We start from the raw sequence: 144,179 nt of genomic DNA, 5'->3' as shown, positions 1-144,179 counted from the left end.
ATTAATAAGCACTTCTGGTGCCCCAGAGGTAAATGAGTGACATACAGCCAGCCATCAGTTGCACATAAATGTTAACTATGATTATTTATTTAGAATGCTGTTGTTGTCTTACATTGTCTCTTACTCATGATTTTGTTTATAAATGAATGCCCTTCAATACTATATACACCAAATTATAAATCTTACACAAAAATCACCATGATGGCAATCTTGTTGAGGTGTGTATTATCATTAGCACATAGATTTTTTTTTTTTTTTTTTTTTTTTTTTTTTTTTTTTTTTTATACTTTGTCGCTGTCTCCCGCGTTTGCGAGGTAGCGCAAGGAAACAGACGAAAGAAATGGCCCAACCCCCCCCCCCCCCATACACATGCACATACACACATCCAGACACGCAAATATACATACCTACACAGCTTTCCATGGTTTACCCCAGACGCTTCACATGCCTTGATTCAATCCACTGACAGCACGTCAACCCCTGTATACCACATGACTCCAATTCACTCTATTTCTTGCCCTCCTTTCACCCTCCTGCATGTTCAGGCCCCGATCACACAAAATCTTTTTCACTCCATCTTTCCACCTCCAATTTGGTCTCCCTCTTCTCCTCGTTCCCTCCACCTCCGACACATATATCCTCTTGGTCAATCTCTCCTCACTCATTCTCTCCATGTGCCCAAACCATTTCAAAACACCCTCTTCTGCTCTCTCGACCACGCTCTTTTTATTTCCACACATCTCTCTTACCCTTACGTTACTTACTCGATCAAACCACCTCACACCACACATTGTCCTCAAACATCTCATTTCCAGCACATCCATCCTCCTGCGCACATCTCTATCCATAGCCCACGCCTCGCAACCATACAGCATTGTTGGAACCACTATTCCCTCAAACATACCCATTTTTGCTTTCCGAGATAATGTTCTCGACTTCCACACATTTTTCAAGGCTCCCAAAATTTTCGCCCCCTCCCCCACCCTATGATCCACTTCCGCTTCCATGGTTCCATCCGCTGACAGATCCACTCCCAGATATCTAAAACACTTCACTTCCTCCAGTTTTTCTCCATTCAAACTCACCTCCCAATTGACTTGACCCTCACCCCTACTGTACCTAATAACCTTGCTCTTATTCACATTTACTCTCAACTTTCTTCTTCCACACACTTTACCAAACTCAGTCACCAGCTTCTGCAGTTTCTCACATGAATCAGCCACCAGCGCTGTATCATCAGCGAACAACAATTGACTCACTTCCCAAGCTCTCTCATCCCCAACAGACTTCATACTTGCCCCTCTTTCCAGGACTCTTGCATTTACCTCCTTTACAACCCCATCCATAAACAAATTAAACAACCATGGAGACATCACACACCCCTGCCGCAAACCTACATTCACTGAGAACCAATCACTTTCCTCTCTTCCTACACGTACACATGCCTTACATCCTCGATAAAAACTTTTCACTGCTTCTAACAACTTGCCTCCCACACCATATATTCTTAATACCTTCCACAGAGCATCTCTATCAACTCTATCATATGCCTTCTCCAGATCCATAAATGCTACATACAAATCCATTTGCTTTTCTAAGTATTTCTCACATACATTCTTCAAAGCAAACACCTGATCCACACATCCTCTACCACTTCTGAAACCGCACTGCTCTTCCCCAATCTGATGCTCTGTACATGCCTTCACCCTCTCAATCAATACCCTCCCATATAATTTACCATAATTTACAAATAATTATAAATTTGTGATGTGGATTTTGGTCTTACATTTTTCTTTTATAGATACACTTGTTCATAAATGATTGCCCTATATGATTATATGTACCAACCAGTAAAGATTATAGGAACATCACCATTAAAGCAAATGAGTTGGGTTGCTCACTACCTCTATCACATAAGTTCTTACGATGATTATTAATTATCAAGCATATTCTTCTTTTAGCCTTATGTAGGATGTGAATAGCTTGGTAAATATTTTTTCATCTTTACAAAATTTGAGAGCTATTCTGATTTTTACCAGCAAACAGTTTGTCTCCTTATTTCTCCAAATATGGAATTCTTGCAACAGGCTAGGGACAATGTCTACTCACAGATTTTTCTGTCTTTCTCATGCTCAGAATCCTAATACTTATTTCCTGATAGGCAATAATCTTTTTTTTTCATTTCATCATTAATTTACATTTGCTCAGGTTGAATTTCATCAACCACATTTTAGACCAACTTTGGAGTCATTTTAGGTCCCCTTGTAAGCTGATGCAGTCCTCCTCATATTCACCTCCCTCATGACCTTTGCTTCATCTGCAAACCTATTCAGGTACGATTCCATGCTTTCAAGCAAGTCTTTAAATCAAGAAGAGTAATGGTTCTAGAACCGAACTCCATGGCACTCTGCAGGTCACCTCAACCCATTTGTTTATAAGTGCACAGATGTTTATGTTAATTATCTATTTGTGATGCTGTTTTTAGTCTGACATTTTTCACTACATATACTTGTTCATGAATTAGTGCTCACCGATAATATATACACCAAGTAGTAAATCAAAATGAGTTTGTTCAGGTGCTTGCTGCTGTTTTTGGTCCCTAATAAAATTTTTTATATGCATTTGTTCATAAAGGATTGCTCTGTGATATTATTACACCAAATAGTAAATCCTATACCAGGATTACCATTATGCAGCAAATCTGTCGAAATTCATGCTACCACTAGTGCACTAACTTTTATAAGAATTATCAAATTTTTATGCTGTTTTTGGTCTTACATTGTTCTCTTTTACGTGAATTTGTTAATAAATGCCTGCTTTATAAGATTATAAACAGCAGATATAGAATCTCCTGCCAACATTATCATTAAGAAGAGAGTATGTTGGTTTCCATGATAGATATTTATAACTGGTGTGAAATGCAAGGACGGAATGGACTGAGAAAGGAATTGGCCCACTGAACTAAAGACACAGGATATGACCAGATAATGCATGGAAAAGGTCTGTACATACTTAAAACAAAAACATGTACCTATAAATCCAAAAATTAATAGTTTAAACCCAGCAAATGGAATTCTAGTGATTTTTTTTTTACATTTTTGGATGCATATTGTATCCAGTATATGTCATCATAAGTATCCAGGAGGACACACAATTAGATATCTTTGCATGAGGGCATTAAGCATTACTACAGTTGGATTAAAAACAGGGTATATAGTTGCTGATTTAGTAGTATAGCACTTGTAAAGAACTTGAGTTTAGAGATCAAATTAGAGAAACCAAACTGAATATTGCAATCATAGAAGATACTAAGATTACTTATGAGATAAAATTTACCCAAATTTCTCCAGAAGGATACATACTGCAAGAAGGGAGAGGGAAGACAAAGGAGGAAGGGAATTAACCATATCAGTATGTGACAATGTAATACTTCAAGAAATACTGACAGATTGTCCATTTGAATGATGTATTTAGGGAAAGAGAACTATATAGAAACCTTACATCTTAGATTTGATGATTTACAATCATCCAAAGAATTCCAATGAATCAGAATAGTCGTTAGACATAAATATTGAAGATTCAATCAAGATGATTCAAGAAGCAGATACACACTTTTCAGAGATGGTGCAACTGTATTCTGATAATCAGTAATTTTAACGACAAAAAATTCTATTCTATTCGATTATACTTAGTCACTGTCTCCTGCATTAGTGAGGTAGTGCAAGGAAACAGATGAAAGAATGGCCCAACCCACCCACATACACATGCATATACATAAACACCCACACAAGCACATATATATACCTATACATTTCAACGTATACATACCCAGACATATACATATATACACATGAACATATTCATACTTGCTGCCTTCATCCATTCCCGTCACCACCCCGCCACACATGAAATGGCACCACCCTCCCCCCCGCGTGCGCACAAGGTAGCACTAGGAAAAGACAACAGAGGCCACATTTGTTCACACTCAGTCTCTAGCTGTCATGTGTAATGCACTGAAACCACAGCTCCCTTTCCACATCCAGGCCCCACAAAACTTTCCATGGTTTACATAAAAATATTACCACAGTGATGAAGTCATAGAGACACAAATTCTAAAATGTGTTTGGGAAAATTTTTCTTATCAGAAATCAGTGGGCATACTAGGGTCAGAGGGGCTGAAACACCATCAAACTAGACCTTATATATACAAATAGTAGCATGGAAATTGAAAAGAGCAATAATGATGTACTACTTGGAAAAAATTATCATGTAATGTATATATTTCACTATGTGGTTGGTGAAGACATAAAAAGATCAAAAAAGAAACCATAGCCAAGAAGGAGATACAATTTCTATGGCCATGAATGGGAAATGGACTTCCATCGTCAAAATAAAAAATATTGCTGTGAACAGTTGTGAAATCTGTAATGAAGGATTTAGAACTTGAGTTCCTCTTGTAGTAAATGGAGTTGAGAAAGAGATAGAGATGGATTGAAAAACACCTAAGTGTTTCTGAGCTCTGCCCACGAGATGCAAACTGTATCACTAGGAGTACAATCTCATCAAAAAACTTCTCACTCCAAAGGAGTCTTCATTTTCCCGCTATCAGAATTAGTGCACTTGTGGGCTGCATGAGCCTTAAGAATGAGGCCCTGAGTAACGCCAGGACTCTTTTATAGGAATTGGTCCTGGATTAATCATAATAAAGAATGAATAAAACTAATAATTACATTCTACCTCAGGAGTCCCTTCTATCCTCATGAGGCTCCAACAACACGAAACCAGCCATGTCCACTGGTCTTGACAATAGGTCATACATTCTTGTAATGTCGTGTGCGCATCTATGCACTGAGAGTGTAAGACAGTTAAATGTTAAGTGCACTGTCTCTATATTGTAGTAACTACATTGTAGGCATGAAGGTTCTGGGAATATGCTAAAACAGTATTTGTAGTATTGTAGGGAGTAACTCCAGGGTAGGAGACAAAGAATTTACTTTTCTATTCCCTGTTTATCATAGAAGGAAACTATGAGCAACAGAAATTGGGGATTGGAAAAAGATCCCCCTCCCCTTCTTTTACTTCAATTCCTAAAAATGGATCAGAAGAAGGAGTCAAGCATGGAGTGCTCATCTTCCTCAATGGCTCAGGCTGGGGTGTCTGAATGTGTGTGGTTGTAACCAAGATGGGAAGGGAGAGATTGGTAGCATGTTTAAGGAAAAGAACCTGGATGTTCTGCCTCTGAGTGAAACAAAGTTCAAGAGTAAATGGGATGAATGGTTTTGGAATGTTTTAAGGATAAAGTCAGGTTGTTTTGAGGGCAAAAATTAAGCAAAGAGAAGCATTATTGTTGAAGCAGGAGTTGTGGGAATGTGTGAAAGAGTGTAAGGAAATGAACTTCAGACTGATTTAGGTAAAAATAAAAGTGGATTGCAAGAGATGGGTGATTATTATTGCTTATGTACCTGACCATGAGATGGAAGATGATGATGGGCAAATGATTTGGGAGCAACTGAGTGTGTCAGCAGTTTTGATGCAAGAGATTGGGTATTGTTGATGGGTGTTTTAATGCAAAAGTGAATAATATGGTAGTTAAGGGTAGAACTGGGGGATATGGGGTATTCATTGAGATAAAGAAGAATTGTGAACAGCGTTTGGAGTAGTATGCTGAAAAAGAACTGATGATTGGGAATACCTGGTTTAAGAAGAGGGAAAAACATAAGTATACATGGATGAGTAGGAAAGATATTGAGAGAGCATTATTCGAGAAAGAATTCTACCTCTGTATTTCCTGTCATAGGGGGCAACTAAAGTGGGTGGGAATAGGGAGCCCATTTTGTACTTCAATTTCTAAAAGATGGAACAAAAGTAGAAGCCAAGTGGGGATTGTTCATCCTCCTCAAAGGCTCAGTCTGGGGTGTTTAAATGTGTGTGGATGTAACCAAGATGAGAAGAAAAGACAAAGGTAGTAAGTTTGAGGATAGAAACCTAGATGTTCTGGCTCTGAGTGAAACAGAGCTCAAGGGTAAAGGGGAAGCATGGTTTAGAAGTGTTTTTGGACTAAAGTCAGGGTCTGGTGAAGTACAAAAGCTAAGGTAGGGGTACCACTACTGCTGAAGCCATATTTGTGGAAGTGTGAAAAAGAGTGTAAGGAAGTGAGCTCTAGACTGATGTGGATGAAAATTAAAGTGGACTGTGATATATGGGTAATTATTAGTGCTTATGCATCTGGCTTTGAGAGGAAAGACTATAAGCGGCAGGTGTTTTGGGAGCAGGTTAAAAAGTATATCAGCAGTTTTGAAACAAGAGGCTGGGTATTAGTGATGGATGATTCATATGTGAAAGTGTGTAATGTGGCAGTTGAGGGTACCACTGGGGGAAATGTGGTATTCAGTTAAGTGAATGGAAATGGTGAACAGCTTGTGGAGTTGTATGCTGATATAGAACTACTGATTGGGAATATTCAGTTTTAAAAAGAGGGACACAAATGAGTCAGAAAGATGGTCACCGGGCACCATTGGATTACATGCTAATTGATGAGCATGCAAAAGAGACTTTTGGATATGAATATGCTGAGTGGACGATAGGATGAAAATTCATAAAGGTTTTTGGAAAAAAGGAAACATTATTGGTGAGAAAAGAATGGTGAGAGCAAGTGAACTTGGAAAAGAAACTTGTTTTAAGAAATATCAGTAGACAGAGACATAGTTGAGGGGTTGAAAAAGAGGGCAAATGAGAGAGGGGGTGAGTGAGTGTCGGTAAACTATAGGGAGAAAAAAGAAATATTTTAGAAGGACATTAATAGTGTACAAAAAACAAGAAAATGAATGGGAACATTGGTGAAGGGGTCAAATGAGGAAGTGGTAACAGGTAGTGATGGAGTGAGGAGGAAATTGAGTGAGTATTTTGAGGAACCGTTGAATGTGTTTGATGATAGGGTAGCAGATGTAGGGTGTTTGGGTTGGGCTGGTATGTGAAATGAATGAGTATTGGAGAGTGGTTTGGTGAAGAGAGAATAGGTGGTGATAGGCTTGCATAAGATGAAATGTGGCAAGGTGGCTAGAGTTATGGTACTGCAGTTCAATTTCTTAAAAAAGAGAGGGGGTGACTGTTGTTGATAGGTTAGTTAGGAGTCTCACTTTATGTATGGGTCATGGTGAGGTGCCTGTGGATTGGTAAAATGCATGAATAGTGACATTATATAACGGCAAGGGGGATAGAGATGAGTGATCAATCTACAGAAATATAAGTTTGTTGAGTGTACCTGGTAAGTTGTATGGGAAATTGATGACTGAGAGCATCAGACTGGGAAGTAACAGTGTGGTTTTAGAAGTGTTAGAGGATGTGCAGATCAGATGTTTACTTTTAAGAACATGAATGAGAAATACTTAGAGGAACAGAAAGATTTATATGTGGCATTAATGACTCTGGATAAACCATAAGATAGGGTTGCAGAAGATCATTAGAATATATGATTTGGGAAGAAAGCTGCTTGAAGCAAAGAAAACTTTTTATCAAGGGTATAAGACATGTATGTGAGTAGGAAGAAGAGAAAGTGAGTGGTTCCATGTTAAGGTTGGTTTGTGGGAGGGGTATGTGATGTCATCAAGGCTGCTTAATTGGTTTATGGATAGGGTGATGAGAAAGGTAAATGCAAGAGTCTTGGAGAGAAGAGCAAGTATGCAGGCTAGGGAATAAGGGGGCCTGGGAAGTGAGTCAGTTGTTTGCTGATGACACAACTGTAGTGGCATATTTAAGTGAGATATTGCAGAAGTTGGTGACTATGTTTGGAAGAGTGTGCAAAAGGAAGATGAGAGTAAATGAAATAAAGGCAAGAGTAATAGGTTTAGCAAGATAGAGGGACAGGTTAGTTGGGGTGTGAGTTTGAATAAAGAAAAATTGCAGGAAATTAAGTGTTTTAGATACTTGGGAATGGACATGGCAGCAGATGAAACCATGGAAGCAGAAGTGAGTCATAGGTTGGGTGAGGTGACAAAGGTTCTGGGAACATTGAGTAGTGTGTGGAAAGAGAGATCATCATCTAACAGGACAAAAATGAGTACGTTTGAAGGTATATTTGTTCCAATGATATGGGTGCAAGGCAAGGCCTATAGATGAGGATGTGCAGAGTGGGGTGCTGGAAATTAGATGTTTGAGACAATATTTGGTGTGAGGTGATTTGATCAAGTAAGTCTTGAAAAGGCTAGAGATAGGTGTGGTAATAAAAAGAATGTGGTTGAGAGAGCTGAGGAGGGTGTGCTGAATTGGTTTGGATACATGAAGAGAATGAGTGGGAAGTTGACAGAGAGAATATATGTGTCAGAGGTGGAGAGAACAAGAAAAAGACCAAATAGGCATTAGAAGGATGGAGTGAAACAATTTTGAGTAATCAAGCCCTAAACGTACAAAAGGGTGGAAGGCATGCACGGGATAAAGGGAAATGGAATGATGTGGTATACAGAGATCAACAAGTCATCATTGGACTGAACCAGGGTATGTGAAGCATCCTGGGTAAACCACGGAAAGACCTGTGATACCTGGTTGTAGATAGGAAGCTGTGATTTTGAATCATTACATATGATAAGTAGAGAATGGATGTAAGCAAATGCAGCCATTGTTCGTCTGTTCTTGGTCTACTTTACTGACACGGGAAATGGCGATCATGTTTGAAAAAATACTAAGTTAGAACTGGGAGTCTAGTTTAAATGTTGAAATTTCTCTTCTGAACATTTTCTTCTTTTATATAAAGGATTGATCCACCTTTGTATGGAGTACTGTTCTCACATCTGGGTTGCTCTAGCTCTGCATCATTACCTGACAGAGTTGAGTCGAAAGCAGTCCAACTTAACACCTCTCTTAGGCTAACCTCAAAATGTGTGCAATTGCCCTATGCTGCAATGTTTGTTCACGTTACCCTTCTGTAAGCATTACTAGGGTTTTTACTCCTGAGAACTGGCTGCTTGTGTTCCCCCACCATCAGCTAGACCATGAAATGCTCAGCAGGCTGTTACATCACATGATTATTGTGTAGCCATTGGCAACCCAAGGATGGGCTGTTTTGATAAGTGTTTCCTTCTCCACATCACGAAGCTTCAAAACTTTCTAGTGACTCATGCCTTTCCCCATAACTATGACTTGGCACTTTGTAAAAGAGTGGCACTTTGTAAAAGAGTTTTTTCACTGTCTCCAGAATTCATAAATACCCCTGCTTGTCCCTTTTTTTTTCCTCTTTTATTATTAACCTCTATATTTCAATTAAGGCATGGCCATGATGAGGACTAATGTCCATGAATGAAGCCTCCAATGGATGTGAAAGTTCTGAGAGGGGCAGCTGGGAGGATGTCTGATCCTTATCTGGTGGAGGCAAGGGTGAAGATTTGTAGAGGTTTTTGCAAAAGAGGAAATGATATGAGTGAGAAGAGAGTTGTGAAAATAAGTGAGCTTACAAAAGAGACATGTGCAAATAATACCAGGAGAGACTGGGTGTAGAGTGACAAAAGATGAAAGGAAATAAGGCAAAGAGAGTTGGTGAGGAATGGGGGATATTTATGGAAGTAGTGCTGGCTTGCAAAAGAGAAGTGTGTGGCATGTGGAAGGTGGGAGGTCGAAAGGTGAGAAAGGGTATTGAGAGATGGGATGATAATGTAACATTGTTAGTGAAAGATAAGATAGGATATGGGTTGTACTTCCAGGAAAGGAGTGGAAATGATTGGGAAATGTGCAGGAGAAAGTAGCAGGAGGTTAAGAGAAAGGTGGAGGGGTTGAAAAAGAAGGCAGATGAGAGTTAGGGTGAGTGAGTATCAGTAAACTATAGGCAGAATAGAATGTTTTGGAAGGAGGTTAATAGTATGAGAAAAACAAGTGAACAAATGGGAACATTGATAAAGGGGCTAAGTGGGGAAGTGGTAACAAGGAGCGATGAGGCGAGGAGATGGAGTGCATATTTTGAAGGACTGTTGAATGTGTTTGATGATGACAGATGTAGGGTGTTTGGGCCAAGGAGATATGAGAAGTGAGAGTCATGGAAAGTGGTTTGGTGAAAAGTGGTAAAAGCTTTGCATAAGATGAATTGTGGCAAGGTGGCTGGAGTGGATGTATTGCAGGTGAATTTCTTAAAAAAGGGGGTAACTGTTTTGTTTATTGGTTAGTTAGGATTTTCCATATGTGTATGAATTATGGTACAGTAGTATGGTGTGTGTCTGTCTCTTGGTACAGTAGTATGGTGTGCGTCTTGGTACAGTGGTATGGTATGTGTCTCAGTACAGTAGTATGGTGCGTCTCGGGTACAGTAGTATGGTGTGTGTCTCGTTACAGGAGTATGGTGTGTGTTTCGGTACCGTAGTATGGTGTGTGTCTCGGTACGGTAGTATGTTGTGTGTCTGTCTCTTGGTACAGTAGTATGTTGTGTGTCTGTCTCTCAGTACAGTAGTATGTTGTGTGTCTGTCTCTCGGTACAGTAGTATGTTGTGTGTCTGTCTCTCGGTACAGTAGTATAGTGTGTGTCTCGGTACAGTAGTATGGTGTGTGTCTGTCTCTTGGTACAGTGGTATGGTATCTCTCGGTACAGTAGTTTGGTGTGTCTCGGTACAGTAGTACCTGTCTATCGGTACAGTAGTATGTTGTGTGTCTGTCTCTCGGTACAGTAGTATGGTGTGTGTCTCGGTACAATTGTATGGTGTGTGTCTCGGTACAGTAGTATGTTGTGTGTCTGTCTCTCGGTACAGTAGTATGTTGTGTGTCTGTTCCTCTCGGTACAGAAGTATGTTGTGTGTCTCTCTCGGTACAGTAGTATGTTGTGTGTGTCTCTCGGTACAGTAGTATGGTGTGTGTCTCGGTACAGTAGTATGGTGTGTGACTCGGTACAGCAGTATGTTGTGTGTCTGTCTCTTGGTATAGTAGTTGGCAGTATCAATTTAGTTTCCACATTGAGTATATTGTCACGTGTATGTAATATGTCAACATTCACGACATAATTACAGACTGACTTTCTCAAGAATAAGGGAGGCCAGAGTGATGGCAGGCAGTATGGCATATTACCATAATTATAGTTAACAATTGAAGTTGATATATATCTAAAGAAAGTGAGTTAATAATGTTGCATACACGTTAAAGTAGCAGTAGTGTATTAAGGCGGCACGAGATAAGTTAGAGACGATGGTGGCAGTGTGGGGCCTGGCAGTGTGCCAGCTCCGTGCTGGGGACTCCAACACTATATTAGGAACATTAATCATTTCTATTTGTGGTACGAGTCTGTCTTGTTCCTCAGGTTAGGAGGATACACTTTACAAGTAAACATAAAGTATATATGTTGTATTATATTACTCCTCTTGCCTCTGACACATTTGCACACAAACAAATAGATTAACATACGACAGCAACTACGACACCAACTAAGCTTTCACTTGCACCTAACCTACCAACCACAGGCAGTCATAGTGCAGATGTTGTTGTTGCTGTTCCTAGGGGTGAGGATTGTTTCTGTGTTGTTATTGTTGTTGGTGGTGGTGTTGGTGATCCTGGTGCTAGTGGTGGGGGTTGTGTCTGTAATGTAGCTGTTGTTGTTGTTGGTGGTGGTGTTGGTGATCCTGGTGCTAGTGGTGGGGGTTGTGTCTGTAATGTAGCTGTTGTTGTTGTTGTTGTTGGTGGTGGTGGTGTTGGTGATCCTGGTGCTAGTGGTGGGGGTCGTGTCTGTCGTGCAACCAGGCGGGGGTGAAGCAGGCAGGCCAGCTAGGGGTGAGGTAGGTTGGCCAGCTGGGGGTGAGGCAGGTACACCAGCCGGGGGTGAGGCAGGTAGGCAGGCCAGCCGGGGGTAAGGCAGGTAGGCAGGCCAGTCGGGGGTGAGGCAGGCAGGCAGACCAGTCGGGGGTGAGGCAGGCAAGCAGGCCAGCCGGGGGTGAGGCAGGGAGGCCAGCCTGGAGTGAGGTTTACAGGCCACCTTGGGGTGAGATAGGCAGGCCAACCGTGGGTGAGGCCGGCAGGCCAGCCGGGGGTGAAGCAGGCTGGCCAGCCTGCGGTGAGGCCGGGAGGCCAGCCGGGGGGTGAGGCAGGCAGGCCAGCCGGGGTGAGGCAGGCAAGCCTGGCGGGGGTGAAGAAGGAAGGCCAGCCCGGGTGAGGTAGGCAAGCCAGCCTGGGGTGAGGTAGGCAGGTCAGCCTGGGGTGCGGCAGGCAGGCCAGCCTGGAGTGAGGTAGGCAGGCCAGCCTGGAGTGAGGTAGGCAGGCCAGCCTGGAGTGAGGTAGGCAGGCCAACCTGGAGTGAGGTAGGCAGGCCAGCCTGGGGTGAGGTAGGCAGGCCAACCTGGAGTGAGGTAGGCAGGCCAGCCTGGGGTGAGGTAGGCAGGCCAGCCTGGAGTGAGGTAGGCAGGCCAGCCTGGGGTGGGGTAGGCAGGCCAACCGGGGGTGAGGTAGGCAGGCCAGCCTTGAGTGAGGTAGGCAGGCCAGCCTGGGGTGAGGCAGACAGGCCAGCCTGGAGTGAGGTAGGCAGGCCAGCCTGGAGTGAGGTAGGCAGGCCAGCCTGGGGTGGGGTAGGCAGGCCAACCGGGGGTGAGGTAGGCAGGCCAACCTGGGGTGAGGTAGGCAGGCCAGCCTGGAGTGAGGTAGGCAGGCCAGCCTGGGGTGGGGTAGGCAGGCCAGCCTGGGGTGGGGTAGGCAGGCCAACCTAGAGTGAGGTAGGCAGGCCAGCCTGGGGTGGGGTAGGCAGGCCAACCGGGGATGAGGCAGGCAGGCCAGCCTGGAGTGAGGTAGGCAGGCCAGCCTGGGGTGAGGCAGACAGGCCAGCCTGGAGTGAGGTAGGCAGGCCAGCCTGGAGTGAGGTAGGCAGGCCAGCCTGGAGTGAGGTAGGCAGGCCAACCTGGAGTGAGGTAGGCAGGCCAGCCTGGAGTGAGGTAGGCAGGCCAGCCTGGGGTGGGGTAGGCAGGCCAGCCTGGGGTGAGGTAGGCAAGCCAGCCTGGACTGAGGTAGGCAGGCCAGCCTGGAGTGAGGTAGGCAGGCCAGCCTGGAGTGAGGTAGGCAGGCCAGCCTGGAGTGAGGTAGGCAGGCCAGCCTGGGGTGGGGTAGGCAGGCCAACCGGGGGTGAGGTAGGCAAGCCAGCCTGAGGTGAGACAGGGAGGCCAACCTGGAGTGAGGCAGGCAGGCCAGCCTGGAGTGAGGTAGGCAGGCCAGCCTGGAGTGAGGTAGGCAGGCCAGCCTGGGGTGGGGTAGGCAGGCCAGCCTGGGGTGAGGTAGGCAAGCCAGCCTGGGGTGAGACAGGCAGGCCAGCCTGGAGTGAGGCTGGCAGGCCAGCCTGGAGTGAGGTAGGCAGGCCAGCCTGGGGTGGGGTAGGCAGGCCAACCTGGGGTGAGGTAGGCAGGCCAGCCTGGGGTGGGGTAGGCAGGCCAACCGGGGGTGAGGTAGGCAAGCCAGCCTGGGATGAGACAGGCAGGCCAGCCTGGAGTGAGGCAGACAGGCCAGCCTGGGGTGAGGTAGGCAGGCCAGCCTGGAGTGAGGTAGGCAGGCCAGCCTGGGGTGGGGTAGGTAGGCCAGCCTGGGGTGAGGTAGGCAAGCCAGCCTGGGGTGAGACAGGCAGGCCAGCATGGAGTGAGGCTGGCAGGCCAGCCTGGGGTGGGGTAGGCAGGCCAAACGGGGGTGAGGTAGGCAGGCCAGCCTGGGGTGAGGTAGGCAGGCCAGCCTGGAGTGAGGAAGGCGGCCAGCCTGGGGTGGGGTAGGCAGGCCAGCCTGGGGTGAGGTAGGCAGGCCAGCCTGGGGTGAGGTAGGCAGGCCAGCCTGGGGTGGGGTAGGTAGGCCAGCCTGGGGTGAGGTAGGCAGGCCAGCCTGGAGTGAGGTAGGCAGGCCAGCCTGGGGTGGGGTAGGTAGGCCAATCGGGGGTGAGGTAGGCAGGCCAGCCCGGGGTGGGGCAGGCAGGCCAGCCTTGAGTGAGGTAGGCAGGCCAGCTCGGGGTGAGGCAGACAGGCCAGCCTGGAGTGAGGTAGGCGGCCAGCCTGGGGTGGGGTAGGCAGGCCAGCCTGGGGTGAGGTAGGCAGGCCAGCCTGGGGTGAGGTAGGCAGGCCAGCCTAGGGTGAGGTAGGCAGGCCAGCCTGGAGTGAGGTAGGCGGCCAGCCTGGGGTGGGGTAGGCAGGCCAGCCTGGGGTGAGGTAGGCAGGCCAGCCTGGGGTGAGGTAGGCAGGCCAGCCTGGGGTGGGGTAGGCAGGCCAGCCTGGGGTGAGGTAGGCAGGCCAGCCTGGGGTGAGACAGGGAGGCATGTAGAGGTGAGGCAGGGAGGCAGGCCAGCCGGGGGTGAGGTAGGCACGCCAGCCGGGGGTGAGGCAGGTAGGCAGGCTAGCCGGGGGTGAGGCAGGTAAGCAGACCAGGTAGGAGTGAGGCAGGCAGGCAGGCCAGCCGGGGGTGATATAGGGAAGCCAGGTAGGGGTGAAGCAGGGAGGCTGGCCAGCCGGGGGTGAGATAAACAGGCCAGGTAGGGGTGAGGCAGGGAGGCAGGCCAGCCGGGGGTGAGGTAGGGAAGGCAGGGAGTCCAGCCGGGGGTGAGGTAGACAGGCCAGGTAGGGGTGAGGTAGGGAAGCCAGGAAGGGGTGAGGCAGGGAGGTAGGGAAGCCAGGAAGGGGTGAGGCAGGGAGGTAGGGAAGCCAGGAAGGGGTGAGGCAGGGAGTCCAGCCGGGGGTGAGGCAGGCAGTCTGGGCGGCGGTGAGTCACATGGCAGCTGACCCTCATATATACACCGTACAAGGCTAGTTGACCCAGAGGCCCCGCTCCCAGCACCAGCACCATCCCTGAATCCCATCCCAACATAAGCACCGGCCTCAGCCCCGACCCTGGGTCCTGGCCTCATCATCAGCCCCGACCCTGGGTCCTGGCCTCATCATCAGCCCCGACCCTGGGTCCTGGCCTCATCATCAGCCCCGACTCTGGGTCCTGGCCTCATCGTCAGCCCCGACCCTGGGTCCTGGCCTCATCATCAGCCCCGACCCTGGGTCCTGGCCTCATCATCAGCCCCGACCCTGGGTCCTGGCCTCATCATCAGCCCCGACCCTGGGTCCTGGCCTCATCATCAGCCTCGACCCTGGGTCCTGGCCTCATCATCAGCCCCGACCCTGGGTCCTGGCCTCATCATCAGCCTCGACCCTGGGTCCTGGCCTCATCATCAGCCCCGACCCTGGGTCCTGGCCTCATCGTCAGCCCCGACCCTGGGTCCTGGCCTCATCATCAGCCCCGACCCAGGGTCCTGGCCTCATCATCAGCCCCGACCCTGGGTCCTGGCCTCATCATCAGCCCCGACCCTGGGTCCTGGCCTCATCATCAGCCCCGACCCTGGGTCCTGGCCTCAACATCAGCCCCGACCCAGGGTCCTGGCCTCATCATCAGCCCCGACCCTGGGTCCTGGCCTCATCATCAGCCCCGACCCTGGGTCCTGCCTCATCATCAGCCCCGACCCTGGGTCCTGGCCTCATCATCAGCCCCGACCCTGGGTCCTGGCCTCATCATCAGCCTCGACCCTGGGTCCTGGCCTCATCATCAGCCCCGACCCTGGGTCCTGGCCTCATCATCAGCCCCGACCCTGGGTCCTGGCCTCATCATCAGCCTCGACCCTGGGTCCTGGCCTCATCATCAGCCCCGACCCTGGGTCCTGGCCTCATCATCAGCCCCGACCCAGGGTCCTGGCCTCATCATCAGCCCCGACCCTGGGTCCTGGCCTCATCATCAGCCCCGACCCTGGGTCCTGGCCTCATCATCAGCCCCGACCCTGGGTCCTGGCCTCATCATCAGCCCCGACCCTGGGTCCTGGCCTCATCATCAGCCCCGACCCTGGGTCCTGGCCTCATCATCAGCCCCGACCCTGGGTCCTGGCCTCATCATCAGCACCGACCCTGGGTCCTGGCCTCATCATCAGCCCCGACCCTGGGTCCTGGCCTCAGCATCAGCCCCGACCCTGGGTCCTGGGCTCAGCATCAGCATGGTTTTGTGTCTGAGGGTCTGTGTTGTGGCTGAGAACCTAGTGTTGTCTAGGGGCAATGTGTTGTGACTGTGGGTCTGGTGTTGTGTCTGAGGGTCTCGTGTTTTGGTGAAGAGTCTGGTGCTATGTCTGGGGGCATGGTGTTGTGGTTGAGGGCCCATCGTTGTGACTGGGGGTGAGGGCCTAGTGTTGGGTGTGTGGGTCTAGTGTTGTGCCGGAGGTTCTGGTGTTGTGGCTGAGGGTCTAGTGTTGTGTGTGAGGGTCTGGTGTGTTTGAGGGCCTGGTGTTGTGGCTGAGGGTCTGGTGAGGTGTTTGAGGGCCTGGTGTTGTGGCTGAGGGTTTGGTGTTGTGTCTGAGGATCTGGTGTTGTGTCTGAGGGCCTGGTGTTGTGTCTAAGGGTCTGGTGTTGTGTCTAAGGGTCTGGTGTTGTCTGAGGGTCTGGCATTGTGTCTGAGGGTCTGATGTTGTGACTGAGGGCCTGGTGTTGTGTTTGAGGGCCTGGTGTTGTGGCTGAGGGCCTGGTGTTGTGTTTGAGGGCCTGGTGTTGTGTTTGAGGGCCTGGTGTTGTGTCTGAGGGCCTGGTGTTGTGTCTAAGGGCCTGATGTTGTGTCTGAGGGTCTGGTGTTTTGTCTGAGGGTCTGGTGTTGTGTTTGAGGGTCTGGCGTTGTGTCTGAGGTTCTGGTGTAGTGGCTGAGGGCCTGGTGTTGTGTCTGAGGGTCTGGTGTTTTGTCTGAGGGTCTGGCGTTGTGTTTAAGGGTCTGGCGTTGTGTCTGAGGTTCTGGTGTTGTGGCTGAGGGCCTGGTATTGTGTTTGAGGGTCTGGTGTTGTGTCTGAGGGTCTGGCGTTGTGTCTGAGGTTCTGGTGTTGTGGCTGAGGGTCTGGTGTTTTGTCTGAGGGTCTGGCGTTGTGTTTGAGGGTCTGGCGTTGTGTCTGAGGTTCTGGTGTTGTGGCTGAGGGCCTGGTATTGTGTTTGAGGGTCTGGTGTTGTGTCTGAGGGTCTGGTGTTGTGTCTAAGGGTCTGGTGTTAAGTCTAAGAGTCTGGTGTTGTGTCTGAGGGTCTGGTGTTGTGTCTGAGGGTCTGGTGTTGTGTCTGAGGGTCTGGTGTTGTGTCTGAGGGTCTGGTGTTGTGTCTCAGAGTCTGGTGTTGTTTCTGAGGGTCTGGTGTTGTGGCAGATGATCTGGTGTTGTGTCTGAGTGCCCAGTGTTGTGGTTGAGGGCCTGGTGTTGTGGGTGAGAGCCTAGTGTTGTGGCGGAGGGCTTGATGTTTTGGTGGAGGGTCTGGTGTTGTGGCGGAGGGTCGAGTGTTGTTGGCGGAGGGCCTAGTGTTGTGGCCGAGGGCCCTTATGTCGTCAAGCCGAAGCCCTTGGCCACAATACTAGGCCCTCACCCCACATCACCAAAATCTCGACCGCCTAGTTGTGGTTCAATGGGGTCGTTACCAGTAACGGGGACTTTCCGTAAACATTTCATTTCCAACACATCCTCATTCATAGGCCATGCCTTGTATTCATCCATACACCATCGTTGGTACTACTATACCTTCAAGCATACCCCTCCCAGATAATACCTTCTTTTTCCATACTTTCATCATCGCTCCCAGAACCCTCGCCCCTCACCCACCCTGTGACACCTACGCTTCTATGGTTTAATACGGTGGCATGTCCACTCCTAAAACACCATTTCCTCCAGCTCTCCTCCAATCAGACTCGTATCCTGTAACTAACCTGTCCCTATGCACTGTTAAGCCTAATAATTTTGCTCCTATTCATATTAACTTTCAATTTTCTCATTTCACACCTAAATTCAATTACCAACTTATACAATATCTCACTCGAATCTGCCACCAGCGTATTGTCATCAGCAAACAACAAATTACTCACTTCCCAGGTCCCCCCACCTTTACAGACTGAATACCCCCCCCTCACCACCACCCTACCCATATACATATTATTCAATCATGGGGACATCACACACCCCTGCTGCAGACCAACCTTTTCCTGGAACCACTCACCTTCCGCTCTAACTACAGGTAAAGTCGCTTTATACTCTTGATGAAGACTTCTCTGCTTCTAGCAGCTTACCTCCCACACCATATACTCTTAAGACCTTCCACAAAGCATCTCTATCAACTCTATCATATGCCTTTTCCAGGTCCATAAATGCTACATACAAATCCATCTGTTTTTCAATTATTTCTCACATACATTCTTCACAGCAAACACATGATCCACACATCCTCTACCACTTCTGAAACCACACTGTTCTTCCCCAATCTGATGCTCTGTACATGCCTTTACCCTTTCAACTAGTATCCTCCTATACAACTTACCACGTATACTCGACAAACTTATGCCTTTTTAGTTTGAACACTCAACTTTGTTTCCCTTGCCTTATGCAGTGGCACTATGCATACATTCCGCCAATCTTCAGGTATTTCACCATGATCCATACATACATTAAATATCCTTACCAACCAATCAACAACACAGTCACTTCTTTTCTTAAAATCAACTTGCAGTGCCATCCACTCCATCCGTCTACCCTAAGATCAATTTTTCGGAAATAGTCTTGGTTTTACTGGACCTCCCTAAAGGCTCTTGCACCCAAGACTGCACTACATCCATCCACTGCCACTGAAATGTACACAACTTTGCAGCTGAAACTTCTTTGGTGATACTTTACTAACAGTAAGCAATACAACCTCACCACAGTGACTTTTCATTTGCGGTGTAACCTCGATCAGGCGGGATCCTGTAACACACACACACACACACACACACACACACACACACATATATATATATATATATATATATATATATATATATATATATATATATATATATTTTTTTTTTTTTTTTTTTTTATGTCGCTGTCTCCCGCGTTTGCGAGGTAGCGCAAGGAAACAGACGAAAGAAATGGCCCAACCCACCCCCATACACATGTATATACATACGTCCACACACGCAAATATACATACCTACACAGCTTTCCATGGTTTACCCCAGACGCTTCACATGCCTTGATTCAAATCACTGCCAGCACGTCAACCCCGGTATACCACATCGCTCCAAATCACTCTATTCCTTGCCCTCCTTTCACCCTCCTGCATGTTCAGGCCCCGATCACACAAAATCTTTTTCACTCCATCTTTCCACCTCCAATTTGGTCTCCCTCTTCTCCTCGTTCCCTCCACCTCCGACACATATATTCTCTTCGTCAATCTTTCCTCACTCATTCTCTCCATGTGCCCGAACCATTTCAAAACACCCTCTTCTGCTCTCTCAACCACGCTCTTTTTATTTCCACACATCTCGCTTACCCTTACGTTACTTACTCGATCAAACCACCTCACACCACATATTGTCCTCAAACATCTCATTTCCAGCACATCCATCCTCCTGCGCACAACTCTATCCATAGCCCACTCCTCGCAACTATACAACATTGTTGGAACCACTATTCCTTCAAACATACCCATTTTTGCTTTCCGAGATAATGTTCTCGACTTCCACACATTCTTCAAGGCTCCGAGAATTTTCGCCCCCTCCCCCACCCTATGATCCACTTCCGCTTCCATGGTTCCATCCGCTGCCAGATCCACTTCCAGATATCTAAAACACTTCGCTTCCTCCAGTTTTTCTCCATTCAAACTCACCTCCCAATTGACTTGACCCTCAACCCTACTGTACCTAATAACCTTGCTCTTATTCACATTTACTCTTAACTTTCTTCTTTCACACACTTTACCAAACTCAGTCACCAGCTTCTGCAGTTTCTCACATGAATCAGCCACCAGCGCTGTATCATCAGCGAACAACAACTGACTCACTTCCCAAGCTCTCTCATCCCCAACAGACTTCATACTTGCCCCTCTTTCCAAAACTCTTGCATTCACCTCCCTAACAACCCCATCCATAAACAAATTAAACAACCATGGAGACATCACACACCCCTGCCGCAAACCTACTTTCACTGAGAACCAATCACTTTCCTCTCTTCCTACACGTACACATGCCTTACATCCTCGATAAAAACTTTTCACTGCTTCTAACAACTTTCCTCCCACACCATATATTCTTAATACCTTCCGCAGAGCATCTCTATCAACTCTATCATATGCCTTCTCCAGATCCATAAATGCTACATACAAATCCATTTGCTTTTCTAAGTATTTCTCACATACATTCTTCAAAGCAAACACCTGATCCACACATCCTCTACCACTTCTGAAACCACACTGCTCTTCCCCAATCTGACGCTCTGTACATGCCTTCACCCTCTCAATCAATATCCTCCCATATAATTTACCAGGAATACTCAACAGACTTATACCTCTGTAATTTGAGCACTCACTCTTATCCCCTTTGCCTTTGTACAATGGCACTATGCACGCATTCCGCCAATCCTCAGGCACCTCACCATGAGTCATACATACATTAAATAACCTTACCAACCAGTCAACAATACAGTCACCCCCTTTTTTAATAAATTCCACTGCAATACCATCCAAACCTGCTGCCTTGCCGGCTTTCATCTTCCGCAAAGCTTTAACTACCTCTTCTCTGTTTACCAAATCATTTTCCCTAACCCTCTCACTTTGCACACCACCTCGACCAAAACACCCTATATCTGCCACTCTATCATCAAACACATTCAACAAACCTTCAAAATACTCACTCCATCTCCTTCTCACATCACCACTACTTGTTATCACCTCCCCATTTGCGCCCTTCACTGAAGTTCCCATTTGCTCCCTTGTCTTACGCACTTTATTTACCTCCTTCCAGAACATCTTTTTATTCTCCCTAAAATTTAATGATACTCTCTCACCCCAACTCTCATTTGCCCTTTTTTTCACCTCTTGCACCTTTCTCTTGACCTCCTGTCTCTTTCTTCTATACATCTCCCACTCAATTTCATTTTTTCCCTGCAAAAATCGTCCAAATGCCTCTCTCTTCTCTTTCACTAATACTCTTACTTCTTCATCCCACCACTCACTACCCTTTCTAATCAACCCACCTCCCACTCTTCTCATGCCACAAGCATCTTTTGCACAATCCATCACTGATTCCCTAAATACATCCCATTTATTTTGCTTTGTCGCTGTCTCCCGCATTTGCGAGGTAGCGCAAGGAAACAGAAGAAAGAAATGGCCCAACCCACCCCCATACACATGTATATACACACACGTCCACACACGCAAATATACATACCTATACATCTCCATGTACACATATATATACACACACAGACCTATGCACACACATACCCATGCACACAATTCACACTGTCTGCCTTTATTCATTCCCATCGCCACCTCGCCACACATGGAATAACATCCCCCTCCCCCCTCATGTGTGCGAGGTAGCGCTAGGAAAAGATAACAAAGGCCCCATTCGTTCACACTCAGTCTCCATCTGTCATGCAATAATGCCCGAAACCATAGCTCCCTTTCCACATCCAGGCCCCACACAACTTTCCATGGTTTACCCCCAGACGCTTCACATGCCCTGATTCAATCCACTGAGAGCACGTCAACCCCGGTATACCACTTCGATCCAATTCACTCTATTCCTTGCCAGGTTTTCACCCTCCTGCATGTTCAGGCCCCGATCACTCAAAATCTTTTTCACTCCATCTTTCCCCCTCCAATTTGTTCTCCCACTTCCCCTCGTTCCCTCCACCTCCGACACATATATCCTCTCGGTCAATCTTTCCTCACTCATTCTCTCCATGTGCCCAAACCATTTCAAAACACCCTCTTCTGCTCTCTCAACCACGCTCTTTTTATTTCCACACATCTCTCTTACCCTTACATTACTTACTCGATCAAACCACCTCACACCACACATTGTCCTCAAACATCTCATTTCCAACACATCCACCCTCCTGCGCACAACTCTATCCATAGCCCACGCCTCGCAACCATACAACATTGTTGGAACCACTATTCCTTCAAACATACCCATTTTTGCTTTCCGAGATAATGTTCTCGACTTCCACACATTCTTCAATACTCCCAGGATTTTCGCCCCCTCCCCCACCCTATGATTCACTTCCGCTTCCATTGTTCCATCCGCTGCCAGATCCACACCCAGATATCTAAAACACTTTACTTCCTCCAGTTTTTCTCCATTCAAACTTACCTCCCAATTGACTTGACCCTCAACCCTACTGTACCTAATAACCTTGCTCTTATTCTCATTTACTCTCTTTACCAAACTCAGTCACCAGCTTCTGCAGTTTCTCACATGAATCAGCCACCAGCGCTGTATCATCAGCGAACAACAACTGACTCACTTCCCAAGCTCTCTCATCCACAACAGACTTCATACTTGCCCCTCTTTCCAAAACTCTTGCATTCACCTCCCTAACAACCCCATCCATAAACAAATTAAACAACCATGGAGACATCACACACCCCTGCCGCAAGCCTACATTCACTAAGAACCAATCACTTTCCTCTCTTCCTACACGTACACATGCCTTACATCCTCGATAAAAACTTTTCACTGCTTCTAACAACTTGCCTCCCACACCATATATTCTTAATACCTTCCACAGAGCATCTCTATCAACTCTATCATATGCCTTCTCCAGATCCATAAATGCTACATACAAATCCATTTGCTTTTCTAAGTATTTCTCACATACATTCTTCAAAGCAAACACCTGATCCACACATCCTCTACCACTTCTGAAACCACACTGCTCTTCCCCAATCTGATGCTCTGTACATGCCTTCACCCTCTCAATCAATACCCTCCCATATAATTTCCCAGGAATGCTCAACAAACTTATACCTCTGTAATTTGAGCACTCACTCTTATCCCCTTTGCCTTTGTACAATGCACTATGCACGCATTCCGCCAATCCTCAGGCACCTCACCATGAGTCATACATACATTAAATAACCTTACCAACCAGTCAACAATACAGTCACCCTCTTTTTTAATAAATTCCACTGCAATACCATCCAAACCTGCTGCCTTGCCGGCTTTCATCTTCCGCAAAGCTTTTACTACCTCTTCTCTGTTTACCACATCATTTTCCCTAACCCTCTCACTTTGCACACCACCTCGACCAAGACATCCTATATCTGCCACTCTGTCATCAAACACATTCAACAAACCTTCAAAATACTCACTCCATCTCCTTCTCACATCACCACTACTTGTTATCACCTCCCCATTTGCGCCCTTCACTGAAGTTCCCATTTGCTCCCTTGTCTTACGCACTTTATTTACCTCCTTCCAGAACATCTTTTTATTCTCCCTAAAATTTAATGATACTCTCTCACCCCAACTCTCATTTGCCCTTTTTTTCACCTCTTGCACCTTTCTCTTGACCTCCTGTCTCTTTCTTCTATACATCTCCCACTCAATTTCATTTTTTCCCTGCAAAAATCGTCCAAATGCCTCTCTCTTCTCTTTCACTAATACTCTTACTTCTTCATCCCACCACTCACTACCCTTTCTAATCAACCCACCTCCCACTCTTCTCATGCCACAAGCATCTTTTGCACAATCCATCACTGATTCCCTAAATACATCCCATTTATTTTGCTTTGTCGCTGTCTCCCGCATTTGCGAGGTAGCGCAAGGAAACAGAAGAAAGAAATGGCCCAACCCACCCCCATACACATGTATATACACACACGTCCACACACGCAAATATACATACCTATACATCTCCATGTACACATATATATACACACACAGACCTATGCACACACATACCCATGCACACAATTCACACTGTCTGCCTTTATTCATTCCCATCGCCACCTCGCCACACATGGAATAACATCCCCCTCCCCCCTCATGTGTGCGAGGTAGCGCTAGGAAAAGATAACAAAGGCCCCATTCGTTCACACTCAGTCTCCATCTGTCATGCAATAATGCCCGAAACCATAGCTCCCTTTCCACATCCAGGCCCCACACAACTTTCCATGGTTTACCCCCAGACGCTTCACATGCCCTGATTCAATCCACTGAGAGCACGTCAACCCCGGTATACCACTTCGATCCAATTCACTCTATTCCTTGCCAGGTTTTCACCCTCCTGCATGTTCAGGCCCCGATCACTCAAAATCTTTTTCACTCCATCTTTCCACCTCCAATTTGTTCTCCCACTTCCCCTCGTTCCCTCCACCTCCGACACATATATCCTCTTGGTCAATCTTTCCTCACTCATTCTCTCCATGTGCCCAAACCATTTCAAAACACCCTCTTCTGCTCTCTCAACCACGCTCTTTTTATTTCCACACATCTCTCTTACCCTTACATTACTTACTCGATCAAACCACCTCACACCACACATTGTCCTCAAACATCTCATTTCCAACACATCCACCCTCCTGCGCACAACTCTATCCATAGCCCACGCCTCGCAACCATACAACATTGTTGGAACCACTATTCCTTCAAACATACCCATTTTTGCTTTCCGAGATAATGTTCTCGACTTCCACACATTCTTCAATACTCCCAGGATTTTCGCCCCCTCCCCCACCCTATGATTCACTTCCGCTTCCATTGTTCCATCCGCTGCCAGATCCACACCCAGATATCTAAAACACTTTACTTCCTCCAGTTTTTCTCCATTCAAACTTACCTCCCAATTGACTTGACCCTCAACCCTACTGTACCTAATAACCTTGCTCTTATTCTCATTTACTCTCTTTACCAAACTCAGTCACCAGCTTCTGCAGTTTCTCACATGAATCAGCCACCAGCGCTGTATCATCAGCGAACAACAACTGACTCACTTCCCAAGCTCTCTCATCCACAACAGACTTCATACTTGCCCCTCTTTCCAAAACTCTTGCATTCACCTCCCTAACAACCCCATCCATAAACAAATTAAACAACCATGGAGACATCACACACCCCTGCCGCAAGCCTACATTCACTAAGAACCAATCACTTTCCTCTCTTCCTACACGTACACATGCCTTACATCCTCGATAAAAACTTTTCACTGCTTCTAACAACTTGCCTCCCACACCATATATTCTTAATACCTTCCACAGAGCATCTCTATCAACTCTATCATATGCCTTCTCCAGATCCATAAATGCTACATACAAATCCATTTGCTTTTCTAAGTATTTCTCACATTCTTCAAAGCAAACACCTGATCCACACATCCTCTACCACTTCTGAAACCACACTGCTCTTCCCCAATCTGATGCTCTGTACATGCCTTCACCCTCTCAATCAATACCCTCCCATATAATTTCCCAGGAATGCTCAACAAACTTATACCTCTGTAATTTGAGCACTCACTCTTATCCCCTTTGCCTTTGTACAATGCACTATGCACGCATTCCGCCAATCCTCAGGCACCTCACCATGAGTCATACATACATTAAATAACCTTACCAACCAGTCAACAATACAGTCACCCTCTTTTTTAATAAATTCCACTGCAATACCATCCAAACCTGCTGCCTTGCCGGCTTTCATCTTCCGCAAAGCTTTTACTACCTCTTCTCTGTTTACCACATCATTTTCCCTAACCCTCTCACTTTGCACACCACCTCGACCAAGACATCCTATATCTGCCACTCTGTCATCAAACACATTCAACAAACCTTCAAAATACTCACTCCATCTCCTTCTCACATCACCACTACTTGTTATCAGTTCCCCATTAGCGCCCTTCTCTGAAGTTCCCATTTGCTCCCTTGTCTTACGCACTTTATTTACCTCCTTCCAGAACATCTTTTTATTCTCCCTAAAATTTAATGATACTCTCTCACCCCAACTTTCATTTGCCCTCTTTTTCACCTCTTGCACCTTTCTCTTGACTTCCTGTCTCTTTCTTTTATACATCTCCCACTCAATTGCATTTTTTCCCTGCAGAAATCGTCCAAATGCCTCTCTCTTCTCTTTCACTAATAATCTTACTTCTTCATCCCACCACTCACTACCATTTCTATATATATATATATATATATATATATATATATATATATATATATATATATATATATCCCTGGGGATAGGGGATTAAGAATACTTCCCACGTATTCCCTGCGTGTCGTAGAAGGCGACTAAAAGGGGAGGGAGCGGGGGGCTGGAAATCCTCCCCTCTTGTTTTTTTTTTAATTTTCCAAAAGAAGGAACAGAGGGGGCCAGGTGAGGATATTCCAAAAAAGGCCCAGTCCTCTGTTCTTAACGCTACCTCGCTAACGCGGGAAATGGCAAATAGTTTAAAAAAAAAAAAAAAAAAAAAAAAAAATATATATATATATATATATATATATATATATATATATATATATATATATATATATATATATATATATATATATGGATTTGTATGTAGCATTTATGGATCTGGAGAAGGCATATGATAGAGTTGATAGAGATGCTCTGCGGAAGGTATTAAGAATATATGGTGTGGGAGGAAAGTTGTTAGAAGCAGTGAAAAGTTTTTATCGAGGATGTAAGGCATGTGTACGTGTAGGAAGAGAGGAAAGTGATTGGTTCTCAGTGAATGTAGGTTTGCGGCAGGGGTGTGTGATGTCTCCATGGTTGTTTAATTTGTTTATGGATGGGGTTGTTAGGGAGGTAAATGCAAGAGTTTTGGAAAGAGGGGCAAGTATGAAGTCTATTGGGGATGAGAGAGCTTGGGAAGTGAGTCAGTTGTTGTTCGCTGATGATACAGCGCTGGTGGCTGATTCATGTGAGAAACTGCAGAAGCTGGTGACTGAGTTTGGTAAAGTGTGTGGAAGAAGAAAGTTAAGAGTAAATGTGAATAAGAGCAAGGTTATTAGGTACAGTAGGGTTGAGGGTCAAGTCAACTGGGAGGTGAGTTTGAATGGAGAAAAACTGGAGGAAGTGAAGTGTTTTAGATATCTGGGTGTGGATCTGGCAGCGGATGGAACCATGGAAGCGGAAGTGGATCATAGGGTGGGGGAGGGGGCGAAAATTCTGGGGGCCTTGAAGAATGTGTGGAAGTCGAGAACATTATCTCGGAAAGCAAAAATGGGTATGTTTGAAGGAATAGTGGTTCCAACAATGTTGTATGGTTGCGAGGCGTGGGCTATGGATAGAGTTGTGCGCAGGAGGATGGATGTGCTGGAAATGAGATGTTTGAGGACAATGTGTGGTGTGAGGTGGTTTGATCGAGTGAGTAACGTAAGGGTAAGAGAGATGTGTGGAAATAAAAAGAGCGTGGTTGAGAGAGCAGAAGAGGGTGTTTTGAAGTGGTTTGGGCACATGGAGAGAATGAGTGAGGAAAGATTGACCAAGAGGATATATGTGTCGGAGGTGGAGGGAACGAGGAGAAGAGGGAGACCAAATTGGAGGTGGAAAGATGGAGTGAAAAAGATTTTGTGTGATCGGGGCCTGAACATGCAGGAGGGTGAAAGGAGGGCAAGGAATAGAGTGAATTGGAGCGATGTGGTATACCGGGGTTGACGTGCTGTCAGTGGATTGAATCAAGGCATGTGAAGCGTCTGGGGTAAACCATGGAAAGCTGTGTAGGTATGTATATTTGCGTGTGTGGACGTATGTATATACATGTGTATGGGGGGGGTTGGGCCATTTCTTTCGTCTGTTTCCTTGCGCTACCTCGCAAACGCGGGAGACAGCGACAAAGTATAAAAATATATATATATATATATATATATATATATATATATACACATCATCTATTTCGAAAATAGTAGCCTGTAACTAAATTTCACCTGCATCTTGAGCATTAACTGTACTTAAAATATCAAATTTGCTATTAAACATTCAGTTGTATCTGCATTATCTTACCTGTAGTTATATATGAAGCCAATGCCTAAAATATCTCGCATTAAAATCATATTGTAACAACAGTAACTCACCTATATCGAAAATCTCACCTGCTTCACAAATATCTCACCTGTACCTGAAATATGCCACCAATATACAAAATATTTCTCTATTTATTAACATCTTACATGTATCTTAAATATCTCACCTGTATCTAAAGCATCTTACTCGTATTTAGAATATTTCTTCTGTAACTAAAATTATCTTTTAACATTTGCCATGTAACTAACATGTATGTAAATGTTCTCACCAAAGATATGTCGTAACTGAACCTGCATTTAAATACATCTCTACAGCTAAAATAGCTAACCTGTATTTAGGATATTTATCTTGTAACTCGCTTATATCTAATATATTTATCTTGTATATCGCTTATATCTGATATATTTTTCTTGTAACTCGCTTATATCTGATATATCTATCTTGTAACTTGCTTATATCTGATATATCTATCTTGTATCTCGCTTATATCTGATATATCTATCTTGTAACTCGCTTATATCTGATATATTTATCTTGTAACTCGCTCATATATTTATCTTGTAACTCGCTCATATATTTATCTTGTAACTCGCTTATATGATATATCTATCTTGTAACTCGCTTATATCTGATATATTCATCTTGTAACTCGCTTACACCTGATATATTTATCTTTTAACTCGCTTATATCTGATATATTTATCTTTTAACTCGCTTATATGATATATTTATCTTTTAACTCGCTTATATCTGATATATTTATCTTGTAACTCGCTTATATCCGATATATCTACCTTATAACTCGCTTATTTCTGATATATCTATCTTGTAACTCGCTTATATGTTTATCGTGCAAGTCGCTTATATCTGATATATTTATCTTCTAACTCGCTTATATCTGATGTATTTATCTTGTAATTCGCTTATATCTATATTTATATTGTAACTCATTTATATCTATATTTATCTTGTGACTCGCTCACATATTCATCTTGTAACTCGCTAATATCTGATATAGCTATCTTGTAACTCGCTTATGTCTGATATATTTATCTTGTAACTCGCTTATATCTGACGTATTTATCTTGTAACTCGCTTATATCCGATATATCGATATTGTAACTCGCTTATATCTGATAAATTTATCTTGTAACTCACTTATATGATATATTTACCTTTAACTCGCTTATATCCGACATATTTATCTTGTAACTCGCTTATATCCGATATATTTATCTTGTAACTTGCTTATATCTGATATATTTATCTTGTAACTCGCTTGATATATTTATCCTGTAACTCGCTTGATATATTTATCCTGTAACTCGCTTATATCTGATAGTTTTATCTAACTCGCTTATATCTGCTATATTCATCTTGTAACTCGCTTACATGATATTTTTATCTTGTAATTCGCTTATATCTGATACATTTAACTTGTAAGTCGCTTATGATATTCATCTTGTAACTCGCTTATCTGATATATTTCTCTTGTAACTCGCTTATGATATATTTATCAGTTAACTCGCTTGATATATTTATCTTGTAATTCGCTTATATGATATATTTATCTTGTAACTCGCTTCTATCTGATATATTTATCTTGTAACTCGCTTATATCCGATATATTTATCTTGTAACTCGCTTATATCTGGTATATTTCCAATGACTGATGTAGCTTAGCTGGGATAATTAGGTTGCATTTGTTTCCTAACTTAACCTAGAAACACTGGGGACCATCATGTGATCCTCACCTGTCAAAAATTCTAATTGACATTTTATGTATCCAAAATCTTACCTTTAACCAAGATAACTCACCTGTTATTCCTTAAACGTCTTTTGTAATTATGGTATCTATTACCATAATATTCATATCTGAATTTTACCTTTAAGAGAACAGACATATCTGAGGAAGTAGTAGTCTCTTTATAAAGAACTACTGATTTTGTAATTCCAAATTTCATTTATGGAAGAAATGTCTGTATGAAGGCCGACTGCAAACCTTGCTTGAGTAGAAATATTAAGAACATATCACGTCTTAGGACACACACGCAGGAGGAAACCTCTTTAAACAGGCACACATAAGCTGCTAGATTTCCCGCCGCTCACTCATGGGTCTTAGTGGATATGTCTGTTCTCTCTCTCTTGATTAAGACAGTCTTGAATGATACAAAACTAAGAGATCCTTACACAAATATAAACTGTCCATATATTATGTATCTGTGGAGATTTAAACTACTGTCTCCCTCCGCTGCACTCCACCTCTGCTACGTTTATCCTATGAGTCATGCAGAAATTTTTAACTCTTCCGGGTTTACATATGATCTATTGTTAAATTCTCTAATCACACGCTTCATTACTTACAACATATTGAACAAAATGGGACTGTGTACCTAAGGATTCCCAAACCAGGAAAATACAAATCAAACCAGCTGGCAACGAGTGTTCAATGGTGGTGCCATATAAGGCTGGGCTTGGGTGGACCCTCTTCCACGGGTGCTCAATGCTAAGTACAGAAACCCACGTCGCAAAGGATGACCCTATTACATTTTAGATAAATAGCATATACATGTTACCTGCTCAGTCTGTATTATTCTTTAATGTCAATGAAACTCGTTGTGGCATCATCATAGATTACCTGTCAATAATTTTTGTCGAGTCCATCAGCCTACACCTGGCACAGGAATCATGATTGCTGTATTACATGCAAAGTGGAACCTCGGCCTTGTTCTTAATTTTGACGTAGGACTAAATCAGTTCTTAACTACGTGCAAGAATAAAGAAAATCCTTAAAGCATATCTGCACTTTTGTGACAATTTACATTTGTTTACCCTAGCATTCTTTCCTCAAGATCATGGGTCAGAAATGACATAACTGCGGTCATTGGGATCAAAATCTAAGGTTTTACTATAGGAACGAGTTTTTGGATGGTTTCAACACCATATTCTGTGAAGCTTAAGATACCCTACTTTCAATATATATATATATATATATATATATATATATATATATATATATATATATATATATATATATATATATATGTATGTATATATATTACTACGTTGTATATATTACCATTACTGACATCTTAAACACGGTTTGGATATGTAAATGCACAAATACAAAATAGATACTTTATTCAACTTACACCGGCAAATGATATAAGTGATTCTTTGGTGTCATAAATAATTTTATATACAAAATAACAGGTTCTCGACCCATTCAGTCCCTATGATTATTTACATATGTAAAAAAAAATTATAAAGTATGAATGGTTGATGATATATGAAGATTTGCAAAGTAAACAGTACACTTCCAGAAATATTCACTCTTGGTACAAGAGCTAGTAACAAAGCCATACGTAGTGAAGCACAAAATAGAATGCTTACATCTATAATATATACAATGTTTAACAATAATTCCCCATGGAGAATATCCGAGTGGGTTTCGCCCGCATACACTCGTTATATTACTTCGAGAGGCTGCTCACTCCTGGAGATGACGTCACGGCCCAGGTATCACAGCTAGCCAGCCTACACCCACTCCACGTTTCACCACAACACATCAGTCACTACACACGTCTTCCACTTTATAAACAAAAGACGAAAACTTTACTAAAGACTATTTGACATTATATATATATATATATATATATATATATATATATATATATATATATATATATATATATTATATATATATATATAGATAGATAGATAGATAGATAAAATGTGATCTGGGCTAAACCTCTAAGAAAGCAAGTTTACACTAACAATTCATCGTCAGACACGATTCATATTAAAGGATTATCAGTTAATCAGCGAATGATGAATGCTGTTGCTTCCACATTACCTTACTGATATTCTTAAGTGGAATCACAACATACGGTGTTCATATACAGTCAACAATGGCTATAACTTACAAAGGGAGGACTTCCGACAGAATCTCCTTAGCACTGTCAGTTAGAGAGGTGGGAAAATGGATGTCGAAGTGAACAATGATGTCTCCTTTCCTGGTAGGGTCTTTTGGGTATGGTAGGCCATAACCTTGCAGGCGTTTAGTAGTTTGGGGTCTCACCACCATGTTGACGAAGTCTAATGTAACCCTATCACCGTCGAGGGTAGGCACATCTACCCGTGCTCCACACAGAGCATCGCGAAGGGCTATTTTAGCAGTATACACAAGGTTGGCACCGTCGCGCTTGAAGTGTGAGTGTGGCTTATCTCTGATAACAAAGACGATATCTGCTGGGATCTTGCCTGGTGATTGGTCACCTTCGCGTTCGAAAGTGATCTTGGTGCCTTCTTTCCATCCTGGTTTTACCTCAATGGTCAGAATCTTTTCTTCTCGACGAGTTGTTCGGCCGTCGGCAGCTAAAACTGAGCGCGTTATTTTCATTTTCTTGGTAACTCCTTTTGCAACTTCTTCTAATGTGACGTACAGGTCCCTGGTAACAGCTGGGTCCTGGTTACGATTTTTGCCTCCCTGTGGCCTCGACGCATCATGTGGATTAAAGCTGAAGGCGCGTCGTGTCCCACCACCCATACGGGGACCACCAACACCACCACCCATCATAGTAATGAATGGGTCATCCTCAACATCCATATCTTCAAACACACCATGTGGGCCGTGTCCATCTACACCCATATTAAAGAAATGGGCGAATGGGTCACTGGTGCCGAAAAATTGTTGAAAAGTTGCTCGAGGGTCACCTGAGAACGTGTAGGTGAAATGAGTGCCATCACCTCCACCAGCACCAGGTACACCCCCCTTCAGGCCTTCCTCACCGTATTGATCGTAAATGTCCCGTTTCTTCTTATCACTTAGCACTTCATAAGCCTCAGCTACGGCTTTGAACTTTTCTTCTGCATCGGCTGACTTGTTTTTGTCTGGATGATATTTCAGCGCCATCTTCCTGTATGCCTTTTTGATGTCTTCCTCAGAGGCACCCTTATTCAGCCCGAGGATCTTGTAATAATCCTTACCCATTTTCTTCTGTTCAAATTAATAGACAGGTGGCTGTTGTAGGGAATCACGGGTGGGGTACGAATAACTCGCAACTTCGTTGTATGAGTCTTCTCAATGTCTAGGTGTATACTGAGGATGACAACAGAGGTTCTGGCAACTTATACCACCACTGTGAGGAGTCTGAGCGAACTGGAGTTCCTCGAATGTTTGAGAATGTTCGCTCACATTCCAACAATAAAAATAGTTTCATCATTATCCACACAAATTGGTTGTAAACTTTCTTCGGTTGAGAAAAGAAATTTTTATAGCTTTATATATATATGTGTGTACATATGATGATATAGATAATTAGTGTGATTTATATAGAGATCTTGCGAAGCCACCAGAAATACTTTTAAAATATCTAAGTTTATCAGTAATATTTTAAGAATGTTTGTCTATGATATGGGCGGAGCTTAAAGAACATCATCAGTTGGAAAGTTTGTGATTGGTAACAGAAATGGCGGACTTTTTGAATTTGAAAGTGTTGAATTAGATTTTAAGTAACTAACTGTCGAAAGAAAAAAATTATATTGCAGCGATAGCCACATTCTTCCTAAATCAAATTATCATTGAATATTAGTACGGTTAAAGGCAAAGATATATACCCATGGGTAAAGCAAAACTATTTATCACATTTAATGATCAATAAAGCTGGAAAAGGTGCCGGATATGTGGAGGTATGAGATTACATGCTCCAGAATGATGTCATATTCATGAAGATAAAAGCAGAGCCTTTATTAATGTTGGAAATGGATTATATGACAACAAATGTATATACAGAGTACATATATAGATATTTGACAGTATAGCTCATAAAGCATATAAACATTTTTTCCAGTGTTCCTCATAATATATTCAGTATCAATGTTGGAACAAAGTGAAGGGTAAACAGTTAGCGAGTACAAAAATACAATTGAATGAAATACAAAATTTAATTATTTCATAATGACCGAAGACATTTACAAAAAAAAAAGTTATAGCGGCTACGTCAATGCAGAATTTAGAATTTAGTGTTTCTATTTGGAGAAGATTGATACAAAAATTCTCATTATATATATATATATATATATATATATATATATATATATATATATATATATATATATATATATATATATATATATATATCCCTGAACTAACTTCTATGAAAGGCTCTTGATGTTATCCAGGGCCTTTCTAATGGTTCTTGTGGTTAAGGCTACGCTACCTCCAGTAGTAGGAAAATGTAGGCTTCTTTTGAGTGAGAAATTTGTTAGGATGAATGTATTCCCCGTGATACATTCTTACTAAAGGTGACTTATTAATTGATGTGTAATTCCGTGAAGGCAGAGTCCGGTAACTTACATACACACACACACACACACACACACACACACACACACACACACACACATATATATATATATATATATATATATATATATATATATATATATATATATATATATATAGGTGAGGATATTCCCTCTAAGGCCTAGTCCTCTGTTCTTAACGCTACCTCGCTGACGCGGGAAATGGCGAATAGTATGAAAAAAAAAAATATATATATATATATATATATATAATGAGATATATATGTATATAATAATATATATATGTATATATATATATATATATATATATATATATATATATATATATATATATATATATAACTATATATGTATATATATATATATATATATATATATATATATATATATATATATATATATATATATATATATATACACGCGTTAATCTTAATATTCTAATGTACTGCGAAATAGATAAGTAATCCAATTCGCCACAAAAGGAGACAGCTAATTGCTGTCACCATAATTAAGGTAAACACTAATATTGTTTGGATGATATTAGCTTAGTATGTTAGATAATTGTGTCAACCATATTTAGATGAAAATATGAATGTTTCTTATATTGGGATGATAATCTGAGGGTCAGCCATCCTCATTACAATATTTATGAACAGTACTGGACTTTGTCCTTGGCCTTTTTTTTCTGTTTCCCGTTTTGCTTTCATTTTCTGACCTTGAATGATTATATGTGGGCACATTTATATATTCATACGTAGAATTTTTTTCTGTGTTATTGATCCTGATACATATGACAATGAAATATGTATCAACTGAATTCTTATTATGTCAACTGCGCAACAGTGTAGTCAATGACCGATCAAGCGCCTGGTTCATCATCTGCCTGCGCCATCATGTAAAATTCACTGGTAAAGAAAATTTAGGAGACTTACAATGTGTTTTCAAATAATTGTTGAAGAGCAAGATTATATTCTTTGGAAATGTAAATCTAATTTGGTACTAATCATATATTTTATTATTATGGGGGAAGGGTATAGGCAATGTAAATCTGTTAAAAGACTTTATTGTGCGGCTGAGACGTGGCAACGGTGCCATAGTTAGTAAACATGTCGACACAGACACAATGGCACTGGAACCTACTGCCTAGTGTAATTTTGATCGAAATTCTGTCTTACCTTCCACTGTCTGACAGAATAAGCGCATGTTCAACCTGTAAAGCATGGCGATCTGCCCTATTTCACCCAACTTTTTGGAGGAAAATAGAGCTGGTGTTTAAATCATGCGATTGGAGCGGGCTAGAGCGATCCCGCTTTGTGGCCTCTTGGGGCGTAAGGAAACTACGGTCTTGTATCCTCCATCTGGAAACTGTAAACACAAATTGCCTAGTTGAAGCAGACCATGTTCTTCTTAAGCTAACTAGAAACCCCCAGGTGAGTGTTGCGATAATTAGGATGCCAAATCAGTTGTTTAAGCATATATGATTGGTAGTATTTCAGTACATTGCAATTCACTTGATAGATTGTAGTGTAATAATGAACGTTAACTAATGTATCACTGTAGTTACCCCCCCCCCCCCAGAAAAAATGTATAGTTGATGGTAAATATGTAGTTGAAAGCCAATACAGAAGTAACTTATGAAAGTGATATAGAAGTGGGATGATTAAGAACAGAACAGTTTACCTAGGACGACCGAGTTTGGTAAAAGTCTAATTTAGCTCCGCACTTTAAGTAGCTATGGATATTGATTGAGTTTGTGTAATTTTTTGAAATGCAATAACAGTTTTGGAGCATGAATTTGAACATTTTTATAGAACTGTCATTCAGGTAGTTTGGTTTGTTTAAATAGGGAAACACCATTTGTAAGGAGGCACTGGGTATCTTTATGTCTTGTATTATGATAATTGTTATAATTATTAGTAGTAGTAGTAGTACTAGTATAGGTATTACTAAATGTCCCTTAAGAAATTAAGTTCTTGTTTATGGGATTCATTAAAGATATCAAATTGTACATTTTTAGGTTTAACGTAATCAGTTCATGTGAAGCAAGAAAAACCCCCAGATTAGCATGGTAGGAGTCAGAAGACGTATAGTTAATTCAAAGAGAATAAATGGCAAATTGTCAGTTTGTCTATAGAGGCACAAATAATGAAAATCTTGCACTTGAAGCAAAATATTTATCAAGTTTAATCTTAAATGTGTCTGTAGTATTGCTCTCAACCACTCTGCTTGGCAGATCTTTCTATATGTTAACAGTCCTGTTGAAGAAAAATACTCTGCCTCATTTGAGGTAAATTGTTTGCCGACAAATTTGTACCCATTGCTATGAGTAGAATTGGATGAATTATGTATTGATTGATCAGTATTATGAAAGCCATTGATTAATTTGAATGCTTATATTAGATCACCTCTTAATCATCTCTTTTTTAAGTTAGATAAATTCAAGTCGTATAATCTCATTTCATAGTTGTGTCTCAGACTTGGAATCATCTTGGTTGCTCAGTGCTGTACTCTCCATTCTGTCTATGTCTTTTTTGTAACTTATGAATGTCAACATATACAGGGATTCAGGATCACAGAACAGACAGAATGCTCTTGATAAGGGGCTTGCTGAGTGAGTCATATGAAGTATTTGCAGCCTTCATTGAAGCACACACCAAAAGCTACAAGAATAGGAAGGTTCGAGTTCCAAACTACAACCTTTACAGATGTAGCAAGACTATATCATGTGGAGAGGTTGGACTATGTATGTGCATTCAAAGCATGAACACAAAATGAGTCAAAGAGGTTAAGAATCCAGGTTGTGGAAATGAGCTATTTGTTAAGAGCATTTCATATGATTAGATGGAATGAAGAAAAAATGGGAGGTTTATGAGATCTGGTATGGCAAGGAATGAATTGTAGAATGGTAGAGAGGGTGAAGTATAATACTTTGAGGTGTTTGGGGCATCTGGAAAGAATGTAATATTGGAAGTTTCCAAGTAGAGTATGATTTTATGATTAAAGGGGTGGTGTGTGAAGAAGACCACATTTGACATGGGGAATTAGAGTAGAAGCTTACTGGAGGAAAAGGAAATGTTGGAAAAATGCATGAGATGTTGTATTCAAAGGAGGCATGTAAAGACGGGATTAGTGGAGACTCTTTTGCTGTGGCCATTCCGTGATTGGAGTCTATGTAGGGAACAGGCATTAGATATTTAGATAGATAGATTACAACTGTGCTCCTGAACTCCTCAAATGATTTAGTAGAAGCACTTGTTGTCAAGGTTAAAAACCCAACATGGTTATTGCATTAATCGATAGTCCCCCAGATGCAAAGCCACAAGAGTTTATGGAACAAATAAGAGACATTGAATCATGTCTTTACCTCCTTAGAAACCAAGCCCAAAGTATGCTTATTGTAGGGGACTTCAGTCTTTCACTGACAGTGAAGGTAGGCTGGAAACAACATTATAGCTGAAATGACAGACACTGGAGGCAGCTTTGAACAACTGCAAAAAAAGGCTGTTTGATGGCCTTCTGTGATTAGGTAGAAGTGGTTTGTAGGAACATTAGGTAGGAGCTTCTAAAAACACTATGCTTGTGATGCCCTCTCTCAGTGGCTTGTTATGGGTGAAGCACAGAAGGCCAAGAAGTGGCACTGGATTTCAACAGTTATAAAGACCCTTTTGCCTTGACCATCCCCTTGAGGGAGTTTCTGAAGGCAGTGGGTGGCAGAGATATAGATAGATGGATAGACAGTGAACAAATAATAGATCTAGCTGAAAGAATGACGGTCTGGACTTGGTCTTTATAGATGCTGTTAACCTAATATTTGACTTCATCTCAACACCTTGTACTATAATTGCAACCAAATTGAAGTAATAAAAGGATGCTAAACTTCTGGGTCAAAACACTTACAATCATATTTGTATTTAAGAGTTTGACTTTTGATAGTGAGGTGTAATCAGTAAGAATTGTGGAACCTCAAAAAGAGCTGTAATTCACACAGCAAAGGAAAGAAAACTAATCAGATTATCTGACATCATAGACTGTACATATGTTGTCACACAAAACTTAGGAAAAGGAAGAAGAGTAAAGGCCCTGAATGCTTTTACTCATATGCAAAATTTAACTAGATGACCACATACTCCATTAGCCCCCTAAAATTGTAAGAAGGTACCTTTATGATTCCTTACCAGGTGATGAGTGAGATTCTGAAATTGTGATAGTAAATGGTACTCATTGAACCAAAAACCACTTTATATGTGAGTGATTCACTAGGCTTCTCTTCATAAATACTAATTCTGGTATGTTACACAGAAAATTTCACCATTTCATCACAGGATTTTAAGAGGTCCAATGATAGCATGCCCTTGTATTCTGCCCCAGGACTGGATCGTGGAACTCAGTCTTGATAAAGAAATACAAAACACCTCTTTCATTAGCATTGAATATCCTCAGGAGAAAAAGTCTAGATTCTGGCATCATCCTTAATATTTGATGGTAATCCATATCGCCCCACACCACAAAGGTGAAGGCACAGCAATCCCCAAAAACTCTCAGCTAATAGCACTGACATCACACAGTATTAAAATCTTTGAGAGAGCCCTAAGAAGGAAACTGACTGAATTATGAAATTGAATATTACATAACTCAGGACAAAAAGGTTTCATAGTAGGGAGGTCTTGCATCTCTCACTTGTGTGACTGTTATGATAAGTTTGTTGCTGTCCTGAAAAACAAATGATATGCAGATGTGATTTACACAGACTTTACAAAAGCATTTGGTAAATGTGACTGCCATGTTTAGCATATAAAATGTGTAAGATGGGAATACAAAAGCATTTGGTAAATGTGACTGCCATGTTTAGCATATAAAATGTGTAAGATGGGAATACTGTAATAGGAAATATTGGGATATGGATATACTGAGAGGTCCAGACAGAATGACTTGGGTTCCCAGTATTCTGTCCTTATATCAATGTCATTGTTATTGTACGAGTAATAAAAGCCCATGTTATAAGGGTGGTTATGTTCCAGATAAAAAATTTCCCCAATCTAGTTCTCATGTATGGACTATATCCAAGACACCATAACTTACCATCAATATACTACACTCTATCATGCTGTAGATTAGTCTGTGATTTACCAAATGTTTCTGTTTCACTGGTAAATTGGATGACATTTAATGATATCTACAGAGAGGTCTTGTGATGAGGGATTGAGGTAGGTGATGGTGGAGTGGGATAGGGTTGAAGTGAATGGTGTGTCACGCCTTCCAGAGTAAGTTTAACCATTATGGTATGTATTTATTTTGTAGGTAGTAGTTGGTTGGCACACCAACCAGGGAGGTATATTAGTGGTATTACCCATCTGAGTATCAGGAGGATCAGTGATAACTGCATAGTGAGCCAGTGCTTCAGTGGTTGTCAAGTTGCACTCCCTTGACTCAGGTAGCTGTTTTTTCTTTCTGCCTCACCCACATGTGTATACTGCTGGAATACTGTCCATAAACATATTTTCCTTGTTGCACAGAACACTGAACTCACACAACTCATTCTTCCTAGCTCTAGATTTTTCTGTGGTGAGTGCTGTGCACTAGCCCTGCTTTTAGGCAAAATTTTTAGAAGCAGTGGATGGAAGTATTAGGTAGCAACATTGGACAGGAGCATTAGGTAGAATTATAGGGTAGGAACATTTGCTGGGAGCATTTGGTAGAAGGAGTAGGTTGGAACATTAAGTAGACACATTATGTAATAGTATTTGATGAGAACATCAGGTAAGAGCTTCTGAAAACACTTTGCTCGAGTTGCCCTCTGCCGTTGGCCTGCTAAGAGTGAGTTACTATAGGCTAAGAAGCAGCACTGGTGTTTACCAGGTATGGAGACTCTTTTGCCATGGCCACTCCCCTTTAGGGAGTTACTAAAGGGAACAGGCATCGAATATATTGATAGGTAGATAAGTATTTATTTTAATTGATGTTTATTTGCTTATTTTGCTTTGTCGCTGTCTTCCGCATTAGCGAAGTAGCGCAAGGAAATAGACGAAAGAATGGCCCAACCCACCCACATACACATGTATATACATACACGTCCACACACGCAAATATACATACCTATACATCTCAACGTATACATATATATACTCACACAGACATATACATATATACACATGTACATAATTCATACTGTCTGCCTTTATTCATTCCCATCGCTACCTCACCACACATGAAATAACAACCTCCTCCCCCTCATGTGTGCGAGGTAGCACTAGGAAAAGACAACAAAGGCCCCATTCGTTCACACTCAGTCTCTAGCTGTCATGTAATAATGCACTGAAACCACAGCTCTCTTTCCACATCCAGGCCCCACAGAACTTTCCATGGTTTACCCCAGACGCTTCACATGCCCTGGTTCAATCCATTGACAGCACGTCGACCCCGGTATACCACATCGTTCCAATTCACTCTATTCCTTGCACGTCTTTCACCCTCCTGCATGTTCAGGCCCCGATCACTCAAAATCTTTTTCACTCCATCTTTCCACCTCCAATTTGTTCTCCCACTTCTCCTCGTTCCCTCCACCTCTGACACATATATCCTCTTTGTCAATCTTTCCTCCCTCATTCTCTCCATGTGACCAAACCATTTCAAAAGACCCTCTTCTGCTCTCTCAGCCACGCTCTTTTTATTACCACACATCTCTCTTACCCTATTATTACTTACTCGATCAAACCACCTCACACCACATATTGTCCTCAAACATCTCATTTCCAGCACATCCACCCTCCTGCGCACAACTCTATCCATAGCCCACGCCTCGCAACCATACAACATTGTTGGAACCACAATTCCTTCAAACATACCCATTTTTGCTTTCCGAGATAATGTTCTCGACTTACACATTCTTCAATGCTCCCAGAATTTTCGCCCTTCCCCTACCCTATGATTCACTTCCGCTTCCATGGTTCCATCCGTTGCCAAATCCACTCCCAGCTATCTAAAACACTTCACTTCCTCCAGTTTTTCTCCATTCAAACTTACCTCCCAATTGACTTGACCCTCAACCCTACTGTACCTAATAACCTTGCTCTTATTCACATTTACTCGCAACTTTCTTCTTTCACACACTTTACCAAACTCAGTCACCAGCTTCTGCAGTTTCTCACATGAATCAGCCACCAGCGCTGTATCATCAGCGAACAACAACTGACTCACTTCCCAAGCTCTCTCATCCACAACAGACTGCCTACTTGCCCCTCTTTCCAAAACTCTTGCATTCACCTCCCTAACAACCCCATCCATAAACAAATTAAACAACCATGAAGACATCACACACCCCTGCCGCAAACCTACATTCACTGAGAACCAATCACTTTCCTCTCTTCCTACACGTACATATGCCTTACATCCTCGATAAAAACTTTTTACTGCTACTAACAACTTGCCTCTCACACCATATATTCTTAATACCTTCCACAGAGTATCTCTATCGACTCTATCATATGCCTTCTTCAGATCCATAAATGCTACATACAAATCCATTTGCTTTTCTAAGTATTTCTCTCATACATTCCTCAAAGCAAACACCTGATCCACACATCCTCTACCACTTCTGAAACCACACTGCTCTTCCCCAATCTGATGCTCTCTACATGCCTTCACCCTCTCAATCAATACCCTCCCATATAATTTCCCAGGAATACTCAACAAACTTATACCTCCATAATTTAAGCACTCACCTTTGTCCCCTTTGCCTTTGTACAATGGCACTATGCAAGCATTCCGCCAATCCTCAGGCACCTCACCATGAATCATACATACATTAAATAACCTTACCAACCAGTCAACAATACAGTCACCCCCTTTTTTAATAAATTCCACTGCAATACCATCCAAACCCGCTGCCTTGCTGGCCTTCATCTTCCGCAAAGCTTTTACTACCTCTTCTCTGTTTACCAAATCATTTTCCCTAACCCTCTCACGTAGCACACCACCTCGACCAAAACTCCGTATATCTTCCACTCTATCATCTAACACATTCAACAAACCTTCAAAATACTCACTCCACCTCCTTCTCACATCACCACTTCTTGTTATCACCTCCCCATTAGCCCCCTTCACTGAAGTTCCCATTTGTTCCCTTGTCTTATGCACTTTATTTACCTCCTTCCAAAACATCTTTTTATTCTCCCTAAAATTTAATGATACTCTCTCACCCTAACTCTCATTTGCCCTCTTTTTCACCTCTTGCACCTTTACCTTGACATCCTGCTTCTTTCTTTTATACATCTCCCAGTCATATGCATTATTTCCCTGCAAAAATCATCCAAATGCCTCTCTCTTCTCTTTCACTAATAATCTTACTTCTTCATCCCACCACTCACTACCCTTTCTAATCTGCCCACCTCCCACGCTTCTCATGCCACAAGCATCTTTTACGCAAGCCATCACTGCTTCCCTAAATGCATCCCATTCCTTCCCCCCTCTCCTTACCTCCTTTGTTCTCACCTTTTTCCATTCTGTACTCAGTCTCTCCTGGTACTTCCTCACACAAGTCTCCTTCCCAAGCTCACTTACACTCACCACTCTCTTCACCCCAACATTCTCTCTTCTTTTCTGAAAACCTCTACAAATCTTCACCTTCGCTTCTACAAGATAATGATCAGACATCCCTCCAGTTGCACCTCTCAGCACATTAACATCCAAAAGTCTCTCTTTCGCGCTCCTATCAATTAACACGTAATCCAATAATGCTCTCTGGCCATCTCCCCCTACTTACATATGTATACTTATGTATCTCTCTCTTTTTAAACCAGGTATTCCCAATCACCAGTCCTTTTTCAGCACATAAATCTACAAGCTCTTCACCATTTCCAGTTACAACACTGAACATCCCATGTATACCAATTATTCCCTCAACTGCCACATTACTCACCTTTGCATTCAAATCACCCATCACTATAACCCGGTCTCGTGCATCAAAACCACTAACACACTCATTCAACTGCTCCCAAAACACTTGCCTCTCATGATCTTTCTTCTCATGCCCAGGTGCATATGCACCAATAATCACCCATCTCTCTCCATCAACTTTCAGTTTTACCCATATCAATCTAGAGGTTACTTTCTTACACTCTATCGCATACTCTCACCACTCCTGTTTCATGACTAGTGCAACTCCTTCCCTTGCTCTTGTCTTCTCACTAACCCCTGACTTTACTCCCAAGACATTCCCAAACCACTCTTCCCCTTTACCCTTGAGCTTCGTTTCACTCAGAGCCAAAACATCCAGGTTCCTTTCCTCAAACATACTACCTATCTCTCCTTTTTTCTCATCGTGGTTACATCCACACACATTTAGACACCCCAATCTGAGCCTTCGAGGAGGATGAGCACTCCCCGCCTGACTCCTTCTTCTGTTTCCCCTTTTTAGAAAGTTGAAATACGAGGAGTGGAGGGTTTCTAGTCCCCCGCTCCCGTCCCCTTTAGTCGCCTTCTACAACACGTGAGGAATGCGTGGGAAGTATTCTTTCTCCCCTATCCCTTTATGTGGCCTTTATGTTACATATTGTAACGTTATCAAGGTAGGTAGATATCACTTTTATGTCCTTCGTAAGTTGACCATTAGTGGCTGGAATACGATAAGAATCTTATATTATAATGCTTTAAAATCATTATAGTAGGCATTATAACTGAAAAAATGTTCAGTATTTGTATTGTTAGGACTAAGTGTCATTTTACAAATTTGTACCTTAATTCTTGAATGTCACCTTGTAATTTGTACCTTAATTCTTGAATGTCACCTTGTAAAGCATCATTTTGTAGGAACCCACTGTATTTCATCTTGTGTCAGAAGTGACCAGTTCAATAATTGATAACATATATACACCCCAGGAACAGTGAATGAAAAGAAGTACCATGGTGTTACACTCCATCTACAGTGAATGGATTTATATTGTTCAGTAAGAGTATAATGTTCATATGTGCTCCTTAAGTGTCATTGTATCCCTTAAACATTACATGAGAAGTGCAGAACAAAATCATTTAGTGTATCCAAAGATAATAGTGATACAGAGTTGAAATAAACTTTTATCCTGTTTTAGCTGTTGCTACCCAATTTTTCCCAGTTCTGTGTTTGTGACAAAAGTTAGTAAAACTCTGTTTTTTAGCTCTGTATCAAAACTAACTGTGGAAAATGCTACTTATGTTTTAGGGGCTTGATATATTTTTGTTGTAATTTCAGTAATAACTGCAGAGGACTGATCTATCTTATCTCTTGTACTGAATTATATTGAACAAGATTTTGCTAGTAAATATGGGAAACTGTAGGATTAATTGATGTAAAAGTATGTTATTCTGTAAAAAAGAAATCATGAGAACATACAAAACCTCATATAACCTTGCAGTCAAGAAATATCTTTATGTCCAGTATTCTACTGAGTCTATATCAGTCATGATTTGTTATCCCTAAACACCAAAATATGACAAGAAAGCACTTAAATCAGAAGAGGAGTGCTGGAGGGTCAGCTAAATACATGTATGATACCATAGGAGACCAAGTTGACTAATGAAATTTATATTTCCATTAACACTTATTTTTTTTAAGTTGAAAGCTTCGTTCATGGACAAAAGTCCACATCAAGGCCGGGCCTTAATTGAAATATAGAGAGAAGTATGAAACAGAAAAAGAAAAGAAAAGGGAAAGTATTTACAAATTTTGAAGAAAGTGAAAAACCTGTCTTTTGAAATGTGCCAGGTCAGTTACTGGGAAATACATGAGAAGGTAGAGAGTTCCAAAGCTTCAATGTGAGGGTAAAGAAGCAGGTATCTAAGCGGCCCATAATTGAGTTGCTGATGGCCACACAATAATCATGTAACACAGCAGCTTGCCAAGTATTGCGTGGTCGAGCAAGTGGTTCAGGCACATAAGCAGCCAGCTTTGGGAGCAAAAACTTCTCTTTGTATTTTTTGTTTTGATTTACAGTGTCCATTTTGATGTGATGCTACCGTTTTTATTCTTTGAAGTCACCAGGGGTCACAACATTAAATCCAATACTATGCCTAATTAACACAATTCATTTTATAGTAGGCTTTGTATACCATACTGTTGCAGATGTATTTTCCCCAGTTTTTCTGTATTCTGTTTTTATTCTGCTAGTTTTTCAGAATTTAGATTCATGCATTTTAACTGATGGTACCAATAGATTTCTCACTCTTTAGATTTGATATGAATTGTTGATTTACCTGTATATCCTTCTCACTCAAGGTGAAGTCTCAGCACTATGGTCAGGTATTTGAATTGGTGGGATATTGTGGAGTAAAACCACTTTCTGCCAAGTGTTCACAGTGTGAGAAATCTGTGGAATACCCCTTTCATCAAAATCTAGCCACTAGAACTGGAAGGATGCCCACAGTGTCCTAAAGTACAGTAAAACTTTGCTTCTAATTTGAGAGCAAAAAGTTCAAACCAACATATATTTTTCAGTTTCAGTTGACAACACTGGAGTATCTGAAATTTTTAAGATTATAAAAGACGTGTAAAGATATTTCAAATCTTGCAAGCTCTGCACTGCAGCAGTTAGTGTACTCACCACCAGGTGTTTTGTGGTGCTGGTAATTTGTTTAATGTCTCCCATGTGCTTTCTTGTGCATTATTGTGTGCTGGTCTTGCACATTTGTATATTTTGTGCACCCTTGCTTACTGTTGTGGACAGTGGCCCCTTTCAGGCATCGTCAGCGATTGCTTGACAGCCCCTTGAAGCCATCTATCTTGCATGAGTGCGAGGGGAACGTTTTAAGCCTGAAAAAGAAGATGGAGTTGTGCATTAGACTAACTACTCTTGAGCCAAGGTGGCACTTGCAAAAGACTTCACTGTTGGCATAACGACTATTTATGACATCCCCAAGTTACAGAAGATGATTGCAGCATTTGGTAGTGCTTGTTTGTTTACATATAAAGGCATTTCCTTTATGTAATATATTTACTAAGGAAAAATATTTTAGAATATGTGAGAAATATTTAGAGAAACAGGTGGACTTGTATGTGGCATTGATGGTTCTGGAGAAGGCATATGATAGGGTTGATGAAAATGCCTTGTGGAAGGTCTCAAAGATATATGGTGTGAGAAGTAAGCTGCCTGAAGCAGTGTGAAGTTTTTGTAAAGGGTGTAAGGCTTGTGTACGAGTAGGAAGATATGAGAGAGAATGGTTCCAAGTGAAGGTTGGTTTGTGACAGAGGAGTATGATGTCACCATGGTTGTTAATTTGTTCATGGATGGGGTGTTGGAGGTAAATGTGAGAGTTTTGGAGAGAGTGGCAAGTATTAGTTCTGTAGGGGATGAGAGGGCCTGGGAAGTGAAGTCAGTTTTTTTTGTTAGTGATACAGGACTTGTGGCAGATTTGAGTGAGAAACTGGAGAAGTTGGTGACTAAGTTTGGAAGTGTGTGAAAGGAGAAAGTTGAAAATTAATGTGAATGAAAGCAAGGTTGTTAGGTTCAGCAGGGTTGCAGGGCAAGATTGTTGGGGTGTGAGTTTGAATGGAGAAAAATTGCAGGAAGTTAAATCTTTTTAATATCTGGGATGCAGGAAACAGCAATTATGTATGAGAAGTATAGATAAGATATATTTATTTATTTATTGTACTTGATCGCTGTCTCCCTAATCAATGAGGCAGCACCAGGAAACAGACAAAGAATGGCCCATCCACTCATATATACATAAGCTGTGGTTTCGGTGCATTATTACATGACAGCTAGAGACTGAGTGTGAACGAATGTGGCCTTTGTTGTCTTTTCCTAGCGCTACTCACGCACATGCAGGGGGGAGGTGGTTGTTTTTTCATGTGTGGTGGGGTGGCGATGGGAATGAATAAAGGCAGACAAAATGAATACATGTGTGTACATGTGTATATATGTATATGTCTGTGTGTGTATGTATATTTATACGTTGAGATGTATAGGTCTGTATATTTGCGTGTGTGGACGTGTGTGTATATACATGTGTATGTGGGTGGGTTGGGCCTTTCTTTCGTCTGTTTCCTTGCGCTACCTCACTAATGCGGGAGACAGCGACAAAGCAAAATGAATATATAGTAATGAAATATATACATAAGCGCCCATACACGCACATATACATGTATATACATATATACACATACATATTCATACTTGCTTGCCTTCATCCATTCCTGGCACTACCCCGCCCTACTGGAAACAGCATCGCTACCCCATGCTTCAGTGAGGTAGCACCAGGAATGATATGGTCTTGATTTGGGCCTCAGTTGTCCATGCCATCTCAGCTAACATAAAAAAAAAATTCCTAGGTCCTTGTGCTTTGTGCACATTTTCACAAAATATACCCCCCTAGGCTTTGTTCAGGTTATGTAGAGCTTATTTAGTATCTATTTAGCTTTATTTAAAGCCAGTGTCTCGCATCCATGTAATATTGTCGGAACTGCTATGCTTTCCTACCTATTTTTGCCCTTTCTGATGACAGTCACTCTTTCTACACATTCTTCAGTGCTCCTGAACCTCCACTCCCTCACCCAACCTATGACTTTCCACTTCCATGGTTTTGTTTGCTGCCATGTCCACTCCTAGGTATTTGTAACATTTCATTTCCTCCAGTTTTTCTTCATACAAACTCACATCCTCAGCAGTCTGTCTCAGCCTGTTAAACCTAATAACTTTGCTTGGTTCACATTTACTCTTGACTTCCTCCTTTAACACACTTTTCTAAACTCATACACCAACTTTTTTAGTTTTTCACTAGAATCTGCCACCAGTGTATCATCAGCAAACAACAGCTGACTCACTTCCTTGTTCCTCTCATTCTGTATGGGCCGCGTATGTGCCCCTCTTTCCATGACTCTCGAATTTACTTCCCTCGCCACCCCATCCATGACAAATTAAACAGCTATGGTGACATCACACACCCCTACTGCGCACCATCTTTTAGAACCACTCATTTTCCTTTTTTTTTTTCATACAGATTCCGTACACCCTAGATGAAAACATCTCTGCTTCTAGCAGCTTTTCTTCCATGCCATGTCTTAAGACCTTCCACAAGGCACTTCTATCAACCCTGTCATATGTTTTCTCCAGATCCATTAATTCAGCATGCAAATCTTTCTCTTTCTCTAAGTGTTTCTCGCACACATTCTTTTAAAACAAAACACCTGGGGCTGTATGCAGAAATATTCCTAGATTTCTGCTTATTTTTATGCTTTGCTGAGCAAGTGACTAAAGTGCCACACAGAAAAGGTCTAAGCATGATGCTTAGCAAAACTTAAGCATAAGATTTAAGAAGTATGAAATGTAGCTTGGGTCAAAATATTTGTTGTCTGTTAAGCAAATACTTAAGCGTAGGGCAGCTTTCAGAAACATGCTTAGCAAAATTCTTAAAGTTAAGTAAAATTCTTTGGGTTTAAGCATACTTAAGCATTCTAAGAAGTTTTCTGCATATGGCCCCTGATCCTCACATCCACTGCCACTTCTGAAATCACATTGTTCCTTCCCAGTCTGCTGCTTTGTACATGCCCTCACCCTCTCTGTCACTACTATCCCATACAGCTTACCTGGTACACTTAACAAACTTTTACCTCTATAATTTGAACATTCACCTATAACCCCCTTAACTTTATACAGTGGCACTGTACATGCATTCCATCAATCTCTTTTTTCTTTACTAGCAACTCTTTATCCTGCTTCTCACTACCATTTCTCACCTGTTCCCTTCTTTTGCATGCCACATGTTTCACTCACACATATGTGCAGTTCTTTGAATACCTTCCACTCCTCACTCACTCCCTATCTTCACTTACTCTCAATGTCTGCCCTTGCACTCTCAATCTCTCCTGGTATCTCTTTTCATAAACCTCTTATACAAGCTCATGCACTTTCATTTCCCTTTTCTCTTCCATATCATTTCCTCTCCTAAAAACTCCAAACTTTCACACTTGCCTACACCAGTAATGATCAGACATCTCATCAGCTGCCACTCTCAACACATTCATGTTCAAGAGTTTATCCTTTACCCTCTTATCAATTGGTACATAATCCCTACTTAACTCTGGTACCCCCAGTCACCAGTCGTGTTTCAGCACACAATTCCTTAAGCTGCTCACCATTTTTATTCACAACATCAGGTCCCCCTTGCCCCCAGTTATACCCTGAACTGCCACATTATCCACTTTTGCAGTCAATTCACCCTTCACAAATACTCAATTCCTTGTATCAAACTGCTATCACATTTACTCAGCTCCTCACCAAAAACTTACCTCTGTTCCTTATCCCTCTTGTTTCCAAGTGCATAAGCTCTTGTAATCACCCAACTCTTGCAGTCTGCTTTCATTTTTACACACATCAGTTTGGGGCTCACTTCCTTACACTCTTTCACACATTCCTACATATCCTCCTTCAGCTGCAGTGCTACCACATCTTTATTTCTGGTGAATACTTGTGTAACTTAAAGAGCTGGAACATCTAGGTTGCTCTCCTCATACTACCTGTCTTTCACTTCTTCCCATCTTGTTTACATCCATACACATCTAGACATCTCAGTCTGTTTGCATCCACAAATTTAGAAATCCTACCTTGTTTACATGCACCCACATTTAGACAGCCTAGCGAGGATGAGTATGCCTCACTTGGCCCCTTCTATTCCAACTTTTAGAAATTAGATTAAAAGGAGGAGGTTTCCAGCCATCAGGAAACTTTTTTTTGTGTGCATTTATCATGTATATTTTGATAATGTTATTGCTGAATATCTTTTGGTAAGTGATTTACCACCTGCCAAAATACATTAATTTGTGTTCCATATTAACCCACAATTGTATGCCCTTGACCCTCCCACAAGAGGTGCAGTCCAGTGTGCCCTTGTTCCCTACACAAGAAGTGCATGCCTATGTGCCTTTCATCCTCCCAGATGAGGTGTATGCTGGTGAACCCTTTGATCCCCTTAGAAGAGATGCATGCCTGTGTCTCTTGATTCATCTCGTGTAAATGGAACTAGTGTTAATGACATTGAATTGTAGATTTATTAGTTTGTTTCTTCAAGAATACTTTGTAATTTGAATATGTTTCTTGGAGAATTGTTGCAGTACCTTTTCAATTTTGTATAAATTAATTTTCAGGTGGAAGAGCTTATCCTACTGCCTAGCCATTGCCATACATTTATAAAGGGCCATGATCGGCCATACTACTTCCGTCACAACAATAACAACAACAACAAGAATAGCGCAACTCATCCCCGATGTCTGCCCTGTTCTAGATCATCTTATCAATTCATTGAGAGGTACTGTTTTATTTTATATATATATATATATATATATATACTCAACAAACTTATACCTCTGTAATTTGAGCACTCACTTTTATCCTCTTTGCCTTTGTACAGTGGCACTATGCAAGCATTCCGCCAATCCTCAGGCACTTCACCATGAGTCATACATACGTTAATAAATTCCACTGCAATACCATCCAAACCCACTGCCTTGCCGGCTTTCATCTTCCGCAAAGCTTTTACTACCTCTTCCCTTTTTACCAAATCATTCTCCCTAACCCTCTCACTTTGCACACCACCTCGAACAAAACACCCTATATCTGCCACTCTATCATCAAACACATTCAACAAATCTTCAAAATACTCACTTCATCTCCTTCTCACATCATCATTACTTGTTATCACCTCCCCATTTGCCCACTTCACTGATGTTCCCATTTGTTCCCTTGTCTTATGCACTTTACCTCCTTCCAAAATATCTTTTTATTCTCCCTAAAATTTAATGATACTCTCTCACCCCAACTCTCATTTGCCCTCTTTTTCACCTCTTGCACCGTCTCTTGACCTGCCTCTTTCTTTTATGCATCTCCCAATCATTTGCATTATTTCCCTGCAAAAATCATCTAAATGCCTCTCTCTTCTCTTTCACTAATAATCTTACTTCTTCATCCCACCACTTGCTACCCTTTCTAATCTGCCCACCTCCCATACTTCTCATGCCACAAGCATCTTTTACACAAGCCATCACTGCTTCCCTAAATACATTCCATTCCTCCCCCACTCCCCTTATGTCCTTTGTTCTCACCTTTTTCCATTCTGTACTCAGTCTCTTCTGGTACTTCAAAAAACAAGTCTCCTTCCCGAGCTCACTTACTCTCACCACTCTCTTCACCCCAACATTCTCTCTTCTTTTCTGAAAACCTCTACAAATATTCACTTTCACCTCCACAAGATGATGAGTAGACATCCCTCCAGTTGCACCTCTTAGCACATTAACATCCAAAAGTCTCTCTTTTGTGCGCCTATCAATTAACACGTAATCCAATAATGCTCTCTGGCCATCTCTCCTACTTACATACATATACTTATGGTTATCTCTCTTTTTAAACCAGGCATTCCCAATCACCAGTCCTTTTTCAGCACATAAATCAACAAGCTCTTCACCATTTCCATTTACAGCACTGAACATCCCATGTACACCAGTTATTCCCTCAACTGCCACATTACTCACCTTTGCATTCAAATCATCCATCACTATAACCCAGTCTCGTGCATCAAAACTACTAACACACTCACTCGTTCTGCTCCCAAAACACTTGCCTCTCATGATCTTTCTTCTCATGCCCAGGTGCATATACACTAATAATCACCCATCTCTCTCCATCCACTTCCAGTTTTACCCGTATCAATGTAAAGTTTACTTTCTTACATTCCATCATATACTCCCACCACTCCTGTTTCAGGAGTAGTGCTACTCCTTCCCTTGCTCTCATCCTCTCACCAACCCCTGACTTTACTCCCAAGACATTCCCAAACCACTCTTTCCGTTTACCCTTGAGCTTCATTTCACTCAGAGCCAAAACATTCAGGTTCCTTTCCTCAAACATACTACCTATCTCTCCTTTTTTTTCATCTTGGTTACATTCACATACATTTAGACACTCCAATCTGAGCCTTCGATGAGGATGAGCACTCCTCACATGACTCCTTCTTCTGTTTCCCCTTTTAGAAAGTTAAAATACAAGGAGGGGAGGGTTTCTAGCCCCCCTCTCCCATCCCCTTTAGTCACCTACGACACGTGAGAAATGCATGGGAAGTATTCTTTCTCCCCTATCCCCTATATATGTATTCATTGAAATGTATAGGTATGTATATATGCGTGTGTGGACGTGTATGTATATACATGTGTATATGGGTGGGTTGGGCCATTCTTTCGTCTGTTTCCTTGCGCTACCTTGCTGTTGCGGGAGAGAGCGACAAAGTATGATAAATAGATAAATATATGTATATATTTATTTTTATTTTACTTTTGTTGCTGTGTCCCGCGTTAGTGAGGTAGCACAAGGAAACAGATGAAAGAATGGCCCAACCCACCCACATACTCACGTATATACATACACGTCGACACACGCAAATGTACATACCTATACATCTCAACATATACATACTCACACAGATATATACATATATACACATGTACATAATTCATACTGTCTGCCTTTATTCATTCCCATCGCCACCCCGTCACACATGAAATACAACCCCCACCCCCCACATGTGCGCAAGGTAGCTCTAGGAAAAGACAACAAAGGCCACATTCGTTCACACTCAGTCTCTAGCTGTCTTGTATAATGCACCGAAACAACAGCTCCCTTTCCACATCCAGGCTCCACAGGACTTTCCATGGTTTACCCCAGACGCTTCACATGCCCTGGTTCAATCCATTGACAGCACATTGAGCCCGGTATACCACATCGTTCCAATTCACTCTATTCCTTGCACGCCTTTCACCTTCTGCATGTTCAGGCCCCGATCACTCAAAATCTTTTTCACTCCATCTTTCCACCTCCATATATATATATATATATATATATATATATATATATATATATATATATATATATATATATATATATATATATATATCATCAGCGAACAACAACTGACTCACTTCCCAAGCTCTCTCATCCCCAACAGACTTCATACTTGCCCCTCTTTCCAAGACTCTTGCATTTACCTCCCTAACAACCCCATCCATAAACAAATTAAACAACCATGGAGACATCACACACCCCTGCCGCAAACCAACATTCACTGAGAACCAATCACTTTCCTCTCTTCCTACACGTACACATGCCTTACATCCTCGATAAAAACTTTTCACTGCTTCTAACAACTTGCCTCCCACACCATATATTCTTAATACCTTCCACAGAGCATCTCTATCAACTCTATCATATGCCTTCTCCAGATCCATAAATGCTACATACAAATCCATTTGCTTTTCTAAGTATTTCTCACATACATTCTTCAAAGCAAACACCTGATCCACACATCCTCTACCACTTCTGAAACCACACTGCTCTTCCCCAATCTGATGCTCTGTACATGCCTTCACCCTCTCAATCAATACTCTCCCATATAATTTACCAGGAATACTCAACAAACTTATACCTCTGTAATTTGAGCACTCACTCTTATCCCCTTTGCCTTTGTACAATGGCACTATGCACGCATTCCGCCAATCCTCAGGCACCTCACCATGAGTCATACATACATTAAATAACCTTACCAACCAGTCAACAATACAGTCACCCCCTTTTTTAATAAATTCCACTGCAATACCATCCAAACCTGCTGCCTTGCCGGCTTTCATCTTCCGCAAAGCTTTTACTACCTCTTCTCTGTTTACCAAATCATTTTCCCTAACCCTCTCACTTTGCACACCACCTCGACCCAAACATCCTATATCTGCCACTCTGTCATCAGACACATTCAACAAACCTTCAAAATACTCACTCCATCTCCTTCTCACATCACCACTACTTGTTATCACCTCCCCATTTACGCCCTTCACTGAAGTTCCCATTTGCTCCCTTGTCTTACGCACCCTATTTACCTCCTTCCAGAACATCTTTTTATTCTCCCTAAAATTTACTGATAGTCTCTCACCCCAACTCTCATTTGCCCTTTTTTTCACCTCTTGCACCTTTCTCTTGACCTCCTGTCTCTTTCTTTTATACTTCTCCCACTCAATTGCATTTTTTCCCTGCAAAAATCGTCCAAATGCCTCTCTCTTCTCTTTCACTAATACTCTTACTTCTTCATCCCACCACTCACTACCCTTTCTAAACAGCCCACCTCCCACTCTTCTCATGCCACAAGCATCTTTTGCGCAATCCATCACTGATTCCCTAAATACATCCCATTCCTCCCCCACTCCCCTTACTTCCATTGTTCTCACCTTTTTCCATTCTGTACACAGTCTCTCCTGATACTTCTTCACACAGGTCTCCTTCCCAAGCTCACTTACTCTCACCACCTTCTTCACCCCAACATTCACTCTTCTTTTCTGAAAACCCATACTAATCTTCACCTTAGCCTCCACAAGATAATGATCAGACATCCCTCCAGTTGCACCTCTCAGTACATTGACATCCAAAAGTCTCTCTTTCGCACGCCTGTCAATTAACACGTAATCCAATAACGCTCTCTGGCCATCTCTCCTACTTACATAAGTATACTTATGTATATCTCGCTTTTTAAACCAGGTATTCCCAATCATCAGTCCTTTTTCAGCACATAAATCTACAAGCTCTTCACCATTTCCATTTACAACACTGAACACCCCATGCATACCAATTATTCCCTCAACTGCCACATTACTCACCTTTGCATTCAAATCACCCATCACTATAACCCGGTCTCGTGCATCAAAACCGCTAACACACTCATTTAGCTGCTCCCAAAACACTTGCCTCTCATGATCTTTCTTCTCATGCCCAGGTGCATATGCACCAATAATCACCCACCTCTCTCCATCAACTTTCAATTTTACCCATATTAATCGAGAATTTACTTTCTTACATTCTATCACATACTCCCACAACTCCTGTTTCAGGAGTATTGCTACTCCTTCCCTTGCTCTTGTCCTCTCACTAACCCCTGACTTCACGCAAATATACATACCTACACAGCTTTCCATGGTTTACCCCAGACGCTTCACATGCCTTGATTCAATCCACTGACAGCACGTCAACCCCAGTATACCACATCGCTCCAATTCACTCTATTCCTTGCCCTCCTTTCACCCTCCTGCATGTTCAGGCCCCGATCACACAAAATCTTTTTCACTCCATCTTTCCACCTCCAATTTGGTCTCCCTCTTCTCCTCGTTCCCTCCACCTCCGACACATATATCCTCTTGGTCAATCTTTCCTCACTCATTCTCTCCATGTGACCAAACCATTTCAAAACACCCTCTTCTGCTCTCTCAACCACGCTCTTTTTATTTCCACACATCTCTCTTACCCTTACGTTACTTACTCGATCAAACCACCTCACACCACACATTGTCCTCAAACATCTCATTTTCAGCACATCCATCCTCCTGAGCACAACTCTATCCATAGTCCATGCCTCGCAACCATACAACATTGTTGGAACTACTATTCCTTCAAACATACCCATTTTTGCTTTCCGAGATAATGTTCTCGACTTCCACACATTCTTCAAGGCTCCCAGAATTTTCGCCCCCTCCCCCACCCTATGATCCACTTCCGCTTCCATGGTTCCATCCGCTGCCAGATCCACTCCCAGATATCTAAAACACTTCACTTCCTCCAGTTTTTCTCCATTCAAACTCACCTCCCAGTTGACTGGACCCTACTGTACCTAATAACCTTGCTCTTATTCACATTTACTCCTAACTTTCTTCTTTCACACACTTTACCAAACTCAGTCACCAGCTTCTGCAGTTTCTCACATGAATCAGCCACCAGCGCTGTATCATCAGCAAACAACAACTGACTCACTTCCCAAGCTCTCTCATCCCCAACAGACTTCATCCTTGCCCCTCTTTCCAAAACTCTTGCATTCACCTCCCTAACAACCCCATCCATAAACAAATTAAACAACCATGGAGACATCACACACCCCTGCCGCAAACCTACATTCACTGAGAACCAATCACTTTCCTCTCTTCCTACACGTACACATGCCTTACATCCTCGATAAAAACTTTACACTGCTTCTAACAACTTGCCTCCCACACCATATATTCTTAATACCTTCCACAGAGCATCTCTATCAACTCTATCATATGCCTTCTCCAGATCCATAAATGCTACATACAAATCCATTTGCTTTTCTAAGTATTTCTCACATACATTCTTCAAAGCAAACACCTGATCCACACATCCTCTACCACTTCTGAAACCACACTGCTCTTCCCCAATCTGATGCTCTGTACATGCCTTCACCCTCTCAATCAATACCCTCCCATACAATTTGCCAGGAATACTCAACAAACTTATACCTCTGTAATTTGAGCACTCACTCTTATCCCCTTTGCCTTTGTACAATGGAACTATGCACGCATTCCGCCAATCCTCAGGCACCTCACCATGAGTCATACATACATTAAATAACCTTACCAACCAGTCAACAATACAGTCACCCCCTTTTTTAATTAATTCCACTGCAATACCATCCAAATATATATATATATATATATATATATATATATATATATATATATATATATATATATATATATATATATATATATATATATATATATATATATATATATTATTTTTTATTTATTATACTTTGTCGCTGTCTCCCGCGTTTGCGAGGTAGCGCAAGGGCAGATAGTATGAATTATGTACATGTATATATATTATTATTATTTTTTATTATACTTTGTCGCTGTCTCCCGCGTTTGCGAGGTAGCGCAAGGAAACAGACGAAAGAAATGGCCCCCCCCCCCATACACATGTATATACATACGTCCACACACGCAAATATACATACCTACACAGCTTTCCATGGTTTACCCCAGACGCTTCACATGCCCTGCTTCAATCCACTGACAGCACGTCAACCCCGGTATACCACATCGCTCCAATTCACTCTATTCCTTGCCCTCCTTTCACCCTCCTGCATGTTCAGGCCCCGATCACACAAAATCTTTTTCACTCCATCTTTCCACCTCCAATTTGGTCTCCCTCTTCTCCTTGTTCCCTCCACCTCCGACACATATATCCTCTTGGTCAATCTTTCCTCACTCATCCTCTCCATGTGCCCAAACCACTTCAAAACACCCTCTTCTGCTCTCTCAACCACGCTCTTTTTATTTCCACACATCTCTCTTACCCTTACGTTACTCACTCGATCAAACCACCTCACACCACACATTGTCCTCAAACATCTCATTTCCAGCACATCCATCCTCCTGCGCACAACTCTATCCATAGTCCACGCCTCGCAACCATACAACATTGTTGGAACCACTATTCCTTCAAACATACCCATTTTTGCTTTCCGAGATAATGTTCTCGACTTCCACACATTCTTCAAGGCTCCCAGAATTTTCGCCCCCTCCCCCACCCTATGATCCACTTCCGCTTCCATGGTTCCATCCGCTGCCAGATCCACTCCCAGATATCTAAAACACTTCACTTCCTCCAGTTTTTCTCCATTCAAACTCACCTCCCAATTGACTTGACCCTCAACCCTACTGTACCTAAAAACCTTGCTCTTATTCACATTTACTCTTAACTTTCTTCTTCCACACACTTTTCCAAACACAGTCACCAGCTTCTGCAGTTTCTCACATGAATCAGCCACCAGCGCTGTATCATCAGCGAACAACAACTGACTCACTTCCCAAGCTCTCTCATCCCCAACAGACTTCATACTTGCCCCTCTTTCCAAAACTCTTGCATTTACCTCCCTAACAACCCCATCCATAAACAAATTAAACAACCATGGAGACATCACACACCCCTGCCACAAACCTACATTCACTGAGAACCAATATGGTAAAGTGTGTGGAAGAAGAAAGTTAAGAGTAAATGTGAATAAGAGCAAGGTTATTAGGTACAGTAGGGCTGAGGGTCAAGTCAATTGGGAGGTGAGTTTGAATGGTGAAAAACTGGAGGAAGTGAAGTGTTTTAGATATCTGGGAGTGGATCTGTCAGCGGATGGAACCATGGAAGCGGAAGTGGATCATAGGGTGGGGGAGGGGGCGAAAATTTTGGGAGCCTTGAAAAATGTGTGGAAGTCGAGAACATTATCCCGGAAAGCAAAAATGGGTATGTTTGAAGGAATAGTAGTTCCAACAATGTTGTATGGTTGCGAGGCGTGGGCTATGGATAGAGTTGTGCGCAGGAGGATGGATGTGCTGGAAATGAGATGTTTGAGGACAATGTGTGGTGTGAGGTGGTTTGATCGAGTAAGTAACGTAAGGGTAAGAGAGATGTGTGGAAATAAAAAGAGCGTGGTTGAGAGAGCAGAAGAGAGTGTTTTAAAATGGTTTGGGCACATGGAGAGAATGAGTGAGGAAAGATTGACCAAGAGGATATATGTGTCGGAGGTGGAGGGAACGAGGAGAAGAGGGAGACCAAATTGGAGGTGGAAAGATGGAGTGAAAAAGATTTTGTGTGATCGGGGCCTGAACATGCAGGAGGGTGAAAGGAGGGCAAGGAATAGAGTGAATTGGAGCGATGTGGTATACAGGGGTTGACGTGCTGTCAGTGGATTGAATCAAGGCATGTGAAGCGTCCGTCTCTAGCTGTCTTGTATAATGCACCGAAACAACAGCTCCCTTTCCACATCCAGGCTCCACAGGACTTTCCATGGTTTACCCAGACGCTTCACATGCCCTGGTTCAATCCATTGACAGCACATTGAGCCGGTATAACCACATCGTCCAATTCACTCTTTCCTTGCACGCCTTTCACCTTCGATGTTCAGCCGCCCCGATCACACAAATTCTTTTTCACTCCATCTTTCACCTCCATATATAATATTATTATATATTATATATATATATAATATATATATATATATATATTATATATATATTTATATATATATACATCAGCGAACAACAACTGACTCACTTCCAAGCTCTCTCATCCCCAACAGACTTCATACTTGCCCCTCTTTCCAAGACTCTTGCATTTACCTCCCTAACAACCCCATCCATAAACAAATTAAACAACCATGGAGACATCACACACCCTGCCGCAAACCAACATTCACTGAGAACAATCACTTTCCTCTCTTCCTACACGTACACATGCCTTACATCCTCGATAAAAACTTTTCACTGCTTCTAACAACTTGCCTCCCACACCATATATTCTTAATACCTTCCACAGAGCATCTCTATCAACTCTATCATATGCCTTCTCCAGATCCATAAATGCTACATACAAATCCATTTGCTTTTCTAAGTATTTCTCACATACATTCTTCAAAGCAAACACCTGATCCACACATCCTCTACCACTTCTGAAACCACACTGCTCTTCCCCAATCTGATGCTCTGTACATGCCTTCACCCTCTCAATCAATACTCTCCCATATAATTTACCAGGAATACTCAACAAACTTATACCTCTGTAATTTGAGCACTCACTCTTATCCCCTTTGCCTTTGTACAATGGCACTATGCACGCATTCCGCCAATCCTCAGGCACCTCACCATGAGTCATACATACATTAAATAACCTTACCAACCAGTCAACAATACAGTCACCCCCTTTTTTAATAAATTCCACTGCAATACCATCCAAACCTGCTGCCTTGCCGGCTTTCATCTTCCGCAAAGCTTTTACTACCTCTTCTCTGTTTACCAAATCATTTTCCCTAACCCTCTCACTTTGCACACCACCTCGACCCAAACATCCTATATCTGCCACTCTGTCATCAGACACATTCAACAAACCTTCAAAATACTCATTCCATCTCCTTCTCACATCACCACTACTTGTTATCACCTCCCCATTTACGCCCTTCACTGAAGTTCCCATTTGCTCCCTTGTCTTACGCACCCTATTTACCTCCTTCCAGAACATCTTTTTATTCTCCCTAAAATTTACTGATAGTCTCTCACCCCAACTCTCATTTGCCCTTTTTTTCACCTCTTGCACCTTTCTCTTGACCTCCTGTCTCTTTCTTTTATACTTCTCCCACTCAATTGCATTTTTTCCCTGCAAAAATCGTCCAAATGCCTCTCTCTTCTCTTTCACTAATACTCTTACTTCTTCATCCCACCACTCACTACCCTTTCTAAACAGCCCACCTCCCACTCTTCTCATGCCACAAGCATCTTTTGCGCAATCCATCACTGATTCCCTAAATACATCCCATTCCTCCCCCACTCCCCTTACTTCCATTGTTCTCACCTTTTTCCATTCTGTACACAGTCTCTCCTGATACTTCTTCACACAGGTCTCCTTCCCAAGCTCACTTACTCTCACCACCTTCTTCACCCCAACATTCACTCTTCTTTTCTGAAAACCCATACTAATCTTCACCTTAGCCTCCACAAGATAATGATCAGACATCCCTCCAGTTGCACCTCTCAGTACATTGACATCCAAAAGTCTCTCTTTCGCACGCCTGTCAATTAACACGTAATCCAATAACGCTCTCTGGCCATCTCTCCTACTTACATAAGTATACTTATGTATATCTCGCTTTTTAAACCAGGTATTCCCAATCATCAGTCCTTTTTCAGCACATAAATCTACAAGCTCTTCACCATTTCCATTTACAACACTGAACACCCCATGCATACCAATTATTCCCTCAACTGCCACATTACTCACCTTTGCATTCAAATCACCCATCACTATAACCCGGTCTCGTGCATCAAAACCGCTAACACACTCATTTAGCTGCTCCCAAAACACTTGCCTCTCATGATCTTTCTTCTCATGCCCAGGTGCATATGCACCAATAATCACCCACCTCTCTCCATCAACTTTCAATTTTACCCATATTAATCGAGAATTTACTTTCTTACATTCTATCACATACTCCCACAACTCCTGTTTCAGGAGTATTGCTACTCCTTCCCTTGCTCTTGTCCTCTCACTAACCCCTGACTTCACGCAAATATACATACCTACACAGCTTTCCATGGTTTACCCCAGACGCTTCACATGCCTTGATTCAATCCACTGACAGCACGTCAACCCCAGTATACCACATCGCTCCAATTCACTCTATTCCTTGCCCTCCTTTCACCCTCCTGCATGTTCAGGCCCCGATCACACAAAATCTTTTTCACTCCATCTTTCCACCTCCAATTTGGTCTCCCTCTTCTCCTCGTTCCCTCCACCTCCGACACATATATCCTCTTGGTCAATCTTTCCTCACTCATTCTCTCCATGTGACCAAACCATTTCAAAACACCCTCTTCTGCTCTCTCAACCACGCTCTTTTTATTTCCACACATCTCTCTTACCCTTACGTTACTTACTCGATCAAACCACCTCACACCACACATTGTCCTCAAACATCTCATTTTCAGCACATCCATCCTCCTGAGCACAACTCTATCCATAGTCCATGCCTCGCAACCATACAACATTGTTGGAACTACTATTCCTTCAAACATACCCATTTTTGCTTTCCGAGATAATGTTCTCGACTTCCACACATTCTTCAAGGCTCCCAGAATTTTCGCCCCCTCCCCCACCCTATGATCCACTTCCGCTTCCATGGTTCCATCCGCTGCCAGATCCACTCCCAGATATCTAAAACACTTCACTTCCTCCAGTTTTTCTCCATTCAAACTCACCTCCCAGTTGACTGGACCCTACTGTACCTAATAACCTTGCTCTTATTCACATTTACTCCTAACTTTCTTCTTTCACACACTTTACCAAACTCAGTCACCAGCTTCTGCAGTTTCTCACATGAATCAGCCACCAGCGCTGTATCATCAGCAAACAACAACTGACTCACTTCCCAAGCTCTCTCATCCCCAACAGACTTCATCCTTGCCCCTCTTTCCAAAACTCTTGCATTCACCTCCCTAACAACCCCATCCATAAACAAATTAAACAACCATGGAGACATCACACACCCCTGCCGCAAACCTACATTCACTGAGAACCAATCACTTTCCTCTCTTCCTACACGTACACATGCCTTACATCCTCGATAAAAACTTTACACTGCTTCTAACAACTTGCCTCCCACACCATATATTCTTAATACCTTCCACAGAGCATCTCTATCAACTCTATCATATGCCTTCTCCAGATCCATAAATGCTACATACAAATCCATTTGCTTTTCTAAGTATTTCTCACATACATTCTTCAAAGCAAACACCTGATCCACACATCCTCTACCACTTCTGAAACCACACTGCTCTTCCCCAATCTGATGCTCTGTACATGCCTTCACCCTCTCAATCAATACCCTCCCATACAATTTGCCAGGAATACTCAACAAACTTATACCTCTGTAATTTGAGCACTCACTCTTATCCCCTTTGCCTTTGTACAATGGAACTATGCACGCATTCCGCCAATCCTCAGGCACCTCACCATGAGTCATACATACATTAAATAACCTTACCAACCAGTCAACAATACAGTCACCCCCTTTTTTAATTAATTCCACTGCAATACCATCCAAATATATATATATATATATATATATATATATATATATATATATATATATATATATATATTATTTTTTATTTATTATACTTTGTCGCTGTCTCCCGCGTTTGCGAGGTAGCGCAAGGGCAGATAGTATGAATTATGTACATGTATATATATTATTATTATTTTTTATTATACTTTGTCGCTGTCTCCCGCGTTTGCGAGGTAGCGCAAGGAAACAGACGAAAGAAATGGCCCCCCCCCCATACACATGTATATACATACGTCCACACACGCAAATATACATACCTACACAGCTTTCCATGGTTTACCCCAGACGCTTCACATGCCCTGCTTCAATCCACTGACAGCACGTCAACCCCGGTATACCACATCGCTCCAATTCACTCTATTCCTTGCCCTCCTTTCACCCTCCTGCATGTTCAGGCCCCGATCACACAAAATCTTTTTCACTCCATCTTTCCAATTCCAATTTGGTCTCCCTCTTCTCCTTGTTCCCTCCACCTCCGACACATATATCCTCTTGGTCAATCTTTCCTCACTCATCCTCTCCATGTGCCCAAACCACTTCAAAACACCCTCTTCTGCTCTCTCAACCACGCTCTTTTTATTTCCACACATCTCTCTTACCCTTACGTTACTCACTCGATCAAACCACCTCACACCACACATTGTCCTCAAACATCTCATTTCCAGCACATCCATCCTCCTGCGCACAACTCTATCCATAGTCCACGCCTCGCAACCATACAACATTGTTGGAACCACTATTCCTTCAAACATACCCATTTTTGCTTTCCGAGATAATGTTCTCGACTTCCACACATTCTTCAAGGCTCCCAGAATTTTCGCCCCCTCCCCCACCCTATGATCCACTTCCGCTTCCATGGTTCCATCCGCTGCCAGATCCACTCCCAGATATCTAAAACACTTCACTTCCTCCAGTTTTTCTCCATTCAAACTCACCTCCCAATTGACTTGACCCTCAACCCTACTGTACCTAAAAACCTTGCTCTTATTCACATTTACTCTTAACTTTCTTCTTCCACACACTTTTCCAAACACAGTCACCAGCTTCTGCAGTTTCTCACATGAATCAGCCACCAGCGCTGTATCATCAGCGAACAACAACTGACTCACTTCCCAAGCTCTCTCATCCCCAACAGACTTCATACTTGCCCCTCTTTCCAAAACTCTTGCATTCACCTCCCTAACAACCCCATACATAAACAAATTAAACAACCATGGAGACATCACACACCCCTGCCGCAAACCTACATTCACTGAGAACCAATATGGTAAAGTGTGTGGAAGAAGAAAGTTAAGAGTAAATGTGAATAAGAGCAAGGTTATTAGGTACAGTAGGGCTGAGGGTCAAGTCAATTGGGAGGTGAGTTTGAATGGTGAAAAACTGGAGGAAGTGAAGTGTTTTAGATATCTGGGAGTGGATCTGTCAGCGGATGGAACCATGGAAGCGGAAGTGGATCATAGGGTGGGGGAGGGGGCGAAAATTTTGGGAGCCTTGAAAAATGTGTGGAAGTCGAGAACATTATCCCGGAAAGCAAAAATGGGTATGTTTGAAGGAATAGTAGTTCCAACAATGTTGTATGGTTGCGAGGCATGGGCTATGGATAGAGTTGTGCGCAGGAGGATGGATGTGCTGGAAATGAGATGTTTGAGGACAATGTGTGGTGTGAGGTGGTTTGATCGAGCAAGTAACGTAAGGGTAAGAGAGATGTGTGGAAATAAAAAGAGCGTGGTTGAGAGAGCAGAAGAGAGTGTTTTAAAATGGTTTGGGCACATGGAGAGAATGAGTGAGGAAAGATTGACCAAGAGGATATATGTGTCGGAGGTGGAGGGAACGAGGAGAAGAGGGAGACCAAATTGGAGGTGGAAAGATGGAGTGAAAAAGATTTTGTGTGATCGGGGCCTGAACATGCAGGAGGGTGAAAGGAGGGCAAGGAATAGAGTGAATTGGAGCGATGTGGTATACAGGGGTTGACGTGCTGTCAGTGGATTGAATCAAGGCATGTGAAGCGTCCGGGGTAAACCATGGAAAGCTGTGTAGGTATGTATATTTGTGTGTGTGGACGTGTGTATGTACATGTGTATGGGGGGGGTTGGGCCATTTCTTTCGTCTGTTTCCTTGCGCTACCTCGCAATACGCGGGAGACAGCGACAAAGTATAAAAAAAAAAAAAAAAAAATATATATATATATATATATATATATATATATATATATATGTACACACACAGACATATACATATATACACATGTACCTAATTCATACTGTCTGCCTTTATTCATTCCCATTGCCACCCCGCCACACATGAAATAATAACCCCCTCCCCCTGCATGTGCGTGAGGTAGCGCTAGGAAAAGACAACAAAGGCCACATTCGTTCAGACTCAGTCTCTAGCTGCCATGAAATAATGCACCCAAACCACAGCGCCCCTTCTACATCCAGGCCCCACAGGACCCTCCATGGCTCACCCCAGACGCTTCACATGCCCTGGTTCAATCCATACATATATATATACATATATACATATATCGCTGGGGATAGGGGAGAAAGAATACTTTCCATGTATTCCCTGCGTGTTGTAGAAGGCAACTAAAAGGGGAGGGAGCGGGGGGGCTCCGAATCCTCTCCTCTCATTTTTTTATTTTCTAAAAGAAGGAACAGAGAAGGGGCCAAGTGAGGATATTCCCTCTAAGGCTCACTCCTCTGTTCTTAACGCTACCTCGCTAATGCAGGAGATGGCAAACGGTATGAAAAAAAAAGGTAACGTTAAGAACAGAGGACTGAGCCTTAGAGGGAATATCCTACTTGGCCCCTTCTCTGTTCCTTTTTAGGAAAAGTAAAAAACATGTCTCACTTATCCTTTCATTGCTTACTCAATTAAACCACCTCACATCACATTGTCCTTAAACATTTCATTTCTAACACTTCTACCCTTCTCTTAACAATGTTATGTAGCCCATGCATGGCATCCATATAATATCATTGGTACTACTATTCCTTCTGCCATACCCATTTATGCCGTCCCATATAACATTCTCTCTTTCCACACATTCTTCAGCACTTCCTTGAACTTTATCCCTTACCCACCCTATGACACTTCTTCCATGATTCAGTTTGCTCCTATGTCCACTCTTAGCTATCTAAAACGTTTCACCTCCAAATTTTCCTCATTTAGACTCACACCCCAATTAATCTGTCCATCAACCTTGCTAAACCTAATATAATAGCCTTACTTTTATTCACATTTACGCTCAGTGTTATCCTTTGACAAACTCTTCCAAACTCAGTCACCCTCTTATGCAGTTCTCACTCAAATCTGCCACCAGTGCTCTTTAATCAACAAACAACAACTGACTCACTTCTCAGGCCTTCTCATCCTTTTGAGACTGCATACTCAACCATTTTTCAAAGACTTGCATTTACCTCCCACACCACCCCATTTATAAATGATTTGAACACCCATGGTAGTCTCACACACACACACACACACACACACACACACACACACACACACACACACACACACACACACACACATTATTTGTTGATGTAACTGTATACACATGTAAGGTATAGATATTAACTGAGAGATATTAGCTGACTGCCTGCTTGTAGTTACACCATGAGTGAAAAGTCATCTTTGGTGAGTTTGTATCAGTGATGTACAGTCTTGTAGGAGAACTTTTCACTCCAAAAGAGTCTATCTTCTCACTGCCACTGATGTTAGTGCAGTCTCGAAGCTGCAGGAACCCCCTGGAGAAGTTTGTAGGGTTATGTGATGATAATAAGTAACTTAGATATATATGTGTCCTGAGATATATATGTGTTCTGTAATTTGTAGTTTTAGAAAATGTGTCATATCTAATTTGCATTTTTGGATACTCCCTTTGCATTTCAAAATGTGTCATGTAATTTTCCCTGTCAGAAGAGATATCCCTTGGGATCCTTTGTACTTTCAACATGCTTGAGATGTGTCTTTTAAGTCATCAGTACTGAACTATGTTTTAATGTATTGGGTTTACCTAAATAGATTGCATTTTATGGTGTGAATGATAAAAATATTACCAGACATCAAAATGTATATTTGCAAGTGAATGCTTACATTAGTGAGTGTTGTAGATCGTGTGTGATCAGTACTTTCTCCACAGTGCTTTCCAGGCACCTATCTAATTGTCATCCAGGGCCCTCCTTGCCATGGAGTAAAGATAAGTGGAAGATTAATGTGTTTTCAGTGAAACTGAAGTTAGAAATCATCAAGCTCCTTGAGAAGGGAACCCACAGCAATGTTTTATCAGCCGAGCACGATGCTTCCCTTTAGGATTGTGTTTGTATGATGTGCATGCCTCTAAGGAGATTCTGAATTATGTGAACATTGTGTGTGGTGATGGGAGCATGTGCATGAACATGTATGGGGTAAATATGTATGATCTATATCAGAGATTAGGAGTGTCTTGTTATTTGAATGTCATTCCTACTCTGAAGACCCTCTAGTGTGTGCCACTTTTTTTTTTTACCCCCAAAAATTAGTGTACATTGTTGTAACCTTAAAGTACATTGATTATGGTTGTTGTAGTTTATCTGTATGATGATACATGAATTTGATCATGTTACCTCAATTAAGGTAGTAATTGTAAATAAGGTAAAGCTATTATGTTTAGATTTTGATAATTATCAGGGCTATTGTCACAAAAGAATATCAAGATAACATGTATACCCAGGGTTGGCTTACATCCTTTCTTGATCCAGCAGTTTACAGAGCAGCTTATAAAAACAATGATTAAATCACTGCTTTTTTATGGTAACGCAAAGCAATAATTTCCTTAATCTAGCAGCCCAGTACACTACCATAATACAAGTCTTTTAGGTAAGATTTTTTTTTGGCATTTAAATACAGACTTCTAGAGTCTGTTATTCATATGCAAAATTTAAAGTCCATTAGTCTAAGCCCTTCCCCATAAGGCTGGCTACAGGTGATGGATGCATTCTTATTGAATACACTATAACTCACTTTTGTATATTTTGTGTTTATCACCTTCAAAATCACTTTTATGATCATCACTATTACCAGTCTTTTTGGCATTTATGATTTATTGTACTATCTGTTCATATTAAGTGATATACATCTGTGGCATCACTGTCTGTTAATATTATTCTCATCATTTACATCACAGTTTGTTTTCTCTTTTTCCTCTCCTTTTATGCACTACATGTGTTCTGTTTATTATTAACAGTATCATAAAAATGATCCTTTACATTCACAAAATTACACAGAATTTTCTAACTGAAATTTGATTTAGTTGGTAGATAATAAACAGAGTTTTGTTTATAAAGGTTTGTTATCAGATAGAACACTTTAAATCCTTTCTTTCATCCCAGCTATACATTTTACCTGCTTTACTGAAGAAATTTATTTAAAGGGTATTATTGTGGTGGAAGAGTACAGATACATTTTTTCTCTTTTAGTGCCCAAGAATCTATACAGAGTATCATCAGCAACAGCAGAAGTCTGCGTACTTTGATTCTAGGCTGCATTCAAGACTTGACTGATCAAGCAGACATATTTCTTCCATTATTGGCCTGCCACCAGTCCAGTTCCATCTCAACCCTTGGATTGGCCTCAGTCAAATATGATCCAAATTCATATGCTCTTCTTGACATTACACCAGACAACTTTACTTCCTTTACTAACATGCAGGTTTGTAGCTTTACATGTGATTATTTGATTACCAGTTGTTTGATTCTCTAGAGATGACAGGTTGTGTATCTGAATTTTTTAAATCAAGATGTAAGACTAGTGGTGTCTTTCTTCAGCATGCTTGGTTTTTCTTGGTTGTAGTATTGCTGTGCTGAAATTAGTATATAGGGCTAGGTAAATCATTATGCTTAGAAATGTCCAGGGGTATTACTATCTGTATAATTTTAGTCAGAGATATAGATATATAGATAGTATCAATTTAGTAAAGCCTCAAAATTGCTGGGTCAGACTCATAACTACTTATTTGATCCGGCAAATGGATCACACGGAAAGTACAGTATTGGAAAGCTTCATCTGTAACCTGCATACTTAGTTCTGTGCTGAAATGAAAGATTTTATAAGATTTGCAAATTGAATCCATTGATATGAGTGGAACATATGGGAAAACAGCATAAATATTGGTGTGCCACATCTGTTCACATTATTACACTCCATGGGTGGCCAAGCTTTTGGTCTGCAGGCCACATCTGGCCTGCAAAGCAATTTCATGCAACCCTTGAGTGCTTAGCACTATTTATTTATTATTTATTTATTTTGCTTTGTTGCTGTATCCCGCGTTAGCGAGGTAGCGCAAGGAAACTGACAAATGAATGGCCCAACCCACCCACATACACATGTATATACATACATGTCCACACACACAAATATACATGCCTATACATCTCAATGTATACATATATATACACACACAGACATATACATGTATACACATGTACATAATTCATACTGTCTGCCTTTATTCATTCCCCATCGCCACCCCACCACACATGAAATAACAACCCCCTCCCCCCTCATGTGTGCAGGGTAGCGCTAGGAAGACAACAAAGGCACCATATGTTCACACTCAGTCTCTAGCTGTCATGTAATAATGCACCGAAACCACAGCTCCCTTTCCACATCCAGGCCCCACAGAACTTTCCATGGTTTACCTCAGACGCTTCATATGCCCTGGTTCAATCCATTGACAGCACGTCGACCCCAGTATACCACATCGTTCCAATTCACTCTATTCCTTGCACGCCTTTCACCCTCCTGCATGTTCAGGCCCCGATCACTCAAAATATTTTCACTCCATCTTTCCATCTTCAATTTGGCCTCCCACTTCTCCTCGTTCCCTCCACCTCTGACACATATATCCTCTTGGTCAATCTTTCCTCACTCATTCTCTCCATGTGACCAAACCATTTCAAAACACCCTCTTCTGCTCTCTCAACCACACTCTTTTTAGTGCCACACATCTCTCTTACCCTATTATTACTTACTCGATCAAACCACCTTATGCCACATATTGTCCTCAAACATCTCATTTCCAGCACATCCACCCTCCTCCGCACAACTCTATCCATAGCCCACGCCTCGCAACCATATAACATTGTTGGAACCACTATTCCTTCAAACATACCCATTTTTGCTTTCCGAGATAATGTTCTCGACTTCCACACATTCTTCAAGGCCCCCAGAATTTTCACCCCCTCCCCCACCCTATGATTCACTTCCGCTTCCATGGTTCCATCCGCTGCCAAATCCACTTCCAGATATCTAAAACACTTCGCTTCCTTCAGTTTTTCTCCATTCAAATTTACCTCCCAAATCAACTTGACCCTCAACCCTACTGTACCTAATAACCTTGCTCTTATTCACATTTACTCTCAACTTTCTTCTTTCACACACTTTACCAAACTCAGTCACCAGCTTCTCCAGTTTCTCACATGAATCAGCCACCAGTGCTGTATCATCAGCGAACAACAACTGACTCACTTCCCAAGCTCTTTCATCCACAACAGAGTGCATACTTGCCCCTCTTTCCAAAACTCTTGCATTCACCTCCCTAACAACCCCATCCATAAACAAATTAAACAACCATGAAGACATCACACACCCCTGCCGCAAACCTACATTCACTGAGAACCAATCACTTTCCTCTCTTCCTACACGTACACATGACTTACATCCTCGATAAAAACTTTTCACTGCTTCTAACAACTTTCCTCCCACACCATATATTCTTAATACCTTCCACAGAGTATCTCTATCAACTCTATCATATGTCTTCTTCAGATCCATAAATGCTACATACAAATCCATTTGCTTTTCTAAGTATTTCTCACATACATTCTTCAAAGCAAACACCTGATCCACACATCCTCTACCACTTCTGAAACCACACTGCTCTTCTCCAAACTGATGCTCTGTACATGCCTTAACCCTCTCAGTCAATACCCTCCCATATAATTTCCCAGGAATACTCAACAAACTTATACCTCTGTAATTTGAGCACTCACCTTTATCCCCATTACCTTTGTACAATGGCACTATGCAAGCATTCCACCAATCCTCAGGCACCTCACCATGAGTCATACATACGTTAAATAACCTTACCATCCAGTCAACAATACAGTCACCCCCCCTTTTTTGATAAATTCCACTGCAATACCATCCAAACCCGCTGCCTTGCCGGCTTTCTTCTTCCGCAAAGCTTTTACTACCTCTTCTCTGTTTACCAAATCATCCTCTCTAACCCTCTCACTTTGCACACCACCTCGACCAAAACACCCTATATCTGCCACTCCATCATCAAACACATTCAACACTCCTTCAAAATACTCACTCCATCTTCTCACATCACCACTACTTGTTATCACCTCCCCATTAGCCCACTTCACTGAAGTTCCCATTTGCTCCCTTGTCTTACGCACTTTATTTACCTCCTTCCAAAACATCTTTTTATTCTCCCTAAAATTTAATGATACTCTCTCACCCCAACTCTCATTTGCCCTCTTTTTCACCTCTTGCACCTTTCTCTTGACCTCCTCCCTCTTTGTTTTATACGTCTCCCAGTCATTTGCATTATTTCCCTGCAAAAATCGTCCAAATGCCTCTCTTCTGTTTCACTAATAATCTTACTTCTTCATCCCACCACTCACTACCCTTTCTAATCTGCCCACCTCCCACGCTTCTCATGCCACAAGCATCTTTTACACAAGCCATCACTGCTTCCCTAAATACATCCCATTCCTCCCCCACTCTCCTTACCTCCTTTGTTCTCACTTTTTTCCATTCTGTACTCAGTCTCACCTGGTACTTCCTCACACAAGTCTCCTTCCCAAGCTCACTTACTCTCACCACTCTGTTCACCCCAACATTCTCTCTTCTTTTCTGAAAACCTCTACAAATCTTCACCTTCGCCTCTACAAGATAATGATCTGACATCCCTCCAGTTGCACCTCTCAGCACATTAACATCCAAAAGTCTCTCTTTTGCGCACCTGTCAATTAACACGTAATCCAATAACGCTCTGGCCATCTCTCCTACTTACATACGTATACTTATGTGTATCTCTCTTTTTAAACCAGGTATTCCCAATCACCAGTCCTTTCTCAGCACATAAGTCTACAAGCTCATCACCATTTCCATTTACAACACTGAACACCCCATGTATACCAATTATTCCCTCAACTGCCACATTACTCACCTTTGCATTCAAATCACCCATCACTATAACCCGGTCTCGTGCATCAAAACCACTAACAGACTCATTCAGCTGCTCCCAAAACACTTGCCTCTCATGATCTTTCTTCTCATGCCCAGTTGCATATGCACCAATAATCACCCATCTCTCTCCATCAACTTTCAGTTTTACCCATATCAATCTAGAGTTTACTTTCTTACACTCTATCACATACTCCCACCACTCCTGTTTCATGAGTAGTGCTACTCCTTCCCTTGCTCTTGTCCTCTCACTAACCCCTGACTTTACTCCCAAGACATTCCCAAACCACTCTTCCCCTTTACCCTTGAGCTTCGTTTCACTCAGAGCCAAAACATCCAGGTTCCTTTCCTCAAGCATACTACCTATCTCTCCTTTTTTTCTCATCTTTGTTACATCCACACACATTTATACACCCCAGTCTGAGCCTTCGAGGAGGATTAGCACTCCCCGTGTGACTCCTTCCTCTTTCTTTTAGAAAGTTAAAATACAAGGAGGGGAGGGTTTCTATCCCCCTGCTCCCATCCCCTTTAGTCGCCTTCTACGACATGTGAGGAATGCATGGGAAGTATTCTTTCTCCCCTATCCCCAGGGATAATATATAATAATAAATTTATATAATAATAGTGCTTGGCACTATTATTATATAAATGTTGGCCCAAAATTGATATGATTTAAATTGATATTTATTTAAATAAACAAAGAAATAAAGGTGTAGGTAGTAGTTGGTAGGCAGCCAATGACCAGGAAGGTATATTACCAGTACTATGAGGCTGGGTATTGGGAGGGTTAGTGATGGCTGCATAATGAGCCAGCATTTCACTGGTTGTCAAGGTGCATTCCTTTGACCCAAGTAGCTTTCTTTTCTTTCTGCCTCACCCACACATTGAATACTTGCATTCCATCCACAATTGTACAGTCTCTCCTTGTCATACATAACATTTAACAACACTAGCGCACACAGCTCTTCTTCGTAACTAGATTTTCCTGCAGAGTTCTAGACGCTACCCCTCCCTTTTGTCAAAATGGTAAGAGCATTAGATAGAAGTAGGAGGTAGGAACATTTAGGCAGGAGTATTAGATAGAAACATTAGGTAGGAGTAGTAGGATTGAATATTAGGCAGGAACATTAACTAGATGTGGTCAGTCAATCTCCTCACTTCATCACTTCTTGTTATTACCTCCCTTTTGCCCTCTTCACCGATGCTCCCATTTGATCTCTCGTCTTACGTATGTTATTTACCTCCTTCCAAAACATTTTTTTATTTTCCAAAATTTAACAATACTCTCTCACCCCAACTCTCTTTTGCCCTCTTTTTCACCTCTTGCACCTTTCTCTTGACCTTCTGCTGCTTTCTTGTATACATTTCCAAGTCATTTTTCTCTTGACCTTTTGCTGCTTTCTATTATACATCCCTAAGTCATTTGCTCAACTTCTCTGCAAGTATCATCCAAACTCCTCTCTCTTCTCTTTCACTGACAGCCTTACTTCTTCATTCCACCACTCACTACCCTTTCTAATCTGCCCACCTTTCTCATGCCACATGCATCTTTTGCACAAGCCATCACTGCTTCTCTAAATACATCCTATTCCTTACCCACTCCCTGCACATCATTTGTTCTCACCTTTTGCCATTCTACACTCAATCTCTCCTGGTACTCCTCACACAAGTCTCCTTTCCAAGCTGACTTACTCTCACCACTCTCTTCACCCCAACATTCTCTCTTCTTTTCTGGAAACCTCTATAAATTTTCACTCTTACCTCCAGAAGATAGTGATCAGACATCCTTCCAGCTGCCCCCTCAGCACATTCACATCCAAAAGTCTCTTTTACACGCCTGTCTAGTAACACATAATCCAATAATGCCCCTTGACCATCTCTCCTACTCACATATGTATACTTATGTATATCACTTTTTTAAACCAGGTATTCCCAGTCACCAGTCCTTTTTCAGCACACAAATCCACAAGCTCTTCACCATTTCCATTTACAACAATGAACACCCCATGTACATCAATTTTACCCTCAACTGCCACAGTACTCACCTTCGCATTTGAATTACCCATCACTATAACCCAGTCTCTTGCATCAAAGCTGCTAACACACTCACTCAGCTTCTCCCAAATCACTTACCTCTCATGATCTTGCTTCTCATGACCAGATGCATAGGCTCTAATAATCACCCATCTCTCTCCATCCACTTTTGGTTTTTCCCTAGTTTTATGTATATGTATATGGGCGGATGGGCCATTTTTCGTCTGTTTCCTGGTGCTACCTCACTGACTCTGGGAAACAGTGATCAAGTATAATAAATGAGTATATTCATAAATAAGCTTTTGTGTAAGGGCATCTTTCATGTTTTAGAGGTTGACACGTAATGATTCAGCCTGTGAGAATGGGAAGGAAATTAATGGATTGATAGATAAATAGGAATGTATAAGGAGATCCTTTTTTCCCTGGGAGATTTTTGTTTTTTCTCATCTTATGCCTCAGATTTCTGTTTTAGTTTCACTGTGTGCTGTAGTGTTGCATTTTAATTTTTTTTAGTTTTCTCTGATGTGTGCAGAAGTTAGTTGCATTATTGTTTCATTTTTGTCTCTTAACTTGCTATTGATTCCTCAAAATGAGATGAGGTTTTTCATATTTGATAAATTCTTTGTCAATGATACCTAATTGTATATTGAGTATCAGTTTGTTGTTATGATCATCTCTTTCAGGTACTGACCTTAGATTATGACTATATGAGTGACCGTCTGCTGAGTGTTTTGTCTACCCCATATAATGCCCCTTTAAGACGATTAGTTCTTCATGTCCATGGCATTGACCAAACCCATCGTGGTACTACTGAATATATGTGGTATCGCTTCAAACAACAGCAGTGAGTAATTAATATAATTCTTGCCTTATTTGAAGGTATAGTGGTCCCAGTAATGTTGTATGGATGCACATTTTGGGCTGTAGATGAAGATTTGCAGAGGAGGTTGGATGTGTTGGTAATGAAGTGTTTTAGGACTGTATGTGGTGTGAGTTGGTTTGATTGAGTAAGTAGTGAAAAGGTTGGAGAGAGGTTTGGTAATAAAAAGTGTAAGAGCTAAAGAGGGTGTGCTGAAATGTTTTGGACATTGGAAGAGTATAAGTGAGGAGTGGTTGACAGTGAGGATATATTTGTCAGAAGTGGAGGGGACAAGGAGAAGCAGGAGACCAAGAGACCAAATTGGAGTTGGAAGGATTGAGTGAAAGAGATTTTCATTGATCAGGGCTTGAACATGCAGGAAGGTGAAAGGCGTGCACAGGATAGAGTGAATTGGACCCATGTGGTATACAGGGGTTGGTGTGCTGTCATTGGGCAGAACCAAGACGTTTGAAGTAGCTAGGGAAACTATGAAAAGGTCTGTGGGGCCTGGTTGTAGATAGAGGGCTGTAGTTTCAGTGCATACCACAACAGTTGAGAATGGAGGCAAGCGAATGCAGACTTTCTTTGTCTGCTCCTGGTGCCACTTTGCTAATGTGGGAAACGGTGATCAAGTATGAAAAAAGAAAGAAAAAAAACTGGTTCAGTGTAAAACTTAAAGATTGTGATTAGGTTACCCATCATTCTCTGATCTTACATAAAGGGCAAATTTAAGACTTCCAAGCTTTCCCTGTAACTAGCTGTCTTAGTTCAGACTCCAGCATTGTTGCCCTCCTTTGAACCTTCTCCATTAGCTATATGGGCTTATTTGTGTTGACCAAACTTGAGAATTGTATATTAGTTTTGGCCTTTTGTAGGATATAAACCAGACTGTTAAGTATTTCCCTATCCATATTCATGGAAGCTTTTTATGATATATGCCAGTGGACAGTCTGTCTCCTTTATTGTTCTCTTATTTTAGGGCTACTGTTACAAGTTAGGGATGATGTGAGCTCCCAAATTCCTCTCACACAGAACCCTGAAGCTTCTTTCCTGTTAGATGATAATTACATTGCAGCCATCTTTTAGTTTCTCATCCTCATTATTTTACATTTGCTTGGGTTAAGTTTCATACACCAAGTATCAGACTAACTTTGGAGTCTGTCAAGATCCCTCTTTTGGGTGATGCAATCCTGCTTACTCTTCACTTCCTCCATGACCTTTGCATCATCTGCAGACATTTAGGCAGGAGTCCATAAAGTCATTCACACAGATTAAAAATTTTAGAGTAAAGTTCCCAAAACAGAACCTTGAGGCAGTCACATTTGAAGAAGGCTCCTCTGACATGTGTCCTTTGTTCCCTTTCACTGAGATAATGTTTTCTCCATCATAGGATTCTCCCCCTTATTGATGCTTCTTAATCAGCCTCCCATGCAATATAGTGTCTAGTGCTTTCTGGCAGTCATGGTAAAGACAATCCATGCAGCCTTCCCTTTTGTATAAATCTAAGATTTTTTTTTGCTTGATCTCCTTTCTTTTAAACTGCTTTGCTTCTAATTTTTGTAATTTTTCCTTTGAAAAATTTCATCCATTTCCTTTCTGATTATATCTTTTAGTACAATGCAGACAATGCTCTTCAGGGAAATTGGTCAGTCATTCAGTGCTCTTTTCCTCGGTATCCTTTCATGTTAATAGGTATGACGTTTGCCCTCTTCCACTCCTTGGCACTGGCAGCGACATCTTGAACTGTATTTCAAGAGGTTTGTTTAGTGTATTTGCACACATCTTCAGTAAAATTTCATCAGGGCCATGAGCTGTGTATCAGTCAAGAGACCTTAGTATTCTGGTGTTGTCTTTTGAAGATTCTCTTTCATCCTTCATACTTGATCGCCATTTCCTGCATTAGAGAGTTATCGTCAGGAACAGACAAAGAAAGGCTACATCCACTCATACCTTTTCACTAACTGTCAGTTGTAATGCACCTACACCACAGCTCCCTATTCACAACCAGGCCCCACAGACCTTTCCATAGTTTACCCTGGATGCATCACATGCTTTAGCTCAGTCCATTGACAGCATGTCGACCCCAGTATACCACATCGTTCCTATTTATTCTATCTCATGGACCTTTCCATAGTTTACCCTGGATGCATCACATGCTCGGCTCATTCCATTGACAGCATGTCTACCCCAGTATGCCACATCGTTTCAATTTATTCTATCCATCTCTTAACCTTGTTCCCACCTGCATGTTCATGCCTTGATAACTCAAAATCTTTTTCACTATCCTTCCAACTCCAGTTTGGTCACCTAGTTCTCCTTGCCTCCACAAATGACACATTTCCAAACTCATTCTTTCAGTATGTCCAAACCATTTTGGCACACTCTTTTTTGCTCTCTGTAAGGATGTGTGGATCAGGTGTTTGCTTTGAAGAATGTATATGAGAAATACTTAGAAAAGCAAATGGATTTGTATGTAGCATTTATGGATCTGGAGAAGGCATATGATAGAGTTGATAGAGATGCTCTGTGGAAGGTATTAAGAATATATGGTGTGGGAGGCAAGTTGTTAGAAGCAGTGAAAAGTTTTTATCGAGGATGTAAGGCATGTGTACGTGTAGGAAGAGAGGAAAGTGATTGGTTCTCAGTGAGTGTAGGTTTGCGGCAGGGGTGTGTGATGTCTCCATGGTTGTTTAATTTGTTTATGGATGGGGTTGTTAGGGAGGTGAATGCAAGAGTTTTGGAAAGAGGGGCAAGTATGAAGTCTGTTGGGGATGAGAGAGCTTGGGAAGTGAGTCAGTTGTTGTTCGCTGATGATACAGCGCTGGTGGCTGATTCATGTGAGAAACTGCAGAAGCTGGTGACTGAGTTTGGTAAAGTGTGTGAAAGAAGAAAGTTAAGAGTAAATGTGAATAAGAGCAAGGTTATTAGGTACAGTAGGGTTGAGGGTCAAGTCAATTGGGAGGTGAGTTTGAATGGAGAAAAACTGGAGGAAGTGAAGTGTTTTAGATATCTGGGAGTGGATCTGGCAGCGGATGGAACCATGGAAGCGGAAGTGGATCATAGGGTGGGGGAGGGGGGCGAAAATTCTGGGAGCCTTGAAGAATGTGTGGAAGTCGAGAACATTATCTCGGAAAGCAAAAGTGGGTATGTTTGAAGGAATAGTGGTTCCAACAATGTTGTATGGTTGCGAGGCGTGGGCTATGGATAGAGTTGTGCGCAGGAGGATGGATGTGCTGGAAATGAGATGTTTGAGGACAATATGTGGTGTGAGGTGGTTTGATCGAGTAAGTAACGTAAGGGTAAGAGAGATGTGTGGAAATAAAAAGAGCGTGGTTAGAGCAGAAGAGGGTGTTTTGAAATGGTTCGGGCGCGTGGAGAGAATGAGTGAGGAAAGATTGACCAAGAGAATATATGTGTCGGAGGTGGAGGGAACGAGGAGAAGAGGGAGACCAAATTGGAGGTGGAAAGATGGAGTGAAAAAGATTTTGTGTGATCGGGGCCTGAACATGCAGGAGGGTGAAAGGAGGGCAAGGAATAGAGTGATTTTGAGCGATGTGGTATACCGGGGTTGACGTGCTGTCAGTGGATTGAATCAAGGCATGTGAAGCATCTGGGGTAAACCATGGAAAGCTGTGTAGGTATGTATATTTGCGTGTGTGGACGTATGTATATACATGTGTATGGGGGTGGGTTGGGCCATTTCTTTCGTCTGTTTCCTTGCGCTACCTCGCAAACGCGGGAGACAGCGACAAAGCAAAAAAAAAAAAAAAAAAAAAAAAAAGAGTAGCTTTAGAGGATGGATGGGACCTTAGCAGTAGGGTTCCTTGGGATTAGCATTAACCTCACATTCTAACTAAAAAAAAAACAAATTCAGTCCAGAAATCAACTCCAGAAAAGTAGTTTTATTGTACACAAATGCCCAGAGCATCATTATGAAACAGGATAAACTTATATCTTATGCATTTACTGAAAGACCAAACATTATTGCTATCTCAGAAATGTGGGTGAACTCTGAGAATAAACACTTAATCGCTAAGTAAGCAATACCTGAATACAAATTATTTATGAAAGATCACTAATACAGGGTAAGTGGTGGAGTTTTGTTCTGCTTTGATAACAGTCTAAGTGCTATTAAGAAAAGCAAACTAGACACACACCCTTACAACTCTTTATATTGATATTACTTTTGGATGTTAATGTGCTGAGAGGTGCAACTGGAGGGATGTCTGATCATTATCTTGTGGAGGCTAAGGTGAAGATTTGTATGGGTTTTCAGAAGGGAAGAGTGAATGTTGGGGTGAAGAGGGTGGTGAGAGTAAGTGAGCTTGAGAAGGAGACCTGTGTGAGGAAGTACCAGGAGAGACTGAGTACAGAATGGAAAAAGGTGAGAACAATGGAAGTAAGGGGAGTGGGGGAGGAATGGGATGTATTTAGGGAATCAGTGATGGATTGCGCAAAAGATGCTTGTGGCATGAGAAGAGTGGGAGGTGGGTTGATTAGAAAGGGTAGTGAGTGGTGGGATGAAGAAGTAAGAGTATTAGTGAAAGAGAAGAGAGAGGCATTTGGACGATTTTTGCAGGGAAAAAATGCAATTGAGTGGGAGATGTATAAAAGAAAGAGACAGGAGGTCAAGAGAAAGGTGCAAGAGGTGAAAAAAAGGGCAAATGAGAGTTGGGGTGAGAGAGTATCATTAAATTTTAGGGAGAATAAAAAGATGTTCTGGAAGGAGGTAAATAAAGTGCGTAAGACAAGGGAGCAAATGGGAATTTCAGTGAAGGGCGCAAATGGGGAGGTGAAAACAAGTAGTGGTGATGTGAGAAGGAGATGGAGCGAGTATTTTGAAGGTTTGTTGAATGTGTTTGATGATAGAGTGGCAGATATAGGATGTTTTGGTCGAGGTGGTGTGCAAAGTGAGAGGGTTAGGGAAAATGATTTGGTAAACAGAGAAGAGGTAGTGAAAGTTTTGCGGAAGATGAAAGCCGGCAAGGCAGCAGGTTTGGATGGTATTGCAGTGGAATTTATTAAAAAAGGGGGTGACTGTATTGTTGACTGGTTGGTAAGGTTATTTAATGTATGTATGACTCATGGTGAGGTGCCTGAGGATTGGCGGAATGCGTGCATAGTGCCATTGTACAAAGGCAAAGGGGATAAGAGTGAGTGCTCAAATTACAGAGGTATAAGTTTGTTGAGTATTCCTGGTAAATTATATGGGAGGGTATTGATTGAGAGGGTGAAGGCATGTACAGAGCATCAGATTGGGGAAGAGCAGTGTGGTTTCAGAAGTGGTAGAGGATGTGTGGATCAGGTGTTTGCTTTGAAGAATGTATGTGAGAAATACTTAGAAAAGCAAATGGATTTGTATGTAGCATTTATGGATCTGGAGAAGGCATATGATAGAGTTGATAGAGATGCTCTGTGGAAGGTATTAAGAATATATGGTGTGGGAGGAAAGTTGTTAGAAGCAGTGAAAAGTTTTTATCGAGGATGTAAGGCATGTGTACGTGTAGGAAGAGAGGAAAGTGATTGGTTCTCAGTGAATGTAGGTTTGCGGCAGGGGTGTGTGATGTCTCCATGGTTGTTTAATTTGTTTATGGATGGGGTTGTTAGGGAGGTAAATGCAAGAGTTTTGGAAAGAGGGGCAAGTATGAAGTCTGTTGGGGATGAGAGAGCTTGGGAAGTGAGTCAGTTGTTGTTCGCTGATGATACAGCGCTGGTGGCTGATTCATGTGAGAAACTGCAGAAGCTGGTGACTGAGTTTGGTAAAGTGTGTGGAAGAAGAAAGTTAAGAGTAAATGTGAATAAGAGCAAGGTTATTAGGTACAGTAGGGTTGAGGGTCAAGTCAATTGGGAGGTGAATTTGAATGGAGAAAAACTGGAGGAAGTGAAGTGTTTTAGATATCTGGGAGTGGATCTGGCAGCGGATGGAACCATGGAAGCGGAAGTGGATCATAGGGTGGGGGAGGGGGCGAAAATTCTGGGGGCCTTGAAGAATGTGTGGAAGTCGAGAACATTATCTCGGAAAGCAAAAATGGGTATGTTTGAAGGAATAGTGGTTCCAACAATGTTGTATGGTTGCGAGGCGTGGGCTATGGATAGAGTTGTGCGCAGGAGGATGGATGTGCTGGAAATGAGATGTTTAAGGACAATGTGTGGTGTGAGGTGGTTTGATCGAGTGAGTAACGTAAGGGTAAGAGAGATGTGTGGAAATAAAAAGAGCATGGTTGAGAGAGCAGAAGAGGGTGTTTTGAAGTGGTTTGGGCACATGGAGAGGATGAGTGAGGAAAGATTGACCAAGAGGATATATGTGTCGGAGGTGGAGGGAACAAGGAGAAGAGGGAGACCAAATTGGAGGTGGAAAGATGGAGTGAAAAAGATTTTGTGTGATCGGGGCCTGAACATGCAGGAGGGTGAAAGGAGGGCAAGGAATAGAGTGAATTGGAGCGATGTGGTATACCGGGGTTGACGTGCTGTCAGTGGATTGAATCAGGGCGTGTGAAGCGTCTGGGGTAAACCATGGAAAGCTGTGTAGGTATGTATATTTGCGTGTGTGGACGTATGTATATACATGTGTATGGGGGGGGGTTGGGCCATTTCTTTCGTCTGTTTCCTTGCGCTACCTCACAAACGCGGGAGACAGCGACAAAGTATAATAAAAAAATAAATTTATTTTATTTATTTATTTATTTTGCTTTGTCGCTGTCTCCCGTGTTAGCGAGGTAGCGCAAGGAAACATACAAAAGAAATGGCCCAACCCACCAACATACACATGTTTATACATATATGTCCACACATGCAAATATACATACCTGTGCATCTCAACGTATACATATATATACACACACAGACATAGACATATATACACATGTACGTAATTCATACTGTCTGCCTTTATTCATTCCCATCGCCACCCCACCACACATGAAATAACAACCCCCTCCCCCCTCATGTGCGTGAGGTAGCGCTAGGAAAAGACAACAAAGGCCACATTCGTTCACACAGTCTCTAGCTGTCATGTGATAATGCACCAAAACCACAGCTCCCTTTCCACATCCAGGCCCCACAGAATTTTCCATGGTTTACCCCAGATGCTTCACATGCCCTGGTTCAATCCATTGACAGCACGTTGACCCCGGTATACCACATCGATGCAATTCACTCTATTCCTTGCACGCCTTTCACCCTCCTGCACATTCAGGCCCCGATCACTCAAAATCTTTTTCACTCCATCTTTCCACCTCCAATTTGGTCTCCCACTTCTCCTTTTTCCCCTCCACCTCTGACACATATATCCTCTTGGTCAATCTCTCCTCACTCATTCTCTCCATGTGACCAAACCATTTCAAAACACTCTCTTCTGCTCTCTCAACCACACTCTTTTTATTACCACACATCTCTCTTACCCTATTATTACTTACTTGATCAAACCATCTCACACAACATATTGTCCTCAAACATCTCATTTCCAGCACATCCACCCTCCTCTGCACAACTCTATCCATAGCCCACGCCTCGCAACCATATAATATTGTTGGAACCACTATTCCTTCAAACATACCCATTTTTGCTTTCTGAGATAAAGTTCTCAACTTCCACACATTCGTCAATGCTCCCAGAACTTTCGCCCCCTCCCCCACCCTATGATACACTTCCGCTCCCATGGTTCCATCCACTGCCAAATCCACTCCCAGATATCTAAAACACTTCACTTCCTCCAGGTTTTCTCCATTCAAACTTACCTCCCAGTTGACTTGTCCCTCAACCCTACTGTACCTAATAACCTTGCTCTTATTCACATTTACTCTCGGCTTTCTTCTTTCACACACTTTACCAAACTCAGCCACCAGCTTCTGCAGTTTCTCACACAAATCAGCCACTAGTGCTGTATCATCAGCGAACAACAACTGACTCACTTCCCAAGCTCTCTCATCCAAAACAGACTGCATGCTTGCCCCTCTTTCCAAAACTCTTGCATTCACCTCCCTAACAGCCCCATCCATAAACAAATCAAACAACCATGGAGACATCACACACCCTTGCCGCAAACCTACATTCACTGAGAACCAATCACTTTCCTCTCTTCCTACACGTACACATGCCTTACTTCCTCGATAAAAGCTTTTCACTGCTTCTAACAACTTGCCTCCCACACCGTATATCTTAATACCTTCCACAGGGCATCTCTATCAACTCTATCATATGCCTTCTCCAGATCCATAAATTGCCACATACAAATCCATTTGCTTTTCTAAGTATTTCTCACATACATTCTACAAAGCAAACACCTGATCCACACATCCTCTACCACTTCTGAAACCACACTGCTCTTCCCCAATCTGATGCTCTGTACTTGCCTTCACCCTCTCAATCAATACCCTCCCATATAATTTCCCAGGAATACTCAACAAACTTATACCTCTGTAATTTGAGCACTCACTTTTATCCCCTTTGCCTTTGTACAATAGCACTATGCAAGCATTCCGCCAATCATCAGGCACCTCACCATGAGACATACATACATTAAATAACCTTACCAACCAGTCAACAATACAGTCACCCCCTTTTTTAATAAATTCTACTGCAATATCATCCAAACCTGCTGCCTTGCCGGCTTTCATCTTCCGCAAAGCTTTTACTACCTCTTCTCTGTTTACCAAATCATCCTCCCTAACCCTCTCACTTTGCACACCACCTTGACTAAAACACCATATATCTGCCACTCTATCATCAAACACATTCAACAAACCTTCAAAATACTCACTCCATCTCCTTCTCACATCACCACTACTTGTTATCACCTCCCCATTAGCCCCCTTCACTGAAGTTCCCATTTTTCCCTTGTCTTACGCACTTTATTTACCTCCTTCCAAAACATCTTTTTATTCTCCCTAAAATTCAATGATACTCTCTCACCCCAACTCTCATTTGCCCTCTTTTTCACCTCTATTTATTTATTATACTTTGATGCTGTCTCCTGCATTAGCGAGGTAGCTCAAGGAAACAGACAAAAGAATGGCCCAACCCACCCACATTCACATGTATGTACATAAATGCCCTCTTGGTCAGTCTTTCCTCACTCATTCTCTCCATGTGTCCGAACCATTTCAACATACCCTCCTCTGCTCTCTCAACCACACTCTTTTTATTACCACACATCTCTCTTACCCTTTCATTACTTATTCGATCACACCACCTGACACTACATATGTCCTCAAACATTTCATTTCCAACACATCCACCCTCCTCCGCATAACCCTATTTATTGCCCATGCCTCACAGCCATATAACATTATTGGAACCACTATTCCTTCAAACATACCCATTTTTGCTCCGAGATAACGTTGTTGTTTGTCTTTTTCCTGGTGCTTCCTCGCTGATGAGTGAAACAGCAATCAAGTATGATATATATGATTTATTTATTCACTTATTATACTTGATTGTCATTTCCCACATCAGCAAATTAGTGCCAGGAAACAGACAAAAAAGGCCACATTTGCTCACATTCTGTCTCTAGCTGTCATACGTAATTCACAAACTCCACATCTCCCTATCCACTTCTAGGCCCCACAGACCTTTTCATGGTTTACCCCAGAAGTTTTATAGTTGTCATGATGTATTGTATATATTTCAAAGATGATTTGGCAAAGATAAATTTTGTTATTTTTTCCTGCTACTGCAGGGGAGAAAGTTTGAGTAATTGAGGTTCACAAAATGGATTTAATGGAAGATGTGGAAGGTCTTAGATATTTTACTTCCTTGGCTTTATGGATAATTGGCTTCACAACACTTTTTTAAAATCTCTATTCCTTCTATCATTGAGATTTGGAAGAATGGTTGGCGAAGATCATAATGTGTTAGGCTGAAGAATGTACTGATATTTGAAGGTCATTTTTTTCTGATTAAAGGATGATTTAGACCCAGTATTTCATGATAAAAATGAGACCATTGAATTCTGGAGTAATCCTGTTCCATTACCATCATGGAAAATTTCTCATTCAGAATGTCATCATCTTTGTCTAGTCAAAACTCATAGATTTTCTTGATTTAAAGGAAACCTTTTTTTTTTTTTTTTTTTTTTTTTTTTTTTTTCTGCGTTTGCGAGGTAGCGCAAGGAAACAGATGAAAGAAATGGCCCAACCCACCCCCATACACATGTATATACATACGTCCACACACGCAAATATACATACCTACACAGCTTTCCATGGTTTACCCCAGACGCTTCACTTGCCCTGATTCAATCCACTGACAGCACGTCAACCCCGGTATACCACATCGCTCCAATTCACTCTATTCCTTGCCCTCCTTTCACCCTCCTGCATGTTCAGGCCCCGATCACACAAAATCTTTTTCACTCCATCTTTCCACCTCCAATTTGGTCTCCCTCTTCTCCTCGTTCCCTCCACCTCCGACACATATATCCTCTTGGTCAATCTTTCCTCACTCATTCTCTCCATGTGCCCAAACCATTTCAAAACACCCTCTTCTGCTCTCTCAACCACGCTCTTTTTATTTCCACACATCTCTCTTACCCTTACGTTACTTACTCGATCAAACCACCTCACACCACACATTGTCCTCAAACATCTCATTTCCAGCACATCCATCCTCCTGCGCACCACTCTATCCATAGCCCACGCCTCGCAACCATACAACATTGTTGGAACCACTATTCCTTCAAACATACCCATTTTTGCTTTCCGAGATAATGTTCTCGACTTCCACACATTCTTCAAGGCTCCCAGAATTTTCGCCCCCTCCCCCACCCTATGATCCACTTCTGCTTCCATGGTTCCATCCGCTGCCAGATCCACTCCCAGATATCTAAAACACTTCACTTCCTCCAGTTTTTCTCCATTCAAACTCACCTCCCAATTGACTTGACCCTCAACCCTACTGTACCTAATAACCTTGCTCTTATTCACATTTACTCTTAACTTTCTTCTTTCACACACTTTACCAAACTCAGTCACCAGCTTCTGCAGTTTCTCACATGAATCAGCCACCAGCGCTGTATCATCAGCGAACAACAACTGACTCACTTCCCGAGCTCTCTCATCCCCAACAGACTTCATACTTGCCCCTCTTTCCAAAACTCTTGCATTCACCTCCCTAACAACCCCATCCATAAACAAATTAAACAACCATGGAGACATCACACACCCCTGCCGCAAACCTACATTCACTGAGAACCAATCACTTTCCTCTCTTCCTACACGTACACATGACTTACATCCTCGATAAAAACTTTTCACTGCTTCTAACAACTTGCCTCCCACACCATATATTCTTAATACCTTCCACAGAGCATCTTTATCAGCTCTATCATATGCCTTCTCCAGATCCATAAATGCTACATACAAATCCATTTGCTTTTCTAAGTATTTCTCACATACATTCTTCAAAGCAAACACCTGATCCACACATCCTCTACCACTTCTGAAACCACACTGCTCTTCCCCAATCTGATGCTCTGTACATGCCTTCACCCTCTCAATCAATACCCTCCCATATAATTTACCAGGAATACTCAACAAACTTATACCTCTGTAATTTGAGCACTCACTCTTATCCCCTTTGCCTTTGTACAATGGCACCATGCACGCATTCCGCCAATCCTCAGGCACCTCACCATGAGTCATACATACATTAAATAACCTTACCAACCAGTCAACAATACAGTCACCCCCTTTTTTGATAAATTCCACTGCAATACCATCCAAACCTGCTGCCTTGCCGGCTTTCATCTTCCGCAAAGCTTTTACTACCTCTTCTCTGTTTACCAAATCATTTTCCCTAACCCTCTCACTTTGCACACCACCTCGACCAAAACACCCTATATCCGCCACTCTATCATCAAACAAATTCAACAAACCTTCAAAATACTCACTCCATCTCCTTCTCACATCACCACTACTTGTTATCACCTCCCCCTTTGCGCCCTTCACTGAAGTTCCCATTTGCTCCCTTGTCTTACGCACTTTATTTACCTCCTTCCAGAACATCTTTTTTTTTTTGCCCTAAAATTTAATGATACTCTCTCACCCCAACTCTCATTTGCCCTTTTTTTCACCTCTTGCACCTTTCTCTTGACCTCCTCTCTCTTTCTTTTATACATCTCCCACTCAATTGCATTTTTTCCCTGCAAAAATCGTCCAAATGCCTCTCTCTTCTCTTTCACTAATACTCTTACTTCTTCATCCCACCACTCACTACCCTTTCTAATCAACCCATCTCCCACTCTTCTCATGCCACAAGCATCTTTTGCGCAATCCATCTCTGATTCCCTAAATACATCCCATTCCTCCCCCACTCCCCTTACTTCCATTGTTCTCACCTTTTTCCATTCTGTACTCAGTCTCTCCTGGTACTTCCTCACACAAGTCTCCTTCCCAAGCTCACTTACTCTCACCACCCTCTTCACCCCAACATTCAATCTTCTTTTCTGAAAGGAAACCTATTTCAGATATATTTTTTTGTTCTTCCCAGCTCCTTCAAATTTTTTAACAACAGTGCATGTTTCCAGTTGGTTTGGGAAGTTTGTTCTTTAACGACTAGAGCTTCATGCTACAAATCATAATGTAAGAATTGTCACATCTACAGTGGTTTTCTTTAGAAATTTCTTACAGAGTTAGAAAAAAAGGTTCTTTGGCATCTGCTGAACATGTGTTTTAGTAATACATGTGTTTAGTTCAGGTTAACTTTCCTTGTGAAATTTTATGTGTGCCTCCATCTGAAAAGGATGGTCCAGAAATAGGGAAGGATAGACCCTTTCCCAGGTGCTCACATGGCCATGGGTTCGAAGAAGGAAAGACCAATACTCTATCATAGAGAAAGTCATATGAGCATCCGTATGTTTCACCTTTCTTCCTTTCCCTCTTTTGTTTTTAAAAGTGATTTTTTTTGGTTGCTGACAGTGACAGGCCCTAGGCACAAACAGCAGTCAACCAATGAATGGAGTTAGATAGTGACTTGGCACCACCTCATATGCTGTATCATAGGTGTGGGTGGATCACTGCATGGTCATTAAATTATCCAAATAAGCATCTGCTGACCTCATATCATTTACGTTCATCAAAGTGGTGACTCTTCATGGGTACATGTCACTTTTGGATGTAAAAGTGTTTCACTACCTTTAAGAATAAGTGCTCTCTCCAGTGCTTATATGGTTCTGCCTGTGGTAGATATGAATTTTTGTGTCAGCATAACAATGTAGACGTTTAGAGATCACTTTGTATGTTCATCATCTGTCCTACTGTTGTCCATACTCTTTTTGTCGACCAAAGTGACATTAAACTGTCACTTGATCTTGGTCAAAATGTAAACTAGGTAAAATACCCTGTAGAATTTATAGTAGTTACCCAGCATCCAAAGAATTGCATGGCATATAACCCATCACCCATGGTTAGATTTTGCCTCAATTATGCCATTATTAGATAAGTTTATCCTATAACTTAACCTACTTGATTTCAATCTTTGGCCATGAAACTCTATAGAAATATTTTTAATCATCAAAAACACTTAATGGCGTAAGACCTATAAGTCTAGTTTAATTTTTATGCCGTGTTTGAAAATGTATTACCAGGAAGTAAACTTGGCTCATAACATGAAGAAATTTCCACGTATATCTATGGAATGTAAAGCATATATGTCCTGTATTTCCCAGATGGTGTAAAGCACATATTTCCTCCATTTCCTAAATGGTTTAAAGCACATATTTCCTGTATTTCCCAAATGGTATTTCCATTCATTATTGTTTTGCCCCTTATAACCATGCTGCAGTGCAGGCAACGTATGTGGTCTATGGAAAACCCTTGTACTTATGCTTCAGAACCTACATTCTTATCATGTGTATTTGATGATGAAGGTTTAAAAAGTGTTGATTGGCTTTAATAGTAAAACTTAGCTAACCTTTTATAACACTTACTATAATGTGTAGTGATATCTCAGAAAAGTATTGGAGATCTTTGGGTGTGAGAAGTCACTGATAATGGTAAAGTCATGAAGTGCAGTGTAACACATCAAAGGTGTCATTGGGATTAGTGATCTTTGTGGATGTTTTGAAGAATTATGGTCAGAAAATATTGAATTATGGGAAAAGTAATATACTGGAGGGTGTGAATTGAAGATGCAGATTTGTGAAGTTAGAGATGTAATCAGAATTTTAAAGATATTATGATCTGAACTGAACTGTGTTTGTCTAACTTATATTGCATTTACACAGTCCACAGTGTTCCTTGTTCATGAATTTGATGCATTCCTATGATGGAGTGGAACAACTTGGGTCTGGTCTTCTACATCCCTCCATGCCCCTTACACACTTCAGAGCCTTCTTTTGTGAGTGGGTAAGTATGAATATTGACTTTTTCAGGGACTGCCTTTGCCATGCCTGATAGTTATACATTTTTTCTTGAAACGTATGTAAAATCTGTCTGTTGTTAGTTAATCCTTCTCCAATTCCATGGGATGGATCTTATACATGTAGCCTCAGTACATTCTTACACATCCTTATCCCATGTCCAGTGTAATGAAAAAATTGTGTTACATAAATCTACTCTGAAAGTGTTTGTTAGGTCCCAGGCAGTAAGGGGAAGACTGATGTTATGCTGCACATCATCAGAACTTGACAATACCTTTAATTTTTACATAAAGATTAAGCAAAGACTTAAGTACAATGTTTTCAGGAAAGTCTGAAACATTAAGCAAAGACGTCAAATGTTTGAATCGTCAGTCTTCCAAGTATCATTAAAAACCTTAAACAGATGTCATTGCAAATTGATCTACAAAGGAGAGTAGACATAATCAATACAATGTTAGGTCAAACTCCTGCAAACCTTGTAAGTTGTTCTGCAGATTTTAAATGAAACTAGAAACAACAGAAGTGAAGACAGGAACATGAAATGCAAAGTACTTTGGCACCAAACCAGGAGCATTTGTCTTCATCGTAAAACAGGCAGAACATAATGTATGTAGAGTTAAATGAATATCAGCAAATAGAAGTATGGGAGCTGAAGTAAACCCTAGGTTGGGTGAGGGGTGCCGAATGTCCTGGGTGCATTGAGAAATATGTGGAAAGAGGGGTCCCTGTTTATGAGGGCAAAGATGGGTATGTATGATGGTATAGTTGTCCTGTTGGTGTTTTATGGATACAAGGCATGGGCCTTTGATGACAAAGTACATAAGAGGTTGAATGTGTTGGAAGTGAATTGCCTGAGGACAGTATGTAGTGTGAAGACAGTTTATCAAGTAAGAAATGATAGGGTGTGAGAGAGATGTGGTAGTGAGAGGAGTATGTATGGGAGAACTGAAGATGATTTGCCAAAATGGTATGGTCATGTGGAAAGGATGAGTGAGGAGATGATTGCTAAGAGGGTATGCATGTCAGATGTGGCGGGAAGAAGAATAAGGGGGAATCAAAGGGGAGGTGGAAAGATGGAGTGAAATAGCTTTTGAATGTTTGTGACCTGAACATGCAGGAGGGTGTGAGGCATGCAAGGACAGGTTGAGAATTAGAGTGGTGTGGTATACAAGGGGTGACCTGATGTCAGTATGAAGCAGGGCAAATGAAGCAACCAGGGAACCACAAAAGGGTCTCTGGGGTTTGGTTGTGAATAGTGACTGGTTTTGGAAGATGACTCATGATAGCTGGAGAATGGATGTGAGTGAATGAAGCCTTTCTTTGTTCTTGGTGCTACCACACAGGAAACAGCATCACCACCCCGTGTCAGCCAGTTGACATTGGGAAACGGATAAAGAAAAGCTACATCCACACACATCCATTCATGAGCTCTCATGTGTAATGCAGCTCTTTGTCCTCATCCAGGCCCCACAAACCTTTCCATGGATTACCCAAGACATTTCATGTGCCCCGGTTCAGTCCATTGGTGGCACGTTGACCCTAGTATACCACATTGTTCCAGTTCACTCTATCCTGTGCACACCTTTCACCCTCCTGTATGTTCAGGCCCTGATCCATCAAAATCTTTTTCACTCCATCCTTCCATCTCCAATTTGGTCTCCTGCATTTCCTTGTTCCCTTCACTTCTGACACATGTATCCTCTTTGTCAACCTTTCCTCACTCATCCCCTCCCTATGTCCAAACCATTCAATACACTCTCTTCTCTCTCAACCACACTCTTTTCTTTACCATACATTTCTATTACCCTCTCATAACTCACTTGATCAAACTACCTCACACTGCATAGTGTCCTCAAACATTTCATTTTCAACACATCCACCCTCCTCTGTACAAAATTGTTGGTACTACTATTCCTTCAAACACCTATTTTTGATCTCCGAGATAATGTTCTCTCTTTCCAAACATTCTTCATCGCTCCCCCTGTGACTAACTTCTGCTTCCATGGTTCCATTCTCTGCTAGGTTTACTCCCAGGTATCTAAACACTTCACTTCCTCCAATTTTTTTCCATTTAAACTTACATCCCAGTTAACATTTCCCTCAATCCTACTGAACCTAATAACCTTGTTCTTATTCAAATTTATTCTCAACTTTCTCCTTTCACACACTTTTCCAAACTCAGTCACTAATCTCTGCAGTTTCTCACTTGAATCAGCCACTAGAGCTGTATCATCGGCAAACATCAACTGACTCACTCCCCAGGCCTTCTCATCCCCAGCAGACTGCATACTTGCCCCTCTTTCCAAAACTCTAGTACTTACCTCTCTAACCACCCCATCCATAAACAAATTGAACAACCATGGGGACATTACACACCCCTGCTGCAGACTGAACTTTTCTGGGAACCAATCACTCTCCTCCTGTCCTATTTGTACTCATGCCTTACATCTTTGATAAAAACTTTTTACTGCTTCTAGTAGCTTACCTCTTACAGCATATACTCTCAAGATCTTCCACAAAGCATCTCTATCAACCCTCTCATATACCTTCTCCAGATCCATAAATGCCACATATGATTCCATCTGTTTTTCTATTTCTCATACATATTCTTCAAAGCAAACACTTTATCCACACATCCCCTACCACTTCTGAAACCACACTCTTCTTCCCTGATCTGATGCTCTGTACATACCTTCGCCCTCTCAATCAATACCTTCCCATATGATTTCCCAGGAATACTCAACAAACTTATGCCTCTGTAATTTGAACGCTCACCTTTATCCCCTTCGCCTTTGTACAATGTCACTATGCATGCATTCTGCCAATCCTCAGGCACTTCACCATGGGCCATACATAGATTGAATATCCTTACCAACCAACCAACAACACAGTCACCCCTTTTTATATTAAAGTCCACCGCAATACCATCCAAACCTGCCGCCTTCCTGATTTCATCTTCCGCAAAGATTTCAATATCTCTTCTCTCTTAGCCAAACCATTCTCCCTGACCCTCTCACTTTGCACACCACCCCAACCAAAACACCCTATATCTGCCACTCTATCATCAAACACATTCAACAAACCTTCAGAACATTTACTCCATCTCCTTCTCACTTCATCACTGCCTGTTATTACTTTCCCACTTACCCCCTTCACCGATGTTCCCATTTGTTCTCTTGTCTTACACACGTTATTTACCGCCTTCCAAAACATCTTCTTATTCTCCTTTAAAGTTAATCATAATCTCACCCCAACTCTCATTTTCCCTCTTTTTAAACCCTTGCACCTTTCTCTTGACCTCCTGCTGCTTTCTTTTATACATCTCTCAGTCATTTGCACTCCTTCCTTTCAAGTATCATCCAAATGCCTCTCTGGGATTGGGGAGAAAAACTACTGACCATGTTTTCCCTGTGTGTCATAGAGGGCAACTAAGAGGGGCAGGAGCAATCTTCCCTTCCTGTATTATTTTCCAAAAGAAAGACCAAGGAGTCATGTGAGAATTTTTTGTCTCTAAGGCTCTGTCATCTGTTGTTGACGCTAACTCTCACATGGGAAATTGTGAACTTGAATGACAAAAAAAAAAAAGTTGGGAGAAAGAATTCTACCTCTGTATTCCCTTTTCTAATTGCAACAGCTATTATTTGTTAATCTTAAAAGGCATTTGCCATTTTCTAGACCATTCATGTTTTTCATATAGATCCTCTTGTAAGCCTAGTGTGTCTTCTTTAGTTAATATGGCATTACTGATCTTTGTGTCATCTACAGATTTGACACTAAGTTATTCAGCCCTTCATCAGTATCATTGATTTAAACAATGGGGAGTATAGGCCCAAAGACAGACAGGTGCTTGTGGGGGAAGTGAGGAGCCTTGTTCCTTGTTTACTGGTGGGGGGAGAGAGGAACCTTGTTCCTCTGGGACTGGTTGGAGAGGCAAAGATCCCTATTCCTCAGATAAAGGTGGAGGCAAAAGGCTTGTTCCTCAGGTACTGCTTGGGGAGATGAGGAGCACTGTTCCTCAGATACTGGTGCAGGAAGACAAGGAACCTTGTTCTTCAGCTACTAGTGAGGGAAGCAAGAGGCATTGTGCCTCAGTTACTGGTGGAGTGGCAAGGAGCCTTCTTCTTGAGGTGCTGGCAGGAGTTATGGGGAGCCTTGTTCCTCTGGTACTACTGAGTAAAGTGAGAAGCTTTCTTCTTTAGGTGCTGGTGAGGGAAACAAGGAGCGTTGTTTGTCAGGTAATGGTGGTTGAGGTGAGGAGCCTTGTTCTTCAGCTACTGATGGTATAAGGTAGGAGCATTGTTCCTCAGATGATATTGAGAGAGGCAAGGAGCCTTGTTCATGAGATACTGATGGGTGAAGTGATTTACTAGATCATCCTCGGTAGCATCTAGAGCATTGTATGATCTGTTTTGTATCAAGAATTCAGTGATAACTCCATTGCATAAAAGAAAGTATTCAAGATCATTTAGATCGACCAAGTGCACCGACCTAGATATTCATGTACAATGGCTGCACAGCGAAATTTCTTCAAAAGAGTTTTGATATAGGTTCCCACAAATTTGTAAATGTGAGTTTGAATATCACAAATAATTGTGACTCCACTGTGCCTTGTAAAGGTTCAGCAGGGAAAATGATAGAAAATTGGACAAATGTAAAAGATTTTTGTCTTTATAAATGAGAAATTAGATTTCAGAGAGGATATTGAAAATGAAATGCCTTCAAGTGATGAGTGGTATGATTCTGAAAACTGTCATGACAAGAGATGGAAACGTTTTGATTTGAATGTTTATTTTACAAATAAGAATTGAATATTGCTGTGTTATTTGGTCACTAATGAAACAAATAAAAATTAAGAGAGAATCCAGAAACATTTCACGAGCAAAATTAAGGATATGGAACTCGTGATTATCCACGAAAGATGAAAGAACTGCAACTGTATGGCCTAGAATTAGGAAGAGAAATATATATGTTAATCTATGCATGGCCACAGATTGAAGGTATAAAAGAAAGTCTGTTAATCATGAAAGCACATCAGTAGGGAAGATACAGACTCACTAAGTCTTCAAGAATACCATGTAACATAAAAATGAATCAAACATTGATATATGACAGCCCAACCAGGAAGCTAGACGGATTATGCAATGTTATAATACCAAGAGAAACATGCATCGAAGAACTACAGAAACGTTTAGAAGAATAGTCAATGTGTGGTTGAAATCAGACCCAACTGAATCAAGAATGAATTTTTATGTTATAAAGTTGGCAGCAGAGAAGAGTGTTAATTTATCCAGCAGGACATGTGGAGAGCACATTGTGTGAGCCATGCCATTTTGTCTATATCTTGTCATAGTTACTTTTAGGTAGGTACTCTCTTGTGTTGCCATTTATTTTATATGTGAGTGTTGCTGTTGGTCTCTTGCTTACAGTGCAGGAAATGATTTCAGGATTAAAGATGTACTGTGGAGATTATTTCATAATTTGATTGTGATTAATGATTTTATTTCTTAACTTGTAAAAGATTAGCCCTTTCTGAATCATCCTCCTTCAGACAGACAGGAAAAGTATTATTAGATTATTGATGCAAAATTCTTAAAGAATAATTTACTTATATTAATTACTCTTTCTCAAAGGTAAACATAGCAGCTTTGCGCCTGATGAGCAACTGGTATAGTGAAACCTTGCATCACCTGGCACTTGTGGACTCCTTGGATCACAGCGGCTGGGGAATGCTCACTGAGGGTCGTGATGAAGACCAAGAATCCCCAGACCCATTAGTTATGTTAGCCTGGAAATGTAAACATCTTGAACACCTCACACTTTTTGGTAAGAAGAAATAAGAATAAATTATTTTAAAGAGCTCTTACCTTTGAGAATATTTGGTATAGTAAGTAGCTTACAGCATTCTCACTTCTGAGATTCATGTAAGACCAATGTTTTCAACATTCTTTAAATTTGTTCTGAAACAGTATATATTAAGCCCTGACTCTTCTGCCAACAAGAGGGAGGGTTTTAGCAGTAGTGGAGCTGGCCCCTCCCACATCCTTTTCCCCTGCTTATGGACATGACTTCTTTCATTTCACCAGAATTCATGGTCTCTGTAATATAATACTGTAATTGAACACTCTGTAATGTAATACTGTTACTGAAGACTGTCTAACTAGTATATTTTATTGATTTTGCTTTTTCACTGTCTCCCGCATTAGCGAGGTAGCGCAAGGAAATAGACTAAAGAATGGCCCAACCCACCCACATACACATGTATATACATGCACGTCCACACACGCAAATATACATACCTATACATCTCAACGTATACATATATATACACACACAGACATATACATATATACACATGTACATAATTCATACTGTCTGCCTTTATTCATTCCCATCGCCACCCTGCCACACATGAAATTACCCCTCCCCTCCTCATGTGTGCAAGGTAGCGCTAGGAAGACAACAAAGGCCCCATTCGTTCACATTCAGTCTCTGGCTGTCATGTAATAATGCACCAAAACCACAGCTCCCTTTCCACATCCAGGCCCCACAGAACTTTCCATTGTTTACCCCAGACACTTCACATGCCCTGGTTCAATCCATTGACAGCACGTCGATCCCGGTATACCACATTGTTCCAATTCACTCTATTCCTTGCTCGCCTTTCACCCTCCTGCATGTTCAGGCCCCGATCACTCAAAATCTTTTTCACTCCATCTTTCCACCTCCAATTTGGTCTCCCACTTCTCCTCGTTCCCTCCACCTCTGAGACATATATCCTCTTGGTCAATCTTTCCTCACTCATTCTCTCCATGTGACCAAACCATTTCAAAACACCCTCTTCTGCTCTCTCAACCACACTCTTTTTATTACCACACATCTCTCTTACCCTATTATTACTTACTTGATCAAACCACCTCACACTGCATATTGTCCTCAAACATCTCATTTCCAGCACATCCACCCTCCTTCGCACAACTCTATCCATAGCCCACGCCTCGCAACCATATAACATTGTTGGAACCACTATTCTTTCAAACGTACCCATTTTTGCTTTCCAAGATAATGTTCTCGACTTCCACACATTCTTCAAGGCTCCCAGAATTTTTGCCCCCTCCCACATCCTTTTCCCCTGCTTATGGACATGACTTCTTTCATTTCACCAGAATTCATGGTCTCTGTAATATAATACTGTAATTGAACACTCTGTAATGTAATACTGTTACTGAAGACTGTCTAACTAGTATATTTTATTGATTTTGCTTTTTCACTGTCTCCCGCATTAGCGAGGTAGCGCAAGGAAATAGACTAAAGAATGGCCCAACCCACCCACATACACATGTATATACATGCACGTCCACACACGCAAATATACATACCTATACATCTCAACGTATACATATATATACACACACAGACATATACATATATACACATGTACATAATTCATACTGTCTGCCTTTATTCATTCCCATCGCCACCCTGCCACACATGAAATTACCCCCTCCCCTCCTCATGTGTGCAAGGTAGCGCTAGGAAGACAACAAAGGCCCCATTCGTTCACATTCAGTCTCTGGCTGTCATGTAATAATGCACCAAAACCACAGCTCCCTTTCCACATCCAGGCCCCACAGAACTTTCCATTGTTTACCCCAGACACTTCACATGCCCTGGTTCAATCCATTGACAGCACGTCGATCCCGGTATACCACATTGTTCCAATTCACTCTATTCCTTGCTCGCCTTTCACCCTCCTGCATGTTCAGGCCCCGATCACTCAAAATCTTTTTCACTCCATCTTTCCACCTCCAATTTGGTCTCCCACTTCTCCTCGTTCCCTCCACCTCTGAGACATATATCCTCTTGGTCAATCTTTCCTCACTCATTCTCTCCATGTGACCAAACCATTTCAAAACACCCTCTTCTGCTCTCTCAACCACACTCTTTTTATTACCACACATCTCTCTTACCCTATTATTACTTACTTGATCAAACCACCTCACACTGCATATTGTCCTCAAACATCTCATTTCCAGCACATCCACCCTCCTTCGCACAACTCTATCCATAGCCCACGCCTCGCAACCATATAACATTGTTGGAACCACTATTCTTTCAAACGTACCCATTTTTGCTTTCCAAGATAATGTTCTCGACTTCCACACATTCTTCAAGGCTCCCAGAATTTTTGCCCCCTCCCACATCCTTTTCCCCTGCTTATGGACATGACTTCTTTCATTTCACCAGAATTCATGGTCTCTGTAATATAATACTGTAATTGAACACTCTGTAATGTAATACTGTTACTGAAGACTGTCTAACTAGTATATTTTATTGATTTTGCTTTTTCACTGTCTCCCGCATTAGCGAGGTAGCGCAAGGAAATAGACTAAAGAATGGCCCAACCCACCCACATACACATGTATATACATGCACGTCCACACACGCAAATATACATACCTATACATCTCAACGTATACATATATATACACACACAGACATATACATATATACACATGTACATAATTCATACTGTCTGCCTTTATTCATTCCCATCGCCACCCTGCCACACATGAAATTACCCCCTCCCCTCCTCATGTGTGCAAGGTAGCGCTAGGAAGACAACAAAGGCCCCATTCGTTCACATTCAGTCTCTGGCTGTCATGTAATAATGCACCAAAACCACAGCTCCCTTTCCACATCCAGGCCCCACAGAACTTTCCATTGTTTACCCCAGACACTTCACATGCCCTGGTTCAATCCATTGACAGCACGTCGATCCCGGTATACCACATTGTTCCAATTCACTCTATTCCTTGCTCGCCTTTCACCCTCCTGCATGTTCAGGCCCCGATCACTCAAAATCTTTTTCACTCCATCTTTCCACCTCCAATTTGGTCTCCCACTTCTCCTCGTTCCCTCCACCTCTGAGACATATATCCTCTTGGTCAATCTTTCCTCACTCATTCTCTCCATGTGACCAAACCATTTCAAAACACCCTCTTCTGCTCTCTCAACCACACTCTTTTTATTACCACACATCTCTCTTACCCTATTATTACTTACTTGATCAAACCACCTCACACTGCATATTGTCCTCAAACATCTCATTTCCAGCACATCCACCCTCCTTCGCACAACTCTATCCATAGCCCACGCCTCGCAACCATATAACATTGTTGGAACCACTATTCTTTCAAACGTACCCATTTTTGCTTTCCAAGATAATGTTCTCGACTTCCACACATTCTTCAAGGCTCCCAGAATTTTTGCCCCCTCCCACATCCTTTTCCCCTGCTTATGGACATGACTTCTTTCATTTCACCAGAATTCATGGTCTCTGTAATATAATACTGTATTTTTGGCTGGATGGGTACCGAAATTCAGTAATTTGTTCTTTTCTTTTTATTTATTTAAACACACAAAGAAGCACAAAGAGCTTACCAAAAGAGGGCAACAAGGATGTTAAAAGAATTAGGAAAGCTGAGTTACAGCACACAGCTTGCTAACATGGGAAATAGTTATCAAGTATGGAAAAAAGAATGAGTTACAGTGAAAAGTTTGGAGCTTTCATTTGCCCACCATAGAAGAAAGAAGAGTAAGGGATGACCTGATCACAATCTTTCAGGTTTTGAAAATGAATTGATGGTGAAGACAATGAATAGTTCTTTGAGAGACAGAAATAAAGCAACCAGAGGATATAAAGAAATAGAGCAACCAGATGATATAATATGAAATTAAACAAGAAACTTGTTAAAAATTATTTAAAGAACTTTTACAGGATGAGACTAGAGGAATAATGAAATAAGATGACTATGGGCATGATTTATTCACAACATGCATAAATTTAAGAAATTATATGAGCTGAGAATGTACAAGAGATGGGATCCCACAAGCGTGAAACTCCCACACCATGCTGGAAAAATAGGGATTTATTTAAGTTTAGCAAGTTGCTCTTATCTTTCATAAGGCTAAAACTAGAACATGCATTTTGTGCTCAGTTGCCGCACTTAAAAGAGATAAGTGAGAAATTTCAGAGGAGGACAACAAAGATGTATTGACCCAAGAAAACTGTTAAATTTGCCCACCCTAGAAGTGACAAGAATGAGGAGACCTCATCACTAACCCCTTTCACATCTCTAAATATAATCTTCTCTCACAATTCCAGCTCAGATGATGTTTCTTTGCTTATTCCAGCATCAGCACCCCTGTTGTAAATCTTCAGACTTTTGAATCACCAAACATCATTGTTACATGTGTCTCTTGACTACCATTATTTTCCTTTGTTTTACCTACTGTTCTACCTCTGCACATTTTACGACTTTCTCTAATGATGTAAATTTCTGCCTTCAGGCTAGGACTTTTTCTTACCCAAAAGCTCAGGTCAGCCAATCCACCACTGAGGAAACTTCAATATACACCAAAAGTAATGGTTGAACTTCCCACATAGATGATAGGGGGATGGAAGCTCTTACATTCTCCATTCTTAATGATTTGGAGCAAATTACTATTCAGCCCCTCCGTATTCCTGAACACTTTTCTAACACTTTAAATCAGTTTTCATATCTGATCTTTTACACTAGCTTTACATTCTCACCCCATAATTAATACATTGACCATGGCATCATAATTGTGTCTCTGTTAATGGCATCTTTTGCTGTACCAGCACCTTCTCAATGTAACCATCAGCACCTTGATAATGCTAACTGGAATGATTTGGTTTTTTAGTACCTCTCCTTTGGTTACTCTTTTGTCTCTCTTGAACATATAGTAGACATGGATAGTAATGAAGGTATATATCCCCTTTTCCTTTGAGATTTCTTTTTCTGGTCCATGGCTCAACTATGCTTTTTCTGAGACTATTCATGCAAGGAACCTAGCACATCAGGCTTGAAAAAACTTATTCCATTGTCTACCATTCAGCTTTTATTACTGTGTCACCCATTTAACTTTTATTACCCTCTGTCATCATTGACAGTGAGGCAAAGTGTTTCTTTATTTAGAAGAAATGGATAACCTCTCTCCTGCATAAATTGATACATGGGGAGGAAATAACAAGTAGTGATGAAGTGAGAAGGAGATAGAGTGAATATTTTGAAGTTTTGTTGAATGTGTTTGATGATAGAGTTGCATATAAAGTGTGTTTTGGTCAGGGTGGTGTGCGAAGTGAGAGGGTCAGCGAGAATGGTTTGGTGAACAGAGAAGAGGTAGTGAAAGCTTTGTGGAAGATGCAAGGTGGCAGGTTTGGATATTTCAGTGGAATTTATTAAAAAAGGGGGTGACTGTGTTGTTGATTGGTTGTTAAGGATATTCACTGTATGTATGGATCATGGTGAAGTCCCTGAGAATTGGTGGAATGCACGCATAATGCCGTTGTACAAAGGCAAAGGGGATAAAGGTGAGTGTTCACATTACGGAGGCATAAGTTTGTTGAGTATGCCTGGGAAATTGTATGGGAGGGTATTGATTGAGAGGGTAAAGGCATGTATAGAGCATCAAATTGGGGAAGACCAGTGTGGTTTCAGAAGTGGTAAAGGATGTGTGGATCAGGTGTTTGCTTTGAAGAATGTATGTGAGAAATACTTAGAAAAACAGATGGATTTGTATGTAGCATTTATGGATCAGGAGAAGGTATATAATAGGGTTGATAGAGATGCATTGTGGAAGGTTTTGAGAGTATATGGTTTGGGAGGTAAGTTGCTAGAAGCAAAGAAAAGTCTTTACCAAGGATATAAGGCATGTGTCCGAGTAGGAAGAGAGGAAAGTGATTGGTTCCCAGTGAATATAGGTTTGCGGCAGGGGTGCGTGGTCTCCATGGTTGTTTGATTTGTTTATGGATGGAGTGGTTAGGGAGGTGAATGCAAGAGTTTTGGAGAGAGGGGCAAGTATGCAGTCTGTTTGTGGATGAGAGAGCTTGTGAAGTGAGTCAGTTGTCGTTTGCTGATGGTACAACACTGGTGGCTGATTCGGGTGAGAAACTGCAGAGTTTGGTGACTGAGTTTGGTAAAGTGTGTGAGAGGAGAAAGTTGAGAGTAAAAGTTATTAGGTTCTGTAGGGTGGAGGGACAAGGTAATTGGGAGGTAAGTTTGAATGGAGAAAAACTGGAGGAAGTGAAGTGTTTTAGATGTCTGGGAGTGTACTTAGCAGCAGATGGAACCATGGAAGTGAGTCACAGGGTGGGGAGGGGGCGAAGGTTCTGGGAACGTTGAAGAATGTGTGGAAGGCGAGAATGTTATCTTGGAGGGCAAAAATGGGTATGTTTGAAGGAATTTTGTTTGTGAAGCGTCTAGGGTAAACCATGGAAAGGTCTGTGAGGCCTGGATGTGGAAAGGGAGCTGTGGTTTCAGTGCATTACACATGACAGCTAGAGACTTAGTGTGAACGAATGTGGCCTTTTTTGTCTTTTCCTGGTGCTACCATGATGGAAGGTGGGGGGTAGGGATGCTATTTCATGTGTGGCAGGGTGGCGACGGGAATGGATGAAGGCAGCAAGTATCAATATGTACATATGTTTGTATGTATATGTATGTTTATGTCAAAATGTATATGCATGTATATGTGTGTGTATGTGTGTTTATATATAGGCATGTGTATGTGGGTGGGTTGGGCCATTCCTCTTCTGTTTCCTTGCACTACCTCCCTGACACGGGAGATGGAGATTGAATATAATAAAAAGTGTACATGCATGTGCTTTTATTTACATATATGTGTATATGAGTGGATGGGTCATTATTCATCTGTTTCCTGGTGCTACCTCACTGACATGGGAAATGGCGATCAAGTATAATTAATAAGAAAAATGTAAACCATGGAAAGAACTGTGGGGCCTGGATGTTGATAGAGAGTTGTGGTTTCAGTGCATTACACATGAGAGCTAGAGACTGAGTATGAACGAATGTGGCCTTTTTTGTCTGTTTTCCTTGCGCTACCATACTGAAGTAGGGGGCTGTATGCTGTTTCCTGTGGAGCAGGGTGGCGCTGGGAATGGATTAAAGGCAAGCAAGTATGAATGTGTTTTTTTATTTTTTTATTTTGCTTTGTCGCTGTCTCCCGCGTTTGCGAGGTAGCGCAAGGAAACAGACGAAAGAAATGGCCCAACCCACCCCCATACACAATGTATATACATACACGTCCACACACGCAAATATACATACCTATACATCTCAATGTACACATATATATACACACACAGACACATACATATATACCCATGCACACAATTCACACTGTCTGCCTTTATTCATTCCCATCGCCACCTCGCCACACATGGAATACCATCCCCCTCCCCCCTCATGTGTGCGAGGTAGCACTAGGAAAAGACAACAAAGGCCCCATTCGTTCACACTCAGTCTCTAGCTGTCATACAATAATGCCCGAAACCACAGCTCCCTTTCCACATCCAGGCCCCACACAACTTTCCATGGTTTACCCCAGATGCTTCACATGCCCTGATTCAATCCACTGACAGCACGTCAACCCCTGTATACAACATCGATCCAGTTGTACTAAAGAACCTGAAAGAAAATGCAAAAGGTAAACATTTTATCGGACAAAAAATCAGTGGACATTATTGGACAAAAAATCGAGTTATTGGAAGCTAACTGGTCCCATAATGGTTATGGAAGTTAACTTACAATAATAGTCCAAAAAAAAAATTGACTTCAATAAGTATCTGTTGTTATATGTGCCCAACTTTGAGTTTCATGCTCTTTGAATATATCTGCATAAGTACAGGATCATGGATTTTGTAATAAAGGTGCTTTTTATTTGTTTCTGATGCTACCAAGCCTGAGGGAGATGCATTTGGGTATAGAAAGCAATTCAAGAACCCTTTTCAATCACTTTTACATATTTTCTTAATGGAAATCAGCATTTCATTTGCTTAATATTGTTTTTAAAAGATTTGATAGTCAGATGTTTAAACTTAAAGGTTATTTCAAATTGGAAAAGTAGTGAAAAAAGATCAAATTAAGACTTTTCTTGGGGAATCAAGAGCTTTTCGGGAATACCCCCGAAATCTAATTATGTAGTGAACAAAACTCTTCCAAGTACTTCCTCTAGTTACGCCTTTTTATTTATCATCACATAGCACTGCAAATCTTTGCTTTACCTACAATCATGCTAATTAAAGAAACTGCCATTTCATTGAGGAGATTATGGCAAAATGTGTTTTTCTTTTCTCTTACTTTTGACATATTACAGACAATACAGTTTCCATCTTACCACAGTTTTAGTATTCACATTTTATTATTTTTAGAATATTTATGTCAGTAGCATAAATAGATAAATGAGTTGTTGTTGCCTACATTGTTCTGCACGTTACTTAGGTTACGGATATGGTGGAAGTGATGTTGTTGCCATAGCAAGGCTCCGTGGTACAGGATTAAAAGAATTATGGATTCCTGAGGATTGTCTTGAGGCAGATGACTCCCATGAGATAGCAAATGAAGAAGATATAGACAACATTGCTGAGGTAGGTAATGGTAGTTTAGCTTCTAATCTCTCTTGGAAGTTCATTGCCATTAGAATAGCTATATCTGCTCCCAAAAATTGAGCATCTGTTCTGGTCTTAAACATTTTCATTTTCAGAGGATTGTGTATGAATTTGTGATGTGCCATTTTATGAATACCTGGTATGCTATTTTATTTTACCTGGTAGGCTATTTTGTCTTTGTCAGTTAAGGAAAATAGCTGGTAAAGTGATGATTGTGCCAAGTTCTGCTTGAGCTGATCTGTAACTTTTATCATCTTTTCCCTTTATCTCTTTGTGTTTAATTCTCTTGTATTACTGAGTTAGCATCTTGCATATTTTGGCAGGATTATTTCCATATTTTTCACCCTGAAAAGATGCAATATCAATTTTTTGTTCTTTATTCTGTTCTCAAATGATGAAAATAGTTTTGGATTTTGTTTGCTGCTATTTATTACTTTCCCTGCATTTCTATTGTTATATTCTATGCCACTCCATTATCTTATTGTCAGTATTTCTTATTTTTATTCTTTAAGTTCTTTTGTTTCTATGTCAGTTCTCTCATCTCTTAACATACTTTTCTGTGCATCCATTGTTTCCCATCCCTTATCACTTTGCGATTTACGTTATTTTTCTATTTAGCTGGTACATGTGTTGGGATATAGCACAACTGGATGCAATCCTATTGATATAGCATGAGTGCCTGTATTACTTTCATCTTGTTACAGTGTTATGACACAAGCCATCATGATATAGTGCAAACCCAACTGTTGTGTAGTGCTGATGCTGTCTGTGCCATGCTGATTACCACTTCAGTTCTTTGTTATCCATCACTGAGGAAGGACGTGTCATTTGCCACTCATTTAATCTTACACTTGTGCCCACATGTGCGGTTGCTGACTAAAGTCTTAAAGGTTGTTTGGCAAGCTCATGGCTCTTGTGTTTGAATCATGATCATATCAGGACTGCTGGGAATCTTGTTCCTTTGATTTGTGGCAAGTAAACCTAGGTGCCTTGATCTAGTAACAGCTATTCTGTTGAGAGAGGAGATGGTGGCTAAGGTCTTACCAGTGGATGGTTATCCATGCAATAATTTTTGAGGTACTTAATCACTCAGTCATGAGTTTATTTCATGATTTTAGTTTGTTTCAAGTCTATTAATTTCCAGATTATACTTTTATGATTGATAGCAGCTGCTACTTCGACACGGAATCTGGCATCCCTCTCCTACTGACGCAGGTGTTTAGGTTTAGATTAAAAGCAGAGATGCTCAGCAACTTGAGATAGATTTTTTTGTAGAGTTTATATGCACATTATTATATATTTATTTATTATATATTTTACATTATATTATATATTATACATTACTATATATTTATTTATCCCTGGGGATAGGGGATTAAGAATACTTCCCACGTATTCCCTGCGTGTCGTAGAAGGCGACTAAAAGGGGAGGGAGCGGGGGGCTGGAAATCCTCCCCTCTCGTTTTTTTTTTTAATTTTCCAAAAGAGGGAACAGAGGGGGCCAGGTGAGGATATTCCAAAAAAGGCCCAGTCCTCTGTTCTTAGCGCTACTTCGCTAACGCGGGAAATGGCGAATAGTTTGAAAAAAATATATATATTTATTATTATTTATTTGCATGGAAATAGTGCAAATGACTGGGAGATGTATAAAAGAAAGAGGCAGGAGGTCAAGAGAAAGGTGCAAGAGATGAAAAAGAGGGCAAATGAGAGTTGGGATGGGAGAGTATCTTTAAATTTTAGGGAGAATGTTTTGGAAGGAGGTAAATAACATGCGTAAGACAAGAGAACAAATGGGAACATTGGTGATGGGAACTAATGCGGAGACAATAACAAGTAGTGGTGATGTGAGGAGATGAAGTGAGTACTTTGAAGGTTTGTTGAATGTGTTTGATGATAGAGTGGCAGATATAAGGAGTTTTGGTCAAGGTGGTGTGCGAAGTGAGAGGGTCAGGGAGAATGATTTGGTAAACAGAGAAGAGGTAGTGAAATTTTTGCGTAAGATGAAAGCTGGTGAGGCGGCGAGTTTGGATGTTATTCCCGTGGAATTTATTAAAAAAGGGGGTGACTGTGTTGTTGACTGGTTGGTGAGGATATTCAATGCATGTATAGTTCATGGTGAAGTGCCTAAGGATTGGTGGAATGCATGCATAGTGCCATTGTACAAAGGCAAAGGGATAAAGGTGAGCATTCAAATTACAGAGGTATAAGTTTGTTGAGTATTCCTGGGAAATTATATGGGAGGGTATTGATTGAGTGGTTGAAGGCATGTACAGAGCATCAGATTGGGGAAGAGCAGTGTGGTTTCAGAAGTGGTAGAGGATGTGTGGATCAGGTGTTTGCTTTGAAGAATGTATGTGAGAAATACTTAGAAAAACAAATGGATTTGTATTTGGCATTTATGGATCTGGAGAAGTCATATGATAGAGTTGACAGAGATGCTCTGTGGAAAGTATTAAGAGTATATTGTGTGGGAGGTAAGTTGCTAGAAGCAGTGAAAAGTTTTTATCAAGGATGTAAGGTATGTGTACAAGTAGGAAGAGAGGAAAGTGATTGGTTCCCAGTGAATGTCAGTTTGCGGTAGGGATGCGTGATGTCTTCATGGTTGTTCAGTTTGTTTATGGATAGGGTTTTTAGGGAGGTGAATGCAAGAGTTTTGGAGAGAGGGGCAAGTACTCAGTCTTGAAGCATTGAAAAATATGTGGAAGGCGAGCACGTTATCTCAGAGAGCAAAAATAAGTATGTTTGAAGGAATAGTGGTTCCAACAATGATATTTATATGGTTGTGAGGCGTGGGCTGTAGATAGGGTTGTGCAGAGGAGGATGGATGTGTTGGAAATGAGATGTTTGAGGACAATATGTGGTATGAGTTGGTTTGATCGAGTAAGTAACATAAGGGAAAGAGAGATGTGTGGTAATAAAAAGAGTGCAGTTGAGAGAGCACAAAAGGGTGTATTGAAATGGTTTGGTCAAATGGAGAGAATGAATGAGGAAAGATTTACAAAGAGGATATATGTGTTAGAGGTGGAGGGAACGAGAAGTGGGAGACCAAATTGGAGGTGGAAGGATGGAGTGATAAAGATTTTGAGCGATTGGGGACTAAACATACAGGAGAGTGAAAGGTGTGCAAGGAATAGAGTGAATTGGAACAATGTGGTATACCGGGGTCGATGTGTTGTTAGTGGATGTGGAAAGGGAGCTGTAGTTTTGGTGCATTGCGCATGACAGCTAGAGACTGAGTGTGAACGAATGTGGCCTTTGTTGTCTTTTTCTAGCGCTACCTTGTGTGCATGCAGGGGGAGTGGGGTGCCATTTCATGTGTAGCGGGGTGGCAACAGGAATGGATGAAGGGAGCAATCATGAATATGTGTATATATGAATATGTCTGTGTATGTATATGTATGTGTATGTTGAAATGTGTAGGTATGTATATGTGCATGTATGTACATATGTACATTTTATCCCTGGGGATAGGGGATTAAGAATACTTCCCACGTATTCCCTGCGTGTCGTAGAAGGCGACTAAAAGGGGAGGGAGCGGGGGGCTGGAAATCCTCCCCTCTCATTTTTTTTTTTAATTTTCCAAAAGAAGGAACAGAGGGGGCCAGGTGAGGATATTCCGAAAAAGGGCCCGGTCCTCTGTTCTTGATGCTACCTCGCTAATGCGGGAAATGGCGAATAGTTTGAAAAAAAAAAAAAAATGTACATACATGTGTATGTGGGTGGGTTGGGCCATTGCTTCATCTGTTTCCTTGTGTTACCTCGCTGACGCAGGAGACAGCGACAAAGTATAATGAAATATGATACCATATTATTTATTAAACATAATTACTGTTTCCCGCATCAGCGAGGTAGTGCCAGGAAACAGACAAAGAATGGGCCATCCACTCATATACACATGTATGTACATACATATACACATATATGTACATAAATGCCCACATACTCTCATATATATATATATGTCAACATTTACATACACAAAGGATAGTCAGGGGTGTATCTTGCACAGGAGCTCCACAGCACATGGGATGCAGTTGGGTTGTGTGAAGTAGCACCAGTAAGTCTGTTGCTGACCCCTCCACCCCCACCAGAACAGCTCCATTACCAAATCAAGGCCCCTATGTTTGCTTTCAGTGAATCACAGGCTTGAGATTCACAGTAGTTCCTGTATGATTATGATTCAAATATGAGAGCCATGACTCACCAGTGGACCTTAGAGACTTAAGTCAGCAACTGTACCAGTCACCAGCAACAGTGTTTTCAGTGGCCCCTATTGCTCACGGCTAATGCTCCTGCCAACTACTTCTTCCTAATGCTGGCGCCTAATGTTCATATCTACTACTTCTGTCTATTGCTCCTACCATTTTGTCAAAAGGCAGGGGTAGCACGTATCACTCACCACAGGAAAATCTAGAGTTATGAAGAATGAGTTGTGTAGTTAAGTGTTCTGAAGTGTTACTTGTAATAAGGAGAGATTGTATGTTTATGGACATAATAAGGAGAGATTGTATGTTTATGGACATAATAAGGAGAGATTGTATGTTTACAGATATAATGCCAGGAGTCCAATGTGGATGAAGCTGAAAGAAAAGACAGCTACCTGGGTCAAAGGAGTTCAGTTTGACAACCACATATTGTGTATCTTGTGAAATTTTTGTTGGTAAAGTGAATCATCTTTGTACTAAAAGTTAAAAAGATGCAAGGAAAATGTGAGGAAACACAAAAGCAAGTAAGGTGTACTGAAGAATTTTGCTGAAATTTTACATGCATGGGAAATGACCCTCTCTACTGTATTGGGAAGAAAGTGTGCAGGAAATAATGTTGAACATGTTTTGCATGTATTTTACTCTTTTGTATAGAAAAGGTTTTTTTTATAGTAGTGGACATTTCTTGCATTTTATTTGAGGATGTATTTTTTTTTTTTTTTTTTTTCCGGTCTCCCGCGTTTCCTAGGTAGCGCAAGGAAACAGACGAAAGAAATGGCCCAACCCACCCCCATACACATGTATATACATACGTCCACACACGCAAATATACATACCTACACAGCTTTCCATGGTTTACCCCAGACGCTTCACATGCCTTGATTCAATCCACTGACAGCACGTCAACCCCGGTATACCACATCGCTCCAATTCACTCTATTCCTTGCCCTCCTTTCACCCTCCTGCATGCTCAGGCCCCGATCAGACAAAATCTTTTTCACTCCATCTTTCCACCTCCAATTTGGTCTCCCTCTTCTCCTCGTTCCCTCCACCTCCGACACATATATTCCCTTGGTCAATCTTTCCTCACTCATTCTCTCCATGCGCCCGAACCATTTCAAAACACCCTCTTCTGCTCTCTCAACCACGCTCTTTTTATTTCCACACATCTCTCTTACCCTTACGTTACTTACTCGATCAAACCACCTCACACCACACATTGTCCTCAAACATCTCATTTCCAGCACATCCATCCTCCTGTGCACAACTCTATCCATAGCCCACGCCTCGCAACCATACAACATTGTTGGAACCACTATTCCTTCAAACATACCCATTTTTGCTTTCCGAGATAATGTTCTCGACTTCCACACATTCTTCAAGGCTCCCAGAATTTTCGCCCCCTCCCCCACCCTATGATCCACTTCCGCTTACATGGTTCCATCCGCTGCCAGATCCACTCCCAGATATCTAAAACACTTCACTTCCTCCAGTTTTTCTCCATTCAAACTCACCTCCCAATTGACTTGACCCTCAACCCTACTGTACCTAATAACCTTGCTCTTATTCACATTTACTCTTAACTTTCTTCTTCCACACACTTTACCAAACTCAGTCACCAGCTTCTGCAGTTTCTCACATGAATCAGCCACCAGCGCTGTATCATCAGCGAACAACAACTGACTCACTTCCCAAGCTCTCTCATCCCCAACAGACTTCATCCTTGCCCCTCTTTCCAAAACTCTTGCATTCACCTCCCCAACAACCCCATCCATAAACAAATTAAACAACCATGGAGACATCACACACCCCTGCCGCAAACCTACATTCACTGAGAACCAATCACTTTCCTCTCTTCCTACACGTACACATGCCTTACATCCTCGATAAAAACTTTTCACTGCTTCTAACAACTTGCCTCCCACACCATATATTCTTAATACCTTCCACAGATCATCTCTATCAACTCTATCATATGCCTTCTCCAGATCCATAAATGCTACATACAAATCCATTTGCTTTTCTAAGTATTTCTCACATACATTCTTCAAGCAAACACCTGATCCACACATCCTCTACCACTTCTGAAACCACACTGCTCTTCCCCAATCTGATGCTCTGTACATGCCTTCACCCTCTCAATCAATACACTCATGATATAGTAGGATGTCTGACTTCTATAGGTCTAAAAACTGGCAACTCACAGAATTTGGCACTTTATAATTTCACAGACTTAGGTTCTTGAAATAGGGGATTTTCATCACACAACAAGGAAAAAAGTGTGTTTTGGATTTAGAAAAAGGTAATTAAAGAAAGACATCATTATTTGAAGGAAGTAACAGTGGAAGAACTGTTCAAAATGTTAACAAAGCCTTGCAGAAGGGTAACACTGGGAGAACTGTTTAAGATGTTAACAAAGCCTTGCATATGCCCAGGTACAGCAACTCCATCACCAAGCCCTCTACCTGATCATCCCAAGCCTGAATGAATTTTGATGAATCTTCACACCACTCCATTTGCCCCTGATCCCAGCCTTAGTACTTCAACTAAGTTATCCACAACTTTAACAGCTAAAAGTTTTTGGTGGATACAGTAATATGGTTATAGTTGTAATGTTTAAGAGGTACATGAACTCATATACAGGGAAAGTTAAACTCCATAGGCTAAGTTATAATTTGCTCAATCTGCTCTCATTTTTCCGGGGATATGAATATTCACAGTATGGAAAATTCCTAAATTTGGCAACTACCCAACCCCATGGATGCTGGATTTAGGACATTTTACTGTAGTTGTCAAGGCCTTCCCTATAACCATGATATGTATCATACAAAATAATTATATTTAAGAGACTCTTAAGCCCAGGATTTATTGTATACTCTTTTGTGATTTTTCTTGTAATAGCTTATTTTACAGGTTATAACCTTGCATGCAGTATAATGGATCTAACAAAAAATAAATTTCAGGATGTGTCAGCTGGCTTGGGTAGAACTTGGCGACCATTAAGCTTGTCAGACCTACATCCGTGTGTTCGTACTACTAGCAGTTCTGACACTGACCAGTACATACTCCCAATTGTTCTCTCAGATTCTGTGATAAGTTGAGACCTCACAAGCAGTAAGTGGTTATGTAGCTGTAGAACAGTTGCTCCATGATAGTGCTACATTTGCCAGAAATATACTTAATGAAATTGTATTTCATCTTGAAAATTAGATAAGATGTTAGGATAACATTTTGAAAAGTAAAAAGAAGTATTGTGTATTCACTAAAAATGAGTGATTTCTGCTGATCCAGCTAAATTGCCCTCCAAAACTTGATGCAGCCAGAGATTATAATACGACATCCAAAGACCATAGTCTTAATTCTCTGATAAGGAGGGGAAAACATGAAAGCCTCTGGTGTTCATAAACATGTAAAGATTATTAAGGATAACATTGGAAAAATGCCTTTAGAATATGTATGTTGAAATGATGGCCCAGGTAACCCCTTTCACAGAGATTAAACATTTCTGTATTGCAGTTGTTCACTATGTTCCTATAGGCTTATATATCTGCTGATACTGGTATGCATCAGGATACGTAGCATTGTTAACTCATCATACACTTTTTGACTTCACTGCAGTTATGATTTATTTATGGTAGAAATATGAATATTGCTCAACTATAGAGCATTGATACACAAAATATATAACACTTGTAGAAGGGTAGATTTTTTTTTGAATATCATGAACACATGGTCAGGCTTTAGCTTGCTTTGAAGCCGTAAAATTAAAGGCCACATAAAACTTGTGTGGAAGACATTCTTAAGAAGAGAAATAGATATAAACAAAATTTCACAGTGCATTCATTTTTATGCATGTCTTTAGTGAATAACTGTATACCTAGAGCAAAGTATTTGAAATTAGTGAAACAGAGTTGAAGAGTCACTTACATTATATTTGCTGCATCCACTTTGCAAAATACAGAGTAAAGGTAAATCCCCCTTTTTCCCTAATATCTTGTATTGTTAATAGGGAAAATTGTTTATCATGATTCATTCTTCAGATATGAAGATGAATTTTGTAGATTTCATTAATGATAAGTTGGTACTGCTTATTTCCTTGTTCCATAGAAATAAGTGATATATATTGTAAGAATGTGCCCATTTAAAAGCTGATTGTTAATTGATAGTAGTGTCACATGGCTGGATAATTATTGAGTTCCCATCTTTTTTTTTAATTACTCCATTTTGCTCATGTGTATTGTGCTCTTGAAACTTATTTTGCATTAGAACAGCCAGTTCTTGCACAGTATGATTATGATTTACAAAGAGGGAAAAAAGTGGCTAGAAGATAGATATTATAAAAATTGTATGTATTGGAATGATTTCATGAAACAGATTGACTGTCACAATCACATTTGATGGGTTAATGGAGAAGTATGCCTGCCTTGTTCTTCCAAAATGGATAGTTTATCTATAATATTAATCAACTTGGAAGGAATACATCTTTTATGCATTTTGTATTAGATTAAGAAAAAAGTTCACTGAAAAAGCTTTTGTAGACAGTTTCAGATTATTTTTATATTATTTAGCCAGTGAAAATACATTGTTTTCATTTCTTGGAATGATGCTCTTTATATACAGTTTGACAGTAAGTCATAACAGCCATGGGCAAAAATGGTTTTATAGTACAGGTAGAATATCAGAAATCTGTTTCTAAAATTCCTGAGCTCCCAAAGTCTTAAGTTATTACATTCAAGAGTACTGCTAACTTGGAACATGAGTTTCCAGAGTTGGCCAATTTGTTTACCATGCACTACCGTAGCTTCTACGCTGCTTAATCATTGTTCACTTTGTCTGAATGCTTAGTAGTAAAGCCTTGGGCTTTTCTCTGTTATTTGCATGACTTTTTTTTTTTTTTTTTTTTTTTTTTTTTTTTTTTTGTAAATGCTGCTCTTATGATGCTGTTTAGAAGCATGCGAGTGATAGTGTTGCCTGTAGTGTTGTGAAGAGGAATTACATGCTAACCAGAAAGGAGAAATTTGAATTTTAGCTATCATAGACAATGTTTCATTGGTGTATCACCAAAGCTGGTGTTATGGTGTTGGTAACACAACTGTGTGATACCAAGAGGCAGCATGAAAAAGCAGTTAGAATTCTAGAGTGAACCTTATAAGGCATTGCAAATCAGTGCAAGAAACTATATCAGGTGATCTTGATATACTTATGTGTGACTCTTTTTAATGTTGCAGTGTAGGTGTACTCATTTATGATCAACTTTCTATGAAAAGGCCAAATAGTTATATCAGGAATTAAACATTAATGAGCCTTCGAGCTTACAGTTGGATGACTGCATAAATTTTGGTTGCATTATGACCTATGCTACCCCAAAATGTGAACTAAAACTCTTAACAGACAACCAAGTGACTGAATAGTATGTTGTCTAGATTTTGTATATTAGAATAAAATGAAAACCTTACTCCATAGAGAAGACCAGACTCTTCTGGACTTGCTTTCCTTGAAATGTCTGCAAATGAGTATTCATTGTTTAGCATGAAGGAAGCAAAGGAAAGTGTAACTGTGATTACATGTGCAAATACAGGTGGCACACATATGTGATTTGTTTATGTTCAAGAGTACACATTCTTGTGCCATAAGAGAAAAGGTGTTGCTAGTGTTGAATAGGTCTGGATCACTAAGCAGCTGACCAACAGGTAGTATAGAATTCATATTGTGGTGGAAGCTTGGCATTAATGTTGTTCTAAGGTTGAGCCATCAGAGAGTTGCAGGATTATTCTCCTCAATAATTGCTCTCCAAATTCGTTTGCTGATGTACTTGTGTATACGAAAGTTTTTGCAACATCTCTTCACCCCAGTTGTGCTTTGGTGATTCAGCTCATGGATCATGAATAATTTGCAGCATGAAATGCATTTGTAAAAGCAAATTCATGCTCTGTGTGTTTGACTCTGATTCATCTAATGATGTGCTTAACACTGTTAAGGGAGGTATTAAGCTCAAGAATGGCATTTATTTTCTTGCACAGGTATGGGAGTCAGTGACACTGTCATCACTGTCGTATATGACAAGTAACAGCCACTTTCAGTGTTCAGTGATCCCAAGAGTGATAACAGATTTGAAGGCTTCAGAATTTCATATGAGAAAATGAAAACAGCAAAATTATCATGAAGTTCTAAGGCTGTGAACAGGAAGTTGACTCAAGAACTTGTTTGAAATTGATATTTTAGAATGTAATAGTGACAATGAAGCACCTGTAGTCTCCCAGATGGTAGATGATGATGTTATCAGCATGCCTTTGAACACACAGGATAACACTGATAACACTGGTAATAACATTGAAAAACCACAGATGTCAATTGATCATGTGATAGCAGTAGTGGAAGAGTACATATGGTCCTTGGAGCAAAGGGGTTTTGTCACCCATAAAGAAATAATGAGTGTGTACGTTTCCACGACAAAATCGTCAAAGGAAAACAAAACTTTCTCAAACAAATGCCTATTCAAGAACTATTTGACTGAGCTTCAAACCATTATGATTATTCTTAAAGAACAACTCCATCTCCCTCAGCAAGCCTATTTTCTGGTCATGGTACTATCAAGCCACTGCTTATTGTCACTGATCTTCAAAATACATCAACATCAGCTCCTATGGAGAAGACATGTCTGTAAAGATGCCAGAAACTACCTGTGCTTGATGCCACTCCTAGCACTTAAACATCTATATACCTGTAAGTTCTGCTTTAGTTAGCATAATACGTTTTGGGAGTAGAGACAAGGAATTATTTTGGGCGAGTATTGTGCAATGATCTCTGTAAATGTTTATTTAACTCTCTCTCTCTCTCTCTCTCTCTCTTCTCTCTCTCTCTCTCTCTCTCTCTCTCTCTCTCTCTCTCTCTCTCTCTCTCTCTCTCTCTCTCTCTCTCTCTCTCTCTCTCTATCTCTCTCTCTCTCTCTCTCTCTCTCTCTCTCTCTCTCTCTCTCTCTCTCTCTATATATATATATATATATATATATATATATATATATATATATTAGCTTTAAGGCCAGACTCCCTCACTTAGACCTTGGTTCTCTGTGGTCCATGTATCTATGTAACCCTGTGTAACTACCTCTCTGTCTCTCAAACATCTAATAAATTTTTTCTAATCCATTAACCTTTTACCCTTAAGCTTTGTTTCACTCAAAGCCAGAATATCCAAGTTCCTCTCCTCAAACATACTACTTATCTCCCCTTTCTTATCATATTGGTTTCATCCACATACAATCAGAGAAGCGTAGCCTGAGCCTTTTTGGGAGAATTAGGAGTTCTTGCTTAATTTCTTTTGTAACTTTTATAGAAATTGAAATACAAGAAAATGGAAGTGATGGGTAGTAGCTTCAAGCCCGTTGCTCTTGCTCCTATTTGTTGCCTTCTATGACATGCAGTGAATACAGAGGTAGAATTCTTTCTTCCCTCTCTCTCTCTTTATATTTTTTTTTTCGTACACTATCCCACAATAGCGAGGTAGTGTCAGGAAACAGATGAAGGACACATCCACTCACATACACGTATATACATGTACATATACATATCTATATATACATACATACATACATACATATACATATATGCACATGTACATGTTCATACTTGCTCACCTTCATCCATTCCCGGAACCATCCCACTCCACAGGAAACAGCATCGCCATCTGCTGCATTAGTGAGGTAGTGCCAGGAAACATGAAGATAGGCCACATCTGCACACAACCATACGTGAACTGTCATGTATAATGCACCAAAACCACACACCCCTATCTTCATCCAGGTCCCACAGACCTTTCCATGGTTTACCCTGGACATTTTTTCACATACCCTGGTTCAGGCTATTGATGGCACATTGACCCCAGTGTACCATATCGTTCCATTTTACTCTTCCATGCACACCTTTCACCCTCCTAAATGTTCAGGCCCTATCACTCAAAATCTTTTTCACTTCATCTTTCCATCTCCAACATAGTCTCCTGGTTCTCCTTGTTCCCTCCATATCTGACACTTGTATCCTCTTTGTCAACCTTTCCTAACTCATTCTTTCCATATGTCCAAACCAGTTCAACACACCCTCTTCTCTCTTATCCACACTCTTTTTATTTCAACACATTTCTCTTTCTCTTTCATTACTTACTCGATCAACCACCTCACACCACATAATGTCCTCAAACATTTATATTTCCAGCACTATCCAATCTATGGCCTATATCTTGCAACCATATGATATTTTTGGATGTACAATTCCTTCAAACATACCCATTTTTGCTCTATAAGATACTGTTCTTTCTTTCCACATATTCTTCATTGCTCCCAGAACCTTCACCCCCTCCCAACCCTGTGACTAACTTCCTCTTCCATGGTTCTTTTCACTGCCAAGTCCACTCCCAGATATCTAAAACACTTCACTTCCTTAAATTTTTCTCCATTCAAACTTACCTTCCAACTAATTTTTCCCTTAACTCTGTTAAACCTAATAACCTTACTTTATTCAATTTTACTTTCAACTCTCTCTTTTCACTTACTCTTCCAAACTCAGTTACCAACTTCTGCAGTTGCTCACTCAAATCATCCACCAGTGTTTCATCACTGGTGAACAACAGCTGACTCACTTTCCAGGCCCTCTCATCCCCCACAGACTTCATATTCACTCTTCTTTCCAAGAATCTTGCATTTACTTTCCTTGTCACCCCATCCATAAACAAATTAAACAATCATGGTGGGATCACACTCCCCTGCTGCACACTGACCTTTACTGGGAATTATTCACTCTCCTCTTTTCCTACTCGTACCCATGCCTTATCTTTGAGAAAAGCTACTCACATGCCTATCATATGTCTTCTTTAGAGCCATAAATGCCACATACATATATATCTGTTTTTTCTGAGTAAGGAGAAAGTTGAGAGTAAATATGAATGAGAACAAGGTTATTAAGTTAGGTTATTGGGTTAGTTGGGATGTGAGTTTGAATGGAGAAAAATTAGCGGAAGGGAAGTGTTATAGATATCTGGGAGTGGACTTAGCAGTGACTGGATCCACGGAAGTGGACGTGAGTCATAGGGTTGGGGAGGGGGCGAAGGTTTTGGAAGTGATGAGCAATGTGTGGAAAGAGAGCAGAGAGCAAAAATGGGTATATTTGAAGAAATAGTAGTTCCAACAATATTATAAGGCTGTGAGGCAGAGGCTATAGAGAGGGTAGTATGGTGGAGGGTGGATGTGTTGGATATGAAATGCTTGATGACAATTTGTGGTGTGAGTTGGTTTCCTCAAGTAAGTGATGAAAGGGTAAGAGATTTGTGGTAATAAAAGGATGTGGTTGAGAGCAGAAGAGGGTGTGTGGAAATGGTTTAGACATAAGGAGAGAATGAGTGAGGAAAGGTTGACAAAGAGGATATATGTGTCAGAGGTGGAGGGAACAACACTTCCCTATCATGATCTTTCTTCTCATGACCAGGTGCATAAGCACCAATAATCACCAATCTCTCTCTGTCCACTTTCAGATTTACCCACATCAATCTAGAATTTACTTTCTTACACTCTATCACACACTCCCACAACTCCTGCTTCAGGAGTAGTGCTGCTCCTTCCTTAGCTCTTGTCCTCTCACCAACCCCTGACTTTACAACCAAGACTTTTCCAAACCATTCTTCCCCTTTACCTTTGAGCTTCGTTTCACTCAGAGCCAGAACATCCAGGTTTCTTTCCTCATATATACTACCTATCTCTCTTTTCTTCTCATCTTGGTTACATCCACACACATTCAGACACCCCAACCTGAGCCTGTGAGGAGGATGAGCACTTCCCGCTTGACTCTTTCTTGTTTTCCCTTTTAGAAATTGAAATAAAAGAAGGGGAGGGTTTCTAGCCCCCGCTCCCTTTAGCTGCTATTTCCCACATCAGGTAGGCAGTGCCAGAAAACAGGCAAAGAAAGACCCATCCACTCTCATATGTACGTACATGCCCATACACGTACATATACATAATATTTACTTTGTCGCTGTCTCCCGCATTAGCGAGGTAGTGCAAGGAAACAGACGAAAGAATGGCCCAACCCACCCACATACACATGTATATACATACACGTCCACACACGCAAATATACATACCTATACATCTCAACGTATACATATATATACACACACAGACATATACATATTTTTTTTTTTTTTTTTTTTTCATACTATTCACCATTTCCCGCATTAGCAAGGTAGCGTTAAGAACAGAGGACTGGGCCTTAGAGGGAATATCCTCACCTGGCCCCCTTCTCTGTTCCTTCTTTTGGAAAATTGAAAAAGAAAAAAAAAAATGAGAGGGGAGGATTTCCAGCCCCCCGCTCCCTTCCCTTTTAGTCGCCTTCTACGACACGCAGGGAATACATGGGAAGTATTCTTTCTCCCCTATCCCCAGGGATAATATACATATATACACGTGCATAATTCATACTGTCTGCCTTTATTCATTCCCATCGCCACTTTGCCACACATGAAATAACAACCCCCTCCCCCCTCATGTGTGCGAGGTAGCGCTAGGAAAAGACAACAAAGGCCACATTCGTTCACTCTCAGTCTCTAGCTGTCATGTAATAATGCACCGAAACCACAGCTCCCTTTCCACATCCAGGCCCCACAGAACTTTCCATGGTTTACCCCAGAAGCTTCACATGCCCTGGTTCAATCCATTGACAGCACGTCGACCCCACTATACCACATCGTTCCAATTCACTCTATTCCTTGCACCTTTCATCCTCCTGCATGTTCAGGCCCCGATCACTCAAAATCTTTTTCACTTCATCTTTCCACCTCCAGTTTGGTCTCCCACTTCTCCTCGTTCCCTTCACCTCTGACACATATATCCTCTTGGTCAATCTTTCCTCACTCATTCTCTCCATGTGACCAAACCATTTCAAAACACCCTCTTCTGCTCTCTCAACCACACTCTTTTTATTACCACACATCTCTCTTACCCTATTATTACGTACTCGATCAAACCACCTCACACCACATATTGTCCTCAAACATCTCATTTCCAGCACATCCACTCTCCTCTGCGCAACTCTATCCATAGCCCACGCCTCGCAACCATATAACATTGTTGGAACCACTATTCCTTCAAACATACCCATTTTAGCTCCGAGATAATGTTCTCGACTTCCACACATTCTTCAACGCTCCCAGAATTTTCGCCCCCTCCCCCACCCTATGATTCACTTCCGTTTCCATGGTTCCATCCGCTGCCAAATCTACTCTCAGATATCTAAAACACTTCACTTCCTCCAGTTTTTCTCCATTCAAACTTACCTCCCAATTGACTTGACCCTCAACCCTACTGTACCTAATAACCTTGCTCTTATTCACATTTACTCTCAACTTTCTTCTTTTGCACACTTTATTGAACTCCATCACCAGCTTCTGCAGTTTCTCACATGAATCAGCCACCAGCGCTGTATCGTCAGCAAACAACAACTGACTCACTTCCCAAGCTCTCTCATCCACAACAGACTTCATACTTGCCCCTCTTTCCAAAACTCTTGCATTCACCTCCCTAAATTAAACAACCATGGAGACATCACACACCCCTGTCGCAAACCTACATTCACTGAGAACCGATCACTTTCCTCTCTTTCTACACGAACACATGCTTTACATCCTTGATAAAAACTTTTCACTGCTTCTAACAACTTGCCTCCCACACCATATAATCTTAATACCTTTCACAGAGCATTTCTATCAACTCTATCATATGCCTTCTGAAGATCCATAAATGCTACATGCAAATCCATTTGCTTTTCTAAGTATTTCTCACATACATTCTTCAAAGCAAACACCTGATCCACACATCCTCTACCACTTCTGAAACCACACTGCTCTTCCCCAATCTGATGCTCTTTACATGCATTCACCCTCTCAATCAATACCCTCCCATATAACTTCCCAGGAATACTCAACAAACTTATACCTCTGTAATTTGAGCACTCACTCTTATCCCCTTTGCCTTTGTACAATGGCACTATGCAAGCATTTTGCCAATCCTCAGGTACCTCACCATGAATCATACATACATTAAATAACCTTACCAACCAGTCAACAATACAGTCACCCCCTTTTTTAATAAATTCCAATGCAATCCCATCCAAACCCGCTGCCTTGCCAGCTTTCATCTTCCGCAAAGCTTTTACTACCTCTTCTCTGTTTACCAAATCATTTTCCCTAACCCTCTCACTTTGCACACCACCTCGACCAAAACACCCTATATCTGCCACTCTACCATCAAACACATTCAACAAACCTTCAAAATACTCACTCCATCTCCTTCTCACATCACCACTACTTGTTATCACCTCCCCATTAGCCCCCTTCACTGAAGTTCCCATTTGTTCCCTTGTCTTACGCACTTTATTTACCTCCTTCCTAAACATCTTTTTATTCTCCCTAAAATTTAATGATACTCTCTCACCCCAACTCTCATTTGCCCTCTTTTTCACCTTTCTCTTGACCTCCTGCCTCTTTCTTTTATACATCTCCCACTCATTTGCATTATTTCCCTGCAAAAATCATCCAAATGCCTCTCTCTTCTCTTTCACTAATAATCTTACTTCTTCATCCCACCACTCACTACCCTTTCTAATCTGTCCACCTCCCACACTTCTCATGCCACAAGCATCTTTTGCGCAAGCCATCACTGCTCCCGTAAATGCATCCCATTCCTCCCCCACTCCCCTTACCTCCTTTGTTCTCACCTTTTTCCATTCTATACTCAGTCTCTCCTGGTACTTCCTCACACATGTCTCCTTCCCAAGCTCACTTACTCTCTTCACCCCAACATTCTCTCTTCTTTTCTGAAAACCTCTACAAATCTTCACCTTCACCTCCACAAGATAATGATCAGACATCCCTCCAGTTGCACTTCTCAGCACATTAACATCCAAAAGTCTCTCTTTCATGCATCTATCAATTAACACGTAATCCAATAATGCTCTCTGGCCATCTCTCCTACTTACATACGTATACATATGTATATCTCTCTTTTTAAACCAGGTATTCCCAATCATCAGTCCTTTTTCAGCACATAAATGTACAAGCATTCAAATCACCCATCACAATAACCTGGTCTCTACTAACACACTCATTCAGCTGCTCCCAAAACACTTGCCTCTCATGATCTTTCTTCTCATGCCCAGGTGCATATGCACCAATAATCACCCATCTCTCTCCATCAACTTTCAGTTTTACCCATATCATTCTAGAGTTTACTTTCTTACACTCTATCACATACTCCCACTACTCCTGTTTCAGGAGTAGTGCTACTCCTTCCCTTGCTCTTGTTCTCTCACTAACTCCTGACTTTACTCCCAAGACTTTCCCAAACCAATCTTCCCCTTTACCCTTGAGTTTCGTTTCACTCAGAGCCAAAACATCCAGTTTCCTTTCCTCAAACGTACTACCTATCTCTCCTTTTTTCACATCTTGGTTACATCAGCACACAGTTAGACACCTCAATCTGGGCCTTTGAGGAGGATGAGCATGTACACATACACAGCCATATACATATATACCCATTTACATATTCATACTCACTTGCCTTTATCCATTCCCAGCGCCACCTTGCCCCAGAGGAAACAGCATCACCACCCCTGCATCAGTGAAGTAGTGCCAGGAAAACAGGCAATTTGGTTTCCCACTTCTCCTTGGTACAGACATATGGAGAGAATAAGTGATGAAAGATTGACAAAGAGGATATATGTGTTAAAGTTAGAGGGAACAGGGAGAAGTGGGAGACCAAATAGGAGGTGGAAGGATGGAGTGAAAAAGATCTTGAGCGATCAGGGCCTGAACATACAGGAGGGTGAGAGGTGTGCAAGGAATAAAGTGAATTAGAACGATGTGGTGTACTAGGGTCGATGTGCTGTCAGTGGACTGAACCAGGGCATGTGAAACGTCTGGGGTAAACCTTGGAAAGGTCTGTGGGGCCTGGATAGGAAGCTGTGGTTTTGGTGCATTACACATGACAGCTAGAGACAGTGTGAACAAATGTGACCTTTTTTTTGTCTGTTTCCTGGTGCTACCTCGCTGAAGCAGGGGGTAGCATTGCTGTTTCCTGTGGGGGCGAGGTAGCGCTAGGAATCGATGAAGGCAAGCAAGTATAAATATATACATGTGCATATATGTATGTTGATATGTATATGTATATGTGCGTGTATGGGTATTTATGGATATATATATATATATATATATATATATATATATATATATATATATATGAGTGGATGGGCCATTCTTCATGTTTCCTGGCACTACCTCGCCATGGGGGGAACAGCAATTAAGTATGATAAACAATAATTGAAACATTGCTTACTTGATCTAGTAGCAGTGAATTGTATTTCAGGTGAGCAACAGCCCCATAGTAGGGGAGGGAGCAGTGTTCTTTTAGGGAAGCCATGTTGCGTAGTGGGTAGTAGAGGTGATGTGCACTGCTCTGCAAACAGCGGGTATGTGTGATGATTAATGCTTAAGTTAGCTTGTACCATAATAATAATGATTCACAGTGATACTGTAGGTTGGCAATCTGCATAACTCTCAAGAAAAAAAGAAAGAACATCTCATACTTTCATATATTTTCCAAGAACTCTTCAGGGGAATAACAAAAGAATATTACATGAAGGTGTATGAAGAAATCTAAGAGGAACAAGTCTTCAAGCTTTACCCACCACTACTTGAGGAACAAAGTTGTACCTGACGAACATGGTGCCCAACCCAACCTCATGTGAATTCAGTTTAGGCTTCACTGATTTATGATGATGGACTGTAATGTATGAGTGATTTGTTGATTGAAGTGTTTACGGTATTTTTGACAAATTATTCCCTACGTTTATCTTTGAAAGCCTTACTGATAATTTTACCATAATGTTATCAAAACTGCACTTTAGGAAAACATCAGGCCCCATGCTGGGGAGGAAGCAGTGTTCCTTTTGGGGAAGCCATGTTCCTTGGCAGTTAGCAGAGTTGGCATGCACTCTTCTACAAACAGCATGTGTGAGTGATGACTGATGCATGAGTGAAAATGTACCGGATTCTGTGAGTAATACAGTGAGTGAAGTGGTTACAGTACTGTTAAAATAACTTAGTCTACATTTATCTTTGAAAGGTTATTGATAATATTATTTAATGTTATTTAAACCGCTTATTTAAGTAATGAACTGAGAACTGATTAAAGAATTGGCACCAGTGGAACCACCGGCAGATAATGTGGCATTTTGTATATCAACTGTGCTTACCCATGCAGTTAAGGATATTGTTACACGTTCCCCATATTACAGGTAAGATATTATCACTGTTTCACTCATATCAGTCTAATACAGATGTTTATTTCATCTATAACTGCAACAGGCAATGAATTCTGCTCAATGACTGCCATCCCCATGATAAAACCTGGAGATGGGCCCATAGCATACTGTATGTAAACAATTCAACTGATATAATTTGCTTACAGTTGTTAATGGTTCATGTGTTTTGTTTGAGTTAGTGTTTGATTTGTAAGCGTCTCTCTATCTCTCTCAGTCACTTCAGCGTTCTTGGGCTTCTGAAAAATTGTTGTGGACTGTTATGTGAGATATATGATAGATGAATATCTTGGCCCAAAATATATGGTTGATGGTTACTTGACATTTCTAGTTATTCGAGTATATGTGGCATTACTTGCACATGAAATTGATGGCCTCTTTACAGGAAATACACTACACAGTGTAGGATAATCTTGGAAGAATAAGTAAGGGGTGAAAGCAAATCATAACTGATGCACTATCTGATACAAATTCAAAGCCACCACTTACATCAAGAAAGCAGGTGCATGCACCAGCAAATGCAATTTAAATTTCTTAAAGAAAAATGCAGTTTTGACTGAATTTGTTGTTTTTACACATTTTTCACTGAAGAATTGAATGATTTAGATTTCTGCAAATGCATATTTACATTTGATAACACGAATTTATTGATCTTTCTTCTTTGTTTAATACTTGATTGCCATTTCCTGTATTAGCAAGGTAGCACCAGGAATAAACAAAGAATGGCCACATTTTCTCATCCATACTCGAGCTGTCATATACAGTGCTCCGAAACTACAGCACCCTATTCACTACCAGGCCTAATAGACATTTCCCTGGTTTACTCAGGACGCTTCACATGCCTTGGTTCAGTCCATTTAAAGCACATTGACTCCTGTATATCTCATCGTTCCACTTCACTCTATCCCTTGTAAAACTTCTGCCTTCTTGGATATTCAGGCTTCTATCACGCAAAATCATTTTTACTCCATCTTTCCATCTCCAATATGGTCTCCTCATTCTCCTTATTCCCTTACACATCTATCTTCTTTGTTAACCTTTCCTCATTTATTTTTTCCATGTGTCCAAACCATTTCAGCACACCATCTTCACATCTCTCAACCATAGTCTTTTTGTTACCTCACATCTCTCCTACCCTTTTATTACTTAATCAAACCACCTCACGCCACATATTGTCCTCAGACTTTCTGTTACAACACATCCACCCTCCTTTGTGCATCCTCATCTATAGCCCATGCCTTGCATCCATATAATAATGTTAGGACTCCTATAACTTGAAATGTACCCATTTTTGCCCTCCCAGATAAGTTTCTTTTTCCACACATTTTTCAGTGCTCCTAGAACCTTTGCTCCTTCACACACCCTGTGACTAACTTCAGCTTCCATGGTTCTGTTTGCTGCCATATCCACTCCCAGTAACCTAAAACACTTAACTTCCTCCATTTTTTCTCCATTCAGATTTACATCCCTGCTAACTTGTCCCTTGACCCTGCTGAACCTAATAACCTTGCTTTTATTCACATTCATTCTCAACTTTCTCCTTTTACACACTTCCAAACTCAATCACCAACTTCTGCTGTTCTTACTCAAATTTACCACCAGTGCTGTATCATCAGCATACAGCAACTGACTCACTTCCCAGGCCATCTCATCCCCCATAGATTTCATACTCACCCCTCTCTCCAAGACTCTCACATTTATCTCCCTCATTACCTTATCCATAAACAAATTAAACAACCATGTTGACATATCATACCCCTGCCACAGACCATCCTTTGCTGAGAATCATTCACTCCTTTCATCCTACTCTTACACAAGCCTTACACTCCTGATAAAGTCTTTCCACTGCTTCTGGCAGCTTACCACCCACACAGTATATTTTGAAGACCCTCCAGAAAGCATCTCTATTAGCCTTATCATATGCCTTCTCCAGATCCAGAAATGCCACGTACATTCCCATCTGTTTTTCTAAATGTTTCTCACATCCTTTAAAGCAAACACCTGATCCACTCATCCTGTATCATTTCTGAAACTACACTGCTTCTCCCAAATCATATTCTCTGTACATGCTTTCACCCTCTCAGCTAATACCCTCCCATACAATCTTCCAGGTATACTAAACAAACTTATACCTCTGTAGTTTGACCACTCACTTTTATCCCCCTTGCCTTTATACAGTGGCACTATACATGCATTGTGCCAGACATCAGGGACCTCACCATGATCCATATATACACTGAATATCCTTACTAATTAATCAACAACACAGTCAACTTGTCATAATAAATTCAACAGCAATACCATCCACTCTAGCAAGCTTGCCACATTTCATCTTATGCATGGCTTTCACCATCTCTTCTCTCTTCACCAAACCACTTTCCATGGCTCTTTCTCGTTGCATACCACCCCATCTAAGACTCCCTACATCTGCTACTTTACCATTAAGCACATTTAGCAATCCTTCCAAATACTCACTCCATCCCCTCATTTCATCACTACCTATTATCACTTCCCCTTTTGCCCCTTCATGGTTGTTCTTATTTATTCTTTTGTCTTTTGCACATCCTTTACTGCCTTCCAAAACATCTTTTTATTCTTCCTGAATTTTACTGATAATTGCTCACCACAACTCTCATGTGCCTTTTTTTTTTTCAACCTCTGTACCTCCTTGACCTCATGCCACTTTCAATATATGCATTCCAATCATTTGCCCCCCCCCCCTTCCAGTAAGTACTACCCAAACACATCTCATAACTCTTTCACTGACATCTTTACTCCTTCATCCCACTACTTACTATCCTTTCTAATCTGCCCACCTCCCACATGCCACATGCATCACTTGCACATGCCATCACTGCAACCCTAAATACCTCCCATGCCTCACCCACTCCTCTTGCTTCATTTTCTCTCTCCTTTTGCCATTCTACTCTCAATATCTCTTGGTATTTCTTCACACAAGTTGACTTTCCAATCTCACTTCATTTCACCATCCTCCTCTTGCCAACATTTTTTTTTTTTTTTTTTTTTTTTTTTTTTTTTTTTTTTTTTTTTGAAAACCTCAACAAATCTTGACCCTCACCTCCACAAGAAAGTAATCAGGTATCCCACCAGCTGTCCGTTTCAGCACATTTACATTCAAAAGTCTCTCTCTTTACACTCCTATCTGTTAGTATGTTGTCTAATAATACCCAATGACCATCTCTCTTACTCACATATGTATGTTTGTGTGCATCCCTCTTTTTAAACCAGATATTCCTAGTCACCAGTCTTTTTACAGCACACAACTCCCCATGCTCTTCACCATTTCCACTCATAATACTGAATACCCTATCCACCTCAGTTATACTCTGAATTGCCACATTATTTACCTTCAAATTTAAATTGCACATCACTAATACATGGTCTCTTACATCAAATCTGGTGACACACTCACTCAAAAGTGATGGGAACAAGTAGAACAGGGAGAGAAAATTGGAGATGGTAGGATGGGGTGAAAAAGATTTTAAGTGACTGGGGACTGAACATGCTGCAGGGTGAAAGGCATGCAAGGAACAGAGTGACTTGGAATGATGTGGTATATTGGGTTTGGTGTGCTGTCATTGGACTGAACCAGGGCATGTGAAGCATATAGGGTAAACCATGGAATGTTCTGTGGGGCCTGGTTGTGGATAGGGAGCTGTGGTTTTGGTGCATTACACATAACAGCTAGAGAAAGAATGTGAGCAGATGTGGCCTTTCCTTGTCTGTTCCTAGAGCTACCATGCTAATGCAGGAAACGGCTATCATGTTTGAAAATATATATTCATAAATATAGTATTTTATCCCAGGGAAAAGGGTATAAAGAAGGGGAAGAATAAATTGGAGATTGAAGGATGCAGTGAAAATGTTTTAAGTGATCAGGGCCTGAACATGCAGGAGAGTAAAATGTATGCACAAGATTGAGTGCAATGGAACAGTGTAGTATGCAGGTGGCAACATGTTGTCATTGGACAGAATCAAGGCATTTGAAGTGGTGAGGGAAACCATGGAAAGGTCTATGGTGCTTGGTTGTGGATGGTGAACTTTGGTTTGGTGCTTTGCACATAACAGCAAGAGAATGGATGTGAATGAATGCAGCTACTCTTTACCTGTTCCTGGTACTACCTTGCTATCAGGTGTCAAACAAGTTGGATAGGGAGCTATGGTTTAGGTGCATGTGCATATGAATGGATGGGCCATTTTTCATCTGTTACCTGGCACTACCTCGCTGATGCAGGAATCAGTGATTATGCATGATAAGTTCTGGGAGCGTTGAAAAATGTGTAGAAGGTGAAAACATTATCTCGGAAAGCAAAAATGGGTATGTTTGAAGGAATAGTGGTTCCAACAATGCTGTATGGTTGCGAGGCATGGGCTATAGATAGGGTTGTGCAGAGGAGGGTGGATGTATTGGAAATGATGTATTGGAAATGTATTGGAAATGTTTTGGACAATATGTGGTGTGAGTTAGTTTGATCAGGTAAGTAATGAATGGGTAAGAGAGATGTGTGGTAATAAAAAGAGTGTGGTTGAGAGAGCAGAAGAGGGTGCTTTGAAATGGTTTGGTCACATGGAGAGAATGAGTGAGGAAAGATTGACCAAGAGGATATATGTGTCAGAGGTGGAGGGAACGAGGAGAAGTGGGAGACCAAACTGGAGGTGGAAAGATGGAGTGAAAAAGATTTTGAGTGATCGGGGCCTGAACATGCAGGAGGGTGAAAGGTGTGCAAGGAATAGAGTGAATTGGAACGATGTGGTATACCGGGGTCGACGTGCTGTCAATGGATTGAACCAGGGCATGTGAAGCGTCTGGGGTAAACCATGGAAAGTTCTGTGGGGCCTGGATGTGGAAAGGGAGCTGTGGTTTCGGTGCATTATTACATGACGGCTAGAGACTGTGTGAACGAATGGGGCCTTTGTTGTCTTTTCCTAGCGCTACCTCGCACACATGAGGGGGAGGGGGTTGTTATTCCATGTGTGGCGAGGTGGCGGTGGGAATAAATAAAGGCAGACTATGAATTATGTACATGTGTATATATGTATATGTCTGTGTGTGTATATATATATATATATGTGTACATTGAGATGTATAGGTATGTATATTTGCGTGTGTGGACGTGTATGTATATACATGTGTATGTGGGTGGGTTGGGCCATTTCTTTCGTCTGTTTCCTTGCGCTACCTCACTAACGCAGGAGACAGTGACAAAGCAAAATAGATAAAAAATAAAAATTATCATTATGATTATACTTTGTCGCTGTCTCCCGTGTTAGCGAGGTAGCGCAAGGAGGCTTATTGGGAAGCTGGATCATCAGGGAGAAATAAGGATGAGACTTCTTGAATGGATAGATTACCTGAGTAAAAGGGAACAAAAGATGCATGTCAAAGGGGCCTTATTGCAATGGATCAAGGTCATTATTATTCTCCATGATCTATGTAAATGACTTGCCTGAAGGTGTGGCATTTTACCTGAACATGTTTGAAGATGATGCATTTGTCATGCAGGAAGTGAAAACCATGAAGGATTGTATCAGAGTACAAGGGGATCTCAACAAATGCTAAAGTTGGTTTGATACATGGTTGATGAAGTTTAACCCACAGCAGGAGACCACATAATTATAATCTAGCAGGAGTCTATGTTTGAGAGAAACTTAGGAGTCAACTTCATTCCTAGCTTGTTGCCAGAATCCCTCTTTGGAATGATAGTTGGGAGACTACCTGTATATTACTGATACTACCTGCCGGGGTATCTGGAGGGTTAGTGACAGCTACATAGCCAGCACTTCAGTGGTTGTCATGTTGCACTCTTCTGACCCAGGTAGCTATGTTTTGTTTTTGTCTCAATTACACGTGGACTGCTGGCATTCTATCCACAAACATGCATCCGCCATGTCACATATAACGCCTGATGACACTTAACATAACTCATTTTTGTAACTAGATTTTCCTGTGGTGATTGTTAAGCACTACTCTTCCCTTTTGGCAAAATGTTAGGAGCAATATATAAAATTAGTAGGTAGGAACATTAGGCAGGAGCATTAGTTAGAAAGCATTAAGTAGAACTTGAAGTAGTCAGAAGGAACATTAGGTGGGAGCCTCTGCAAACACTGCCCTAGAGTTGCCTCAGGCCAGTGGCCTGTTAAGGGTAAGGCATTAAAGATGAGAAGTGGCAACCCCTTGAGGGAGTTCCATTTGGGAACAGACATCAGAGATATAATAGATAGCTTGGTAGACCAATTGTCTGTTGGCTAGTATAAGAATTAGATTCATGTTCATGGATAAGGAATTATTTAGGAAGCTGCTAAGATCATAAATAAGGCCAAAACTAGAATATGCTTCTCAGGTTTTGTCACTACACCTCAGGAAGCACAAAGAGCTATTTTGAGAAGGTCCCGGGAGTGCAACAAAAATGGTACCTGAATAAGGCAGCTGAATTACAGGGAAGTGCTTAAGACATTAAATTTTCCCACCTCAGAGGAAAGAAAAATAAACAGTGATCTTATCACAACCTTAAGTATCGAAAATAAAATCACTGACATAGCGAACAGTACTTCAAGAGATGTAGGGATAGAGTATGAGAGGATATAACATGAAATTGAGCAAGATGCTTGTTAAAAAGATGTGAGGAAATAATTTTGTAGTGAAAGAGTGGTGGATGAATGGAATGAAATGACTAAAGACATGGTTGATGCAAACAGCATAAGTACATTTAAGTTGTATGATAATGATTAAGAGAGCAGGCACCACTAGTGCAAGACTCCCTCCCCTTACCGTACAAATAAAGAATTATTGAAAGATCTGTAGGACTTGGTTATGGATAGGAGACTCCGGTTTTGGTACATTGTATATGGCAGAAGGTGAATGTGATCAAATAAGGCCATTCTTTGTCTATGTTTGTCACTTTCTTGGTAGCATGAGATAGTGCAGAGAATTATGAAAATAATATATATGTATATTAGAGTGGTCCATAGGAGTAAGGTAGAATTTCAAAATAGAAACTTCTCAGTTGGCTGAATGCACTTTTATTGTAATATGTGACAGGACTCTAAATATCAAACACCGGCAAAGCATGAATTTGTAAAGGGGCTACACCATTTTTTTTGGGGAAAAAATAAAATGCACAATTGGAGCTGAAAGCATTGTTTGCTGGGTTCTTGTTGTCAGGATTTTACAAAGCTTCCTCTGCCACTGTTTTGAATTGAAAGAACCATGTAATTGCATACTAAAACCCCTGTATCTAACATTTCTTGTTCTCTTTCAGAGATGATAAAAGCCCATGACTACAAGAAGCTCTCCAAGCATATTGGGAAGCCCTGTGCTAAGCTTGTGTGCTCTCAACTACCATCCACAAGGGAGTTGCTGGTGAAAATCATGTTCCATTACATTGGTGAGAAATGGACATAATATGAGAGCACCTGGAAGATGATCCCTGCCATCCTTGAATATTGTCTGAGCAAGGATCCTTAGTTCATCCAGAAAGGTCTGCAAAGAGTTGCCAATCAAGCTCTGTTGTCTGCACTTCAGGCACACCAAGAATCAAAAGGTCAAAAATAAGACATGATTTGAAGGCTTAAGATTTTTGCCAGTAAACTTGTTGCTCTTACAGTGATGCATCATGATGAGCCATAAAGACAAGACATTCCTTTTTCAGTTGAGGGAAGATCTTCAAAGCTTGAGGTTCAGAGTAGATAAGAAACTGGCCAAGTAAGAGTTTCACAGAAAGCTACAAGAGGTAGATATGGTGAAATGAGAGAGCTGCAAAAGAAGTGAATGATGCCGTACAACTTGGGATATTAGGCTCCTTACTTTCTTCTCTCAAATCAATAGTGGGGTGGGAGCTGAACTTCTAATTGTTGATGTCTGTAGCCAGTCTGTCCCACCCCATGAAACAGAAGGCCCATGAATTCATAACATAGGTCACCATGTGTCTATAGAGAATTAACCTATGCAGCCATAGCACAAGTTTTGTCCTTGATGTGTCCTTTCAGACCCCGGGTGATACCTGGACAAGGTCTCCTTGTCCTGCAGCATGTGCAGATGAAGAACTATCTGGCCAAAACCAAAGATGACAAGGACACAATATTTTCAGACATGTCTCTCCACCTTCGGTGGGACAGGAAACTCCTACCAGACATCTTGGGCCAAGAGAATGTTGACCATATAACTTTCTTGGTGAGCAAGGGATATAGGGTTTTATTAAAGTGCCCCTCATCGACTGAGGTGCAGGCAAGGAGCAAACCCAAACCTGTCCTCAAACTCTTGATGGAAAGGACTTAAAGAACCATATGTTCAAACCATTTTGTCAAACGCTGGACTTCAGATGAGCACATTCACTGTCATTCAAAAATTTTTTGGAGGAGTTGATATGAAGCATTCCATCTCCATATCTTCAAGAATGTGTTTACACATGTGTTTTGCCTCAACTCTGGCCCCTCTGGAGGACTAAAGAGTTCCCTCTTCAGCCAGTTCCCACAGCAGTAGCCTTTCCTCATAAAGACCACATCTTTGAGATTATGCTCTCAGATGTTTTCCCTCACCTCTGGCCCCTCTTGAGGTCTAGAGAATTTCTATTTTCAATCACTTCTCACTGCAGTGGCCTTTCCTCACAAAAACCACATCCAGTGTTGTGGAAGAGAAGCTTTTCAGAGGCCCTCATTCAGATCTGTGGAGAGAGATGATCTTGGATGGTCGGGTGGCCCTTGTTCGTCATTCCCAAGGGATGTCCATGCTGAGCTCTTTGACTCTACCTTATTGTCGTAGGCAAGTGGAAGTACCGAGGTTCCTTTCAGGGCACCTGATGCTGTACACCAAGCCTTATGGATTGGAAAAGCCTTTTAATCCTGGAGGATCTTCATGTTCATGGAACTAGACACCTTCACTTCAAGAGAAGTGAAAGGCACCTCTGATCTTTTTCCCTTTGTTGCTCAACTCTCCTGCAAATTTTGGCATGAGACCTCCCTGGCAGTGAGGGTGCTTGCCAATGACCTTTCTAATCTCAGCTTTGGTAGCTTACCAGACCATTGCTTATCTGGTATAGCACTGAAGGCCATGCACTGCCACATCTGATACTTGACTGAAGAGTTAGACTGGCCCTTTTTGACTGACTTTTGGAAAACAGGATGGGAACTGACAGTAGAAAAAGAGGTCAGTAAATTCAAAGAGTTTGAAGAGACTGGAAGGCATGGAATTAAAACCATGCTTCACCATCAAGGCCCTGTTTATCCTTCAAAATAGAAACATCTCTGACATCCTGGACATTATCAGGAAAAGAAAAGGCCAAGACCTCAGGGGAGGGGTCCATTGACCATGCAAACCACAAGCTGAAGGAGTGGGCTTTTGAAATAAAGGTCATGAACACCCGTGCTGAGTAAGGAGTTACACTGATTCAGAGGTGCAGTGCCATAATCACAAATGATGAGCAACAAAACAGCCCCACCTCCATTCAGGCAACCTCTACTGGTAGTCCATGCCAGCACCTCAGAAATTGGATCTTGAGATTGACACCTATATGGGTAGAATAGAAATGTCATGAATTTAGTAAAATGCCTGGTATAATAAAATTTCATATTTACTACCTTTCTTTTCTTAATGTAATGCCTTTACAAAACTTTTTATTCAGTACACACAAAGGCAATGTCTGGCATAATCCTTAAACATTTGAGTTCAAATTGGGGATATATATTTTTGTGGTAATGTCTAACATGGGTGACAATATCCATGATAGGAATTCTATCTTACGTTTGGACCACCCTAAAGTTTATTCGCTGTTTCCTGCATTAGCGAGTAAGCACCAAGAACAGACAAGAAAAGGCTTGATTTCTGCACACACAAACAGGATATATGTGCCATAGGTGGAGGGAACAAGGAGAAGCAGGAGACCAGACTGGAGGTGGAAAGATAGAGTGAAAAACGTTTTGAGCAATTGGGGCCTGAACATACAAGAGGATGAGAGGCGTGCAAGGAATAAAGTGAATTGGAATGATGTGGTATACCGGAGTCGACGTGCTGTCATTGCACTGAACCAGGGCATGTGAAACTTCTGGGGTAAACCATTGAAAGGTCTGTGGGGCCTGGATGTGATAGGGAGCTGTGGTTTCAGTCCATCACACATGACACCTAGAGACTGAGTGTGAACAAGTGTGGCCTATTTTTCTCTGTTTTCCTGGCGCTAACTCACTGAAGCAAGGGGTTGCGATGCTATTTCCTGTGGGGCAGGATAGCACCGGAAATGGATGAAGGCAAGAAAGTATGAATATGTACATGTGTATATATGCTTTTGTCGGTGTATTTGTATGTATGTGCATATTGATATGTATATGTATGTATATGTGTGTGTATGGGCAGTCATGTATATATGTGTGTGTGAATGAGTGGATGGGCCATTCTTTGTCTGTTTCCTGGCGCTACCTCGCTGATGCGGGAAACAGCAATTAAGCATAATAAAAAGGGAAACAGAAGGAGTCAAGTGGAGAGTGCTTATCCTTTTCAAAGGCTCAGGTTGGTGTGTCTGAATGTGTGTGGATGTAACCAAGATGAGAAAAATGTGAGATAGGTAGTATGTTTTAGGAAAGAAACCTGGATGTTCTGGCTCTGAGTGAAATGAAGCTCAAGGGTAAAGGGGAAGAGTGGTTTGGGAAAGTCTTGGGAGTAAAGGAGTAGCACTGCTCCTGAAGCAGGCATCATGGGAGTATGTGATAGAGTGTAAGAAAGTAAATTCTAGATTGACGTGGGTAAAGCTGTAAGTGGATGGAGGGAGATGGGTGATTATTTGTGCCTATGCACCTAGTCGTGGGAAGAAAGATCATGAGAGGCAAGTGTTTTGGGAGCAGCTGAATGAGTGTGTCAGCAGCTTTGATGAATGAGACTGGGTCTTAGTGATGGGTGATTTAAATGCGAAGGTGAGTAATGTGGCAGTTGAGGGTAAAATTGGTGTTCATGGGGTGCTTAGTGTTGTAAACGGAAATGATGAAGAGCTTGTGGATTTGTATGCTGAAAAAAGACTGGTGATTCGGAATACCTGCTTTAAAAAGAGAGATATACATAAGTATACATATATGAGAGGGAGGGATGGCCAAAGGGCATTATTGGATTATGTGTTAATTGATAGGCATTTAAAAGAGACTTTTGGATGTTAATGTGCTGAGAGGGGCAGCTAGAGGGATGCCTGATCACTATCTTGTGGAGGTGAAGGTAAAGAATTGCAGGGGTTTTCAAAAAAGAATGTTGGGGAGAAGAGAGTGTTGGAAGTTAGTGAGCTTTTCGAGAAGATGTGTGTGAGGAAGTACCAGGAGAGATTGAGTGTCGAATGGCAAAAGATGAGAGCAAATGATGTGAGGGGAGTTGGTGAGGAATGGGATGTGTTTAGGGAAGCGGTGATGGCTTGCACATAAGATGCATGTGACATTAGAAAGGTGGAAGGTGGGCAGATTAGAAAGGGTGGTAGTGGTGGGATGAAGAAGTAAGGTTGTTAGTGAAGAAGATAGGCATTTGGGTGATACTTGCAGGGAAGCAGTGCAAATGACTTGGAGATGTACAAAAGAAAGTGGCAGGAGGTCAAGAGAAAGGTGCAAGGGTTGAAAAAGAGGGCAAATGAGAGTTGAGGTGAGAGAGTATCATTAAACTTTAGAGAGAATAAAAAGATGTTTTGGAAGGAGGTAAATAATGTGTGTAAGACAAGAGGACAAATGGGAACATTGGCAAAGGGGGCAAGTCAGGAGGTAATAACAGGTCATGATGAAGTGAGAAGATGCAGTGAGTATTTTGAAGGATTGTTGAATGTGTTTGATGATAGGAGAGGATGACATAGGGTGTTTTGGTCATGGTGGTGTGTGAAGTGAGAGGGGTCAGGGAGAATGGTTTGGTAAACAGATAAGAGATAGTGAAAGCTTTGTGGATGATGAAGTCTGGCAAGGAGGCAGGTTTGGATGACATTGCGGTGCAGTTCACTAAAAAAGGGGGTGACTGTGTTGTTGATTGGTTGGTAAGGATATTCAGTGTATATATGGAACATGGTGAAATGCCTGAGGATTGGGGGAATGCATGTATACTGCCATTGTACAAAGGCAAAGGGGATGGGAAAGGTGAGTGTTCAAACTACAGAGGCATACGTTTGTTGAGTATTCCTGGGAAATTTTATGGGAGGGTATTGATTAATTAAGAGGGCCAAGGCAAGTACAGAGCATCAGATTGGGGAAGAACAGTGTGGTTTCAGAAGTGGTAGAGGATGTGTGGATCTGGTGTTTGCTTAGAAGAATGTACGTGAGAAATACTTAGAAAAACAGATGGATTTGTCTGTAGCATTTATGGGTCAGGAGAAGGCATATGATAGGGTTGATATAGATGCTTTGTGGAAGGTTTTCAGAGTATAAGGTGTGGGAGGTAAGTTGCTAGAAGCAGTGAAAGTTTTTACCAAGGATGTAAGGCATGTGTACAAGTAGGAAGAGAAGGAAAGTGTTTGGTTCCTAGTGAATGTTGGTTTCTGGCAGGGGTGTGTAATGTCCCCATGGTTGTTTAATTTGTTTATGGATGGGGTGGTTAGGGAGGTAAATGCAAGAGTTTTGGAGAGGAGTGAGTATGGAGTCTGTTGGAGCTGAGAGGGATTGGGAAGTGTCAGTTGTTGTTCGCTGATGATACAGTGCTTATGGCTGATTCGGATGAGAAACTGCAGAAGCTGGTAACTGAATTAGGTAAAGTGTGTGAAAGAAGAAAGCTGAGAGTAAATGTGAATAAGAGCAAGGTTATTTGGTTTAGTAGGGTTGAGGGACAAGTTAATTGGGAGGTAAGTTTGAATGGAGAAAAACTGGAGGAATTTAAGTGTTTTAGATATTTGGGAGTGGATTTAGCAGCAGATGGAACTAGGGAAGTGGAAGTGAGTCACAGGGTGGGGGAGGGGGTGAAGGCTCTGGGAGTATTGAAGAATGTGTGGAAGGCAAGAACGTTACCTTGTAGAGCAAAAATGGGTATGTTTGAAGGAATAGTGGTTCCTACAATGTTATATAGTTGTATTGAAGAATGTGTGGAAGGCAAGAACGTTATCTTGTAGAGCAAAAATGGGTATGTTTAAAGGAATAGTGGTTCCTACAATGTTATATGGTTGTTAGGCATGGGCTAAAGATAGGTTTGTGCGGAGGTAGGTGGATGTGTTGGAAATGAGATGTTTGAGGACAAAATGTGGTGTGAGGTGGTTTGATTGAGTAAGTAATGAAAGGGTAAGAGAGATGTGTGGTAATAAAAGGAGTGTGGTTGAGTGAGCAGAAGAGGGTGTATTGAAATGGATTAGTCATATGGAGAGAATGAGTGAGGAAAGATTGACAAAGAGGATATATGTATCAGAGGTGGAGGGAACGAGGAGAAGTGGGAGACCACTGGGGATAGGGGAGAAAGAATACCTCCCACGTATTCCCTGCATATCGTAGAAGGCGACTAAAAGGGGAGGGAGTTGGGGGCTGGAAGTCCTCCCTTCCTGTTTTTGATTTTCCAAGAGAAGGAACAGAAAAGGACCAAGTGAGGATATTCCCTTTTGTGTCCAGTCCTCTGTTCTTAACACTACCTCGCTGATGCGGGAAATGGCGAATATGTATGAGGAAAAAAAAAATATGTATGTGAGAAATACTTAGAAAAGCAAATAGATTTGTATGTAGCATTTATGGATCTGGAGAAGGCATATGGGAGAGTTGATATGGATGCTCTGTGGAAGGTATTAAGGATATATGGTGTGGGAGGCAGGTTTTTAGAAGCATTGAAAAGTTTTTATTGAGGATGTAAGGCATGTGTACGTGTAGGAAGAGAGGAAAGTGATTGGTTCTCAGTGAACATAGGTTTACGGCAGGGGTGTGTGATGTCTCCATGGTTGTTTAATATGTTTATGGATGGGGTTGTTAGAGAGGTGAATGCAAGAGTTTTGGAAAGAGGGGCAAGTATGCAGTCTGTTGTGGATGAGAGAGCTTGGGAAGTGAGTCATTTGATGTTCGCTGATGGTACAATGCTAGTGGCTGATTCGTGTGAGAAACGGCAGAATCTGGTGACTGAGTTTGGTAAACTGTGTGAAAGAAGAAAGCTGAGAGTAAATGTGAATAAGAGCAAAGTTATTAGGTACAGTAAGGTTGAGGGACAAGTCAGTTGGGAAGTAAGTTTGAATGGAGAAAAACTGGAGGAAGTGAAGTGTTTTAGATATCTGGGATTGGATTTGGCAGCGGATGGAACCATGGAAGCGGAAGTGAATCATAGGGTGGGGGAGGGGGCAAAAGTTTTGGGAGCGTTGAAGAATGTGTGGAAGTCGAGAACATTATCTCGGAAAGCAAAAATGGGTATGTTTGAAGGAATAGTGGTCCCAACATTGTTATATGGTTGCAAGGCGTGGGCTATGGATAGAGTTGTGCGGAGGTGGGTGGATGTGCTGGAAATGAGATGTTTGAGGACAATATGTGGTGTGAGGTGGTTTGATCGAGTAAGTAATAATAGGGTAAGAGAGATGTGTGATAATAAAAAGAGTGTGGTTGAGAGAGCAGAAGAGGGTGTTTTGAAATGGTTTGGTCACATGGAGAGAATGAGTGAGGAAAGATTGACCAAGAGGATATATGTGTCGGAGGTGGAGGGAACAAGGAGAAGTGGGTGACCAAATTATGTACATGTACACACACAGACATATACATATATACACATGTACATAATTCATACTGTCTGCCTTTATTCATTCCCATCGCCACCCCGCCACACATGAAAATAACAACCCCCTTCCCCTCATGTGCGAGAGGTAGTGCTAGGAAAAGACAAGAAAGGACACTTTCGTTCACACTCAGTCTCTAGCTGTCTTGTAATAATGCACCAAAACTACAGCTCCCTTTCCACATCCAGGCCCTACAGAACTTTCCATGGTTTACCCCAGATGCTTCACATGCCCTGGTTCAATCCACTGACAGCATGTTGACCCCGGTATACCACATCGTTCCAATTCACTCTATGCCTTGCACGCCTTTCTCCCTCCTGCATGTTCAGGCCCCGATCACTCAAAATCTTTTTCACTCCATCTTTCCACCTCCATTGTGTTCTCCCACTTCTCCTCTTTCCCTTCACCTCTGACACATATATCCTCTTGGTCAATCTTTCCTCACTCATTCTCTCCATGTGATCAAACCATTTCAAAACACCCTCTTCTGCTCTCTCAGCCACACTCTTTTTATTACCACACACCTCTCTTACCCTATTATTACTTACTTGATCAAACCACCTCACACCACATATTGTCCTCAAACATCTCATTTCCAGCACATCCACCCTCCTGTGCACAACTCTATCCATAGCCCATGCCTCGCAACCATATAACATTGTTGGAACCACTATTCCTTCAAACATACCCATTTTTGCTTTCTGAGATAATGTTCTCGACTTCCACACGTTTTTCAACGTTCATAGAACTTTCGCACCCTCCCCCACCCTATGATTCACTTTTGCTTCCATGGTTCCATCCGCTGCCAAATCCACTCCCAGATATCTAAAACACTTCACTTCCTCCAGTTTTTCTCCATTCAAACTTACCTCCCAATTGACTTGTCCCTCAACCCTACTGTACCTAATAACCTTGCTCTTATTCACATTTACTCTCAGCTTTCTTCTTTCACACACTTTACCAAACTCAGTCACCAGCTTCTGCAGTTTCTCACATGAATCAGCAACCATCGCTGTATCATCAGCAAACAACAACTGACTCACTTCCCAAGTCACTTCCCAAGCTCTCTCATCCACAACAGACTGCATACTTGCCCCTCTTTCCAAAACTCTTGCATTCACCTTCCTAACAACCCCATCCATAACCAAATTAAACAACCATGGAGACTTTACACACCCCTACCACAAACCTACATTCACTGAGAACCAATCACTTTCCTCTGTTCCTACATGTACACATGCCTTACATCCTCGATAAAAACTTTTCACTGCTTATATATATATATATATATAAGCAGTGAAGTAGATGCACTGGCATGCTTTAACTAGGAGTGACAGCAATTGATCTCAAAGTGAAGGCCACACCTTAAAGAGCCCCAGCAGCCATGACCCCCAACTGTATGAGTGTGGATGATGCAGGTCCAGTGCACCAGCATGATGCGCACTCTCACTACCACCACTTCTCCTTTCATGGCTGACCTTTGACAAGTATTTTGTGTCATCATGAGGGGTATCAATGTTGAATTTGGCAGGTTACTTAGAATGTGAGCAGTAAATGTTGTCAAATATTTATTTTTAAAATGATATTGATTTATAATAAATTTCTTGTAGGATTGATTATGTAATAATAGCAATTTGTGTGTGTGTATATATATATTTATATGTGCATGTATGTATTTTTTTTTTTTATTATACTTTGTCGCTGTCTCCCGCATTTGCGAGGTAGCGCAAGGAAACAGACGAAAGAAATGGCCCAACCCCCCCCCATACACATGTATATACATATGTCCACACACGCAAATATACATACCTACACAGCTTTCCATGGTTTACCCCAGACGCTTCACATGCCTTGATTCAATCCACTGACAGCACGTCAACCCCGGTATACCACATCGCTCCAATTCACTCTATTCCTTGCCCTCCTTTCACCCTCCTGCATGTTCAGGCCCCGATCACACAAAATCTTTTTCACTCCATCTTTCCACCTCCAATTTGGTCTCCCTCTTCTCCTCGTTCCCTCCACCTCCGACACATATATCCTCTTGGTCAATCTTTCCTCACTCATTCTCTCCATGTGCCCAAACCACTTCAAAACACCCTCTTCTGCTCTCTCAACCACGCTCTTTTTATTTCCACACATCTCTCTTACCCTTACGTTACTCACTCGATCAAACCACCTCACACCACACATTGTCCTCAAACATCTCATTTCCAGCACATCCATCCTCCTGCGCACACTCTATCCATAGCCCACGCCTCGCAACCATACAACATTGTTGGAACCACTATTCCTTCAAACATACCCATTTTTGCTTTCCGAGATAATGTTCTCGACTTCCACACATTCTTCAAGGCCCCCAGAATTTTCGCCCCCTCCCCCACCCTATGATCCACTTCCGCTTCCATGGTTCCATCCGCTGCCAGATCCACTCCCAGATATCTAAAACACTTCACTTCCTCCAGTTTTTCTCCATTCAAACTCACCTCCCAATTGACTTGACCCTCAACCCTACTGTACCTAATAACCTTGCTCTTATTCACATTTACTCTTAACTTTCTTCTTCCACACACTTTACCAAACTCAGTCACTAGCTTCTGCAATTTCTCACATGAATCAGCCACCAGTATGTATGTATGTATATATGTGTATATGTATGTATATATGTGTATATATATATATATGTATGTATATATATGTATATACATATGTATGAAAAAGATTTTGTGTGATCGGGGCCTGAACATGCAGGAGGGTGAAAGGAGGGCAAGGAATAGAGTGAATTGGAGCGATGTGGTATACCGGGGTTGATGTGCTGTCAGTGGATTGAATCAAGGCATGTGAAGCGTCTGGGGTAAACCATGGAAAGCTGTGTAGGTATGTATATTTGCGTGTGTGGACGTATGTATATACATGTGTATGGGGGGCGGTTGGGCCATTTCTTTCGTCTGTTTCCTTGCGCTACCTCGCAAACGCGGGAGACAGCGACAAAGTATAATAAATAAATAATATATATATATATGTATATATATACTTAGAAAAGCAAATGGATTTGTATGTAGCATTTATGGATCTGGAGAAGGCATATGATAGAGTTGATAGAGATGCTCTGTGGAAGGTATTAAGAATATATGGTGTGGGAGGCAAGTTGTTAGAAGCAGTGAAAAGTTTTTATCGAGGATGTAAGGCATGTGTACGTGTAGGAAGAGAGGAAAGTGATTGGTTCTCAGTGAATGTAGGTTTGCGGCAGGGGTGTGTGATGTCTCCATGGTTGTTTAATTTGTTTATGGATGGGGTTGTTAGGGAGGTGAATGCAAGAGTTTTGGAAAGAGGGGCAAGTATTAAGTCTGTTGGGGATGAGAGAGCTTGGGAAGTGAGTCAGTTGTTGTTCGCTGATGATACAGCGCTGGTGGCTGATTCATGTGAGAAACTGCAGAAGCTGGTGACTGAGTTTGGTAAAGTGTGTGAAAGAAGAAAGTTAAGAGTAAATGTGAATAAGAGCAAGGTTATTAAGTACAGTAGGGTTGAGGGTCAAGTCAATTGGGAGGTAAGTTTGAATGGAGAAAAACTGGAGGAAGTAAAGTGTTTTAGATATCTGGGAGTGGATCTGGCAGCGGATGGAACCATGGAAGCGGAAGTGGATCATAGGATGGGGGAGGGGGCGAAAATCCTGGGAGCCTTGAAGAATGTGTGGAAGTCGAGAACATTATCTCGGAAAGCAAAAATGGGTATGTTTGAAGGAATAGTGGTTCCAACAATGTTGTATGGTTGCGAGGCGTGGGCTATGGATAGAGTTGTGCGCAGGAGGATGGATGTGCTGGAAATGAGATGTTTGAGGACAATATGTGGTGTGAGGTGGTTTGATCGAGTAAGTAACGTAAGGGTAAGAGAGAGGTGTGGAAATAAAAAGAGCGTGGTTGAGAGAGCAGAAGAGGGTGTTTTGAAATGGTTTGGGCACATGGAGAGAATGAGTGAGGAAAGATTGACCAAGAGGATATATGTGTCGGAGGTGGAGGGAACGAGGAGAAGTGGGAGACCAAATTGGAGGTGGAAAGATGGAGTGAAAAAGATTTTGTGTGATCGGGGCCTGAACATGCAGAAGGGTGAAAGGAGAGCAAGGAATAGAGTGAATTGGATCAATGTGGTATACCGGGGTTGACGTGCTGTCAGTGGATTGAATCAGGGCATGTGAAGCGTCTGGGGTAAACCATGGAAAGCTGTGTAGGTATGTATATTTGCGTGTGTGGACGTATGTATATACATGTGTATGGGGGTGGGTTGGGCCATTTCTTTCGTCTGTTTCCTTGCGCTACCTCGCAAACACGGGAGACAGCGACAAAGAAAAAAAAATATATATATATATATATATATATATATAGGGGAGAAAGAATACTTCCCACGTATTCCCTGCGTGTCGTAGAAGGCGACTAAAAGGGGAGGGAGTGGGGGGCTGGAAATCCTCCCCTCTCATTATTTTTTTTTAATTTTCCAAAAGAAGGAATAGAGAAGAGGGCTAGGTGAGGATATTCCCTTAAAGGCCCAGTTCTCTGTTCTTAACGCTACCTCGCTAACACGGGAAATAGCGAATAGTTTGAAAGAAAGAAAAAGATATATATATATATATATATATATATTCTTTTTTTCTTTCAAACTATTCGCCATTTCCCGCATTAGCGAGGTAGCGTTAAGAACAGAGGACTGGGCCTTTGAGGGAATACCCTCACCTGGCCCAATTTTCGGTTCCTTCTTTTGGAAATTTAAAAACAAACCGAGAGGGGAGGATTTCCAGCCCCCCGCTCCCTCCCCTTTTAGTCGCCTTCTACGACACGCAGGGAATACATGGGAAGTATTCTTAATCCCCTATCCCCAGGGATAATATATATATATATATATATATATATATATATATATATATATATAAATCATATTTGATCACCATTTCTGATGAAGAAAGGCACATCCGCTCACTTACACACACACTATATATATTATGCAGGGTGTGGCAGTGCTGTTTCCTTTGGGGTGGAGTGGTGCCAGGTGTCGATGAGGGTGAGCAAGTATGAATATGTATGTATATGTATGTATGTATGTACATGTATGTATATGAGTAGATGGGTCTTTCTTTATCTGTTTCCTGGTATTGCTTCTGATGTGGGAAATGGCAATTAAGTATAATAAAAAGATAATATATAAACACGCATAAATATACTTACACATACATGCAAATGTATATGCATAAAACCAGGAGGAAAATGGAGCATGATAAGTTCCCAAGTGCACTTTCGTGAAATGACGACCGTCAGTGGAGATACAAGAATGCGGTAAAAGATGTAGAATAGTCAGTTGATATACAAGGAAAAGATGTAGCTAAGATGCAATTAGTAAACAAGCATTACCATCATCCAGTAATGCTTATTTACCAATGCTGTCATAGCTATGTCTCTTCCTTGTATATCAGTTGACTGACCTACATCTTATCTCATTTTTTTATCTCACCTGACGATGTGACCATTACACGAAAGAGCACTTCGGAACTTATCACATTTCATATTCCTTGTGGTTTTATGCATATACTAGATCATGTGCTCCACTGTGACCTCTTGCAATACACATGTATATCTTCATATTTGTTCGCCGTCCTCCATTTCCAATGCCACCTCGCTTCATAGGAAACAGCATAAGTGCATGAAAGAAAAGAAAGAATAACATGTAAATTCTTTTTTTCTCCCCTACTCTTGATTGCTGCCCCCTGCGTCAGCAAGGTAGAGCTCGGAAACAGATGAAGAAAGGCCAAATCTGCTCACATCCATACTCGAGCTATCATTGAAACCACAGCTCCCTGTCCACCTGCAGGCCCCACAGACCTTTCCATTGGTTATCCCTAATGTTTCACATGCCCTGATTCAGTCCATAGACTGAGATTCCTATTAAAAGCTGATTTCCTTTAGATCTGCTTTTTTTTTTTTTTATGAAACTGATCTCCTATAGAGCATTTAATTTTTTGCAGTTCTGTAATGTAGTTTCCATTGGAAATTGCGAATTCAAATAAAGTGGTTGCATTCACCATTTCAGTTTATGGTTGCGGAGCCAGTCAGTGTCTTGTGTCATATGTAGAGTGCTCTGGGGTAATCTGCACTTAGCTTTTTGTGCTTTGTCACTTTAAACATGTGTGATTGCTTGATCTCTCACTCCCTTCATTTGTCATTTAAAAGAGCATTTGTAGATTATCTATATGCATAATATCTGGAAAAAGTTTCTTGAAATACACCAAAGGTTATGAGAAAATATGTCACTTGGAGGTGAAAACGGAAGTACTCATAGGTAAAAAATAATGATTATTTATTAATTTTATTTTGCTTTGTCGCTGTCTCCCGCGTTTGCGAGGTAGCCCAAGGAAACAGACGAAAGAATGGCCCAACCCGCCCACATACACA

General features: G+C 41.5%; 2 protein-coding genes across 6 annotated transcripts; one reads left to right on the top strand and one right to left on the bottom strand.

The window, feature by feature from the left end:
• Nucleotides 1-30,862: 30,862 nt before the first annotated feature.
• LOC139756530 (dnaJ homolog subfamily B member 4) lies at nucleotides 30,863-32,895 on the bottom strand. The gene is made up of 2 exons (XM_071676014.1): nucleotides 31,665-32,895; nucleotides 30,863-31,329 (listed from the first exon to the last, which is right to left on the bottom strand). Exons 1-2 carry the CDS (start codon nucleotides 32,729-32,731, stop codon nucleotides 31,314-31,316), a joined length of 1,083 nt encoding a protein of 360 aa, XP_071532115.1. The 5' UTR covers nucleotides 32,732-32,895; the 3' UTR covers nucleotides 30,863-31,313.
• Nucleotides 32,896-35,037: 2,142 nt separating this feature from the next.
• On the top strand, nucleotides 35,038-132,652 carry LOC139756527 (F-box only protein 33). 5 transcript variants are annotated; one of them, XR_011714373.1, is made up of 10 exons: nucleotides 35,042-35,495; nucleotides 50,177-50,337; nucleotides 67,980-68,211; nucleotides 74,478-74,638; nucleotides 88,875-88,995; nucleotides 94,640-94,832; nucleotides 103,334-103,479; nucleotides 110,669-110,819; nucleotides 113,726-114,428; nucleotides 130,342-132,652. XR_011714373.1 is itself a non-coding variant. In XM_071676013.1 (10 exons), the coding sequence occupies exons 2-9, from the start codon at nucleotides 43,557-43,559 to the stop codon at nucleotides 110,804-110,806; spliced, it is 1,224 nt and encodes a 407-aa protein (XP_071532114.1). In that variant the 5' UTR covers nucleotides 35,372-35,495; nucleotides 43,478-43,556; the 3' UTR covers nucleotides 110,807-110,819; nucleotides 130,342-132,652. The 5 variants fall into 5 exon arrangements, 4 of the variants coding, with proteins under 4 accessions (XP_071532113.1, XP_071532112.1, XP_071532111.1 ...); XM_071676013.1 differs by lacking the exon at nucleotides 113,726-114,428 and adding an exon at nucleotides 43,478-43,628 and having other exon boundaries at nucleotides 35,372-35,495; XM_071676012.1 differs by lacking the exon at nucleotides 113,726-114,428 and having other exon boundaries at nucleotides 35,038-35,495; nucleotides 110,669-110,763.
• The last annotated feature ends 11,527 nt before the right edge of the window (nucleotides 132,653-144,179 follow it).

The sequence above is a fragment of the Panulirus ornatus genome, chromosome 22 (assembly GCF_036320965.1).
Source record: "Panulirus ornatus isolate Po-2019 chromosome 22, ASM3632096v1, whole genome shotgun sequence".
Classification (NCBI taxonomy): domain Eukaryota; kingdom Metazoa; phylum Arthropoda; class Malacostraca; order Decapoda; family Palinuridae; genus Panulirus; species Panulirus ornatus.
Note: the sequence above shows the minus strand (reverse complement) of the source record. Positions and strands in the feature narration are given on the sequence as shown.

Coding starts and splice junctions, on each gene's coding strand:
- LOC139756530 (XM_071676014.1), bottom strand. CDS start 32,731: ATGGGTAAGGATTATTACAAGATCCTCGGGCTGAATAAGGGTGCCTCT.
- LOC139756527 (XM_071676010.1), top strand. CDS start 35,172: ATGTCGACACAGACACAATGGCACTGGAACCTACTGCCTAGTGTAATT. Junction 35,496..50,176: donor AGCTAACTAGAAACCCCCAG/GTGAGTGTTGCG, acceptor ATTAATTTTCAG/GTGGAAGAGCTTATCCTACT. Junction 50,338..67,979: donor TCTTATCAATTCATTGAGAG/GTACTGTTTTAT, acceptor TTTCTCTTTTAG/TGCCCAAGAATCTATACAGA.